Consider the following 144,179-nt stretch of genomic DNA (forward strand, 5'->3'; position numbering starts at 1 on the left):
AAAAAAAAAACGTTTCAGTGTCTCGCTGACTGTTCAGACACAAATATATCTGTTTAAAAGATTCTGGTATAGGCCAGAGGACTAGAACTGTGGTTTTCCTCTTCCATGGTTCAAATTTGGGTGTAATCCACCTTTTTGCCTTTTTTAACTCGCTCTGTACGCCTTGGAGGTCCTGGCCTGCCCTGCCGCTAGCGTGTGATCGGAGCGTGTTTTTAGTGCCGCTGGGGGAATGATAACTAATAAGCGCACTCGCCTGTCAACTGACAATGCTGATGAGCTGACCCTTATCAAAATAAACAAGGGCTGGATTGGGCCAGACTTCTCATCACCACCAAATGACAGCAGAGTAACATAAAGTCAAATCCACTGTGTTATTTCGGGAGGTGTATTCCCATGCACCAATTCACACCCACACATGGGTATATGCTTCCTCATTTTGGCTGTTTTTTGCTCTCCTCCTTATCCTCAGCCTCCACCACCACTATACCACGAGGGTGACCGTGGTCCGTGTTGCCAGCATTGCAAGTTCCTCCGTCCTAATTTTTGGCAGCTTTTGCTTGGAAGGCATAGGCAAAGACTATGGGAGACCCACTCCCCAATAATGGGAATAATGTTTTTAATATGCTGTACTGCATGGCTCTTGTAAGGGGCATTGCAAGTTCCTCCGTCCTAATTTTTGGCAGCTTTTGCTTGGAAGGCATAGGCAAAGACTATGGGAGACCCACTCCCCAATAATAGGAATAATGTTTTTAATATGCTGTACTGCATGGCTCTTGTAAGGGGCATTAAAATTGTCTTGTTAAGCTACTGTGACCTCCACGTCTCTTCCAAAGGTCATTGATTTTGCCTTTTTATTACACTGGGACCTCCACCACTCTTCCAATGGGCATTAATATTGTCTTTTTATTCCACTGTAACCTCCACCACTCTTCCAAGGGGCATTGATATTGTCTTTATATTCCACTGCGACCTCCACCACTCTTCCAAGGGGCATTGATAATGTCTTTTTATTCCACTAGGACCTCCACCACTCTTCCAAGGAGCAATGATTTTGTCTTTTTATTCCACTGGGACCTCCACGTCTCTTCCAAGGGGCATTAAAATCGTCTTGTTAAGCTACTGTGACCTCCACGTCTCTTCCAAGGGGCATTAAAACCGTCTTGTTAAACCACTCTGAACTCCACAGCTCTTCCAAGGGGCATTTTAAAGTTGTTTTTAATTACCTCTAACCTCCACGACTCTTCCAAAGGGCATTGCATTTCCTCCTAATTTTTGGAAAGCCTTCCATTCACTGCTTAGGACAACAGTGTACTGGAGACCCAGTTGCTATAAATGGAAAAAAACGGTTTAGTTAAGGCCCTCTGATCTCCATGTCACTTCCAAGGGGCATTGGAGTGCCTCGAAATTTTTGGTAGGCATTGCACTCACTGTATGCCCTATAACTGATAAGCCGAACCGCTCCTTTTGGTACAGAAACATATCCTACAAGACATGTGTGGTTGACTGGCCTGAAATTGATGTGAATGGTCCCTGTTCCTCCTGCTCTTTCTCCTTTGCCACCACCTCATCCATCATTCATCACCTGAAGCTTTGTTTTAACGGGAGTCATAGAACTGGGATAGTAGCAGGAAAACATCCAGCAATCCACTGGAGGAGGTAGGATATGTGCCAAAACGCTGACCACCTCAGGCCTAGCCCTACTACATACATGCGCTTGCATTCCAAGGAACAGAAAGCTAAGGAGATGGATGGCCTCATGATCATGAATAATTTACTAGCTGTGTAGGAGGCCGACCACTGCTGCTGTCTACCTTCTGAACTTTGTGTTGAAGCCTGATTGACCCAGGACCCGCAATCCTCTATGTCTGGAGGACGTGTTGCATCCCAGTGTCCAATTGTGTCCTGGTTTCCACAATATTAACCCAGTGTGAAGGCGTCAGTGAGATGGACTATCCCTGGCCAAATTCACTTGTCCACTTGTTTGTGGTTAGGCTGTCCTTCCCACTAAATGCACTGGGGAGGGCACAGGTAATGTTTTGGTATGCACGCTTGTGTATAAGGCGCACCAGGACAAATAGGGGTGGCTGGTGACCGTTTATGGACACCCGGCCGCCCCCTGGTGGCTGGGGACCAAGCGTGGACACTCGGCCGATGGGCGGCTGGGGACTGAGTATGGATACCTGGCCGCCGACGCAGCCATGACATGGTGGCCAGATTCAGCCTCCACATGCCTAAAAGGCCCAATTTCAAGTGCAAGCAAGAAAGCAGTATGGTATTGCAGCCTGGGGGTGGGTGGGTAGCAAGCTGCATACTTGCGCTTGCATTGCAAGGAATGGGGGAGGTACAATTGAACACTGCCCTGGGACAAGGACTTGCACGGGGATAGCTGCAAGTCTGCATCTTCTGATGCGGCAAGGATCACTTCTGAGGGGCACACTTTTAGGCAGTGACCTGGGTGTCAGAGATGCTTCCAGGGGTCTTCCCCATGATATTCCCATGTCTTTTCAGCACTGTATGCATGTGTCACACAGCACATGGCCAGATAAGGTTGTAAAATGTTAAAATGACATTTCCCGGTGAATGCATTTGTCACGGTTGAAAGCAATACAAAAGTGCAAAAACGCATAAAAAATGCTACTTGTGAACATAGCCCAAGGAGTGGAGGAGTATTTTTGTTTTTGGTTATTTATTTTACCTCATACACAAGTCTTTACCCTGGAAAGGATGTTCCTTAACATATTTCACAGAAAAACAGTTTCAGTTTGGTTTTTGAACATTTTATTGTGAGCCCGTAAAAGTGGCTTAATACCTCTGACCACGTTGTTAACAGCAGTGACCTGGGGGTCAGAAATGCTTCCTGGGGCGGTCCCCATGCTGTCCCCATGTCATTTGAGCACTGTCATTATCGTTTTGGGCACTTTTTAGGCTTTCTACAGACTGCCGGGGGTGCCGCCGCAAAAATGCTCGGGTCTCCCATAAACTAACATTGGACTCGTTGCTCGGGTCGAGCATCCGAGTATCATGGTGAGCTCGGCCCGAGCTTCGAGCACCCGAGTATTTTAGTGCTCGCTCAACACTATATTCTATATGATTATGGAGGTGTATTATACTACTCTATATGACTTTGGGGGTGCACTATACTAATATACATGACTATGGGGGTGCATTATACTACACTATAAGACTTTGGGGTTGCATTATACTACTCTATATGACTATGGGGGTGCATTATACTACTATATATGACTATGGTGGTTCCTTTATCTGCTATATAAGACTATGGGGGTGCATTATACTTCTGTGTAAGACTGTGTGGGTGCATTGTACTACTATATATGACTATAGGGGTGCATTATACTATTCATTATGACTATGGGGTGCATTATACTACTCTATATGACTATGGGGGTGCATTATACTACTATTTATGACTATGGCAGTGCATTATACTTCTATATTTGACTATGGGAGTTCAGTATAACGCTATGTGTGACCATGGAGGTGCATTATACTACTATGTATGACTATGGGGGTGCATTATACTACTATGTATGACAAGGGATGTGCATTATTCTACTGTATATGACTATGTGGTGCATTACACTACTATGTATGACCATGAGGTACATTATACTGCTATATATGACAATTGGAATGCATTATACTACTATATATGGCTATGATGGTGCATTATACTACTATGCATGACTATGAAGGTGCATTATACTACTCTATGTGACTATGGGAGTAGATTATATTACTATATGTGACTATGGGAGTGCATTATACTTCTATATATGACTATAGTGGTGCATTATACTACTATGTATGACTATGGGGGTGCATTAAACTACTATATATAACTATGGGAGTGCAGTATACTACTATACATGACTATGGAGGTGCATTATACTATTATGTATGACTATGGGTGTGCATTATACTACTATATATGACTATAGTGGTGCATTATACTACTATACAGTGGTGGCCAAAAGTATTGGCACCCCTGCAATTCTGTCAGATAATACTCAGTTTCTTCCTGAAAATGATTGCAATCACAAATTCTTTGGTATTATTATCTTCATTTAATTAGCTTGCAAGGAAAAAACACAAAAGAGAATGAAGTAAAAATCAAATCATTGATCATTTCACACAAAACTCCAAAAATGGGCCAGACAAAAGTATTGGCACCCTCAGCCTAATACTTGGTTGCACAACCTTTAGCCAAAATAACTGCGAAACAACCGCTTCCTGTAACCATCAATGAGTTTCTTACAATGCTCTGCTGGAATTGTAGACCATTCTTTTTGGCAAACTGCTGCAGGTCCCTTATATTTGAAGGGTGCCTTCTCCAAACTGCCATTTTGAAATTTCTCCACAGGTGTTCTATGGGATTCAGGTCTGGACTCATTGCTTGAAGTCTCCAGTGCTTATTCTCAAACCATTTTATAGTGCTTTTGGAAGTGTGTTTTGGGTCATTGTCCTGCTGGAAGACCCATGACCTCTGAGGGAGACCCAGCTTTCTCACACTGGGCCCTACATTATGCTGCAAAATTTGTTGGTAGTCTTCAGACTTCATAATGCCATGCACACGGTCAAGCAGTCCAGTGTCCGAGGCAGCAAAGCAACCCCAAAACATCAGGGAACCTCCGCCATGTTTGACTGTAGGGACCGTGTTCTTTTCTTTGAATGCCTCTTTTTTATTTCTGTACACTCTATGTTGATGCTTTTTGCCAAAAAGCTCTACTTTTGTCTCATCTGACCAGAGAACATTCTTCCAAAATGTTTTAGGATTTCTCAGGTAAATTTTGGCAAACTCCAACCTGGCTTTTTTATGTCTCGGGGTAAGAAGTGGGGTCTTCCTCGGTATCCTACCATACAATCCCTTTTCATTCAGACGCCGACGGATAGTACGGGTTGACACTGTTGTACCCTCGGACTGCAGGGCAGCTTGAACTTGTTCGGATGTTAGTCGAGGTTCTTTATCCACCATCCGCACAATCTTGTGTTGAAATCTCTCGTCAATTTTTCTTTTCCGTCCTCATCTAGGGAGGTTAGCCACAGTGCCATGGGATTTAAACTTCTTGATGACACTGCGCACGGAAGACACAGGAACATTCAGGTCTTTGGAGATGGACTTGTAGCCTTGAGATTGCTCATGCTTCCTCACATTTGGTTTCTCAAGTCCTCAGACAGTTCTTTAGTCTTCTTTCTTTTCTCCATGCTCAATGTGATACACACAAGGACACAGGACAGAAGTTGAGTCAACTTTAATCCATGTTAACTGGCTGCAAGTGTGATTTAGTTATTGCCAACACCTGTTAGGTGCCACAGGTAAGTTACAGGTGCTGTTAATTACACGAATTAGAGAAGCTTCACATGATTTTTCAAACAGTGCCAATACTTTTGTCCACCCCCTTTTTTAGGTTTGGTGTGGAATTGTATCCAATTTGGCTTTAGGACAATTCTTTTTGTGTTTTTTCATTGAAGACAAATTAAATGAAGATAATAATACCAAAGAATTTTTGATTGCAATCATTTTCAGGAAGAAACTGAGTATTATCTGACAGAATTGCAGGGGTGCCAATACTTTTGGCCACCACTGTATATGACTATGGGGTGCATTACACTACTATGTATGACTATGGGATGCATTATACTACTAGTATGACTACTTTATGGATGACTAAAGGGGTGCATTAAACTTTATGGATGACTATGGGGTGCATTATACTTTATGGATAATAATGGGGCGCATTATACTACATGCATGACTATGAGCTGTGCAATATACTTTATGGATGACTATGGGCTACACATTATACTATATGGAGAACTACGGGCTGTGCATTATACTACATCGATGACTATGGTCTGTGCAGTATATTATATGAAGGACTATGGCCTGAGCATTATACTATATGGAGGACTATGGGCTGTGCATTATACTACATGGAGGACTATGGGGAGTACATTATACTTATGCTATGGAGTACCATGACTTAAATGAATGCTGCTGGTGAGTATAATAGTTTACTTTTTTCTATACATTAAAGAACAGCAGATGAATGGGGGACATATACCAAGATGGGGACATATATACCAGGATGGAGGGCGCATATATATAATATATATTTGTTCAGAATGGGAGGGGGGCAGTCCAAATCTTGCACCACGGCCCATCAGACTCTGGTTACGCCACTGGTAATAGTAGTAGTAGTAATAGTTGTTGTAGTAGAAGTAATAGAATTAGTAAAAGTAACAGTAGCAGTACTAGTAATATTAGAAGTAGTAATATCCATAGAAGTAACAGTAGTAGTAGTATTGGCAATAGTAGCAGCAATAGTAGTTAAAGTAGTAGTAGCAGGAGTAGTAGTTATAGTAGTAGTAATAGCAGTAGTTCTGCAGAAGCTGGAGAGCCACAGGATGGGCACCACTGGGGCATAACATGCTGCCCTAAAATAAGACCAATACCTACATGGCATGACTGCACAGAATCCAAAATGCTTTTCTGACAATTTAGTAGATTACAGTGGACTCTGTCTGGTCATTTAAGTATCATCGATGTAGCAATAATGAATTTTCACAAGGTCATTTAGACTGGAGAAAGTGTCTCAATGTAGAGTGTGTTAGCCTAATTTGTACAAGACATGTGTTGTATACATAAAGCTGACAACTTGCAAAGCAGCTTACTACTTGTAAGTAGCACGGCTGTGTGCACCTCCTATGCTTATACCCACTGCTATGGGCTCAGTGTGTTTGCTCTAGGATTGTTTCTTTGCCTTGGGGAGTTTCTCTCTGGTCATTCTACCTCTACATCATCTGAGAAGTTCAGGCAACCTCCTTCTAGCATCTCCAGGCTTCCCCTGATTCTGCATCAGGTCCTGTCTGGAGATAGAGCCGCCCACCAGAGAGCACAGGCTGCACACCCCTCCTAAAGACTCCACAAAAGAAGGAGGGAGCAGGGCAGGAGTCCTTATTCTAAGGTTCATGCTTCCAGTCTTGCTTGCTCCCTATCTTGGATCACTGCTCACTATTTCTAAATGGATGATGCTGTATGATTCTGAAATGAAATTTGGCTTCAGGCTTCCCTCTCCGTGAAGATTTGCCACATATAACTAAAATTTGGAATATTCTGCATCAGGTTCTGGAAGTTGTTCAGCGGATTGGTGCTTTCATTTGTACTTATCATATATGTGTGCTTCTTCCAAGTGGATACAGTGAAAACATTGAACAGATCACAAAGGGTTAAAACACTAAATCACAGGAGGAGACAGAGTACAGTGGTTTAGAAGTTTTCTCCTAACATCCAAGTTACTGATTCTATTATCAGGAGGATGGACTGTGACAGATTTGTGTGACCACACTATTGCCACCAGCCAGGTACGGTTAAACTTATTTTATTATTTTTTTTTTTACTATGTTTATACTCATTTTAGCAATTTTTTAGTTACTTTTATATATAGATTTTTTTATATTTTAGGAATAGCCATTGTGCAGCTTGATGAAGTAACATGTAACATTTTTTTTCCCATACTTAATGTTTTCTATTAACTATAAAGTGCTAGTTTTATAAATATTGTATGACATTTTGATTTTACTATATATTTATTGAGGAAAGCATTATAGAAATAGTTGGTTCTTTTAACTCATCATGATCATTTTTGACAATGTCTTTTATTGATTGTGAATAGTTTATTTAAGTGATTTATTGGTATAGTAGGTGTCGAACAATAGTTAATGATTTTAGTGATTATGAATGGTAGAGATGTGTTGTTGTCTCTGTGCAGTTTTACCTATAATCCATGTGGACATTAACAATTTTGAAACTGCACAAGTTTGTAGTAAAACTTTTCCACACTGCAGCTGTTATGTGTGCCTCCATCCTGAGAAGGCTGTGATCACACCTTTTGGCAGCATTTTCCAAAATAACATTGCTCCTACAATGATTTTGGAAATCCATAGCTAAAAAACTCTACTATGTGTAAGCGCTGACCCAAAACCCAGTTAATCAGTCTTGGTGTAAGTGTGATGCCTGGATGAAAGAGTTTGGCTAAATTCACACAAAATTTGGGGTCAGTATTAAATGTTGAGAAATTTGGGGTCAGTATTAAATGTTGAGAAATTTGGGGTCAGTATTAAATGTTGAGAAATTTGATAAGTGTAGACATCTAATGTGCTCATAGACTATCCTAAGCTCCTGATATGCCTATTGCACGCAGTTGGATGGTATGAGACAATACATAGTATATATTGAGTTAAAGGCATATTGATATACTTTTTAAGGGTGAAAGCAGATGGCAGATGTGATAGGCATACATGCGGGTATGTGTTCAGTGGACCATTTAGAATGGTCCCACCTTAGCTGACCTCAACCGCTGTGTGAACCTAACCTTGGGCACAAAGGCATATTAGGCCTCCTCTTTGCTACACTGGTAGGTGGTTGTCATACAAGCTGAGTCTTCTGAGCAGCCATACATGTAACCAATTTTGATATATACTGCCAAATATAGATGAAAGCCTGGATTCATCATTCTATTTCTCTACTTTTATGGAGTAATTTACTCCTTTTTAGTGGCTTTACTATTTGCTCCTCATTCTCTATGTTTTGCGCCACTTTTTAAGTCTTCTTTTGCTTTTACGCGATAACTTTTCTTATCCAGATGTTATAGATAGATGTGACTTTTACCAAATTTTGCATTTTTTTTTGCCAAATCTCACTCCATTCCACACTCCACGAAAAAAAACATTTTTGGAGGAGTTTTCAATTTTTGTGCATTTTTTCCATTTTTTAAAGCTGCGAAAAAAATATGTATTTTGTTCCTAATTCATGAACTGCATGCACCATTTTGAAGAATTTGGTGCAAAAAAAGCATCAGCGAATACCATAAGACAAAAAAAAAAGAAAGGTGACTTCAATAAATCTTCAATGATGAACCCGGCCCCGTGTCTCTACATGCCCCAACACACCTCCTCTCGAAGACACATTTGGATAAAGAATGGTGCCTAAACTATAAAAATCTGATGCAAGAGTCACTTTACACCAACAATGGATTAGGACGTTTTCTGAAGATAAATCTCTGAATATCGCAGTATTGTTACCTTATTTCTTATAAATGATGAAGACCACAAGTATATAATATAATAGATGAAGCAGGAACCCAGACTTATGAATGGAAACTTCCATAGATTAAAATAAATCTTTCCATTTGGTTTCTTTTTCCTTTGAAAGGTAGCCCCAGTCATAGAGTTCAGGTAAAGGGTTAACAGCGTTCATTAGAGCTCAGTGAAGTAGCAGAGTTTGCTAATGGGAATCATGTGTCAGTAAGGGAGATGGCAGGCAGGGGGCAGGTGTGTCCATAGTCAGCTTACTGACTGCTGCCAGACCTAGGAATAGGACAATAAAATGGGAAAGTAGGAGGAAAAACTTCCTTAGCTGCTTATGTAGCTGGTTAAGTCATCAGCACATCAATGTGTCGCTGTATTTTACTCACTTGGAAGACGTAAGGAAATTCCTGCCAAGTAATTCTGCCTCCTGCTGTATTAAATCAAACGGCTCCTGAATGTGTCAGGACAGGGCTGAAAGATGACAGTACCTAGAGGCAAGGTGACCAGACCTCCCCTTTTAGGGAAGACGCCTGTGAAAGTCATGCTGCACAGCAGCATTTGTTTCTGACACCCTATAGCAAATATCAGAATCATCATAATAAGAGAATATCAGAACTCTTCTTTCCTTATAAAATAAAATGCTTTGTTCAGGGGAAGTTTTTCGAGGACAGTCAGGCCTCACTTCTTCCTTTTGTGGTTCCTATTTTCACTGGATTACCTTGAAAGCTCACTTTATTTACCTGTAACATCACAATGTAACATGGTCATATTTGCAAATGCTTAAACTACTATATTATTATTTAAAAAGATATTAAACTCTGAAAAATAAATAGACCGATCCTCCTCAAAATGACACATGTCGCCTTAAAGGGAATCTGTCAGCAGGTTTTTGCTATGCAATCTGAGGACAGCATGTAGTAGCAGTTGAGAAACAGATTTCAGAGTTGTGTCACTGGCTAAACTGTGTGCTGTTATTTACTTACAATGAAGGTTTTATCACCAGGAGATAATCACTGCTCAGACTAATGCACACGTGAGCACTGGTCCAACCACACCCCCTCTGATAAGCAGCTCACTGTCAATAAACAATGTACACAGAAAGCTGTAGTGTGGGTGGGGTCTGAGCTCTGCTACATGCTACATCTAAAAAATTTCATTGTGTGACAACTGCTGCACCCAGTAAACTAAGTGGTACATTGCTGGAAACAGGGTCACTTCTCCTACATCATGCTGCTCTCAGATGGGGTAGCAAAACCTGGTGACAGATTCCCTTTAAAGTAAAAGCTCACCTTTGATTATTCCATAGGAAGAAGATTATATGGTTTCTCTAAAATAATGCAGGTACATGAGGATATCTATTGTGCATATTTTCCACAGTCACTTTGAGGGTAAGGTATGTGGACATATCCAGAGTTCATCTAGTAATTTACTTGAGGTTTGTGGTCTCCAACCTGTGGCTCTTGACCTGTTTCAGCTCTGGTCTCAATACCACCGTTCCTCTGTATGCCTCCTTGTTTATATGGCATAGTTAGGTATAATGCCCTATAAAGACATATTGACGTTTTTCAGTTGTGAATCAGGTTCTTTTGGGAACTGTATTACCAGAAGCATTGGCAAGGGACACAATGTTAAAGGATGGGATTACTGAAAAGTGAGACTGTGGAAAAAAAGTCCAAAAAGGATAGCACTGAAGTCATCGTGTGAGAAGTGACAATCCTTTATTATTGTTGAGTCATCATGGAGCTCTAGAATATTGCATGACATTATGCATCATAGGCAAAGTAAAGAACACTGAATATAGAAGCACAGGTCACAGACCATAATTAAACCCGCAAAATAGACGGGTCTTACCTATACCAAGTGCTTAATATATGGACCAATAAGGAATGGCAGACCATTCGGTAACACACACGAAAATAAAGAGAACCACCGAATGATAGGTCCAATAAGGCAAAGGGTTATAATAAATAGCCTTTATTAGTGTTTTAGTAAAAAGTGGCACTACATGCAGAAGGAGGGCCGCATTGTAGTATCCAGACACAACGATATATCACATAATAATAGTTACATTTTGTGCTGCACTGTAAAATCCATACAAAATAATAAGGCAACAGGTACATGTACCACGTAGTATTAATGGATATACATATCACATATAGTAAAGATCACCTGAGAGTCCAGAGTACATAGTAGATGGATGGCCAGCTAATATACATAAAGGAAAGGAACCATGTGTACAATGATTATTACCATATCTATGCCAAGCACATCTGGACCGCCGGTGCTACATGTCAAAAGTGACAACACACAATCAATCAGAAGATGAATTGCATACCTGTGTATTAAGCAGCATATGTGAGTGGCACCACGCGGCCAACCCCGATGCGCATTTCGGACACACGTCCTTCGTCAGGGTGTGGAAAAAAAGTAAAAAAAGGATAGCACTGAAGTCATCGTGTGAGAAGTGACAATACTTTATTATTGTTGAGTCATCATGGAGCTCTAGAATATTGCATGACATTATGCATCATAGGCAAAGTACCGGTGTGTTGCACTTCAGGTTGCCTCATTAAGGGAGGACTTCTCTTGGGGCTATCTTATTATGAGCCACAAGAGAGAGCTACTCTGTAAGAGCAATCCCCTGTCAGCAAGACCCAACTCATCCATGCTTTACATGAGCAATCATTCTTTTGAATAACAACCATTTTCATCTAGAGTTCTCCTGTAATGATCTTTTTTAGGAAAATACAGGTGCATCTCACTAAATTAGAATATCATCAAAAAGTTAATTTATTTCATTTCTTCAATACAAAAAGTGAAACTCATATATTATATAGAGTCATTACAGAGTGATCTCTTTCAAATGTTTATTTCTGTTAATGTTGATGATTATGGCTTACAGCCAATGAAAACACAAAAGTCATTCTCAGTAAATTAAAATAATTAACAAAAAACACCTGCAAAGGCTTCCTAAGCATTTAAAAAGGTCCCTTAGTCTGTTTCAGTAGGCTCCACGATCATGGGGAAGACTGCTGACTTGACAGATGTCCACAAGGCAGTCATTGACACACTCCACAAGGTCCCAGAGTCTGGCGGAAGGGTGGAGAGGCACACAATCCAAGCTGCTTGAGGTCTAGTGTGAAGTTTCCACAATCAGTGATGGTTTGGGGAGCCATGTCATCTGCTGGTGTAGGTCCACTGTGTTTTATCAAGACCAAAGTCAGTGCAGCCATCTACCAGGAAATTTTAGAGCACTTCATGCTTCTCTCTGCTGACAAGCTTTGAGGAGATGGACATTTCATTCTCCAGCAGGACTTGGCACCTGTTCACACTGCCAAAAGTACCAATACCTGGTTTACACACAACAGTATCACTGTGCTTGATTGGCAGCAAACTCGCCTGACCTTAACCCCATAGAAAATTTATGGGGTATTGTCAAGAGGAAGATGAGAGACACCACACCCAACAATGCAGATGAGCTGAAGGCTGCTATCAAAGCAACCTGGGCTTCATAACACCTCAGCAGTGCCACAGGCTGATCGCCTCCATGCCACGCCGCATTGATGCAGTAATTGATGCAGAAGGAGCCCCGACCAAGTATTGAGTGCATTTACTGAACATACATTTCAGTAGGCCAACATTTCGGATATTAAAAACATTTTTCAAGCTGTTGTTATAAAGTATTATAATTTACTGAGATAATGACTTTTGTGCTTTCATTGGCTGTAAGCCATAATCATCAACATTAACAGAAATAAACACTTGAAATAGATCACTCTGTTTGTAATGACTCTATGAAATAAATTTACTTTTTGATGATATTCTAATTTAGTGAGATGCACCTGTAATTGTGCATTCATATAATTTAACAGCAATAGTAGATGATTGCCAAATTCTTTCCAAAAAGGGTTTAACGAGACTCCCCTGGTACAACTCAGCCGGATTTGTTGCCCCCAGTAGCAAACTTCATATTTATGCTATTTTCTCTGATACTTGCTAACAACTCTGGCATTTTTTCAATGATCGTATTGGGATATGGTTTGATAGTTGCTAGTAATGCAGCCCATTTACGAAGTGAAGAAATATGGCAAACAGACCAAACACTAAAGCAACATTTATACATTTCCCAATTCATACGCTTGTCTGTAGGGATTCATGCCCCCAGCATGTGAAACATAAGAATTAATTACACATGCTTGAAAAATGTCTTAAATCATTGGATTTTATGCTGAGTTTGGCCCGGCGTGAGCTGTCTGTTACCGACATTGTGTCTTCATAATAATAAAAACTCATTGATTTCATAGAGCAGTGATGCCTGTAATAAGCTCCATCACGGCTGAACCTTCACATGATGGATGAAGAAGACAGCACGGGTGGAGTGCAGACGCATGCAGTATTACATACTGATTAGTCATACCCTGGCCGATGCCAATGTTTTAGGATCTCTTGAAGAGCACATCTTGCAGTAAAAAAATGTACTAATCAGCTCCAGAAGTGTCTCCCATCCAGATCTGACCTGTATTACTTCACAGTCCTACAGATGAATGAATGGAGTACCCAATACATATGACTATGCTAGATGCACATTCTAATGAGAATAAATTAAAAAATCTTGCTGTAAGTTGCATGAAAAAAATAGTTATGTGACATAATAAAATGAAAACTGTAAAAAAATAAAATAACAAATTAGAAAAACAATTTTTTTTATACAGTTTCTATATTTTGATACCACACATTCATCTAGCTAGAGTCCAATGACTCCCAAGGCATATTTTGGACCTGGCCTCCTGTTATACCTAAATATATTATGTAAAAATTATTTCAAGTAATACTGCTTGAGATGAGAAAAGAACTCAAGTGGAATTGATATCTACTTTAATGTTACAAAAATCCACATTCGCCAAAATGATGATTTTTTGTAAATCGTTTCCTCCCGTATTCAGCAAAATGGCGCCACTGGCTGCCATTTTTCTACACAATAAAAAGTCATCAAAATAAAACAATTCTTATACTCCCATCTCTAACCTCTCCGTGTCACCGGTCTGGTCTTGGTCGCATTTCCAGACTGCTGCCACTTGAGCTGAAAGGTGACAGCGTCATGACATCTCATCTCTGATTGTAAATCCCAAAATACAATTTTTGCACGCAAAGTCTTAATCTATGGGGCACATATTTGCTCAAATTTTAAATAATAAAGTATAATGTTCTTGTAATTTACATAATTGTGAAATAAGGCGATTATACATCACACCTCCTAGTTAAATGTCTCATGCCCCTTCATTTTCAGACCTCAGAACACACCTGAATAAATTTAGAACCCAAACCAGATCTGTAAATGTATTCAGAATCCAGAACAACAGACCTTAAAATAAATTCAGACCCCAAGCCAGACCCCAGACTAGAATACAGAGCTCAGACTAGAATTTCTAAACCCAGACTAGAATATAACTAATCATTTACTCCTCAGACCAGACCCCTCCAATCATCATGTGCCCTCCTCTCTTCTGGGTTCATCTACAGCTTTAAATGCCAATGCACTCAATGCCCTAGAGCTGGCATTGTCAGAGCCTTGTGTGTGCTATGTTCAGATGCTAAGGAAGAGCCTGGGATCAGACAGTGTAAGATTAATTGACCGTTGTGTAGTGAATAAAGGTCAAGAATAATGATCTGTTAAGAAAAAAATGGCCCTGTGAAATGGAGCCTTTAACTGAGACCTTTCCATCTGAGTTTGGTCATAGTCCTACCCCTTTGAGCTTGATCCTCACCACAATTGTTCACACATCAACTAGCTATATGTGACCTTATCCTAACAAAAATGTTGGTCTTCTTATCCATAGCAATCAAATACTACGCAGATTCTATTTTTAGGACCGCTGGTAGATTGCCATAAATGACAAGTCCAGTTTTATTCATAATGATCTTTTGACAAGATCCCATCTTGCATTTAGCAAAAATTCAAAGACGTCAAAATTTTGCAATAATTGTTGTAAAAAGCACAATTTGACCATAAGTTTTGAAAAGACCCTTGGGCAGTTTTAATAAATGAGTCATAATAGTATCAGCTTTGTAAAAATTAGAGGGTCTCATATCCGATCCATTCAAATTGCTGATCACATATGTTATAAGTAGATAAATAGGCCCATCTTCCACAGAAGACATCAATAAGAGCCTGATTTTTAAAGTGATGCTGGAACTCAATTATCTCAACTTGGACTAGTAGAGCACTTGGCTATCATTGTTTAGGCTATAACGGTTGGTTTAACCTGTCACTTGCCACACACTATCAGTGTTCAGCAAATGGACTTTAGCTTTCATTTTAGTCCAGCCACCTGTGTTTTTGCAGTTTATAGTATCACAGCTGCACAAATATCTAGTTGAAGAAGTGGATGTTCCTGACAACCGCAACACCTTAGAGGGAGCTACAGCAAATTCAACCTATATTATTTATAGGTTATAGGTTTATATAATTTTTAACATTTTTACATCATGTTTCAAGGGGGTTGTCCCTCTAGAGAAAAAGGATTTAATGTTTTTAGAAAGGTAAAGGTTGAAACTTATTAATGTACTTTAATAAAGAAAGATACCGTGACTTGAAGATATCAGTTCCAGTCTGTGATCTTGGCAGCTTCTTTTCTGGCTTCTCTACTACAATTATTCGGCCAACAGCTATCTAGTTATATGGCCAGCTTTAGATATACATCATTAATCACATGCTGACTTAAGGTGCCTTTACACTAAAAGAACAAGCATTTCTTGGAAAGCTCATTTCACAATTATCTTGCAGCGTAAACCGGCTCACCTAATGAATGAGCAAGGCATGATCGTCAGGTGAGGTGAACTTTTGTGCTGCACCAAAAAACATCTTTCTCGACAGCACATTATTCTGTATAAATAGGACTCATTGCCAAGAACAATGGCAGCCTATGCACACTGAATGATCTATTCTATACAGATTGTTTAGTGCGCATCGGGAGGTCTGCCTGTGTAAACACGTAACTAAACGACCAACGAGTTGCTGTTTATTGGTCGTTCAGCATCACCGATGGTCATTAGGTATAATGGCGCTTTAAGTAAGCTCTATCCTGTGTCAAATCATAAGTGGAATTGCGACTGTCAGCACCTAAGACTAGCACTGGTATCATGAGATTGTTGTATATGTCTTTTTTATAGAAGTATAATCTTTAAAGGGTTATTCCCATCTGCATAAATGGCATGGGCTCACCATATATAGCGGCAAGCCTCGCAGCTGCTATGAGTGCTCCGACCCTTCCACTCCCCCTTCCACTGGGCATTTCAATTTCAACGGCATATGCATCTTCAGCATGCGGATACTGTTAAATGCCATGAAGGAAGAAGGAGCTCTCAGTTTCCTGTGCCACTATTCTGCCTGTGCATTTGAGCCCTAAGTCTCCACACAGAAGTCGCAATGTCGCCACTGCAGCCCGTAGCCTCAGTCCAAACAGTACACAGACTGGAGCAGTATGCTGAGGGACAAGGGCAAGGTTAGTAATATATACATTTTTTATAAAGTCAGGTCATTTCTTGTGGCGGTTACTGTGGGGATATCAATCTGCATGGGAAACTGTAGGTACCACTATATTGTTGAGAGATTATTATACTGTGTGGGGGGCTGTAGGAACATTATACTTTGTGGGACATATGGGACATTATACTGTTTGGGGGTTGTAGGACCATCATACTGTTTGGGAGACGGTAGGACCATTATACTGTTTGTGGCATTGCAGGACCATCATATTGTGGGTAGGGCCCTATGGGTGACAACATTCTGTTTGATGAACTGTGTTCCATCATACTGTTGGGGGGGCTGTGGGACCATAATACTGTGTGGGGGCATCAAACTGTGTGTTGGGCCATTGGGCAATCATATTGTAGGACTATCATACTGTTTTAGGAGCTGTGTGAACCATCATGTTGTGGGGGCCATCATACTGTTTGAATGGCTCTGAGACTATCATACTGTGAGGGAGTCTGTGGGATCATAGGAGCATTATACTATGTGAGGTAAACTGTGGGGGTATAATACTGTGGAGAATGTCCCATAAAGGCTTCATAATGTGTGGGGAGTATGTAATGTAGGTTCATAATACTGTGGGATGGGTCACTGTGAGGGCATCATGCTGTGTGGGGGCATCATGCTGTGTGAGGCCATCATACTAGTGGTTGGTTGTTGGGACATCATATGGTGTGTATGAGGAATACTTTTTACAGAGGAAAATCTAGGTTTTCTGGCACTTGTGGCAGCAATTCAATCTGCACCCCTCCTCCTAAACACTGCTTAATCAGTTTGCATGGTAGTTGTGACCACTCATATGCAATTTGAGCACTTACAGATGTGTGCCGACTAGGTGCTTTTCCTAATTCTCTCAATGTTCAAGGAAATACTAAATCCTCTGCTTCATTGACAGAAGCAGGAAGAGAAGCTAGTCAGCACGTGCATGTAAATATGAAATGATGAAATATACATGTCAAATTTGAAAATTGCATGAGTGCTCATGTGAGGTGCGGTGATGTGATGACTGCTGGAACTGGCAAGTGAAACTGAATCCTGACAGTGATTATAATACATGCTGTTAGGATTGGGCATGATACAATGCTAAATTTTATAATTAAAGGGGTTGTGCAGGTTTGTGTTGAAAGTCACTCTGTGACTGCAGACTTTTGAATTCTCACAGCGCACGCACTGCATGCTGTCAGGATTCTCCTACAAGCTGTCATATGACCACAAGTATGCAATTTGCATACTTCCAGGTGCATTCTAATCAGATGTGCATGGTCTTGCGCAATATGGGTGAATTGAGCAAGGAAGTGCACATATAGTTGGTAAGTAAGCGTATGTATGCAAATAGCATACTTGCAGTTACATGACCTCCCACTCTCACTACTGGCAGTAGAGAATCCTGACAGCATGTAGTTCGAAGAATCAGAAGTCTGCCATCATACTGTTTAAAATTACTGCAGACTTTCATCACAAACCTGGACATAGTAGTGAAGTAGTAAGTGTAGTAACCCATAACTTGGCAGAAGGCACAAAACTTTTTTTTAACATGACCATGTATTCGTAATCTTACAAGTTATAGATTGTTACATGTTTACAGGATCTGAACCAATAACAGCACAGGAATACAGCATCAGAATCACCAACAGTTCAGAAATACATCAATAGAACCCCTGTCAGTACAGAATTAATGCATCACAACCCTCACCAGTTTAAAAATACATCACCATTCGTACATGCATATATCACCAGAACCAACATCAGTAAAGGAATACATCACCAGAACCTCCATCAGTACATAAATATAGCCCCAGAATCACCATCAGTACATGAATATAGCACCAATCTTAGTAGAGCAATCAATTGTAATGTAACTCCAGCCCAAAATACAATTGTATCGCATGAACCTACAATTTCCAGTATGTCCTCAAGAATGGTAAGGAGATGATGAGATTTGTTTTTACCAGCCATCATAATACTCCGGACCATACAGGAATCACAGTATTGATGAAACACGGACAGTATCGCAAATAAACATTTACATCCATGTACCTTATACATGACATCTTCTCTGATTGGAGTCATTCTCTTTCTTTTCTTCTTCATCTTGTCCAGACATTATCATGACTTTTCACATCCACAGCTTGTCTCTGTAGACTTCTATCTCCCCTGGCTTTCTGTAGTTCATACCAACACAGTGCCTTTAAAAATAACTGTTGCTTCCCTGTTGCTGCACAATGTAGCTCCTGGCTAGGTGAAATAATGCACTTTCTGACATCTAGTACTCGAAACACACAGTTAATTAGACCGGCAATGGGTCTTACAAGTGGAGCAGTCAAAAGGAGTGAGGATTGTTTTTCCGTTTAGCATGTCTCAATGTGGTGCCTAATTTTTACACAACTCTGCAGGATAAGCATCTAGTGTGCTGTCATGGCTCAACTCCGGGGCTCGATCCGGTGACCTCTGGCTGTGTGGTTGATTTCGCTCTCTGTTGGAACACAGCCTGTTTTACCCCTATTGAACCCTCATACATTTCTCCCCATACTGTGGCCCCTCACACTTTCCTCCGCCGCTACCTATACTATCTTCTCACACATTCTCCTCTGCTTACCATACTGTCTTCTCACATATTCCTTCCCTGCTCCCCATACTATTTCTTCAAACATTCCCACTCCCGCTCGCTACCCATACTGTCTTCTCACACATTTCCACCTTCTCACACTGTCTCATTATACTCCTCCTTCTCCTATACTGTCCCCTCAAGAAATTTTCCATGACAATAAAATTTAAGTTTCTTCACCTCCATTGGAGCACTTATCATACCAACGTTCACTGTCTATGCTTCACAGGAAAGTAACGTCAAACAAAAGAATACAGCAGCACTCCGCAAGCACCAAGATTCATGCAAACATTGAAAATATGAAGCCTGAACTTCATTACTGCTATACCTAGAAAAATAAAGGTACTTAGCGTATAAAATGGCCAATTCATGTGTGCCCATCAACCATAGTTAGGAGAGCTTTCCTTCATTGGACTCTAAACCTAATATTTATCAAACATGCCTTTTTTCTCTTGATTTTATAATCACTTATGAAGCTGGCCAGGATAACTGATGTACCCTGTTATTTCCTAATCCTGGAAAGCATTAGTGGGAATAACCCTTTAAAGGGGTTTTCCACTTTTATTAAAGTGGACCAGAAATGTTTCCTGTAATGTAAAATAACAAAATCAGTCAAATAGTTCTCACCCTCACTGGTTCCAGCTGCAGCTCCCAGCTGCATATTTTAGTGCTTAATTCCTGGGCATTGTATCCCTCTACTACTAGTGTTGTTCCTTCTATACTACACGGTGTTCATAGAGCAATCCGTCTGAAGAAGGTCTTGTTGATCAAAATGTCAGTTTGTCCTTTTGGATTGCTATTCTAATTAAAATTACATTTTACTCACAACATCAAGAGTGCCGGATTTTTTTCTTATTTGTTTCAGCTGCAACGGTGACATCAAATTGACAGCTCACATCACCACTGTGACCAATCACTGAGCCCAATGGCTCAGCTGATGTAGATAGCACTTTGCTACTGAGCTCATTATTTTGTTGCAGCAGTGATGTGAACTGTCGACGTGATGTCAATACTTCAGACAAAGAACAAAACAATAAGAACCGAGCAGCGGCAGAGAGATGGGAGGGGAAGTACTGTGTGATTTTGTTATTTTACATTACTGGAAGAACTTGGGATCCACTTTTCTAAAAATGGAAAACCCATTTAATGCTCTTGCAACATGGTGCCCTGGCACATTACATGGAAGTGGGGTTCCTGGCTGGATGTGTGGACTTGTGCTATGAGGGCCCTCACAAGGCATTCCCGGTCAAGCTGCATGTTACCAACGTTGCTGGTTTGCTAGGACCAGTTGTTTCACAGTTCAATGAGGGAGAGTACCATTCAAACATTAACTTTTTACTGAACGGGAACTTGATAGGGAATATAGACAAGAGATAGTGGGTACAGAATCTTATGAACATTTCCTTTACAGCTCGAAGGATTTTCTACACAGTTTCCTTCCATCATTTCACTATTGCTCTCTATATTCACCTTTCCTCTGTACTCAGTCTACTTGTCCTCAGTGTCCACTGTTTCTCACTACTTCACCACAACCCAGCTCTAACAGTACAGTCCTGCTTTTAACGAGTTGTTTACTTGTAGCCCAGTTCTGAATCCTGTTTTCCCTTTAGAGTGCCCGTATGGCTGCTAATGCTGACACTCTGGAACTCCCGCCCGGGAACACTTTTCTTGTCTCACATACTCAGTCCTGTTTAGGCCTGTTACCTTCAAGAGTTATAATCTCAGGGCCTTGTGGCTAGACGTCCTCTCCCAGGACACTTCTGCTCCGGATCTTTCTATCCCTTTTATTCGGTATCCTCACACTTAGGGACACGACAGAATGCGGCACTACTCAAATTGGACACTTAGGTCCACTTGTTATGCACTGCAGGCTCTTTCTGACATTCTAATAGAAACTTCCCTGGTAACTCATTCCCTCCCACTCTGGGCTAGTCCCAACAATTAACTTTCACTATCCCTAATGTCAAACTACACACGCGATCAATTTTATTAATACCTTTAATGCACAATACAAATCACATTGCATTGCATAATATTTTATAACAATAAACTTGTTACTTCAGGAGGGAAACACGGGCAACATGTCCATCTCCTGTCATCAGAATCATTTTTTTTGGCAGGAGTAGTAGTGCAAGTCAGAAAGAAAGCATCTTACACAGAGAATAAGCAATTTTTACACCTGTAGTCTTTGAATAGTTTGAGCCACACAGATAACTGCTCTCTCCATAAGCAGGGGAGCTGAAGGTCCCTGTGAATTCTAGTATGTCTGTAGATATTTTTCCCTCTTGCTTATCATACCACTGTAAGAATCATTCATTTACTGTAATTTTCACTAAGAAAATTTGTTCTATAAAGTTTTCTATATACCAGTTGCTTCCCTTCGCAAATCTATTGTCTATAGACACATGTAACTTACTTTGGACAGTGATTGAAAACATTCACATTGTAAATATATCATCTAAATCCAAAAGATTTATAGTCTTGACAGGTGGTTTCCATAGACTTGAGACTCGTACTAATACATACAATATAAGCTTAAAGGGGTTGTCTGATCTATAACGACAAGGCTACAGTCACTCTGTGTGACAGCAGACTTGTGAACCCTCCCAACACACTCACTACTCGTTGTGAGGATTCTCCGGTGTCAGCACCAGGAACGACGGTCACGTGGTAGCAATATTGTGATATGCATACTCCCAGCCAGAATTCGACTAGACTGTTTCCGACGCGCTCATTGCAAGTGTATTTCGCGAGTCCTGAAACAGTCTATTCGAAAAATAGATATTCTGAAACACGTAAGATGTAGTGAAGATTCCACTGTAGGTCATTTAAACACATGGTCTTCCAAAAAAGCATTGAGCCAAGGAAAACGGAGTGCCGACTTTCTTCTGCTGTTATACCTCCTTGCCTGCTCAGGGTGTCACTTTAATCAATTGCCTGCCCTTAACTGAAAGCCTGCCGCCCTGTTATGCATGTATGCATTTTGACAGACAGGAGAGCAGGAGCAGATAGACAAAGACTTGTCCCCACTTCCTGCAATCAGAGTCTCTGCTGTTAAAGACAGATTACACTTCATAACCGTAAGCGTGTCAAGTTAGACAAAAGGGAGACAACAAGTGGTCAGCAGTGATTTTTAAGAAGTAAGACAACATAATCTTTAAATTACAGGGAACCTGTCACAAGAAATAATGCTATTAACCTGCATATATGCGGTTAATCGGCAGGTTAACAGCGTTATTATGTTGCCCGGTGCCTGCAAGCAGCCGAATGCTCGGGGATAAAATTAACTTTATTATTCCTGCCAGCATTTGGTTTCAGTCATGGAGGCGACGCCGGTTCAGTTGCCGCTCTGATTATATAGAGCGGCGTCTGTAACCGCACCCCCGACCATGCCTGATGCTCGCTCAGCATTGGGGCTCAGCTGGCAGTCAGGGCCGGGGGCACGGTTATAGCGGCCACTCTGTATTCTCAGAGTGATGACTAAACCAGCGCCGCCCCTGGTCCTCATTATTGAAACCGAATGCTGGCGGGAAGAATAAAGTTAATTTTCTCCCCGCTGCATTCGGCTATGTGCAGGTGCCGGGCAGCATAATAATGCTATTAACCTGCACATTAACTGCATATCACCAGGTTTTCAGAATTATTTATGGTGACAGGTTCCCTTTAAGTGATTTCCAGATTGCCTACAGTATTATGCTCATTACTTTTAAAATGACATTACAGTATTTTAAAGTACAGTGATTATTTAAGGTTCAGAAAAAAAAGCTGAATGCTAACTAGATAGAGGCACCTACCCCAGGAATAACAAATCTGGGCAAAAAAATTATTTTTATCTTTTCTCCATCTTGTTCCCCCTGGTTGCTATTAGACCATGTACTGCAAAATACATGAGAAGATATTGACAGTTTTGCATGGGGTTGAAAGTAACTACCATACTACATTTGTAAAGCATATGTTTTCCTACCCTTCAAATAATAAATCCAAGCAACTGCAGGTTGATGTACAATATATTTTTTTAAGGCTAAAAGGATCATGACTCCTAGAATAGGGAATTTGATACTGGGGTTTACCATGTTAGACAGCCATCATTTAGCTTAAGTAAGGTATAAAAATCAACATATTTACAGCCGTGGATCATTTACTGGGACACAATCTTATAAGTGTTAGCTCTACATACCACAGTTTAAAGATGGTATTTACAAGCAAATGCTTGAAGCCGGACATCCTCCAAATCATACCATCAGTGATGGGCCACATATGGGCTAGCATCTAGGAAAACTAGAGTTTTTTACTGTTTACTATTCTCCATTTCAGTACATCAGATGTTGTTTATTATGATTAATCTTTGGTTTTAAACCTTGAGATTTCATATTAAGAGTGCAATAGAAGCTACTGAACAGCATGGCTTTTACTAGGGCGTATTTAGGAGCAGTGATATTTTAAGCTGAAGTACACTTTAGTGTCAGCTGGTAGAGCTCAATTTTAAAACAGATAGTGTAGGTGAAAAGGGCTCTGGAAAAGCACTTACTTGACAACTTGGATAAGAAAAGAAATCTTATTTTCACTCATGTGTTTTACTAATTTAATACACTGTGGAAAACTCAAATACCAAAATATTAAAGGTGTTTTCTAAGGAAAAAAAATGGCTAATTGTGTGTGCCATAAATGAAACTGCTAGATCAGGCCTGCATAACACACGGTCCATGGGCCACATGCGGCCCACCAAGGAATTTGTTGCGGCCTACAGCAACTGGGAGACAACGAGGCTCCCTTCTTCCTATATTCAAATATATTCTTGTCTTTCAGACTCAAATACTTTTGAGCTCTTGGGCACTGGTACTGGGGCATAGGAGCGCCCATCAGCCTCTGCCCTGATGTGCAGCATGCTTCTGACCCCAACACACTGCTTTCGTAACCACAGAGGAGCGGAGATATTGGGCATCGGTACGCACTACATATAGGAGCTGAAGATGAAATGTATCATTTTAGATGTGGGGCCCTTTGGAGGGGAGGATTTGGGTTACTTTCCAATGCACATTATAAGGCAATGGGGGACATTATGGGGCACATTTGGGGGGATTGTGTAAATGGGATTGGGTAGCAAGGGGCAATGGGGCGGGGGGAGCTTTATGCAGAGAAGCTGTGTGCAGGAGATATTATGGAAAGGGACAGTTTAGGGAGCTATTTTGGATATTTTAGAGAGGGGCAGTGTGTGTGGGCATTATGGAGAGGGGCAATGTGGGGGGATATTATTGAGAGGGGCAGTGTGAGAGGATATTATGGAGAAGGGCAGTGTGGGGTGAAACTACAGAGAGGGGCAGTGAGGGGGAATATTTTAAGCAGGAAGCTCTGTTAGAGGCAATTTTTTATTCAGTGGTGCATCATGGGAAATATTTTTATTTATGGTGGAGTATAATGATACTTTTATTTTTAAGGGCACTATGTTGGGAAGTGCTGCTGAAGACACAGAAGAGAGCAGTCTGGAGAGATGGGCTGTGGGATTGAAATCTCATCATGGTGTCTATGCTACATCAACAAAAGGGATGAGAACAACTTAAAAACTTAAAAATCCTCAAAGATTTGACATTATGAGAAGGATTTGGTGAGTTTCTACTCCAAAAACTCAGTTTACTTTAGTGTATGTTCACACTGATTTTTTTTTAGCAGAAACTTTCCAAATCCTCCTCAAAACTGGGGTTCTGGTGATGTATTAACGCACTGATGGAGGCTCTGGTGATGTATTCATGTAAATACCTATTTACATTTTTTTGCAGCCCTTGGGATTGGTTTGGTATAGAAATGTGGATCTTGTACCAAAAAATGTTGTGCACCCCTTTCATTGATCCATTGCCACAGCAGTGCTCCCTGATGGCCATGTTTCCCTGTGCTGCTGCAATGTCATGCCCATGTAAAGTACAGACCAAAAGTTTGGACACACCTTCTCATTTAAAGATTTTTCTGTAGTTTCCTAACTATGAAAATTGTACATTCACACTGAAGGCATCAAAACTATGAATTAACACGTGGAATTATATACTTAACAAAAAAGTGTGAAACAACTGAAAATATGTATTATTTTTATGTTCTTCAAAGTAGCCACCTTTTGCTTTGATGACTGCTTTGCACACTCTTGGCATTCTCTTGATGAGTTTCAAGAGGTAGTCACTGGAAATGGTTTTCACTTCACAGGCGCGCCCTGTCAGGTTTAATAAGTGGGATTTCTAGCCTTATAAAAGGGGTTGAGACCATCAGTTGTGTTGTGCAGAAGTCTGGTGGATACACAGCTGATAATCCTACAGAATAGGCTGTTAGAATTTGTATTATGGCAAGAAAAAAGCAGCTAAGTAAAGAAAAACGAGTGGCCGTCATTAATTTAAAAAATGAAGGTCAGTCAGTGCGAAAAATTGGGAAAACTTTGAAAGTGTCCTTAAGTACAGCTGCAAAATCCATCAAGCGCTACAAAGAAACTGGCTCACATGAGGACGGCCCCAGGAAAGGAAGACCAAGAGTCACCTCTGCTTCTGAGGATAAGTTTATCCGAGTCACCAGCTTCAGAAATCGCAGGTTAACAGCAGCTCAGATTAGAAACCAGGTCAATGTCACACAGAGTTCTAGCAGCAGACTCACCTCTTCAGCAACAGTTAAGAAGAGACTTTGTGCAGCAGGCCTTCATGGTAAAATAGCTGCTAGGAAACCACTGCTAAGGACAGGCAACAAGCAGAAGAGACTTGCTTGGGCTAAAGAACACAAGGAATGAACATTAAACCAGTGGAAATCTGTGCTTTGGTCTGATGAGTCCAAATTTGAGATCTTTGGTTCCAACAACAATGTCTTTGTGCAACGCAGAAAAGGTGAACGGATGGACTCTACATGCCTGGTTCCCACTGTGAAGCATGGAGGAGGAGGTGTGATGGTGTGGGGGTGCTTTGCTGATGACACTGTTGGGGATTTATTCAAAATTGAAGGCATACTGAACCAGCATGGCTACCACAGCATCTTGCAGTGGCATGCTATTCCATCCGGTTTGCGTTTAGTTGGACCATCATTTATTTTTCAACAGGACAATGACCCCAAACACACCTCCAGGCCGTGTAAGGGCTATTTTACCAAGAAGGAGAGTGATGGGGTGCTACGCCAGATGACCTGCCCTCCACAGTCACCAGACCTGAACCCAATCGAGATGGTTTGGGGTGAGCTGGACCGCAGAGTGAAGGCAAAAGGGCCAACAAGTGCTACGCATCTCTGGGAACTCCTTCAAGATTGTTGGATGACCATTTCCGGTGACTACCTCTTGAAGCTCATCAAAAGAATGCCAAGAGTGTGCAAAGCAGTCATCAAAGCAAAAGGTGGCTACTTTGAAGAACCTAGAATATAAGACATATTTTCAGTTGTTTCACACTTTTTTGTTAAGTATATAATTCCACATGTGTTAATTCATAGTTTTGATGCCTTCAGTGTGAATGTACAATTTTCATAGTCAGGAAAATACAGAAAAATCTTTAAATGATAACGTGTGTCCAAACTTTTGGTCTGTACTGTACTTAGAATGAATCATGGCACTTCTGACAAGTAGGTGTTAGTCTCATCTAAGATGCAGATTTTTCACATGGACATTTGGTCTGTGTGAAGAAACTGTCATCTGATCAGCCATACTGAATTTCACTGGTCAATGTGCTGTACGATTTCTACTCAGCAGCACTTGTCCGTATAAAACGCTTGTCTAAATGAACGCTTATAAACATGCAGATACTTTAATTTGTCCTACTGTCGATATCTCATATAGGAATGTTAGATGAGGCCCAATGAGGATAGTGACTGAGGTAAGACCCTGTGGGATATGCTGGTGATATATAATAAATATATAGTTACAATAGTGTGTAAATCCAGCTTTGAATGTTTCATGAAGAAGTGGTAACCTTCAAATATTTGTAATTATGTGGCCAGTTTTTTATTAAACGTCATACATGTTTTCAGACGAATACTGGCGTAGGGTGGATTTTGATATGCGCTGGTGATGTGATTGCCCTGAGGAACGAATAAGATGGACTCTGAAATGCATTGACAATAAACCCCATTTTTTCCTGAAATCTTTTGGATTGCATTTAAATTAGCAGCGCATATCAAAATCCACCCTACCCTGGTATCTTTATGACAGTTCTGGCTTAAAACTCTTTGAAAAGTTGCAAAATTTATGTGCAATGCAATGTTGAGCAAACATTTAGCGACATTCAGGGTTTTTACATGAGTTTCAGGCAGCTCCACCAAATGTGTGGAGCTGGAAAGGGCTTGCTTGGAGTGGGGCGTAGCTACATCCACCCATTAAACTACAGTAAAGTATCACTGTTTCTAGCACCAGTAATCTTACTTCACTTCCTAACTGGAAAAACATTTCTGACAAAGCGCATGAAGGCGCACGCCACAGACAAGATGCAGTCACCAAATAATTGAATGTAGACAGTGTATATTATTTATATATGGATTCACCAATCATACACTATTAAAAAACATTTTTAGTGGTATGATAAAACTTATATATAATACATAAATACTCCAAACTGTGGAAAAAACAAAAAGTGATAATAAAACAATATGAGTAGTAAAAGGGAGAGGGGATCACCCTATGTATCCACTGCTCTGGTTCCGTCCTGTCTGCGGAGGTTGGCACCCTCTTGAAACGCAAATGGCACCCCGCTCCTCGTCAACTTGCCCTAGTAGTCCCTATAAGGTCCTAAGCAGATGAAAAAAGAAATGAAGAAACTGCAGCTTGAGAGTCTATGTATGACTGGAGCCGATCAATCTGTAGCACACAACCCTTCATATAAAAAAAAATCAATATGAACTATTTCTTATCCACCAATACACATTAATATACAACCTGAGTTGTTACAGTTAGTTTACCAGAAAATGCAATTCCTGGATGAGCAGAGTAATAATCGGGCAATAATATTATCTCAAATAGTTAGCAGCTAAATAGATGACTAGCCACCATAATATAATATAAAACATAGCTAAAATCCACCTGGATTGATATAGTTATATACAAAGAATGCGTCTAAAGATCTCAAAAAATGCAGTCAATGGCAAACCATGACACATAATATTGTCATCAGTGGTATGCTGTCAATGGGCATACAAGCAAATTTCATAACATGTATAACTGAAGGACAGAAAAGAAAAGTACATAGTATTCATTAACTCGACGCGTTTCTCCTTAAAAATAGGCTCATCTGGAGTACATAAGTGGCACCCCTGAGGGTTCGACCACCACAGGGATGCTGCACTTCTCTAATGGAGTGTAGTGTTCCTCCTCTGAGGTAAGAACAGTGTGATAGTCGTGACCCAACCTTTGCATCCAACACCACATTTCTCCACCAGAGGGGGCTAGTATGCACTAGGTGCCTCTCCCCTGGTTACAGGGAGACTGGGGAACCAAGAGTTAGGGGAACCAGTTAGTGGGTGAGGGTGGAGGACCTACAAGTTAGTTGCACTTTAAATTTCATATTTAATAAAAAGCCATCTTTGGTTTTGGGTCTTTGATCGTTCTCTGACTGACAGTGGTAGTCAAGTCTGGCACTGTGACCTCCCTCCCGGAGCGCAGATCCTGTGTGGGCCTGAATCGTATGGAGACACAGCCCTCGTACCCCGGCCTTGGGACGAGGGGTAGGTTGTAGACAAGGAATGTCTCGACCCGGTCAAGGACCAGGACCAAGAAGGCCCGAAGCTTAAGAGTGTGGCTCCACAGCAAATGGATCCCAGGGAGGATGCAGATGGAGCGGTGTACGCCACCTGTCCTCGCCATGCTGATATATTCAGAGGGAGTCCGGCTGCAAGAGGGGTACCAGCCCCCGACACCCGACCTTGCTACTCCATGCCCTGGTCGGGAAAGCCCGGCAGGCCCTGAGGATCCCACCGGGTATCGTACGGAGCGGAGCTGCCACCCGTGCCCCAGTTCTGAGAGGAGCTCAGAGGGAGACCCGGCCTATTCGCACACACACGGACAGGAAAGGATTCGGTCTGTAGTTCAGGAACACTCTGGTGTAGGGTCCCGACTGAATGCTGGACTTTCTCGGAGGTTGTCGGACCCCCGTCCCTGGTGACCGCAAGACACCGTGGGGAGCAGGGAGTCGCCTTCCTTCTGCCATCTCTAAAGTGAGTAAAGCCTTGGAAGTTCACCCCTATGGCCTCAGGACTGTTTATTCTGCGCTACACCGTACGACGCGGCACCCGTTCTCCTCTACTACTTCCCCCTCCATCCTGTCCCTCTGCCCTGAGGCCCTGTTCCGCCTGTGGGGAGTAGTAATAACTTTGGCCGCCATAACACCATGCCTCAGCGGACTGCAGCGGCGCTGGTGGCCTTCACCAGGTGCCACAGGTGGCGTAGTCGTAAATGAGCCATTCAACCCGGATAAGCCCACACCATCCTTTTTAATGTGACGGCCCTGAGCACGGGTCGGGTCCGGGCCATGGCTGCACCCCAACTCTCCATCACAGGGCCCGACTCCGAGTCCCCCATCTCCCAGAGTAAACTAAAGGGCTTTTTCGAGTAAGAGGCGTCACAACCTGGCGTAGTCGGCAGGATCGCGTGCCCGCAGCGAAGGAAGGAAGTACCCATTGCTACCGGGTACTGTGTGCCTTACACGTTGAACTGTCGTTTTACACTTAAAATGGCGCCCGCCCAAGAAGAACAGGCGCCATAATGCTGTGAAAAGACTGTCTTTGAACCCCTCCCATCGTGGGCTGGGCTCCCGCTTGGCGCCAAAAGTGTGGACTGCCCCTTCCATCAGAGACTGTCCGCGGGGTAATGCCCGTCAAACCGGATGGGCTGAACGAAGGCGGGCCTGTCAGCATTCCGCCCAGGAACCGTCCCGAAAGAGGAGGAAGAAGAAAAGCAACAGAGTGCGGCCATTGCAGTGGGAGTTTGGCATTCGTCAGAGGCGAACATGGACGCTTCTGGAGAGCAAACCAACGCACCTTCTGAACCCGGTTCAGGCCCTTCACCCGGCAGAGAACGAGGCAGCAGTATCCTCACATCGGGAGATTTTGAATTTCTCCGGCAGGAAGCTCCTGGTCTCTTGCGGAGACAGAGAGAGGACCAGGAGGCGGCGACGGCTGCGTGGCGGGAAGAGATGTTGCTACGTATCCGGGCCCGCCCCCAAGGAGTTGAGGTCCCAGGACAAGGAGACGCGGTGACAGAGATCGTGAGCGGCCCAGTGGCGGGTGAGTGTGCTACCCCTGCCCCGGCTGCAGAGCCTACCGTAACGATCCTGGACCTTATGACAGAGTATTTAATACCCCACGCGGCCACCTGGGAGCAGGCTTTGGCTCGGGAGCTGCAAGCGGCAGTTATGAGTGGGGACCTGCGATGCCGCCCTAACCCTGAAACAGAAGTACCTGAAGTTGCGGAGGAATCCACCGGCTCCAACCCGGACTTGTCTGCGCCTGTAGAGGACCTGCAGCAACCTGTGTTGACCCCGCTACCCACACCAGCAGTAACCTGGCCCGAGGCTGAGGAGTGGGCTTGGGACAACCAGGGGGGGGACCTGATGGGCTTCCCCCGGGAGACCCGGGCTGAAGCACGGAGGAGGAGCCAGTGGTGCAGTGACCAGATCTTCCAGCTCGCTCGGGAGCAATGTCGACGGGAGCTCCGCTGTGAACATCTAGAGGTACATGCCAAAGCTGCCAAATCCCGGGCTCATCAGGTAGAGGCCACCGGCCCCAGTCCCCGAGTGGAAGGGCAGGTCATCCGCTTCCACCATGAGGTGGGGTGGAGGTTCATTAGAAGTCCCCAGTACCAGGACGATGTGTTTGTCAGCCGGCGGGACGTCGAGCCGCTTCTGAAGAAGGGACACCCTGGCCGGAACCTCTTCCCAGGCGATACAGTGACCTTTTCTCGCCACCATGGGGTGCGAGGGTGGAACGCCCTGGACATACACAAAGTGTCCAGGAGCGACGCCCCCTCACGCTCAGCCTCAGGGGACCGGTTAGCCTCCGTCGAGAGGAACGAGCCTTTTCCCAGGAGAGAGCCCGAGGTCTAAAGCAGCCCTGGCTGTTGCAGTTTTTTGTTTACAAGTTATGTGTGTTGACATTTCTATTTTTGCTTCATAATCCCGGTTTCTAGAGACTTGTGTCCCTGCGGACTGGCAGCAGACAGACTCTTTCACTTGTAAATAGTTTGCATCTTTTTAGGTGCTCCATATTGGTTTTATACAAAAAACGCTGATATTTCAACCTCAAGACCTTAGAAGGAAAACCTGTCAGGGTGGCTCTCTGGGAGGTCCAACTCGGGATCTTCATGCCCTGCAGCCACCCCAGGGCCCATGTTGAGGGTTTGGGGTAGGTCCCTCGCACTTCTGAACAGACTCTGCGTCTTTGCACCTTAACCTGTCTGTTTGAACAAAATGTCCCTGGAAAAATGCTAGCACTTTTATAATTTTATATTTTTGTACTGTATAACCTGTTATGCAACATTTAAGAAGACGTGCCTCCCATAAAGGGAAGATAGTTCATGTTTATATTAAAAATAAAATTTCCTGGGTGTTACTTCTTTTGCAGACCGCGGACGTGCTGTGTTTTACCAGGGGGGAATGTGGCGCCCCTGAGGGTTCGAACGCCACAGGGATGCTGCACTTCTCTAATGGAGTGTAGTGTTCCTCCTCTGAGGTAAGAACAGTGTGATAGTCGTGACCCAACCTTTGCATCCAACACCACCTTTCTCCACCAGAGGGGGCTAGTATGCACTAGGTGCCTCTCCCCTGGTTACAGGGAGACTGGGGAACCAAGAGTTAGGTGAACCAGTTAGTGGGTGAGGGTGGTGGACCTACAAGTTAGTTACACTTTAAATTTCATATTTAATAAAAAGCCATCTTTGGTTTTGGGTCTTTGATCGTTCTCTGACTGACAGTGGTAGTCAAGTCTGGCACTGTGACCTCCCTCCCGGAGAGCAGATCTTGTGTGGGCCTGAATCGGATGGAGACACAGCCCTCGTACCCCGGCCTTGGGACAAGGGGTAGGTTGTAGACAAGGAATGTCTCGACCCGGTCAAGGACCAGGACCAAGAAGGCCCGGAGCTTAAGAGTGTGGCTCCACAGCAAATGGATCCCAGGGAGGATGCAGACGGAGCGGTGTACGCCACCTGTCCTCGCCATGCTGATATATTCAGAGGGAGTCCGGCTGCAAGAGGGGTACCGGCCCCCGACCCCCGACCTTACTACTCCATGTCCTGGTCGGGAAAGCCCGGCAGGCCCTGAGGATCCCACCGGGTATCGGACGGAGCGGAGCTGCCACCCGTGCCCTAGTTCTGAGAGGAGCTCAGAGGGAGACCCGGCCTATTCGCACACACACGGACTGGAAAGGATTCGGTCTGTAGTTCAGGAACACTCTGGTGTAGGGTCCCGACTGAATGCTGGACTTACTCGGAGGTTGTCGGACCCCCGTCCCTGGTGACCGCAAGACACCGCGGGGAGCAGGGAGTCGCCTTCCTTCTGCCATCTCTAAAGTGAGTAAAGCCTTGGAAGTTCACCACTATGTCCTCCGGACTGTTTATTCCTGTGGGGAGTAGTAATAACTTTGGCCGCCATAACACCATGCCTCAGCGGACTGCAGCGGCGCTGGTGGCCTTCACCAGGTGCCACAGGTGGCGTAGTCGTAAATCAGCCACTCAATCCGGATAAGCCCACACCATCCTTTTTAATGTGACGGCCCTGAGCACGGGTCGGGTCCGGGCCACGGCTGCACCCCAACTCTCCATCACAGGGCCCGACTCCGAGTCCCCCATCTCCCAGTGTAAACTAAAGGGCTTTTTCGAGTAAGAAGCGTCACACATACTGTGTAAGGTAATTTAGAGTAAACTGTATATAGATAATTCTTGGTACTTAGCTCATAGGTATAAATGATGATTTCTTAAGTAAAGTGTCTCGTGCATAGCAGGTATATGATGTCCAGGTAGGTGAAAAGCTGCTCAATAGGAAATCCTCAGATTGTTCCCACCATGCTGCATGCCCCGTAACTGATCAATTTATGCCAATATACTGTGTAGGTAATGCTTATTGGTCGCTACTCAATCTTCACCTGTGTTGTGTGTACATCGGAATTGACCCATACTCTGAATGGATTCCTTTGGAACTCAAGATAGTGTTCAAAATGTAGTGCTCATGGGCAAAATGGCCACTGTATGGAACGTAGGTGCCTCCCAAATATAGTGTGATTGTGCAAAATCACCACGATTCACCTCAGGCACGTGCCCCAGAAGCGAGGCCTGGAAAGTAAATGTGTTTCAGCCTCACGCATGCGTAGATGTGGCAAAGATCCTCCGGACACTCCAAAGGCAGACACGGAGCGCTGGAAAAAATATGCTAGCACATGCGCTGATACAAAGAAGATACTCAATAGTTTATAGTTACCCCTACTGGTATATTTGGAGAACAAGTACAATACATAGCTCGGCTAGTGAGGGAATAATATCAGTAAGAATTACCCTAATTGATGCTGTTCAATTAGGAGTAGTCATGATGAAATAACTATTGCACTAAGGTGAATAAGGTAACATTTATTAAGAGATTGCCTTCCATCTGGGGAAGAGCCAACGAAAACATTACCAAAGTGAGGGATTCTGTATGTCTATTAATAGTATAAATATGTAATGGGAATGTTGATAGCCCATTTGTTATGATTTAATTAAAAACAAATTTGTCCGAAAAGTTATGGGTCTCATCAAAAATCTGGGTCTGTGCCAAAAAAACAGAAGACTACCGGCTATGAGCCGTAAATACTAATGATTGTTGGTTACACAAGGACATCCTTCAAAGCAGAGAACATTTCAACCAAATTCTCTTTTTGTCTAACCAGAATAATCACATGATATGGAGTGACAGGTTGTTACTATAAAAAATAGCCAAATTTCAGCTGGTCGTTCAGGGGTCTAATACTATTGAACCTGTAAATCCATTGGGCTTCCTTTTGCAGGATTCTGTGATCCCAGCCTCCCAACTCCGTGATGGAGTAACCACCTCTATCATGCTAAATTTAAAGCTATTAAGGCTGCCACCTGGTTGTTCCCTCACATGCCTAGATATGGGGATATCGTGTGTATTTACAATGTCCCCAATATGATCCCCCACCCTCCTCCTAAACTCTCGTTTAGTTTTCCCTACATAATCAAACGGGCAGGAACATTTGAAGAGATAAATAACACTTGTCATGCGGCAGTTTGCAAACTGTCTTCATTTATATATTTGATTAGTTGCTTCACTTCTGAAGGTATTGGTCACTTTTATATATTTACAGAATTTGCATCTGCCGAACCTAAAGGTGCCCTTTTCCCTATTACCTAATCATGTTGCTGTTTTCTTAGGTGGGATATACATACTGTGGACCAATTGTTTCCGGATAGGTGATTGATGGAGAGGGGGTAACCAGGTAGTACAAATCCAGTTCAGCCCTTAGGATGGCCCAATGTGTAGCTCCTCTTTTATCTCCCCAGCCCTATCATCAAAAGTGCCTATGATTCTTAAGATGGAGTCAGCCTCTTACTTCTTTTTAGGTCTCAAAAAGTCCGATTTCTCACAGACATAACCATCTTGAATCCCTCATTCAGGGTGCTTGTTGGATATCCCTTTTCTTTGAATCTGTCACAAAAGTCATGTGCCTAGTTAAAAAACTTGGGGAACGAGGAGCAGTTCCTTCTGGCATGAAAATATTGCCCTTTAGGTATCCCCCTTTTAAGGGCTGGAGGGTGATGGCTGTCCCATCGCAATAAATCATTCGTACTGGTGAGTTTGCAAAAAATTTCTGTTGATGCCCTGTCTTGTCCTTTCCTATCTTTAGTCTTTAGATCCAAGAAATTGATCTTGTCCAAGTTGATCTCAAAAGTGAATCACAGACCAATGGTATTGATATTCAGTTCTCTGACAAAGATACTAAATGATTCCTTATTACCGGACCATAAGACCAAAATGTCATCTATGTAGAACCCCCAGAAAAGTATCTGGGGGCACCACCAGGACAGGACTTACTCACCATAAACAATGTTGTCCTCCCACCAGCCAAGGAGCAGATTAGCATAGATGGGAGCACATGGGCTCCCCATTGCTGTGCCCCTGAGCTGGTGGTAGAATCTGCCATCAAAGGTGAAGAAATTATTCCTCAACGTGACATCCAATAGCTCTAGAATAAAGTTGCTATGAGGAGCCATATGTGTCCCCCGAGATCTAAGGAAATACTCTACTGCTTTAAGATCAGCATCATGGGGGATGCTGCTATATAGCGGTTCAATGTATATTGATGTTAGTTGGGTCTCTGGGCCAATAGCAACATCCTCTAGCTGTAGCAAGAGATTGGAAGTGTCCCTTATGTAAGAGGGAAGGGCTTCAATGAAAGGTCTTAGAATTTTATCAGTATAGACACTGGCATTCTGAATTAATCCCAGACAAAACTTGGCATCCTTTTAGAGGGTTCAACACTTTGTGTATTTTTGGAAGCACGTATAAAGTTGCAAAAATGGGGAATTTAGCACACATGAAGTTATATTCATCGGTTGAGATGAGTTTAGACCTTAAAGCTCTAGACAAAATGTCACAAAACTTTTGTTCAAATTCTCTAGAGGGATCCCTCCTCATGACCCTATGAGTCATCTCATCCTGTAAAATATCCAGACCCATGTGTTTATAAACCTCATGGTCCATAACTACCAGATTTCTGCCTTTGCCAGAGGTTTTGAAAATGATCTTTTTATTTTTGGCTAAGTCGTCTAGAGTTTTTCTCTCATCAGAGGATGTTAGATTAGTGACTGCTCTTCCTTAGGCTTATTGCCTTAAATTCATCGGCGACCAACTTAGTGAAAATATCAATATTGGTGGTTTCTGTGCCCGGGGCATCTGTTTAGTCTTAGATCTTAAGCTGATAAATGGACCTTCCCCTAATGGCCTATTTCCTTCCTCCCACAGTAAGTGTCCTTACATCTGGCAAATCCTCCTCAGTAATACCAAGAGATGCACATTCCACTAAATCATGTGTTATAAAACCTTTTTTCCTCCGAAGTTTACGTGAAAATAAATTTAAATCTTGTACCCGTTCAAATTTGTTATATTTATTTGTTAGAACAAAGGATAAACCTCAAGAGAGTTCCCTCTCCTCAACTAGTGAGAGGGGATATGATAAGAGATTGATAATCCTGTTATGGTTATGTTATGTTATGGCTTACCTCTGAGTATTGGTGAGACCTCTCAACCGATCCCTCCAATCGTATGGAATGTTCCTCTTTTCCAAAATAGAGGATGATGAGGACAAAGTGGTAGAGGGCCCCCAGAGTTCCTGCAAAGTGGGGGGATGTAGTGTCTTGATTGCCCTGATAATCTTGACGATCTTGCCTTCCCCATCTTGTTTTGCTGGTCTTTCTACACCTAAAGGTGTTTTTCCCTCTTCTACAATCAACTCTACTATAATCAGAGAATTTTTGATTAAAGTAAGAAATGTCAGTCGTTTCCTCTGTATCTTTCGTCTCTTGTAGAAATGAATAAACCTTTTTATCCTTAAAGTCATTGTAATCTCTCATAAATTGTTTTTGTTTAAAGCTCCTAATTGAGCCCTGTAACTGTTCAATATGGGTTTGAAGGATGGCTTCCCTTCTTGCAAAATCCTTATCTGTTTTGAATTTCAATACTTCTGTGATACTTGATAAATCTTCTGAGGTGGTTTTAAAGGTATTCCCTTCCTCCTCTAGCAGTATATTCATGAGCCTAATAGAGTTATCTGTGGGCTCTTTCTCCTATTTCTTAAGGAGATCCTGAGATCTAATTCTCTTAGCTGGTGTGAGGAATAGTCTAAGGCCCCAAGGGACAATCTGATGTTTTATGCAGTTCCCTAATGATTATATCTCCCATCAGGACCTGACATTATCTTTGCAGTGGTATTCCGTCAGGTCTTGGAAAAGGTTGAGGAAGTTAGGAGTTTTGGTATTTCCCAACAGGACCTGACATTATTTTTGTAGCGGTATTCCGTCAGGTCCTGGAATGGGTTGAGGAAGTTAGGAGTTTTGGCTGTGCCTACTTCTTGCTCTGATTCTGAGAACGCTTTTTGTGCTTCAATCAACCACTTACTGTATCTCTATTTTGTGGTACTGATAGAAATCCTGTCATAGATTAGAAGAATTCACCGAATAATTGAATGTAGACAGTGTATATTATTTAAATATGGATTTACCGATTATATGCTATTAAAAATATATTTAATGGTATGCATTAAAACTTATAATACATAAACACCCCAAACAGTGAAAAAAAAAAGTAATAATAAAACAATATTATTATCAAGTAGTAAAGACGCGCTAAATTCATTAAGTGACGTGCACCTCCTAATGAATTTGCTGTAACTTATTCCTGCACTCCCATTACTAAGACTTGTGTACGCAACGTTAGTCTTAAGCTATTGGGGTCAAAGTGTTTTTGAAGTCTTACTTTGTTTTGTTGAGCACATCGATTTTATAAAAAGTTTACTGATTTTTATAAATCAGTCCTAAATAGTAGGGAAACACATTGCCTCCTTCACAGGTATGCAGTAACTCCACAACAGATGCTGTCATAAGAATGTGCACCAACTGGACTAAACAGTCCTGCTGGAAACAGTAGCTCACTGTTGGCCATCTGGCAGACAGTTTATGGGAAACCAAAACATTCTTTTGTGTTAACTATATGATCCTGGTTGTTACAGAGCTGGAGGTGTCTCTCTGATTGGGTGAAGTCGATGTGGGAAAGGGTATATGAGAATCTTTAAAGCTGGAATATTCATTTGGCAGTGAAGAACCATGAAGAGGTGCAAACCCTAAAACAGCCACAGAGTTCTAACGATATTATGTAACATGATGTCACTATAGACACTTTCATGTGACTGTAGCTGAAGTGCAACCACACGTATTTATTTTTTTTGGAACTCAACCAGTTAACTCCATGTATGTGATATACATCTGGAAAACAGTTAATGCACTTCTAGGAAGATGGGATTTGGAAAATCGAATACGTAAAATATCACTGTTCTAAAACTTGTAATTAATTATATTTATTAAATAAAGTTTTGTCTTTATTTTTTAGTATTTTTAAGGTAATGTTTTCACATGTGAAATACACAAATACACATGTATGCGTATATACACTTTACAGAAAAATATATTATATTCCCTACACACAAATACACATATATATGTATATAAAATGTGCTTATGTATCAGGCAATCAGGCATTCATTTATACATTATTCTAACAACTAGATATTAAATATGTATATTTATGCATAATAAATACACGAGTTTACATAAATTTGCACATACACATTACACATGAATATACACATTAAGCACACATATTTATATTAAACACATATACCTATTATACATGCAACATATATATACAGTACAGACCAAAAGTTTGGACACACCTTCTCATTTAAAGATTTTTCTGTATTTTCTTGACTATGAAAATTGTACATTCACACTGAAGGCATCAAAACTATGAATTAACCCATGTGGAATTATATACTTAATAAAAACCTGTGAAACAACTGAAAATATGTCTTATATTCTAGGTTCTTCAAAGTAGCCACCTTTTGCTTTGATGACTGCTTTGCACACTCTGGGCATTCTCTTGATGAGCTTCAAGAGGTAGTCACCGGAAATGGTTTTCACTTCACAGGTGTACCCTGTCACGTTTAATAAGTGGTATTTCTTGCCTTATAAATGCGGTTGGGACGATCAGTTGTGTTGTGCAGAAGTCTGGTGGATACACAACTGATAGTCCTACTGAATAAACTGTTAGAATTTGTATTATGGAAATAAAAAAGCAGCTAAGTAAAGAAAAACGAGTGGCCATCATTACTTTAAGAAATGAAGGCCAGTCAGTCCAAAAAATTGGGAAAACTTTGAAAGTGTCCCCAAGTGCAGTTGCAAAAACCATCTAGTTCTACAAAGAAACTGGCTTACATGAGGACCGCCCCAGGAAAGGAAGACCAAGAGTCACCTCTGCTTCTGAGGATAAGTTTATCCGAGTCACCAGCCTCAGAAATCGCAGGTTAACAGCAGGTCAGATTAGAGACCAGGTCAATGCCACACAGAGTTCTAGCAGCAGACACATCTCTTCAACAACTGTTAAGAGGAGACTTTGTGCAGCAGGCCTTCATGGTAAAATAGCTGCTAGGAAACCACTGCTAAGGACAGGAACAAGCAGAAGAGACTTGTTTGGGCTAAAGAACACAAGGAATGGACATAGGACCAGTGGAAATCTGTGCTTTGGTCTGATGAGTCCAAATTTGAGATCTTTGGTTCCAACCACTGTGTCTTTGTGCGACTCAGAAAAGGTGAACGGATGGACTCTACATGCCTGGTTCCCACCGTGAAGCATGGAGGAGGAGGTGTGATGGTGTGGGGGTGCTTTGCTGATGACACTGTTGGGGATTTATTCAAAAGTGAAGGCATACAGAACCAGCATAACTACCACAGCATCTTGCAGCGGCATGCTATTCCATCCGGTTTGCGTTTAGTTGGACCATCATTTATTTTTCAACAGGACAATGACCCCAAACACACCTTCAGGCTGTGTAAGGGCTATTTGACCAAGAGGGAGGGTGATGGGGTGCTACGCCAGATGACCTGGCCTCCACAGTCACCAGACCTGAACCCAATCGAGATGGTTTGGGGTGAGCTGGACCGCAGAGAGAAGGCAAAAGGGTCAGCAAGTGCTAAGCATCTCTGGGAACTCCTTCAAGATTTCAATTCATGAAAATATAGAAAAATCTTTAAATGAGAAGTTGTGTCCAAACTTTTGGTCTGTACTGTATATATATGTTGCATGCATAATAGGTATATGTGTTTAATATAAATATGTGTGCTTAATGTGTATATTCATGTGCCATCAGCCAAAAAATAAAAAAGTTATAGTGCTCAGAATAAAGCAATGCAAAAAAAATATTTTTTTCTATAAAATTGTTTTATTGTGTAAAAGCGCCAAAACATAAAAAAAAATACAGTAAGTGTAGTATTGCTGTAAACGTACTGACCCGAAGAATAACGCTGCCTGATCACTTTTACCACACGCAGAACGGCATAAAAAAAAACCTCAAAAAACAATTCCTGAATTGTTGGTTTTTGTTAATTTTACCTCCCAAAAAACAGAATAGAAAGCGATCAAAAAATGTCACGTACCCAAAAATGGTACCAATAAAAATGTCAACTCGTCCCGCAAAAAACACGTCGTCACAAGGTCGAAATATGGAAAAATTATAGTTCTCAAAATATGGCAATGCAAAAACTAGATTTTGCAAAAAAAAGCGTCTGTTAGTGTGTGACAGCTGTCAGTCATAAAAACCCGATATAAATCTGGTATCTCTGTAATCGCACCGACCCGAAGAATAAAGTAATCTCATCACTTATACCGCACGAGGAACGGTGTAAAAAATAAATGAAACCAATTCTTCACCTGCTACTGATTTGTTTATTATGTCTCCCAAAGATCGCAGTAAGGCTCTGCTCACATTTATCCTGCGCTCTGCGCTAAGCGCTTACACCAGAGTTTCCATGTAAATCTCTGAAATACGTGAATCAGACCGAACCCATGACGGAAGATTCCCTGTAATGAAGCAGATATAGGCTACTGTGGATGCCGTCTGGCCTGTGATCCCATGGTGTCATTTGTTTTAGGCGTGCATAAAAGTGCGGTTGGCCACAGTTTTGTGCACTTCTGAAAAAAAGGACACCGCTAAACAGAGGCCAGAGTAACTCTGCTGCCTCATTACAGTGAATGGATCCCGCAGGGGTTTCATCTGAATTACATCACTTGGAAATTTAGATGGAAACCCGGATGTAAGTGCTCAGCCTAGAGCGCCGGATAAATGCTATGTAAAATGTTCCCAATAAAAGCTTCAACTCAGTCCTCAAAAAAAGCTAGTCCCCACTCAGGTCCGTCATCTGTTAAAAATATAAGGGACTTCCAAGTTACTGGTAGCAGAAAGGCTCTGGAAAAGCGAAATGGCCCTTGCCCCCCGAAATAAATTCAGAAAATTTTGTGCTCCCAAATTCAAATACCTATTCTACAATAATTTGTTCTCCAATTGTCAAATAGCACTCCGTCCCCCCCAGATCTCACCGTATGGCTGAGCGGTACGATACAGCCACATATGGGGTATTGCCACTTTTAGAAGAAATTGCGTGACACATTTCGGCACCATTTTTACCCATTGCTCTGTATGAAAATGTAAAATCTGAGGGTAAAACATTTTTTTGTGGTAAAAATATAATTATGCTTTTTTCACTGCCCAATGGTATAAATTTAAAAATTAAAACATACTCACTACTTCCCTAGATGAATTCCTTGAGAGGTGTAGTTTACAAAATGGGGTCACTTGTGGGAGTTTCTGCTGTTTCTGCATGTCAGCGACTCTTCAAATGTGACATGGTGTCTGCAACCTATCCCAGCCAACATAGCGCTCCTTTCTCTTCCGAACCCTGCCGTACACCAAAGCAGTGGTTTTCCCCCACATTTGGGGTATCGGCGTACTCAGGAGAAATTGCACAACAAGTTTCATGGTGCAATTTCTCCTGTTACCCTTATGATAATGCAAAATTAGGGAATGAAAAGCATTTTTTGTGGGAAAAATGTGAAAATTTAATTTTTACGGCTCAATATTATAAACTTCTGTGAAGCAGCTGGGGGTGCAAGGTGCTCACCACACATCTAGATAAGTTCCCTAAGGAGTCAAGTTTCCAAAATGGTGGCACTTGTGGGGGGTTTCCACTGTTTAGGCACATTAGGGGCTCCCCAAATGCGACATGGCGTCTGCTAATTATTCAAACAAATTTTTCATTCAAAAAATCAAATGACGCTCCTTCCCTTTCAAACCCTGCCATGCGCCCAAACAGTGGTTTGCCTCCACATATGGGGTATCGGCGTGTTCAGGAGAAATTGCACAACAAATTTCATGGTGCAATTTATCCTATTACCCTTATGATAATGCAAAATTAAGGGATGAAAAACCTTTTTGTGGGAAAAATGTGAAAATTCTATTTTTACAGCTCAATGTTATAAACTTCTGTGAAGCACCTTGGGGTTCAAGGTGCTCACCACACATCTAGATAAGTTTCCTAAGGGGTCTAATTTCCAAAATGGTGTCACTTGTGGGGGTTTCCACTGTTTAGGCACATCAGTGGCTCCCCAAATGCAACATGGCGTCTGCTAATTATTCAAACAAATTTTACATTCAAAAAGTCAAATGGCGCTCCTTCCCTTTCAAACCCTGCCGTGCGCCCAAACAGTGGTTTGCCTCCACATATGGGGTATCGGCGTGTTCAGGAGAAATTGCACAACAAATTTCATGGTGCAATTTATCCTATTACCCTTATGATAATGCAAAATTAAGGGATGAAAAACCTTTTTGTGGGAAAAATGTGAAAATTCTATTTTTACAGCTCAATGTTATAAACTTCTGTGAAGCACCTTGGGGTTCAAGGTGCTCACCACACATCTAGATAAGTTCCCTAAGGGGTCTAATTTCCAAAATGGTGTCACTTGTGGGGGTTTCCACTGTTTAGGCACATCAGTGGCTCCCCAAATGCATCATGGCGTCTGCTAATTATTCAAACAAATTTTACATTCAAAAAGTCAAATGGCGCTCCTTCCCTTTCAAACCCTGCTATGCGCCCAAACAGTGGTTTGCCTCCACATATGGGGTATCGGCGTGTTCAGGAGAAATTGCACAACAAATTTCATGGTGCAATTTATCCTATTACCCTTATGATAATGCAAAATTAAGGGATGAAAAACCTTTTTGTGGGAAAAATGTGAAAATTCTATTTTTACAGCTCAATGTTATAAACTTCTGTGAAGCACCTTGGGGTTCAAGGTGCTCACCACACATCTAGATAAGTTCCCTAAAGGGTCTAATTTCCAAAATGGTGTCACTTGTGGGGGTTTCCACTGTTTAGGCACATCAGTGGCTCCCCAAATGCAACATGGCGTCTGCTAATTATTCAAACAAATTTTACATTCAAAAAGTCAAATGGCGCTCCTTCCCTTTCAAACCCTGCCGTGCGCCCAAACAGTGGTTTGCCTCCACATATGGGGTATCAGCGTGTTCAGAAGAAATTGCACAAGAAACTTCATGGTGAAATTTATCCTATTACCCTTATGATAATGCAAAATTAAGGGATGAAAACGTTTTTGTTGGAAAAATGTGAACATTTTATTTTTACAGCTCAATATTATAAACTTCTGTGAAGCACCTTGGGGTTCAAGGTGCTCACCACACATCTAGATAAGTTCCCTAAGGGGTCTAGTTTCCAAATTGTTGTCACTTGTGGGGGGTTTCCACTGTTTAGGCACATCAGGAGCTCCCCAAATGCAGCATGGCGTCCGCTAATTATTCAAACAAATTTACATTCAAAAAGTCAAATGGCGCTCCTTCCCTTTCAAACCCTGCCGTGCGCCCAAACAGTGGTTTGCCTCCACATATGGGGTATCGGCGTGTTCAAGAGAAATTGCGCAACAAATTTCATGGTGCAATTTATCCTATTACCCTTATGATAATGCAAAATTAAGGAATGAAAAACGTTTTTGTGGGAAAGATGTGAAAATTTTATTTTTGCAGCTCAATATTATAAACTTCTGTGAAGCACCTTGGGGTTCAAGGTGCTCACCACACATCTAGATAAGTTCCCTAAGGGGTCTAGTTTCCAAAATGGTGTCACTTGTGGGGGGTATCCACTATTTAGGCACACAGGGGCTCTCCAAATGCAACATGGCGTCTGCTAATTATTCAAACAAATTTTACATTCAAAAAGTCAAATGGCGATTCTTCCCTTCCGAACACTGCAGTGCGCCCAAACAGTGGTTTTCCCTCACATATGGCATATCAGCGCGCTCAAGAGAAATTGCACAAAAAATTTTGGGGTCCATTTTTTCCTGTTATCCCTGCGAAAATAAAAAAAATTGGGTCTAAAGTAACATTTTTGTGAAAAAAGTTAAATGTTAATTTTTTTCTTCCACATTCCAAAAATTCCTGTGAAGCACTTGAAGGGTTAATAAAGTTCTTGAATGTGGTTTTGAGCACCTTGAGGGGTGCCGTTATTAGAATGGTGTCACTTTTGGGTATTTTCTGTCATAAAGACCCCTCAAAGTGACTTCAAATATGATGTCGTCCCTAAAAAAAATGTTTTTGTAAATTTTGTTGGAAAAATGAGAAATTGCTGGTCAACTTTTAACCCTTATAGCTCCCTAACAACAAAAAAAATTTGGTTCCAAAATTGTGCTGATGTAAAGTAGACATGTGGGAAATGTTATTTATTAACTATCTTGTGTGACATATCTCTCTGATTTAAGGGCATGAAAATTCAAAGTTTGAAAATTGCAAAATTTTCAAAATTTTCGCCAAATTTCCGATTTTTTCACAAATAAGCGCAAGTGATATCGAATACATTTTACCACTATCATGAAGTACAATATGTCACGAATAAACATTCTCAGAATCAGGGGGATCCGTTGAAGCGTTCCAGAGTAATTACTTCATAAAGTGACAGTGGTCAGAATTGAAAAAATTGGCCCAGTCACGAAGGCAAAAACAGGCTCTGGTGAGAAGTGGTTAAACGACATGTCTTTTCACATAGACATTGTGGAAATCTGTTGACGGTGCTGGAGGAAGACGCAGCCATCCAATGTAGTACTACTTAGTGACCTTTTAGATGAACCCATCAGAGCTGCTGCTTATTAGTGACAGTCCCCACTGCCTTATAGAGGGAGATCCTAAGTAGGAGATCTTCTTTCACCTCTACAATTTTCACATACATTCCCATTTTTATATATAAAATTTATTTTGAACTGTCTCATAGGAATCTAGAACTTGAAGTAGATTTCAAGTTTTATACACAGCAAAACTGATGTAATCTTTTAGGAAAGCTCCTGTAATTTAGAACTAGCCCTTAAATACCAACACTTCATTCTATCAATATTCCTACTCTTCATCACAGTATTGTGTGTTCTGTGGAGGCAGTCTCAGGTGTAAAAATGTATGTGGAGAAATAAACTACAAATTTCAGCTAAATACGCAGTATTATGGTATCATTTGGTAGCAATGTGGACGGTATTATTTTCTCCTTTGTCTGAAGTTAGGGGAATATGACTTGCCTTCTGTTCATGTTGTTATAATGAAATCATTACATGTATAAAAATATATCACTTACATGAGCAGCATAATTGTTAGAGCAACACGTGTTTTACTGCAGATTATGGGGGTGTTAACAGTCGCTGCGGGGTTCCCTATAAAAGCACAAGGCTTCTGGAGGTGTTTTTACTGAAATAACAGAACTCTTCTTGATGATATCTCTGTGGATTTCAGGGTTGTAAACCTTTCAGGATGTATAGTTTGTATATTTTCTTCTATCATCAGGATGTTCTTCCACGCTGGAATAAAATACTAGACCATTCATTCATTTTATGCTGATCAAGCATTTACTTTATATAAAGTAAGAATTCCATTAATCAGGTTTAAAGCTAGAGCAAAGTTGGCTGCTTCTATGAGTTTCTTTGGGACCATCTGACTATCTTATCTCTCAACTCTCTCCCTAACAGATGTGATGTTGGGGAAAATAATAATCAGGAATATTGAATTTCCCTTTTGTTCTCATCTGAGAAAAACTGCCCCAGAGGTTTTTGTCAGTGGTTTCTTTACAAATTGAAAACACATGCAAATATGTGTTTGTGGGGTTCAGGAGTGATAGATGTTTACCTTGCAACTCACTTAAAACTGAATATACACTTTGGATAGCTATTCCTCTCAACTTCTCCATACACATTAAAGCTCAGCTTGGCTGGGAGTGCATGTATTTTTAAAGGGGTTGTCCACTAATAGGACAACCTCTTCTTGATATAAATGTTTGGATCGATTAGAGAGATAACTTATACTCACCTCCCCAGCCGGCACTCGTGGCCCCGAGGCCAGGTGTGGTTGTTATGACACTGTGAGCCCCTTGCCCAGACAGCGCTTGCCACACCTTCGAACGAATTGAACATGAAGAGGAAGCCGGGACTAAGGTTGATCTCTGACTTTCTCTTCATGTTTAATTTGTACATAGGCGGGGACAGTGACACCAGCGGTGATTGGGCACCGGGCTCACGTGTCATAACAACCACACGAGAGCACCGGAACCACGAGTGCTGACATCGCTGGAGTGGCTCAGGCACAGGTGAGTATAGGCTTTTTTATTTTATTGAGGACAAACATTTAGGTCAATAAAGGGTTGTCCTAGTAGTGGAAAACCCCTTTAAGAGAAAGGGTGGAGTAACAAGCTGCCAGACATCTATAGAGATGGCTTAGCTCCCTGGAGAACAAAGGATTAGCCATGTCTGACTGATCATTCTTTCTACAAGCTTATGCCACCAGAGGAGAGTCAGGGGAGAGTCACAAAAGATGGTTAGTCAGCCAGTCCTCCTGAAATTACCAGGATTAGGGTATCTTATACTTCATATAAGACCATGGTCACATTTCGCTGAATATTAGCCAGACCAGTGATCTGACACAAGCAAAACCTCTCTCTGGTGGATCCAAAGTGTCATAGGCCCAGCCATATTAAATAGACCATCTATGTAGTAATTTTTTTACTTTACATAGACATAATGTAATGCTAAATTGCATCTGCACCAGTCAAAACTATCAATTATCTTTACTGATAAAGATCTTTACTGTGTATGACATATCTTACCTCTCCTGAAACAACTAACTCGGTACAGCACCCATCTTTCCATGTGTGTGACATATCTTACCTCTCCTGTGACCACTAGCTCGGTACAGCACCCAACTTTCCATGTGTGTGACATATCTTACATCTCCTGTGACCACTAACTCGGTACAGCACCCAACTTTCCATGTGTGTGACATATCTTACCTCTCCTGTGACCACTTACTCAGTTCAGCACCCAACTTTCCATGTGTGTGACATATCTTACCTCTCCTGTGACCACTAACTCGGTACAGTACCCAAATTTCCATGTGTATGAAATATGTTACCTCTCCTGTGACCACTAACTCGGTACGGCACGGCACCTAACTTTCCATGTGTGTGACATATCTTACCTCTCCTGTGACCACTAACTCGGTACGGCACCCAATTTTCCATGTGTGTGACATATCTTGCCTCCCCTGTGACCACTAACTCGGTATGTTTGTTAGCTGACCACTGCATGACTCCTGTTCAACACTTTTCTTTTCTTTATGACCAGCCTGTTTTACTTTGCCTGTGTTTTATATCCTGCATCTGGCCCAATTTGTACTTATCTAATAAACATTGATCACAGGCTTTTTCTCTCTGCTTAACACCTGATTGCACTAGCTAGCATATACTGTATATTGTGAGTCCTCAGTCTGCTGACGTAGTCTGCCCAGTGTGAATTCAGAAGTGTGATTCATACAAGTGTGGCATATATTGAAGAATTAGCCCTGAATTGAACTTGAAGGAAGCTGGATACTGAGGCAAAGTAAACAATGTTTCTGTTTGTTTTCACTCTCTCCCCTATAATCCTCCACTTTCTACAAACCCCCTAATCCCCACACCTAGTAATGAACTCTTCATCTCTCCCTCCATCTTCCCCATCCATCTCACCTCCTCCTCAGAACTATTTCTCAACATACAGTCCTGTGTCTCCAAACATAGACAACCACCTCATGACGTCTCCTGCTCCCACCTGCTAACACTTTTCCTGCTCTTTCTGACTGTCGGCAATATCTCTCCAAATCCTGGCCCTCCTCAACACATCCCCCCAGTCATTTCCACCTCCTATCCACGATCTGTCACAAACTCTCGCAACCTTTCAAATCTTTTACCCATCTGCCCAGCCCCCGCTTCCCCAGTCCAACTAACAGGAGCTCTATGGAACACTCGCTCCGTCTGCAACAAACTTTCCTACATCCATTATCTCTTCATTACTAGCAAACTTTTCTTCCTCGCCATCACTGAAACCTGGCTCACCCCCCTGACACAGCCTCTCCAGCTTCACTTTCATACGGTGGATTCCATCATTCTAACACACCCCACTCCAATGGCAAGCATGGTGGAGGAGTAGGTTTTCTACTCTCAGATAACTGCTCCTTCACCCATATCCCACTACTTCCCTCCGTTGCTCTGCCCTCTCTTGAGGTGCATTCTGTGCGCATCTATTCCTTCTCCAACCTCTAACTGGTCGTCATTAACCACTCCCCAGGACCAGCCACCACTTTCTTCTACCGCTTCATCAACTGGCTGCTTAATTTCCTTTCTGCTGACATCCCCACTATCATCATGGGTGACTTCAACATCCCCATTGACACGTCCCACTCATCAGTCTCTATTCTTCTATCCCTCACTTCCTCCTTCAGCCTTGCTCAATGGTCTTCTGCCCCCACTCATAAAGATGGCCAAACACTGGAACTCATCTTCACCCATCTCTGTTCCATTTTAGTGGTGAGCAAGCACTAAAATGCTCGGGTACTCGTTGCTCGGGTCAAGCAAATTGGAATACTCGGGTGCTCGATCCGAGCAACGAGCCCAATGTAAGTCTTTGGGAAACTCAAGCATTTTTCCGGCGGCTCCCACTGGCGATCTGCAGAGGGCCTAAAAATTGGCCAAATCGATGGAACAGTGTTCAAATGACATGGGAACAGCATGGGGAAGACCCCTGGAAGGATTTCTGACTCACAAGTCACTACTGTCAACAACGTTGTCAGAGTATTACGCCACTTTTACGGACTCATAATAAAACATATAAAAACAAAAACAAAATTTAGATTTTCCTGGGCAATATGTTAAGGAATATCCTTTCCAGGTTAATGACTTGTATATAAGGCAAAATAAATAACCAAAAACAAAAATACTCCTCCATACCTTGGGCTATGTTCACATGTAGCGTTTTTGATTCGTTTTTGCACTTTTGCATTGCTTTCAACCAAGACAAATGCATTCACTGGGCAATGTAATTTAGATATTTTATAACCTTATCTAGCCATGTGGTGTGTGACACATCATCAGACACATGAATATGACGCACCCCCTGGGCCGTGGGGTACTCGGTGCTGGGCCGGTCGTTGCTAGGGGATATGTCACAGTGGCTGTGACCCGGTCCGTGACCCATGGCGGTCATTCAAAAGGAGATATTTACAGGGGATTTATGTACAAAGTTTGTGACGCCACCTGTGGTATGCAGCTAAAGGGAGCCGCCGTTGCGGAGCAGGTCCTCTGGAGCTGATGTTAGTGCAACACACTGAGACAGTGGGGTGCAGTCTTCCGAGTTTACTCACAGTTGTTAAGTTCCTCAGGTTACAGGGTCCGTCGTGCTGCGTTCACAGGCAGGGGTTCAGCAATTCCTCAGGTAGTTCAAGAGTGCCTGACAGGACCCCTTTCTATGTGCCTTCCTCAGTCGTCTTCCTGCGCTGGCTCTTGCCCTCCTGCCCTGCACCTCGCAACCAGTGTCTCAATCCGGTAGCCTCGGGTCTTTTCGGGTGACCTGCAGTCCCCTGGACCCTCTGTGGCCACCTCCTCAGCGATATATAGTTGCGCATGTGGCCACTGCACCTTGCAAGTACAGCAGCCTCCGGTTCCTAGCTGAGCCTTGTAGTTCTCCAATAGTTTAGGGGCCGGTCTCTTCTGCGGCTCGATCCCTCCACCGCCTGGCAGATTCGGGCGTACGGGTGGCCTCTGGCACTTCCCGTACCCCTGGGATCCCTTCTGTTCCTGGAGCCTTTCTCTTGCTCCCTCTCCTCTCTCAGTCCTGGGCCTCTCACTAGGCCCGCCTCCGGAGCAGAGCTCCTGCAGAGCCTCTGCTCCCCTCACTTTCCTCCTCCAACTGATCACACTCTCTCAAGATGGCTCCCTATTTTATACAGCTTCCTTTCATGTGCTTCCCTAATCTTCTTCCTCCACCCACACCCACTACATGGTTCCCCCTCACTGTTATGATCTGCTACAGGGACTAAGGAAAGACAGGAGAACTGTCCCTACAATAGAACTAAACTAGATCCCTACGATGTAACGGGGAACCTGATCCTGCGATCAGACCCGCTAAAGTCCTCGGCTAGTCTGTACGAAGACCTATAGATGTGAGGGAGGGATCCCTACAAGAACTAGGGACTGGGATAAGTTGGACACCTCCTAGCAGAAATAGTAGCAGTCAAAGACAAACACACAACAAAAAGCATAGAGGTCAGAAGACCTAGCAAAACTAACAGAGAACGGCAACAGAGCACCAAGCTAGCTCAAGAGTAGTAAATACAATGAAGTCCAGCAAGACCAGGAGGGTAGAGCCGGATTAAATAGGCAAAAATGGTCATGTGACCAGCAAACTAAAAAAAACCTAACAGGAGAGTTCTAACAGTACCCCCTCTTCTAAGAGGATCCTCCGGATCCCCTAGGCCCAGGCTTACCAGGAAACCTCCTGTGAAACGCTCTGACAAGTCTGGAAGCAGAAACATCATCCGCCCTCACCCATGAGTTATCTTCAGGTCCGAAACCCTTCCAAGCGACGAGATACTGCAAACTCCCTCTATACCGTCTAGAATTTAGGTTGCGGGAAATTTCATATTCCCCGTCCTCCACCACCGGAGGAACAGTGGCAGAGGCGTCACCATCCGACACATCAGCTTTTTTCAACAGAGAAACATGAAACACCGGGTTAATCTTCCAGGACGTAGGAACCTCCAACCTAACAGCAGATTGGTTAACTATCTGAAGCACCTTAAAGGGCCCTACGAACTTGGGAACCAATTTTTTAGAAGGAATCCTCAATCGCAGATTCTTAGAGGACAACCAAACCATGTCACCAACAGCAAACAAAACCTCTTGCCGTTTCCTATCAAAGTACCTCTTAGATTTTTTGTTAGCCTCCTGAAGATTACCACGCACATCTGTCCAAACTCTCTCCAAATCACCGGAAAAACTCTCCTCCTCAGGCACAGCCGAAAACAATTTGGAGAATGACCCAAAAGACGGATGTCTCCCAGAACAACAAAAAAAAGGCGAACACCCAGCAGAAGAGGATGTATGGTTGTTAAGAGCAAATTCAGCAAGTGGCAGAAACTCAGACCACCCCTCTTGATTGTCTGCCACAAAACAACGCAAGAACTGCTCAACATCCTGGTTCTTCCTTTCTGTCTGGACATTAGACTCAGGATGATATCCAGATGAAAACGACAAATGAACTCCCAACCTGTCACAAAAGGCACGCCAAAAACGAGCCACGAACTGAGGTCCCCTATCAGAAACAATGTCAGTAGGAACACCATGTAGTCTGACAATTTCCTTGACAAAGGCCTTAGCGAGTGTCTTAGCGCAAGGCAGTTTGATGAAGGGAACCAAGTGATACATCTTGCTAAAACGGTCCACGACCACCCAGATGACCGTGAAACCTTCAGAGGGGGGAAGGTCAGTAATAAAGTCCATAGCCAGATGTGTCCGAGGTGCACTAGGAACCTCCAGAGGGCAAAGCAACCCCGCAGCAGGAGCATGCGAAGACTTGGATCTAGCACACACAATACATTGACGCACCCACTTAAAGACTTCCTTCTGCCATCCAGGCCACCAAAAACTGCGACCCACAAGTCTCTTGGTCTCAGAAATTCCTGGATGACCTGCCAACCGAGACTCATGACACTCAACAAACAAATCTCTCCTAAAGGTCCTAGGCACAAACAACCTCCCATGGGGAGTGTTAGATGGGGCATTCTCCTGAGCTTTAAGAATCTCATCCTCCAAAACGGAGTCCAAAGCAGCAATCACAACACCTTCTTGTAAAATGCTCTCCTCTTCCTCCTCAACACCGACAATGGGAGAAAAGCTGCGAGACAAAGCATCCGCTTTAACATTCTTGGTACCCGGGATGTAAGTAACGGAAAAATTAAACCGCGAGAAAAAAAGTGCCCACCTAGCCTGACGGGCATTCAAGCGCTTGGCAGCATCAAGATAGATCAGATTTTTATGATCAGTGAAAACCTGAATGGGAAATTCAGCACCTTCCAAGAGGTGACGCCAGTGTTCAAATGCGAGTTTAATCGCCACCAATATCGTAATTAAGTTCAGTCTCCGAAAATTTTTTGAAAAAAAGGCACAGGGATGTACTCCATCCTTGTTTTCCTGAGACAACACCGCACCGACCCCCACCGAAGAAGCATCAACCTCAACCAAAAACGGCTTAGTCACATCAGGCTGCATAAGGATGGGAGCAGAGGTGAACCTCTCCTTTAGAAACACAAAAGCTTCAATGGCCTCAAAAGTCCACTGAACCGTATTAGCACCTTCCCTGGTGAGATCGGTCAGTGGTTTGACAATAATAGAAAATTTTTTTATGAATTTTCTGTAATAATTGGCGAAACCCTAAAACCTCTGTATCGATTTCAAACCAATAGACCTAGGCCATTCCTGCACAGCTTGAACTTTAACCGGGTCCATCTCAAAACCTTCACTGGAGATAATGTAGCCCAAAAAACTAATTCTCTGTACAGCGAACTCACATTTCTCCAGCTTAGCAAAAAGCGAATTGTCCATTAATAACTGTAATACCTCACGTACGCTCCGCCAATGAGACTCCAGATCAGGCGAATAAATCAGAATGTCATCCAAATACACAACCACATTTTTGCCGATTAACGGTCTAAGGATGTCATTAATAAGATTCTGAAAAAATGCTGGAGCATTGGTAAGACCAAAAGGCATAACCAGATTCTCAAAATGACCCACAGGAGTGTTAAAAGCAGTCTTCCATTCATCACCCTCCTTCATGCGCAACAAATTGTATGCCCCCCGGAGATCAATTTTAGAGAACCACTTGGCCCCCACTAACTGGTTAAATAAATCAGGAATCAATGGCAGTGGGTAAGGATTGCGTACAGTAATTTTATTAATCTCACGAAAGTCCAGACAAGGACGTAAACCGCCATCTTTTTTTTTTACAAAAAAAAAATCCAACAGCCACAGGAGACTGGGAAGGCCTAATGTGACCGGCGGCCAAGCTTGTCTGTATGTATTCCTCCAAAGCCTTTCTCTCAGGAATAGTAAGATTAAATAAACGACTTTTAGGAAGAGTCGTTCCAGGGACAAATTCAATGGACAATCATAGTCTCTATGGGGAGGCAAAATTTGTGACTCCTCCTCAGAAAAAACTCTCCAAAAATCCTGAATAGGTACAGGCAATTCCCCTTTATCCACAGCAGCAATACGTCCGTTACAACACTTGTCATAACACTTAGGGCTCCAGGACTTAATTTCATTGGTAGACCAATCCAGTACAGGATTGTGCAATTTTAACCAGGGTAACCCCAATATTACTGGAGAAGGCAAATTATCCAATACCACCAAATCCAAATTTTCTTGGTGAATACCATTAATAGTGAGGGGAAATTCACAGACCTTATGAGTAACACTCTTCAAGGGAGAGCCATCAACAGAAACCACAGCAATAGGGGATGACAAAGTTTTAGGTTCTAATCTAAGTTTTTCCAAGAATCCCCCATCAATCACATTCAGAGTAGAACCACAATCTACAAATACCCGAAATTCAATTAATTCATCCTGAGCAGCAGTAGTGGCAGATAGGAATACTCCCTTAGAATATAAACAGGCAATACGGGCATAACTGACCATTTTTTTTTTCTTTCTTCATACGAAGCACACAGTTCTTAATAAAATGACCAGAATTTCCGCAATAGAAGCACAAGCCTTCAGAAAGCCTGCGGTATTTTTCCTGAGAGCGGGGTGTCATCGCCCCAATCTCCATCGGCTCTCCATTGTCAGCACAGACCCTCTCAGGACTCGGAGCTGACTTAGCAGAGGATTTGCTCTCATTAACCCTTGCACGCAGTCTCTTGTCCACCCGTATAGCTATTTGCATTGCCTCCTGCAAGTTTCCAGGTGTGGGATAAGCAATCAGTAAATCCTTAACCCTTTCACCTAGCCCTGCAAGAAACAAGCTTTTCAAAGCTGAATCGTTCCACCCCACCTGGGCAGACCACCGACGGAAGTGAGAACAATATTTTTCCACATTACCTGATCCCTGCCTCAAACGTCTCAATTCAGACTCAGCAGATGAGACACGATCAGGATCATCATACAACAAACCCAAAGCAGAAAAAAAACTATCCACTGATCTAAAGCACGGATCACTAGGTTGGAGAGAGAAGGCCCATCCCTGAGGATCTTTGCGCAAAAGTGACATTATGAACCCTATGCGCTGTGATTCATCACCAGAGGATCCGGGTCTCAAATGAAAATACAATAAACAAGCATTTTTAAAAGAAAAAAAATCTTGTTGTTCGCCAAAAAATAGATCAGGCAGACGTACCTTTGGCTCCACAAAATGCGCTCCAGAACAGCTACTCACGTGTTGTTGGAGCTCGGCCACCTCCAGAGAGAGTCCCTGCAAGCGTTGAGCCAAATCTTGAACTGAGACCATGATGGAAAACTGGAGGTCTTTCCTTAGAGAAAATTTTTTTTTTTTCTTTTAGGGCTGGACTTACTGTTATGATCTGCTACAGGGACTAAGGAAAGACAGGAGAACTGTCCCTACAATAGAACTAATCTAGATCCCTACGATGTAACGGGGAACCTGATCCTGCGATCAGACCCGCTAAAGTCCTCGGCTAGTCTGTACGAAGACCTATAGATGTGAGGGAGGGATCCCTACAAGAACTAGGGACTGGGATAAGTTGGACACCTCCTAGCAGAAATAGTAGCAGTCAAAGACAAACACACAACAAAAAGCATAGAGGTTAGAAGACCTAGCAAAACTAACAGAGAATGGCAACAGAACACCAAGCTAGCTCAAGAGTAGTAAATACAATGAAGTCCAGCAAGACCAGGAGGGCGGAGCCGGATTAAATAGGCAAAAATGGTCATGTGACCAGCAAGCTAAAAAAAACCTAACAGGAGAGTTCTAACACTCACTAGGTTCCCCTCCACTCCAGCCAGGGACCAGGGACTATGCTCTCCCGTAGGAGCAATCTCGCCCTGCCATACTGAAGTGGATGTGTTGGATTCTGGTGTTAGGGTCCCGGGCAGCACTCTATCCTTACCTGAGAGTAGGATACCACACCTCTAGGTGAGATGCAGTAGCTCTTTGGCGACTGAACCCGCAGGGGCGCCACACATACAGTGCTGAAAAGACATGGGAACAGCATGGGGAAGACCCCTGGAAGCATCAATGACTCCCAGGTCACTGCCTAAAAGTGTGCCCATCATAAGTGATCCTTGGTGCATGCGAAGATGCCTCCCGCCATGCACCTGTCATTGCAGACTTGCAACAATCACAGTCCACGTCCTTGTCCCAGTGCAGCATTCAGTTGTCCCTACCCCTTTACTTGGAATGCAAGCGCAAGTGTGCAGCCAGCCATACAGGCTGCAATACTATACTGCCAAATTTTTGACAGCTGCTTGCATTTGAAATGTGGTCTTTAGGCTCGTGGAGTGGAGGCGGAAGCTGTCCACAATCTTGTGGCGGCGGCGACCGGGTATCCATACTCGGTCCCCAGCCGCCACTATTTGTCCCAGTGTCGTCTCCAGCTTCCACAAGTACGGGTGCCACAACATTAAACATGCTCTCCCCACTGCACTTACTATGAAGGACTGCCTAACCACAAACACGTGGACAGGTGAATGTGGCCAGGGACGGGAACCTTCCTCCACATTTTTCTTAGCTAGGGCTGCTTCTCGGCAGGGTTGAATGGACCCACCAGAAAACCGGAGACTCCTCCTTTGGGCCCTGGCATCTCCTTCAGGAGAGTTCATAGTGCTGAGGTGAGGCCATGATGATGATAGAGGCCACCATCTGCTTAGTTTTCTGTTACTTGGAATGCAACCGCAAGTATGCAGCCAAAAACCAAACCACCCACCCACAGGCTGCAATACTAATCTGCCAGATTTATGGTCAGCTGCTTGCACTTTAAATGTGGCCTTTTAGGCTCGTGGAGGCAAGAGATTTTCACAGCTGTCATTATTTCTCCCGGTGTTGTCTCCGCCTTCTAGAAGCGTGGTCCCTGAACATTACCACTGGTACTTTTCTGTGGGAACTTGCTTGCCTCCTACCAGCCTGGAATATTTCCAGTAAACTATGGTACAATGCCATGGTATTAGCACTGCCCCCAGTACCAGTAGCGAAGCCATCCCCAATTTCCTTCTCAGGAATTTTATTTGGTAGACGGAATGGCTGCCCAAATACATTAGTTTCTCATAAAGGAGCTGAAGATAGAATGGCAGTAGGTGCAAGTTTCTCCAGCCTGTTAGATATTAGAGGGTGAACGGCAGCACTTTGGCTCAGTGGTTAGCACTGAAGCCTTGCAGCACTGGGATCCTGGGTTCAAATCCCAGCAAGGACAACATTTGCAAGGACTTTGTATGTTCTCCCTGTGTTTGCGTGGGTTTCCACCTCAGGAAAAAAGCAACCATAGAGGGTCCGGGAACCTTCCCACACATTTTTCTTAGCCAGGACTGTTTCTCGGCAGGGTTGGACGGTCCCACCAGAGAATCCTCCAGTGTGCCCTGGCTTCTACATCAGGAGAGTTCATGATAGCACTAACTTTGCAGCTGCTATGGGGCTCTTGAGCGGGGGAGAAAGGTGAGCCCTCATAATCAAATCCTCTGGTGGGCACAATGTTTTTTAATCTGAAACAGCTTCTCAGTAGGAGTTGTATTTCACCACAGCCATATTCTTTAGCTCGGTGAAAGGACTGGCATAGAAGGAAACCGTATCTACTCCGGCTGTCATTCCTGCGTCACCAGGTTCCGCCCATTGTCACACACGACCATGCCTGCCTATATGTTCAGCGGTGAGAACCACAGATCAGGGTGCTGTGTTACAGCTTTCAACAACTCTGCAGCGCTGGGCTGTTTGTCACCTAAGCATTAAGCATGTTATCTTCAGCACAGCTTGTTGTCGCTTGGCCAAAGCAGTGCTGCAGTGCTTTCAGCTTACGTTATTTTTTAAGACAAATGCATTCACCGGGAAATGTCATTTTAACATTTTACAACCTTATCTAGCAATGTGGTGTGTGACACATCATCAGACACATCCTGTTTCATTTATGATGGAGGGACTCTGAAAGTCACAAAGCCTATTTTTATAGGGCCATCACGTGGCCCTAACTATTCTTAAAAGACCAGCCGTTGGCCCTCGCTATTGTTAGAGAGCCATCAGCTGGCTATGCTTTGTTGTTCCTATTATTAACGAGTGTGTCTCATATACTGTTATTGCGTATGCAGTGACTGCTAGGGCTGCCAAAAATTCGGACGCAACCCAATACCCTTTGAAGTGACATAGAGGAAGGTCTCAGAAAAAAACATATGTTCCCATTATAAAGGAGTGGGTCTCCTATAGTGGTAATGCCCATGCTGTGACTGCAAGGGCTACCAAAATTTTGGAAAAACCCCACTATAAATTTAAAGACACAAAGAGCAGGGCCACAGTAACGAGTACGACATTTTCCTATTAGAAAGGAGAGGGTCTGCTGTACAGTTATAGGGTATGCAGTAGAGATGAGCGGTGTTCGACTAGAACTGTTCGCCAATCTCAAATTCGAGCTGTTTTGGGCGGTGTTCGAGTTGTTCGACGAACCCGAACGATTTGCAAAAAATTCGGCTGTTCGAGGTTATGTTCGATAACTGTTCGTGCACCAAAAGCGTGTCCTGCATGTCTGGCGCTATTTAGAGCACCAATCATGCAGGGATTGTCTGCCACTCACTGTAATGCCACAGCCATGGTGGTTGTGGCATTACAGTGATTGCCCAAATCGATGGGAACAGTGCCAACAGTGAAACATGAAAAGCCGGCAATTCAGCAGCGGCATACACCTGTACCCGACAATTTAGAACCGAAAGAATAGAGCTTCACACATAGATTAGATAGATATAAACATGTCAGCCACATATATACGAAGTACAGTGAAAGTGCTGCTTACTGTACGTGTCATTTAGCGTAAAGGATTTATCAAAAAAAATAATAGTGTTTTCATGCACCGTCTCTATAAAAAAGCCGGCCGGCAATTCAGCAGCGGTACCCGACAATTTATAACAGACAGAATAGAGCTTCACACATAGATTAGATAGATAGAAACATGTCAGTCACATATATATGAAGTACAGTGATAGTGTTGGTTACTGTACTTGTCATTTAGTATTAAAATAAAGGATTTATTATTAAAAAAATTGGCGTGGGGTTCCCCTTAATTTTAGGCTCTAGCGGAGGTTAAGCAGACGGCTGGGGCAGATGTTTGAAGCCTGGGAAGGGGGTAATACCCACGGAGCTTCCCAGGCTGCTAATATCAGCCCCCAGCTGAATACATAGCCTTTACTAGCTATTAAAATGGGGGACCCCCCAAAAAAAATGACGTGGGGTCCCCCCTAATTTAATAGCTATCAAAGGCTAGGCAGACAGCTGGGGGCTGATATTAATAGCCCAGGAAGGGAGCCATGAATATTGGCCCCCTCCCAGGCTAGAAACACCAGCCGTCAGCCGCCCCAGAAATGGCGCATTCATAGGATGCGCCAATTCTGGCACTTAGCCTCGCTCTTCCACGCTGCCCTGGTGCGGTGGCAGGGGGTAATAGTGTTGGGGTTGATGTCAGCTTATAATGCCAGCTGACATCAAGCCCAGGTTAGTAATGGAGAGGCGTCTATAAGACACCCCCATTACTAACCCCATAGTCAAAGTTAAAAAAAACACAAACACCCAGAATAAAGTCCTTTAATTGAAATAAAGACACAATCCTTTATTGTTCTAAATTAAACCATACTTACCGTCACGCCCATTCCAGCTGAAGCCAACGATCTCCTGCAATAAAAGAAAAATAATAAAGCAACCTCATCCTTACCTTTCCATGGTTCCCACGACAGCTTCAGCTCTGCTACATCGAGATGACAGGCTGGACCGCAGCAGAACGCTGCCATCCAGCCTCTCATCCCGCAGACACTGAGAAGCGCAGGCTTGCTTGCGCTGCTCAGCGTCTCTCTGTGACGACATCCAGATGAGCCGAGTTCATGTCCAATGAACTCGGCTCACCTCATGCACGTCACTGACAGCGTGGGAAAATTCTCACGCTGAAGCGGTGAGTGCAGGAGAATTCTCCCACGCTGTCAGTGACGTGCATAAGGTGAGCTCATGTCCAATGAACTCAGCTCACCTCCTGCACGTCACTGACAGCGTGGGAGAATTCTCCTGCACTCAGCGCTTCAGCGTGAGAATTCTCCCACGCTGAAGCGCTGAGTGCAGGAGAATTTTCCCATGCTGTCAGTGACGTGCATAAGGTGAGCTCATGTCCAATGAACTCAGCTCACCTCCTGCACGTCACTGACAGCGTGGGAGAATTCTCCTGCACTCAGCGCTTCAGTGTGAGAATTCTCCCACGCTGAAGCGCTGAGTGCAGGAGAATTTTCCCACGCTGTCAGTGACGTGCATGAGGTGAGCCGAGTTCATTGGACATTAACTCGGCTCATCTGGATGCCCTCAAAGAGAGACACTGTGGAGCGCAAGCAAGCCTGCGCTTCTCAGTGTCTGCGGGATGACAGGCTGGATGGCAGCGTTCTGCTGCGGTCCAGCCTGTCATCTCGATGTAGCAGAGCTGAAGCTGTCATGGGAACCATGGAAAGGTAAGGATGATGTTGCTTTATTATTTTTCTTTTATTTCAGGAGATCGTTGGCTTCAGCTGGAATGGGCGTGATGGTAAGTATGGTTTAATTTAGAACAATAAAGAATTGTGTGTTTATTTCAATTAAAGGACTTTTTTCTGGGTGTTGTGTTTTTTTTAAATACTTTACTAGAAATTCATGGTGGTCATGTCTAATATTGGCGTGACCCCATGAATTTCGGGCTTAGGGCCAGCTGATAATGCCAAGCTGGCCCTAACCCCTTTATTACCCAGTGAGCCACCGCATCAGGGCCCTGGATGAGTTGGGTACAGCGCCAGAAGATGGCGCTTCTATGAACGCGCCATTTTCCGGGGTGGCTGCGGACTGCAATTTGCAGCGGGGGTGGCCCAGAAAGCTTGGGCCTCCCTGCGCTGCGGATTCCAGCCCCCAGCTGCCTAGTTGTACCTGGCTGGACACAAAAACAGGGCGAAGCCCCACGTCAATTTTCTTTAAATTATTTCATGAAATAATTAAGAAAAAAAGGGCTTCCCTATATTGTTGTGTCCGGCCAGGTACAAATAGGCAGCTGGTGGTTGGGGGCAGCCCGTTCCTGCCTGCTGTACCTGGCTGGACACAAATATAGTGCGAAGCCCCACGTCAATTTTTTTTAAATTATTTCATGAATTTCCTGAAATAATTTAAAAAAATTGAAGTGGGGCTTCGCACTATATTTGTGTCCAGCCAGGTACAGCAGGCAGGAACGGGCTGCCCCCATCCACCAGCTGCCTATTTGTACCTGGCCGGACACAACAATATAGGGAAGGCCTTTTTTTCTTAATTATTTCATGAATTTCATGAAATAATAAAAAAAAAAGTACGTGGGGCTTCGCCCTATTTTTGTGTCCAGCCAGGTACAACTAGGCAGCTGGGGGCTGGAATCTGCAGCGCAGGGAGGCCCAAGCTTTCTGGGCCCCCCCCCGCTACAAATTGCAGTCCGCAGCCACCCCGGAAAATGGCGCGTTCATAGAAGCGCCATCTTCTGGCGCTGTACCCAACTCATCCAGGGCCCTGGTGCGGTGGCTCACTGGGTAATAAAGGGGTTAGGGCCAGCTTGGTATTATCAGCTGGCCCCAAGCCCAAAATTCATGGGGTCACGCCAGTATTAGACATGACCGCCATGAATTTCTAGTAAAGTATTTAAAAAAAACACAACACCCAGAATAAAGTCCTTTAATTGAAATAAAGACACAATTCTTTATTGTTCTAAATTAAACCATACTTACCATCACACCCATTCCAGCTGAAGCCAACGATCTCCTGCAATAAAAGAAAAATAATAAACCAACCTCATCCTTACCTTTCCATGGTTCCCACGACAGCTTCAGCTCTGCTACATCGAGATGACTGGCTGGACCGCAGCAGAACGCTGCCATCCAGTCTGTCATCCCGCAGACACTGAGAAGCCCAGGCATGCTTGCGCTCCTCACTGTCTCGCTGTGACGGCATCCAGATGAGCCGAGGTCATGTCCAATGAACTCGGCTCACCTCATGCACGTCACTGACAGCGTGGGAAAATTCTCACGCTGAAGTGCTGAGTGCAGGAGAATTCTCCCACGCTGTCATTGATGTGCATGAGGTGAGCTCATGTCCAATGAACTCAGCTCACCTCCTGCACGTCACTGACAGCGTGGGAAAATTCTCCTGCAATCAGCGCTTCAGCGTGAGAATTTTCCCACGCTGTCAGTGACGTGCATGAGGTGAGCCGAGTTCATTGGACATGAACTCGGCTCATCTGGATGTCGTCACAGAGAGACGCTGAGCAGCGCAAGCAAGCCTGCGCTTCTCAGTGTCTGCGGGATGACAGGCTGGATGGCAGCGTTCTGCTGCGGTCCAGCCTGTCATCTCGATGTAGCAGAGCTGAAGCTGTCGTGGGAACCATGGAAAGGTAAGGATGAGGTTGCTTTATTATTTTTCTTTTATTGCAGGAGATAGTTGGCTTCAGCTGGAATGGGCGTGATGGTAAGTATGGTTTAATTTAGAACAATAAAGGATTGTGTCTTTATTTCAATTAAAGGACTTTATTCTGGGTGTTTGTGTTTTTTTTAACTTTGACTATGGGGTTAGTAATGGGGGTGTCTTATAGACGCCTCTCCATTACTAACCTGGGCTTGATGTCAGCTGGCATTATAAGCTGACATCAACCCCAACCCTATTACCCCCTGCCACCGCACCAGGGCAGCGTGGAAGAGCGAGGCTAAGTGCCAGAATTGGCGCATCCTATGAATGCGCCATTTCTGGGGCGGCTGACGGCTGGTGTTTCTAGCCTGGGAGGGGGCCAATATTCATGGCTCCCTTCCTGGGCTATTAATATCAGCCCCCAGCTGTCTGCCTAGCCTTTGCTAGCTATTAAATTAGGGGGGACCCCACGTCATTTTTTTTGGGGGGTCCCCCATTTTAATAGCTAGTAAAGGCTATGTATTCAGCTGGGGGCTGATATTAGTAGCCTGGGAAGCTCCGTGGGTATTACCCCCTTCCCAGGCTTCAAACATCTGCCCCAGCCGTCTGCTTAACCTCCGCTAGAGCCTAAAATTAAGAGGAACCCCACGCCAATTTTTTTAATAATAAATCCTTTATTTTAATACTAAATGACAAGTACAGTAACCAACACTATCACTGTACTTCATATATATGTGACTGACATGTTTCTATCTATCTAATCTATGTGTGATGCTCTATCTTTCTGTTCTAAATTGTCGGGTACCGCTGCTGAATTGCCGGCCGGCTTTTTTAAAGAGACAGTGCATGAAAACACTATTATTTTTTTAAATAAATCCTTTACACTAAATGACAAGTACAGTAAGCAACACTATCACTGTACTTATTATATATGTGACTGACATGTTTCTATCTATCTAATCTATGTGTGAAGCTCTATTCTTTCTGTTCTAAATTGTCGGGTACAGATGCTGAATTGCCGGCCGGCTTTTTTAAAGAGACGGTGCATGAAAACACTAATATTTTTTTTAATAAATCCTTTACACTAAATGACAAGTGCAGTAACCAACACTGTCACTGTGCTTCTTATATGTGTGACTGACATGTTTCTATCTATCTAATCTATGTGTGATGCTCTATTCCTTCTTGTCTAAATTGTCGGGTACCGGTGTATGCCGCTGCTGAATATGCCGGCCGGCTTTTTTAAAGAGAGTGTCTTCTGAGCAGTTTGTCAGCTTTTGGACACCTTTGCAGGTGTTTTCTATGTGTTTCTATGTGTTTTTGTTTGCCTGCCATTGGTTTTAACGGTGTTCGACGGTGTTCTAAGGTGTTCGACGAACAGTTCGACGAACAGTTCCTCGAACATCCCGGTGTTCGACGAACCGAACCTAACCCGAACACTACGGGGGTGGCTCAACACTAGTATGCAGTGAGTCCAACGGCTTACCAAATTTAGGAAAAAACCCACTAAGAATTTAAAGACACATAGAGCAGGGCCACAGTAATGACAAATTCCCATTAGAAAGGAGAGAGTCTGCTATACAGTTATAAAGTATGCAGTGAGTCCAACGGCTGACCAAATTTAGGAAAAACCCCACTAAGAATTTAAAGACACATAGAGCAGGGCCACAGTAATGACAAATTCCCATTAGAAAGGAGAGGGTCTCCCATAGCGTTGGCCTATGCAGTGAATGCAAGGGCTGCCAAAAATTGGGAGGCACTCCAATGCCCCGTGGAAGAGACTTAGAGGGCCTCATAAAAAAATGTTCCCATTAGAAAGGAGCGTGTCTCCTATACTTGTAATGCTTATGCACTAAGTGTATGGGCTAAAAAACTTTTACCCCTGGGGGGTATACATGAACATACTGTATAATTTTTTTTAACGGGCATCATAAACACCCTTTAAAAAAATTACGTGGGTGTTGCATCACGGACCACGGTCACCCTGCTGATATGGTGGTGGAGGATGAGGAGAAGGAGGAGGAAAAGAGCAAATAGCAAAAATCAGGAAGCGTATACCTATGTGTGCGTGTGAAGAGGTGCCCGAAAAAAAACACTAGATTTGAGTCTATGTTACTCTGCTATCATTCAGTGGTGTTGAGAAGTCTGGCCCAATCCAGCCCTTGTTCATTTTTATAAGATTTAGTGAGTCAGTATTTTCAGTTGACAGGCTTATGTGCTTATCAGTTATAATTCCACCAGCGGCACTAAAAACCCGCTCTGATACAATGCTAGTGGCAGGGCAACCTAGGACCTCCAAGGCATAGAGAGCCAGTTCATTCCACGTATCCAGCTTGGATACCCAATAATTATAAGGCACAGAGGAATCACGGAGGACGTTGGTACAGTCGGCAAGGTACTCTCTCAGCATCTTCCCAAACTTTGCACCCCTTGTGAGAGTACCCCGCACCTCAGGGCCTGTGCGATGGGAGGGTCTGAGAAAACTGTCCCAGAACTTTGACAGTTTCGCCTGCCTCTGCTGGATTGCATTTGTGTCTCTCTCGCCTGTACTCCTTGGTTGTCCAACAAATTGTGACCTCTGCCGCCAGCGTTTTCAGATGGGAATTTTTTTAATAGTTCCACAACAAGGGCCTTCTGGTACTGCCCCATTTTTATAGACCTGTCCGCCTAGGGAATAAGAGATATAAAGTTCTCCTTGTAGCGTGGGTCTAGAAGGGTCACCAACCAGTAATGACTGTCACCCAAAATTTTGAGAATGCGAGGGTCATGGGAAAGTCACCTTAACATAAACTCAGCGATGCGTGCCAGACTGCTAACAAGCAAGAGTTCCATGTCCTCACCAAGAGGATGACTGACCATGCTCTCCTCCTCTTCCTCTCTGTCCTCTGGCCATCCACGCTGAACAGACGGTATGACAGTTGTGCAGGTAGTACCATCTATAGCGCATGAAACCAGCTCCTGTTCTTCCTCCTCCTCCTCCTCTTCCTCATTGTCACCCAATCCATGGTGGGATGAGATGAGGCTGGGCTGTGTGTAATCACCCTGTATGTTTCCTTGCTCCATCTTATCGTGCTCCACCTGCAATGCATCCTCTTTGATTGTGAGCAGAGAGCATTTGAGAAGACAGAGAAGCGAGATGGTGATGCTAATTATGGCGTCATCGCCGCGCACCATCTTGGTGGAGTCCTCAAAGTTTTGGAGGATGGAAGATATGTCTGACATTCATGTCCACTCCTGAGGTCTTATGTGTGGAGTGTGAACTGAATACCGACAGCCTTGTTGATGCTGGTTCTCAACAACTGCCCTCTTCTGCTCACAAATCCTTCTCAACATCTGCAGTGTGCAGTTCCAATGCGTGGGGACATCACATACCAGTCTGTGAGCCGGAATCTGCAAACGCTGCTGAAACACGGCAAGCACGGCGGAAGCTGTAGGTGACTTTCTAAAATTGGCACACAGGCGGTGTACTTTAACAAGCAGATCCGGCAACTCCGGGTAGGATTTGAGAAACTGCTGAACCACGAGGTTAAGCACATGGGCCAGGCATGGTTTGTGTGTGAGCTCGCCTTTCCTCAGAGCAGCCACCAGGTTCCGACCATTGTCACACAAGACCATACCTGGCTGTAGGTTCAGCGGTGTGAGCCACAGATCTGCCTGCTCTTTCAGAGCTGTCCAAAACTCTTCATCATTGTGCGGTTTGTCATCTAAGTATATTAGCTTAAGCACAGCCTGTTGCCGCTTGTCCGAGGCAGTGCTGCAGTGCTTTCAGCTTGTGACTGATGTGGTCATTTCGGAGATGGAGGCTGAAGAGTGGTGTTGAGCCACCCCCGCAGTGTTCGGGTTCGGTTCGTCGAACACCGGGATGTTCGCGGAACTGTTCGTCGAACACCTTAGAACACCGTCGAACACCTTTAAGACCAATGGCAGGCAAACAAAAACACATAGAAAAACATAGAAAACACCTTCAAAGGTGTCCAAAAACTGACAAATTGCTCAGAAGACACTCTCTTTAAAAAAGCCAGCCGGCAATTCAACAGCAGCATACACAGTACCCGACAATTTAGAACAGAAAGAATAAAGCACCACACATAGATTACATAGATAGAAACATGTCAGTCACATATATAAGAAGTACAGTGACAGTGTTGCTTACTGTACTTGTCATTTAGTGTTAAAGGATTTATTAAAAAAAAATAATAGTGTTTTCATGCACCGTCTCTTTAAAAAAGCCGTCCGGCAATTCAGCATCGGTACCCGACAATTTATAACAGAAAGAATGGAGCATCACACATAGATTAGATACATAGAAACATGTCAGTCACATATATAAGAAGTACAGTGATAGTGTTGATTACTGTACTTGTCATTTAGTGTTAAAATAAAGGATTTATTAAAAAAAAAATTGGCGTGGGGTTCCCCGTAATTTTAGTCTCTAGCGGAGGTTAAGCAGACGGCTGGGGCAGATGTTTGAAGCCTGGGAAGGGGTTTATACCCACGGAGCTTCCCAAGCTACTAATATCAGCCCCCAGCTGAATACCTAGCCTTTACTAGCTATTAAAATTGGAGACCCCCCAAAAAATGACGTGGGGTCCCCCCCTATTTTAATAGCTAGCAAAGGCTAGGCAGACAGCTGGGGGCTGATATTAATAGCCCAGGAAGGGTGCCATGAATATTGGTCCCCTCCCAGGCTAGAAACACCAGCCGTCAGCCACCCCAGAAATGGCGCATCCATAGGATGCGCCAATTCTGGTACTTAGCCTCGCTCTTCCCACTGCCCTGTAGCGGTGGCAGTGGGGTAATAGGGCTGGGGTTGATGTCAGCTTATAATGATGCCAGCTGACATCAAGCCCAGGTTAGTAATGGAGAGACGTCTATAAGACACCCCCATTACTAACCCCATAGTCAAAGTTAAAAAAAAATACAAACACCCAGAATAAAGTCTTTTAATTGAAATAAACACACAATTCTTTATTGTTCTAAATTAAACCATACTTACCATCACGCCCATTCCAGCTGAAGCCAATGTCTTCTGCAATAAAATTAAAATTATATAGCAACATCATCCTTACCTTTCCATCATTCCCACGACAGCTTCAGCTCTGCTACATTCACATGACAGGCTGGATCGCAGCCGAAAGCTACCATCCAGCTTGCCACGCCGCAGACACTGAGAAGCGCAGGCATGCTTGTGCTCCTCAGTGTCTCGCTGTGACGGCATAAAGATGAGCCGAGGTTATGTCCAATTAACTCAGCTCACCTCATGCACGTCACTGACAGCATGGGAAAATTCTCCTGCGCTTGCAGTCAGCGTGAGAGAATTCTCCTGCTGAAGGGCTGAGCGCAGGAGAATTTTCCCACGCTGTCAGTGACGTGCATGAGGTGAGCTCATGTCCAATGAACTCAGCTCACCATCTGCACATCACAGACAGCGTGGGAGAATTCTCCTGCGCTCAACGCTTGAGCAGGAGAATTCTCCCATGCTGGGATGGTATTGAGATGACAGGCTGGATCACAGCTGAGCGCTGCCATCCAGCTTATCATCCTTCAGAGACACTGCAGAGCTCAAGCATGCCTGCGCTCTGCAATGTCTATGAAGGATGGCATGTTGGATGGCAGCGCTGAGCTGCCATCCAGCCTGTCATCTCAATGCCATCCCAGCGTGGGAGAATTCTCCTTCTGAAGCGCTGAGCGCAGGAGAATTCTCCCACGCTGTCATTGACGTACAGTTGTACAGGCAACTTCCATCGTGTTGGTGTTTTGGGGAACAGTTGCCTGCCTTCTTTCTGCGGCCACCACACTGCTTTTTCCTGCCTGTTGGGATGCTCTGCCTCCCCCCCTGTGTGCTTCTGTCCTTGCTCTGCATGTGCTCCTGCCAGGTTGGGTCAGTTACTATATCATCCACCACCTCGTCTTCCACTTCTGAACTCTGTTCCTCCTCCTGACTTTCTGGCAATTGTGTCTCATCATCATCCACCTCTTGTGACACTTTCCCACCGTCGGCTTCATGTGACCGTGGCTGCTCAAATATTTGGGCATCGCTACATGCGATCTCTTGCCCCGCTTCAAGAGGAGAGGGAGAGAGGCCTGAATCTATAAATGGAAAAGTGAACAGCTCTTCGGAGCTAGGATCAATTGTCTCTGGGCACTCAGCATGGTGGTAGGAAGGAGGTTCAGGGTGAGGAATATGCGATCCAGACTTACGGCTACTGAGACTTGACATGTGGAACACAAGGTGGTGGTGGTGGCTAAGTGACTGGAAGCATGGAAGCATTATCTGCTATCCAACCAATAACCTTTTCTTATTGCTCTGTGTTCAATAGTGGGACAGGAAGGTCGAGCGAGAAGATGTGGGTGTTTGTTGTGACACAATTTTAGCTTGCCCACGGCCTCGGCCTCTGCATGCACCATCATCACCATTACGTCCAGTTCCCCATCCCTTGCTGCGTGCCTTGCCCATTTTAAATGGAGGACAATATCTTCCACGCTTACTACAAATGACTGAATTTGGAGCGAACTTATATGTGATCCGTGTGACGGACAAACCACGGTTTTAAATCCCAGGCCTGTAGGTAACTATTTTGAACAGCAATCTGTTGTCAATTGCTTCACTGACACACTGAAAATTTTTTTAATGGATGCCAGAAATGGCAGTATTTTCTGAAAACGTATATGTGATCCGTGTGACTGAGAAAACATAGTTTTAAATACCTGGCCTGTAGGTAACTATTTTGATTAGCAAACTGGTGTCAATTGCTTCACTGACACACTGAATTTTTTTTTAATGGAGGCCAGAAATGGTAGTATTTTCAGCGCAATTATATGTGGTCCATGTGACAGACAAACCACAGTTTTAAATAGCTGGATTTTTAGCGCTGTAATATGGAAAGGACCTGTCTGTATTCTGCAGTGCCAACAAGCAAATAGCGCAGAAAAACTGTGTTCTCTGGATTGCTTTTTAAGCAAATAATGAGGATTAAGATCCAAAAAAAAATATTCCTGGACCCTGAGACCTCGGCCTATTTCTAGAAATATCTAACAGCAGCAGCAGACAGAACTAGAATGGAGCCTCTTGTGCTATATGCACTGCAGTCTGCTATATACCCTGCCTGCCTATATACACTGCCTGCCTGTTACCTCTGCAGATGAATTAGTCCTCAGAAGGACTGTTTGTTGAGATGGATATGTGTCTCTAATATAGTTTGATACACCTACACTAACTAGAAACAAGCAAATCTCTCCCTAGCTCAGCAGAACCTCTCCCTACACTGTCTAATTCCGGAGTGATTGTGATGAGCATGGCGGCGCCAGGTCTGATATAGATCTGATGACGCTGTGCGGCCAGCCAATCACTGTAATGCCACAACCAACATGGCTATGGTATTACAGCGAGTGGCAGGCAATCCCTGCATGTTCGTTGGCGCTCTAAAGAGCACCAAACATGCATGGAGGAGACCCAAGCTCCAACCGAGCAACCCCGGAAATACTCGGCGAGCGCCGAGCATCTGAAGCAGTGAGATGCTTGGGCGAGCACCGAGCAGTAGCGGACATGCTCGCTCATGACTATTCCCTATATAACTTCTCTAACTCTCCTCTCCCCCTGTCTGACCACAACCTACTTACATTCTCTTCCCTCTACTCTCCAGGTGCACAATCCCCACTCCACAAACTTGCACACCCTTGCAGAAATCTCAAACACCTTGACCTACACTCATTCTCTGAATCCCTTCTCCCTCTTACAGACAAAAGTTTCTTACACGATGCAGATGCTGCTGCTTTATATAGCACCACAAAAGCTGTCGCCCCCCTCACACATACCACAGCTCGCACACTCAACCGGCAACCCTGGCACTCCAACCTGACTAAAGAACTTTGAAGGGCCTCCAGGGTTGCTGAGTGGAGATTAAAAAGGTCCCACTCCAGCGAGCACTTCATCGCATTCAAACAGGCCCTCACTTCTTTAAAATCCACACTTACTGCAGCAAAACAAACCTCTTTCTCATCTCTCATATCCTCTCTGTCTCACAACCATAAACACTTATTCAACACTTTCAATTCTCTCTTACATCCCACAGCTCCTCCTCCCTCTCCTCTCATCTCAGCTGTAGATTTTGCCTCATTCTTCAAGCAGAAGATTGACACTATTAGACAAAGATTTTGCCTAAAGTCCCCACAGCCCTTTCTCATATCTACTCAACCCTCCTCCAAAACCAGCTTCTCCACCATTTCGGACGATCAAGTTTCCTCTTTACTCTCCAAATCACACCTCACCACCTGCGAACTTGACCCAATCCCATTCCACCTCATCCGTAACCTCACCACAGTCTTCATCCCAACCCTAACCCACCTCTTCAACCTGTCAATAACAACCAGTGTCTTGCCCTCATGCCTCTATCACACCCATCCTCAAAAAGCCCTCCCTTGACCCAACCTCTCTGTCTAGCTATCGCCCCATATCACTTCTCTCCATTGCCTCAAAACTACTGGAATAATACGTCCATTCTGAACTTTCCTCCCACCTTTACTCCTGCTCCCTCTTTGACTGCTTGCAATCAGGCTCCTGACCACATCACTCCACTGAAACTGCCCTGACTAAAGTCACCAACGACCTACTAACCCACAAATCTAAACGACACTACTCTGTCCTCCTCCTCCTGGATGTGTCATCTGCCTTTGACACAGTGGACCATTCTCTCTTGCTACAGACTCTCATTTCTCGGCATCACAGACTTGGCCCTCTCTTGGAACTCTTCATACCTAACAGAACGGACATTTAGTGTCTCCCACTCACACACCACCTCCTCATCTCGCCCCTTATCTGTCGGTGTCCCCCAAAGTTCAGTCCTAGTGCCCCTACTCTTCTTCATCTACACCTTCGGCCTGGGACAGCTCATAGTGTCCCATGGCTTTCAATATCCCCTCTATGCTGATGACACAGATCTACCTCTCTGGACCTGATATCACCTCTTTACTATCCAGAATCCCACAATGTCTGTCCGCTATTTCATCCTTCTTCTCTGACAGATTTCTATAACTTAACTTGGATAAAACTGAATTCATCATCTTTCCACTGTCTCACTCAACCTCCCCCATCTGACCTATCCATCATAGTCAATGGCTACTCACTGTCCCCAGTCCCACAAGATTGCTGCCTCGGAGTAACCCTGGACTCTGATCTCTCCTTCAAACCACATATCCAAGCCCTTTACACTTCCTGCTGACTCCAACTCAAAAATATCTCCCAGATCCACACATTTCTCAACCACGAATCTGCAAAAACACTAGTGCATGCCCTCATCATCTCCCGCCTCGACTACTGCAACCTCCTGCTCTATGGCCTCCCTTCCAACAGTTTTGGACCCCTCCAATCTATCCTAAACTCTGCTGCCTGAGTAATCCACCTGTTCCCCCGCTATCCCCCAGCCTCTTCCCTCTGTCAATCTCTTCACTGGCTCCCCATTACCCAGAGACTCCAGTTCAAAACCCTAACCATGGCATACAAAGCCATCCACAACCCGTCTCTTCCATACATCTCCGATCTAGTCTCCCGGAATATACCTGCACGCAACCTCCAATCATCACAAGATCTCCTTCTCTACTCCCCTCTTATCTCCTCTTCCCACAATCCCATACAAGATTTCTCCCCTGCATCCCCCCTACTCTGGAACTCTCTACCCCAACATGTCAGACTCTCACCTACCGTGGAAACCTTCAAAAAAAATCTGAAGACCCACCTCTTCTGACAAGCCTACAACCTGCAGTAACCACCGCTCCACCATACCATTGCACGGCCAGCTCTACCCTCACCTACTGTATCCTCACCCGTCCCTTGTAGATTGTGAGCCCACGTGGGCAGGGTCATCTCTCCTCCTGTACCAGTCGCTGATTTGTATTGTTCAAATGATTGTAATTGTTTGTGCTATGTATACCCCTTTCACATGTAAAGCGCCATAGAATAAATGGCACTATAATAATAAATAATAATGTCTGGAGGCATGTGAATCTGACAAAAAACTGTGTAACAAACAAAATCCCTCTATGAAAAAGACTTGATCAATAGCTTTCTCTATCACTTTTACTCCTAATTATGCCATTACTTTCTTGAGCTACACATTCTATCCACATTTAACCATAATTTACCTGTTTACACGATAGATATGATGTGTATAAATATTAGCTATGAATCCAATGCTTTACTAATTTTCAATTATAACCTGTACAGTAGTCCAGATCAATATTCTCCTGGTTGACCTTGAAAATTTTAAGGCTAAGTTCCCACATTGCGAAAACACAGCAGATTTTCCACTGTCTATGCTCCTGTGAAAATTCCACTACATTTTATGGTGCCAGCAAAGTGCATGAGATTTTAAGAAATGTGTACATGCTGCAAAATATATCTGCAGGACAATGAGGAAACCATGACTAAGACCATATTCTAATGCGAAAATTAACAACTTTATTGAAAAATGAATAAAACATATTAAAGTACAGTGCAGAATCCATACAAGATAAAGAACCAGAAAGAAGATTAGGCTGGGTAGCTGAAGGCCTCAGGAGGGTGGCACAATGCAGATGAGCATACCTAAATATATTGCACATGCAAATTACTTATCCATGATGAAGCAATATGTGTGAAACGTGCGTTGGGCTAGCCAGACACCTGTAATCCCTTCCACCCTGGTTGGTAACTTGCTCGTATGTATTATTTCTGTTCTTTGTTAGTGCGATGTTCTGTTGTGAATAACTACCTGTTACCAGTGTTCATGTTGTATGTAGATCTAAATGTGGGAAACAGAGCGCACAATAGGGTGATACCCTATGGAGGGAGAGTAAGAGAGTGTTGGTTCCACTCACCTGATGGAGTTGTGACAGGCACAACTCCTATGTAGGCATGAAAAAAAAAGCTGCTGCTGCCCCATGGCTGGAAGATGAATCCTCCAGGAGATATTGGATCCAGTTGGATAAACACGTAGCTGGGCTGCGCTGCTGAAGTGAATCAATTCTTCAGAGATGATGATGATGATGAAAAGGCTTTTTATTAACAACGCGTTTCAACGCCGTACTGGCGTCTTTTTCAAGTAAAAAAACCAAATGTGTACAGCATGAGAATGGATGGGTTTTTAAAGGCCCAAAATGGATGCCAGTTACATTGGGAACACCCACAGAAACACTTAAACCAATAGGAAAATTAGGAAGGGGAGGGACGTTCAACTTGCAATTAAAGTTGGAGACAAAAAAAAAGGGACCATCCTTAATAGTGATAAAATGTAAACAGTTAAATGATTACAATGTGGGATAAGAACCCAGAATGGGGCAGTGAATAAAAGCCAATAAAAGCCAAGTTACAGGTGCTGTTAGTTACACAAATTAGAGAAGCATCACATGATTTTTCAAACAGTGCCAATACTTTTGTCCACCCCCTTTTTTAGGTTTGGTGTGGGATTATATCCAATTTGGCTTTAGGACAATTCTTTTTGTGTTTTTCATTGAAGACAAATTAAATGAAGATAATAATACCAAAGAATTTGTGATTGCAATCATTTTCAGGAAGAAACTGAGTATTATCTGACAGAATTGCAGGGGTGCCAATACTTTTGGCCACCACTGTACATATAAATATATTAATATATCGGCAGCACATACTGACAGGAGCTGTGGATTTGAGATCTAAATCATGTCAATTGATGCTGTGTATCTAGGTGTGAGTTTTACCCTTTGCCATTTTTCACAATGATATCTGCAGCAGTATATACCGCTGGGGGCATCAATGAGAGCCTGCTGGAGAGCCACAGCAAATATGTTCTGTAGGAGTGAAGCCTAGCAAGGATGCTTTTATACAGAGTCCTAACAGTCTGAACTGTTATAATGTAATTGAAAAAGTAAAAAAAGTGTCAGTTTACGAAAATTCAAACAACTACAGCTAGTGCTGTACAGATATTTTCTGAGATTACAGCTCTGAAGTCAGCAGAATTAATGAACTAATCAAGAATCTTTATACTATACAATGATGTTGGAAAATGGCTCTTCGCTGAAGCTATTTAACCACTTGTAAGGTTGTAGTAAAATGCATACTTTATGGGGCTTTTAATATTTTGGTTCGAATGAACCTTAGTATATTGTAATTCAAAGCAGGCGTAAGGTGTTACAATTAACTGTATATGATATGCATGGAAATCTGGAAAAATTACAATTTTAATGCTTCCACTTAAAATTTCGGCATTTAAATGTTAGACAAATTGGTACAGACTTTTTGGCTCTGAGCTCAATTCTTTTCTTGGCTTCAATAAGCAGAAAAAGAAAAAATTATCAGATGAAAAATGCTAAAATGGCGATTTTCCAAAATAATTATTGTATTAAGTTATAAAGTATGTCTATGAGCTTCACATTTCTGTTTCCTAAACTCCTTCATCCATAATTTTGTGATTTAAATAAGAATATTAGTGTAAAAGATTAGGAATCAATCGCTGATCATATATTGTAGATTATATGAGCTTTCATGGGAGAGTGAAAGAGTTATGGAAACAATATTCTATATTACAAAATACAGGGATGGACCTACCTCCCGTGCAGCCCGTTCATTGAACGGGGGCCCCGAGGGAGAGGGGGACCCTCCAGCCACCAGCAGGGCCGCCATCAGGGCATGACTGTCCTGACTCCAGTATGGGGCCCGGCCGGTCGAGGCCTCCCTCTTGTGCGTCTCCTCATGGGGCCCCCGCAGGGCCGGCGTCAGCACCCGGGCAAATGCCGGGGCCCTAAGCAGGCGGGGGAGGGGCCCTCACCATCGGGCACCCCACGCGCTATGGGACCCATGAACGGAGGAGAGCGGTGTCAGCGCCACCTCCCCCCCCCTTGCTCAGGGCACCGGCACCGGGCACAATACTTACCCCTCCCGTGCCTCCGCAGCAGCTCCTGCATCCTCCGCGGCTGCTGCACTGTGATGTCTCAGGTCAGAGGGCGCGGTGACGTCTTTACACCACGCTCTATCGTGAGCTGTCACAGCGCAGAGCGGGAAGACGCCGGCGACGCTGGAGTCCGGAGAAGCGGCAGCAGGTGAGACCTGAGGTCAGTATTTGATTTTTTTTTTATTGTATGGAGGCCTGTGGCAGTATAAGGGAGGGGGGTGAGGTGGGGGTGTGTGACATCCTGCATGGGGCATTATAAGGGGAGGTGGGGGGTGACATCCTGCATGGGGAATTATAAGGGAGGGGTGTGTGTGTGTGACATCCTACATGGGGCATTATAAGGGAGGGGGGTGTGTGTGACATCCTGCATGGGGCATTATAAGGGGGGGTGACATCCTGCAAGGGGCATTATAAGGGAGGGGGGTGTGTATGACATCCTGCATGGGGCATTATAAGGGAGGGGGGGTGAGTGACATCCTGCATGGGGCATTATAAGGGAGGGGGGTGTGTATGAAATCCTGCATGGGGCATTATAAGGGAGGGGGGTGACATCCTGCATGGGGCATTATAAGGGAGGGGGGGTGTGACATCCTGCATGTGCCATTATAAGGAAGGGGGGGTGTGTGTCATCCTGCATGGGGCATTATAAGGGGGGTTGACATCCTATATGGGGGGGAACAGCCTGAATGGGGCATTATGTGGGGGGAACAGCCTGCGTGGGGCATTATGTGGGAGGAACAGCCTGTGTGGGGCATTATGTGTGGGGAACAGCCTGCATGGAGCGCTATATGGGGGCCAGTATTCTGTATGGAGTGTTATATGGGGGCCAGTATCCTGTACGGAGCGTTATATGGGGGGCAGTATTCTGTATGGAGCGTTATATGGGGGACAGTATTCTGTATGGAGCATTATATGGGGGCCAGTATCCTGTATGGAGCGTTATATGGGAGCCAGTATTCTGTATGGAGCGTTATATGGGGGCCAGTATCCTGTATGGAGAGTTATATGGGGACCAGTATCCTGTATGGAGCATTTTATGGGGCCGGTGTTCTGTATGGAGCATTTTATGGGGGCCAATCTCCTGTATGGAGCATTTTGGGGGCCAGTATACTGTGTGGAGCGATTCGCTGGTTTCTGAGCTATTGTGGAATTTACAATAGATATCACTCATGTAATATAAGAAGTGAAATCTTTGCATTGTACTATATATATATTTCTCTTCGGTATCTGTTCATCATGAATCGTGGTATGTGTTAAAGGGGCCCACTGAGACTCCTTCGCCCGGGGCCCACAAAAACCTGGAGCCGGCCCTGGGCCCCCGGCCCCATGCTAAGTGCTAAGCGCCGGGACATCTCAGCGCTGCTTTCCTCTGTGTAGCAGGGCAGCGCTGCTGCGGCAGCGCCTTCATGATTCCCCTGACTTCCGGTCATGTGACGGTGCCGTCACATGGCCGGAAGTCAGGAGAACCTGGTGGCAGCGACGTGGACGAGCGCCAGGATTCTGCAGGGATCGCATGGGGGTAAGTATAACAAGCTTTATTTTTTTTAAATACATTAAATAACTAGGAGTGGGGGGAATCAGAGATGCACGGGGGGATGAGAGATGCACGGGGGGGATGAGATGCACATAGGGGGATGAGAGAAACACGGGGGGATGAGATGCACGGTGGGGATGAGATGCACGGGGGGGTGAGATTCACGAGGGGGGTGAGATGCACGGGGGGGATGAGATGCACGGGGGGATGAAAGCTGCACATGGGGGGATGAGAGCTGCACATGAGGGGATGAGAGATGCGCACGGGGGGGATGAGAGATGCACGGGGGGATGAGATGCACATGGGGGAATGAGAGATGCACGGGGGGGATGAGAGCTGCACATGGGGGGGTGAGAGCTGCACATGGGGGGGTGAGAGCTGCACATGGGGGGGTTATGTTTACATAACTTTGTTGCCCTATGAAGGGCGGGGGGGGGGCAAAAATTTCTTGCACAGGAACCCACTACAGTCTGTGTCCGCCCGTGACAAAATACTTTATCAAATTATAACTAACTTCTCCTGTATTATTTTCCTTTTTAGCTTATACATACTGTAAATTAGAAAATGCTGGACAATAGTCATCAATATACAGTATGCTAAACATAATCACTAACACCATCATAATATGTAAATCGACTATATTTCTGGAACATAATTGGACTAATATACTTTATGGTATGAGTTTTTCATGTGCTATAACTAGGGTGCACAGCCTTTTCTGTCTTGCTGGCCACATTGACTTACTGAACCAGTCCAATGGCTGCACAAAAAGTTGAAGGGGCAACTTTCCAAAAGTATATGTCACAAATGTCTGACAGGTGCAGGTTCTATTGTTTTCAAGACTCTTATCTATTGGAAAAATAGGGTTCTTGTATCATTCACTAATAAGCACTCCAGAGAGAAGGTGACAATGCCTGCAAGTGGCTGTCAACATTATAGACAGGCTCGGACTGACCCTCAGGAGAACAGGACAATCCTCCAGTGGGCCCCTGTGCAAGAGTGGGCCACCACCCTATTTTATGAGCAGTACTTGGCACAATATACTTGAATCACTATGTACAGACAAAGGCAGCATCGTATTCATTTAACAGTCTACCCAGGTCATTGCTATATAAATTTGTGATTGAGGATAATGTCACAATTGCACGTAGTTGTAAAGTGGGGCCCTCGGGTTGGTTACTGGTGGGCTTTTGGCACCCCAGTCTGACGATGATTATAGATTATAGATCTCTTGCATTATCCCACACTTAGGTAAATACATAAACTCAACTATTATGTGTTGCATTGATGCCTCAGTTGCTTTAACTGAACCATCATACCTACTTTTCATACTGGTTACAACTTTCTTTCCGAGGTATTGGACTTACTTAGCTGTCCATTAGCCATTATGCTCTTTAATCCATTGTGTGGCTACTAAGCCCTTTTGGTTTTGCATTTTTTGCACTTTTTCGCATTTCTTCGCACTTTTTTGCATTCATATGCATTTTTACGATTACCTTGGACTTTAACACATAATGCAATAATTAGGTGGTCATTAGTATACACTTCTTCTTAGCAAGTTTCCTTTGTTTGCATTTTTTGCATTTGGTAGTTTTTGTACTGTGTGGTGTACACTTTCATGTTGGCTGCTTCGCACATTGTTTTTTAATTTTTCTGGAATTTGTAATAAACATTATTTGGTTCATCATGTATTATTTTTGTTCATTTATGCTCATGATTATAGATTATAGGTGTTGTGGGAACAACCTAGCATATCACAACTGCTAAAACTACAATGGTGAGGCCCACAGGTTACCGAAACCAAAATTATACAGTGTACTATTAGTACTTGCGAATCCCTATCTCCACTTTTCCTTCACGTATCTCCACTTTTTCTTGAAATGGAAACTGCTCACGAGTAGTCACTTACATACAAGCCTTTCTGTATCCAGATAGTTGAAGACTGCACAGAATGATACCATAGGACGCATGTGTCCCCCAAGCTACGGGTTGTGCACCCCAGGCTTATAAGATCTCTGTTCACCATCATTCAGTAGGAACTCTGTTCAACCCAAGAGATAAAGGTCTATAGTAGCCATTAACTATCCACCTCCCATTAGCTATATCAGAGGAACTCTATAAATGATGGTTCCCCGTCTGAATGAACCAACAGACCATCTGTATATACTTGGCTCATTTTGATGGCTAGCATGTAGTGCTTAAGTCCTCCACCCCTCCTGGCAATAATAAATGTTTATAGTGGGTCTCATGTTCCATTACTTCCAGAAGATCATTGGGCCTCTTGACTTAAGAGGTTTTCAAAATTGAAATTGAATTGTTCTGTGGCAGTCAGACAGGTACTGAGGTGTGACAGAATACATTCTCTTGATGAGTAATCCTTTTTTTTAGCACAGAGCAAGTGGTTAACTTAAAGAAGTATACTTCATAAAATGTTTTAATTAGGGAAAGGGAACCCCATGGTCGCAGTGGTCTTTTACAGATCAGTACAATATGGCTCGTAACACTCATGATTGCCTCATTTGCATGACACATCGTTAGCCTTTACTCTAGCGGCGTTCTCTACTCCAATAATATAATTTACAATATATGTCTTATGTCATAAACTGGGATCAAATTATTTTAATCAAATAATTTGCAAACACATTCATACATATTCATTCAATAAAGCCATAAAAAAATACAATTTTGGATATTACCTTAATAGTGAAGCACAATGGGGATTTAGCAAAGTAAAAGTAGAATTTTGGATTAACTTGTAGTACATTAAAGTCTGTGTAATGTGTTCTAGATTATATCATCTTCTGCCAGCGTTCTTCTATTAGGATATAGTGACAAAATATTTTGAAAAATTAACTTTTTATAATTGTTTCCTGGCAACAGTTGTTATGGATAATACCTCTACTTTGAATAAAGAGCACATCTTGATAGGAATCGCATTTCTAAAATACTTACTAGGTAGGAGACAATTGTTTGTAAATGTCACAGTTAATGGCTCCATTTCATCTGTGTAGTTATGTAGAATAAAAGCGTCAGCTGTGATATGACAGCGGGATCCTATTATCCTCATTCAGCATTCCAATCCTATGACATGAATGGATTCACAACTGTCACTTTAAAACAATACAGTACATCACTCGGCTGTCCTGTCGATACTACTGCTATTACTGTTACAGTTATTACACTCATATACCTCTATGGCAGAAGTAAGTCTGTTTGTCTATCAAAATATTTAGTTCTGTGTTCATTATTATGAAGTCCTTTACTGAAAAGAGTCCAACAAAAAAACTTGGGGACATAGATAAATGTCTTGGCCAAGGACCTGACCAGTCAGGTTATTGGACACTGTTACTTCTTATGGTTGGCAAAGGGAGAGTTATATGCCAAGCAATAGGGAAGAGAAGTATGTGCATTAAGAGGAAGAATCTTGTCTCTCTAGTGAAACCTATTGATGTTAGCTACCTTTTTAGTTTAGTCCTTTATCAAGAATTGCTGCATGACTTAGGATCTGAGGAGCATTGATCTGCCTTTACATCTTCCCAAGCAAGCTGGTGTTATTTTAATGAGGAACAATACCTCCTAGACCTCCATCAAATACTGTTCACCAAGCCAACCAATATCCTGGTCTGCACTGATGAGGGGCAAGAACCCCAAAACAACTGTCTGTTGGTATTATTTCCTTTCTGCAAAGAGTCTGATTTGTCTAAATTTCCTCATGTGGCAAGGTCTTTAATGGGTAGGACATTGACTTATAAGTTAGCTACCTTCAATAAGTGGCACTAGAGAGCCAGCTACCACGTTCTGAGTGCAGCTAATTTGTATATGTGAGAGCAGTAAGCAAAATTCTAGAGTTAAGGTATAATTTCAATCTGGAATCCAATTCAGGACTCCTTTCCTCCCATGTGCCATTTTAATACTGTTGTCTTCTATGTGACAGAGTAATTTACATGTACAAGGGCCTAGATGCAACAACTACCACTTCACCCCAAGCTACATCCTTGTTTTAGAAGTTTAGATTTGGGTATATTAAAATATGAGGATGATAAATGAGACAGCATGGTGACTCAGTGGTTAGCACTGTTGCTTAGCAATGTTGGGGTCCTGGTTTCAAATCCTACAAAGGACAACATCTGCAAGGAGTTTGTATGTTCTCCCCGTGTTTGTATGGGTTTCCTCCAACACGTCAAAGACATACTGATAGAGAATTTAGATTGTGAACTCCAATGGTGACAGTGATGATAATGCTATAAAAATGTTGTGGAATTAATTATGCTATAAAAGTAAGTAGCATAATAATAGATATGAGCTAATACTAGAATGGTAGATACTGTATGAGGTAAATAGTGGTTGCAAACATTTTACTACTGCCTTGGATGTCAATATTACTGGAGTTTCGGATTGAAAAACATTTTTGCATCTGAATTTCCAAGCTGCATGGTGGCTCAGTGGTTAGCACTAGAGATGGGTGAATCCAAGCAGAAATGTTTGGCGTTCACACCGGACAGTCACAGAGAGAGAGATTTTCTTTCTTTTCTTATCAGTTCGGGTCTTCGTTATTTTCAATGGGGTTCGGGTTGTGGTGGAAGTTTGGGTACTGTTCTGGTACCTGAACTGAACTTTCACAAAAAATTTGGGTCAGGTACCAGAACCCAAACTTCCACCGGTCCGCCCATCCCTAGTTAGCACTGTTGCTGTGCAGCGCTGGAGTCCTGGGTTCAAATCTCACCAAGGACAACATCTGCAAGGAGTTTATATGTTCTCCTTGGGTTTGTGTGAGTTACCTCTGAGTTCTCCAGTTTCCTCCCACACTCCAAAGACATATTGGTAGGGAATTTAGATTGTGAGCCCCTATGGGGATAGCGATGATAATGTCTGTAAAGTGCTGCGGAATATGATGTAACTATACTGTATAAACAAAAATAATAACCCCTCTCCTTTTTCTTCTCCTCCTATTTTCTGCCCAAAGAGTTGAATTAAGCTCACAAGATTATAATTTTCCAATTATTTGGTTGCCTTAGAGCTGGAACCCTAACTATCTGGCTGTTAGGGAATCTCTTACAGATATCTCTTCATTGCACGAGTAATAAAAGGCAGTCATTTTTTGACCATATGATATTTAATTGCAGCAATGTTAGCTTTGACTCCCAAGTGGTGAGCCACTAACCTAGAATGCCGTCCAGAATGTAATGTCATCTTTCATCTGACGTAATGCCGTCTGCCATCCAGCATGTAATATTACACTTTTTAGAGAGAAAAAATGTATAGCTATGCATGGCCAATCACATATGGCTGTTTCAACCCTTGTCAAACAGCAGATCATTGGGGTTTTATACTGGCTATACACACTAGATGGCTCTCGACCAAACCATGCTTCAGCCGATCATTTGACCAACAGTCATCTCAGCCAACAGTCCCATACACAGGAGTGCTCAAGAGAACAATGCGATCGGCAGTCCAAAATTAGACTTGCGTTATCAACATATCTCCCCACCATCAGTCAGGTGGCACCTCCATGCACATTAGGCCATTGGCTGAAGCCTTCGATATTGACAGGTTCTGCCAACATGAGTCTAACTTGTATGGAGACCTTTATAGGCATTACTTGTGTTGATCAGCTGCTCACCAGATCAGCTTCATTTTGTGTTTTTCCTCTTTAGTCCTCGGGCTTGACAGTAATCTGTTGAATTGTTTTATATTATATATTTATTTATTTTCATCGGTCTAATGCAATAGTGAGGCAACGTCCTTGTGCCATAAACTGACATGCCCGTGGCGACTATCACATGCTCTAGTTACAGTGTCCAGCAAGACAGGATGTGATTGACAGACATTCTGCTATTTATCCACATTTCATTATATTTCTTTCAGTATTTTCATGTCAAGATCTTTTTTTTTCTAGTGTAAATTCATAATTCAATTCTGACAACCTTCTGTCATGATAATAAGACTTAATATCTTAATAAAGGAAGATAAGTTGAATTTGTATACATCCAGAATAATTGCCATGACTCACAAATGGTATTATTCTTTCAGAATTCACATCTTATCATTACTTTATGAGTTTTCGCCTAAGGGCAATGTTGTCCTATCCTTAATACTCCATATTATCATTATATCTATGAGTAGAGATTTTTATATTAGATTGTTGTATTGACATATAGTGTAAAATGGGAGTTTAAACTTGACAAGCTTAATATCAGTCATCGGTATCTAAATGGTAAGGCAGTTGATCAGTTTACAGTTTATTTTACTATTTTGAATAGTTTGCTATATCAGAATACTACGTGCATTGAGATTTTTGAGCACTTCTGCATCTTTTTCCTAGATAATTGTGGGGGTCTCATGATATAGACCTCAGCACTGTATGACGTCAGACATTTTCTAAAAAGAGTTTTAGACATTTCTAAAACTTTAATGTTTTAATGCATTAGAAATTACAGAACTTTCCTTATCAACTAAGAATAGGTTCACATCTGCATTGAGAATTCCATTTTTCTATTCAGTATTAGGAAAAGAAAAACGGAATTCGTGCCAAAGACAGATCTGTCACATGTCAGACTCAGCCAGTGCCCAACAGACCCCAAATGGAGTCTGTTAGGTTACTGTCAGGATTTCTGTTGCCCTTCTACAGTTTGACCACTAGTGACCGCTATTGTTCATTTTAATAATTGTGCTGAAATTTTACTCCTTACCACTGGAGGCTGCTGTTGTGTTCTGCAATTGCCCTTACCAAGATGGCGGATTCTGAATCTATGGAATCCATCTTGTTTCCTGTTTGGGCCTACTTAAAGCCACATGGAAGTCTTACTCATTGCTTCAGTATTGTGTCTAGCTATTAGCCTAGTTTCAGTCTCCAGCTCCTGAACATTCTTACCCAGACTGCTCTAAGTCTTACCCTGACTGTTCTAATTACGGATTGTATCCTACAACTCCTTGCTAACTTCAAGAACTTCTACTACCACTTGCTGTTCCTGCTTGTGCTCCTTCGGCCACTGGTTTCCAGCAGCACTATGCCAGTATTGAAACAGTTACAGTCAAGGTGTCTGCATATTATCAGATGTAATGTTGTTTCTTTCTGGCAAAAATGACTAAATGTGTAATGGCTATTGTAATGAAGGCTTCAATGCAGATGCAAATCTAGCCTAAATCAAATGACCTTGAACAGGTAAGGGGTCTTCTACTAGTTCACCAGCAATAAGGGAAATGATTGGCATTCTTGAACTTAGGTATCAGATAAGGAGCTAAAATTGTAAGACTTTTTATTGTTACCCAAATGAACAGTGCTGGCATATATTTTCTAACTTTTTAATAAACGTACTTTACGACCTACAGAAAATAAATAACCACTTAAATATACTATACTTTCATTTATTAGAACAATAAACATACAAAAAATTACATAAAATATGACATTAAAAAGTGTGGAAAGAATCATAGCGAAGAAAGTTCGGAGAACATATCATATAAATGAGTATTATATACGTAGTCAATGCACTCAGTATTGAGTAAAGTGGTTATGCATTAGACAGTATACTGAAAATGTTTGTGTACATAATGTATCACAGTAAAATAAAGTGTGAAAAGTGGAATGTAGCTATCAGATGCAAACATACCATGTATCAAAAGAGTAGTTGACCTGAGCTGAATGACCCAAAACACCAATGCACGTTTTGCCTGTAGCTTTCTCAAGGAGTACTTTGTGGCTCGCTTCCTGATTGTTTTCATGGTTGCTCTTGTCAATAATAAGTAACTTGAATCATATTTTTCTGCAGATCTCAAATAAGAAAACCTATACATACTTAAAGTTTGGTCAACATAATAACTGCAGTCTTCTTGTGGTTGATGGAGAATGTGCATAGGATATTTAATTCACGTTGGATTTTCCCAGTTTTCCATGTACTAAGCTCAGGGGAGCATTTCATCATTTAAAGTTTGAGAAAAACTGTGCTTAGCATTTTTTACTTTGGGGTGAACTTGATATGTTAGTGTTTTAAAACAGGAAGTAACATATTTTGTTGTTTTGTATCTACAGGAGCAAAAATGAAGACAGTAACCAGAATGTACCATGGGATACATTTATGGTTGTTTCCATTAATTATCATATCGTTGAGGTTTCCACACAATGCCTTTTCCTGTCCTCACCCATGTGCTTGCTATGTCAATTCTGAAGTTCACTGCACTTTCCGATCTCTAGCAACAGTACCAACAAGAATTCCAAAACATGTGGAAAGAATTAATTTAGGGTTTGTATAAACACTTTTTATCGTAGTGTGAGATTTGTAGTTTGCATGTATGAAAATCACCACTTATTTCCCTAGGGTCTGTTTACACTAGATGGGATGCAGGCATTTAGCTTGCTTCTGGATTGCTTAATTATGAGCACTGAATTGTTAAAGGGATTCTGTCACTGAAAAAACACAAATAGCCCCCTATAAAATCATACCCATAGTCAAGTTTTCACTGTCTTTGTGATCCAGAAAAGATCATTAGCTACGCTGCCACTTTTTCTATTGATTGGCTTTACCCATATAGTGACAGCTGCAGGACACCCAATTGCATAAAACTCAATGTATTGCATGGGACTGCAGGTGTAGCTAAATAATTAAAATCAATCAAAAGGTCACAGTATAACCCTCGCCTTATTTTATATGCAAATTAAGGTGCTCAGTGCACATTTGGCATCGCCAAACATTCAGTGCATTTCCCCTCAATTAGCATTCCTTGTTGCATCACTGCAATTTCCCTGCCAATCAAGTGTTGCCTGGACACAAGAATCTGGACTGTTCAAACACAATGTGACTGCAGGAGCAAGCATGCACACACACAGCCCATTGTTCTCTTTGGGGTGACCATTCGCTACACTGATTTGCATGTATGCCAGATGTTTCTGTTCAGAAAACAGCTTCTCTGACCAGGCAAGCACTGTCAATCAATTTACAGCAAGGTGGCAAGGCCTGCTCAGCAATGGCTAGGGTGCAGTGAGCTTTCACCCAAAGATAGGGTGCAGTGAGCTGTCAGCCATGGCTAGGGTGCAGTGAGCTTTCAGCCAAGGATAGAGTTCAGTGAGCTGTCAGCCATGGCTAGGGTGCAGTGAGCTGTCAGCCTAGGATAGGGTGCAGTGAGCTGTCAGCCATGGCTAGGGTGCAGTGAGCTTTCAGTCAAGGATAGGTTGCAGTGAGCTGTCAGCCATGGCTAGGGTGCAGTGAGCTTTCAGCCAAGGATAGGGTGCAGTGAGCTGTCAGCCATGGCTAGGGTGGAGTGAGCTTTCAGCCAAGGATAGGGTGCAGTGAGCTTTCAGCCAAGGATAGGTTGCAGTGAGCTGTCAGCCATGGCTAGGGTGCAATGAGCTTTCTGCCAAGGATAGGGTGCAGTGAGCTGTCAGCCATGGCTAGGGTGGAGTGAGCTTTCAGCCAAGGATAGGGTGCAATGAGCTGTCGGCCGTGGATAGGGTGCAGAGAGCATTCAACCATGTTTAGGGTTCAGTGAGCATTCAACCATGGATAGAGTTCAGTGAGCTCTCGGCCATGGCTAGGGTGCAGTGAGCTGTTGACCAAGGCTAGAGTGCAGTGAGCTGTAGGCCATGGCTACAGGGCAGTGAGTTGTAGGCCATGGCTAAGGTGCAGTGAGGTGTCGGCCATGGCTTTGGGTGCAGTGAGCACCCTAATTTGCATATAGAGTCTAGAACATTTTCTGAACTACAATGGCAGTGAAAACTACATTACAGGAATGATTTTTTTATCAGATTTCTTAGAGACCTCTATTAAAGGAGTTTTCACACGAACACGGTCAGACACATCCAATTTTTAAGATAAACTTTTGTTCGTGGGAAAACCCCTTTAAGTTCTCTATATGACTAAAAAAGATAGCAAATGAGGGTCAAAGCTTCCCAGGTGTAAGCCTAACCTGCAAAGTAGAAACAAAAACAGAAGCAGCACTCCAGAAATAGTGCAAATTATAGGACTTTAATGGCCCATGTGATGATACTATTATTATGTATATATGATAGTAATACAGGGTGGGCCATTTATATGGATGCACCTAAATTAAATGGGAATGGTTGGTGATATTAACTTCCTGTTTGTGGCACATTAGTCTATGGGAGCGCGAAAACTTTTCCAGATGGGTGGTGACCATGGCGGCTATTTTGAATTCGGCCATTTTGGATCCAACTTTATTTTTTTCAATGGGAAGAGGGTCATGTGACACATCAAACTTATTGAGAATTTCATAAGAAAAACTATGGTGTGCTTGGTTTTAACGTAACTTTATTTTTTCATGAGTTTTTTACAAGTTTATGACCACTTATAAAATGTGTTCAAAGGGCTGCCCATTGTGTTGGATTGTCAATGCAACCCTCTTCTCCCACTCTTGACACACTGATAGCAACACCGCAGAAGAAATGCTAGCACAGGCATCCAGTATCCGTTGTTTCAGATGCTGCACATCTCGTATTTTGATGGTATAGTGTGGTATATGGGGTACAAAGATAGTGGGGTCATTCTTCATCAATGGAAACCTCAATGCCACTGGATTTCTGAAATTGCTACATGATGATGTGTTGCCCTCTTTATGCACTGAAGATGGCACGTTCCCTGAGTTTTTCCAACAATATGGTACACCACCACATTATGGTTGTCAGGTCCGAGCATTCCTTCATGAACAGTTTCCTGGAAAGTGGATTGGTCATCGTAGGCAAGTTGAATGGCCACCAAGGTCTCCCGATCCGACCTCCTTAGACTTTTATCTTTGGGCTCATCTGAAGGCAATTGTCTACGCTGTGAATATACGAGATGTGCAGCATCTGAAACAATGGATACTGGAAGCATGTGCTAGCATTTCTTCTGTGGTGTTGCTATCAGTGTGTCAAGAGTGGGAGAAGACGGTTGCATTGACAATCCAACACAATGGGCAGCACTTTGAAAACATTTTATAAGTGGTCATAAACTTGAAAAAAACTCATGAAAGAATAAAGTTACGTTAAAACCAAGAACACCATTGTTTTTCTTATGAAATTCTCAATAAGTTTGATTTGTCACATGACCCTCTTCCCATTGAAAAAAATAAAGTTGGATCCAAAATGGCTGACTTCAAATTGGCCGCCATGGTCACCAGCCATCTGGAAAAGTTTTTCCCACCCCATATACTAATGTGCCACAAACAGGAAGTTGATATCACCAACCATACCCATTTATTTTAGGTGTATCCATATAAATGGCCCACCATGTATATAAATACATATACAGTACAGACCAAAAGTTTGGACACACCTTCTCATTTAAAGATTTTTCAGTATTTTCATGACTTTGAAAATTGTACATTCACAATGAAGGCATCAAAACTATGAATTAACACATGTGGAATTATATACTTAACAAAAAAGTGTGAAACAACTGAAAATATATCTTATATTCTAGGTTCTTCAAAGTAGCCACCTTTTGCTTTGATGACTGCTTTGCACACTCTTGGCATTCTCTTGATGAGCTTCAAGAGGTATTCACTCGAAATGGTCTTCCAACAATCTTGATGGAGTTCCCAGAGATGCTTAGCACTTGTTGGCCCTTTTGCCTTCACTCTGCGGTCCAGCTCACCCCAAACCATCTCGATTGGGTTCAGGTCTGGTGACTGTGGAAGCCAGGTCATCTGGCGTAGCAACCCATAACTCTCCTTCTTGGTCAAATAGCCCTTACACAGCCTGGAGGTGTGTTTGGTGTCATTGTCCTGTTGAAAAATAAATGATGGTCCAACTAAATGCAAACCGGAAGGAATAGCATGCCGCTGCAAGATGCTGTGGTAGCCATGCTGGTTCAGTATGCCTTCAATTTTGAATAAATCCCCAACAGAGTCACCAGCGAAGCACCCCCACACCATCACACCTCCTCCTCCATGCTTCACCGTGGGAACCAGGCATGTAGAGTCCATCCGTTCACCTTTTCTGCGTCGTACAAAGACACGGTGGTTGGAACCAAAGATCTCAAATTTGAACTTTTCAGACCAAAGCACAGATTTCCACTGGTCGAATGTCCATTCCTTGTGTTCGTTAGCCCAAACAAGTCTCTACTGCTTGTTGCCTGTCCTTAGCAGTGGTTTCCTAGCAGCTATTTTACCATGAAAGCCTGCTGCACAAAGTCTCCTCTTAATAGTTGTTGTAGAAATGTGTCTGCTGCTAGAACTCTGTGTGGCATTGACCGGGTCTCTAATCTGAGCTGCTGTTAACCTGCGATTTCTGATGCTGGTGACTCGGATAAACTTATCCTCAGAAGCAAAGGTGACTCTTGATCTTCCTTTCCTGGGGAGGTCCTCATGTGAGCCAGTTTCTTTGTAGCGCTTGATGGTTTTTGCAACTGCACTTGGGGACACTTTCAAAGTTTTCCCAATTTTTCGCACTGACTGACCTTAATTTCTTAAAGTAATGATGGCCACTCGTTTTTCTTTACTTAGCTGCTTTTTTCTTGCCATAATACAAATTTTAACAGTCTATTCAGTAGGACTATCAGCTGTGTATCCACCTGACTTCTGCATAACACAACTGATGGTCCCAACCCCATTTATAAGGCAAGAAATCCCACTTATTAAACCTGACAGGGCACACCTGTGAAGTGAAAACCATTTCCGGTGACTACCTCTTGAAGCTCATCAAGAGAATGCCAAGAGTGTGCAAAGCTGTCATCATAGCAAAAGGTGGCTACTTTGAAGAACCTAGAATATAAGACATATTTTCAGTTGTTTCACACTTTTTTGTTAAGCATATATTTCCACATGTGTTAATTCATAGTTTTGATGCCTTCAGTGTGAATGTACAATTTTCATAGTCATGAAAATACAGAAAAATCTTTAATTGAGAAGATGTGTCCAAACTTTTGGTCTGTACTGTATATACTGTATATATGTATATATACAGTGTCCAGCATAATGAGTACACCCCAACATATTTGACAGAAAACCTTTAGCTTCCTTTCAGAATCATCATTTTGATGGGATACCATACTGCAAAATACTCCAACAAATGTGGGCCATTGATTCCAAACAACATTTGTTATTTTGCACATACAAAAATTAATTTTCCTAAGAGAAATGGCATGCATTGGTGACATCCATGAAGGAAGATTCTCCTAGAGCCCATGCACAGAAAAGTCTGCCTACATTTTGACAGTGGCCAAGATGAAAATAGGACTATATACTCTGGAGTGATGAGATCAAGATAAGTGCTTTCCGAACCAACAGCTGCAGAACTGTATGGCATCGCAAAGGTGAAGAGTGCAAAGAAAATTGCATGGTGCCTTCAGTGAAACATGGTGGCAGTGTCCTCATGTTGGGCTGCATAAGTGCTGCTTGTGTTGGGTGCTACATTTCATTTATGGTATCATCAATTCACAAATGTACTGCTCTATATTGAAAGAAAAGATGCTACCATTACTCCATGTCCTTGATAGACGTGCACTTTTCCAACATGACACTGATCCAAAGCACACATCTAAGGCCACTGTTGCATTTCTGAAGACGAACAGTGTGAAAATGACTCAGTGGCCAAGTGTCTCCTGATCTAAACTCAACTGAACACCGATGGGGAATTGTGAAGCAAGAAGTTGAGCTTCACATCCAGCATCCAGGCTCTAAAAGAGGTCGTTATTGAAGAATGGAAAAAATAGATTTTGCAATATGTCGCCAACTTGCTTATTCCATGCCGTCCTTAAAAATCATGGAAGTATTCAAAAACTAAATGTAGTTGATTTTAATGTGGGGCGTATTCCTTTTTTGATCAACTAATTTGTATAAAACTGAAGATTTTGTAATGAAGGTTATATTATTATCCTTTTTTGTTATGGGTTAATAAATGTTCAATAAAGCCCAGTCTTGTCAAGGGGCTTGTACTCATTTATGCTGAGCAATGTATATATATATGCAAACAGTATATACTTATATATATAGACACATAAACCCTAAATATTCTCATCTGCTGCACATTGCTGTTTGCTTCCAGGTTCAATAGCATCCAGTCCGTCCCTGAACATGCATTCTCTGGATTATCCAAACTGGAGATGCTTCTGATGCATAGCAATGAAATTCAAAATATTCCCAATGGGGCTTTCAAAGACTTAAGTTCTCTACAGGTAATACATGTATTTTCCGTTATTCTTCATACCAATTGTTCAAGGTATTGTAATGTTCAGGATGAATAATGTATCAAAACAGTTTGATCCCATGTTACCACTGTAATAAATGCCCATAATGCTATTACTATGGGTATGGATTGAGTGGGACACTTATTTTGCTTTCTTGATAAAAAATACTTATTTCAAGCAGCATTCATTGATACTGTTCCAAGATTATTATCTGCATGGGTATGATGGCTCATTGGTTAGCCCTGTTCTAAGTTCATATGCATGGCATTTGTATGTTCTTCCCATGTTTGTGTGGGTTTCCTCCATAATTAGGATCTCCTGTCAGTATCGGCGGCCAGCCGCTGTGTGAGCCTGTGTGCAGCGAGCGGCCACTACATACAGGAGGGAGAGATGAAAGCACATATACTGTCATTGCAGGGGCTGAGAGCACTGACACTGACAATGTGTGTGCACTTTCTCATCCCTCTCCTGTCGGCATTGGCCTCTCGCTGGTTTGTTGTCCTGTGTGCATCAAGCGGCCACTGCAGACAGGAAAGGGGCATGAGAATACAACTGCATGCACTGACCTTGTGTATGCTCTCTGCCTCGGCAATGGCAGCAAGTGCAGGGCAGGGGATTTAGATTAGGCAACACTCCAAAGCTTTGAAATTAGCAGAATCTACAGTACAAGCATGATTTTATAGTCCCCATATGAATGTCTGAAAAGTTCAATTTGAGATTTGGGGGTGACAGATTCTCTTTAAGTGTTCACCAATTATTAACCCCTTTATGACCTTGCAATTTTCTGCTTTTACACTCTAATTTTTTTCTTCCCCTTAATCCAAGCGCCATAACTTTTTTATTTCTTTCCTTCCCATAGCCATATGATGGCTTGTTGTTTTGCGGGACAAGTTGTACATTTGATTGATGCCATTCATTTTATCATGTGATGCAATGGAAAGCATGAACAAAAATTCCAAGTGTGTTGAAATTGCAAAAAATGTGTAATTCCACAATTGTTTTTTGCTTTTTTTATTGATCATGGTCACTATGTGGTGAAATTGACCTACCAATATGATTCCCCAGGTCACTACAAGTAAGCAGATACCAAGCAGTTTTTTTTTATTTAAGAGGTAGAAAAAAATTTGGAAATTTGAAAAAAAAAATGTAGCTTATCTTGCCATTTTCCCGAGAACTGTAATGTTTTCATTTTTCGGAATCTGGGGCTGTTTCATGACTTATTTTTTGTGCCCTGAGCAGATGTTTTTATTGATACCATTTTGTTTGAAAATATTTTGCTTTGATCACCTGTTATTGCATTTTATTGCAATGTTATGATGGCCAAAAAACTGTAATTCTGGGGTTCTAATTTTTTTTCTTGTTGCTCTGTTCACCGATCGGATTATTTTATATTTTCACTTTTATGAATGCAGCAATACCAAATAAACTGCTCAAAAAAATAAAGGGAACACTGAAATAACACATCCTAGATCTGAATGAATGAAATATTCTCATTAAATACTTTGTTCTGTACAAAATTGAATGTGCTGACAAAAAAATCACACAAAAATCATCAATGGAAATCAAATTTATTAACCAATGGAGACCTGGATTTGGAGTCACCCCCAAAATTAAAGTGAAAAAGCACACTACAGGCTGATCCAAGTTTGATGTAATGTCCTTAAAACAAGTCAAAATGAGGCTCAGTATCGTGTGCGGCCTCCACGTGCCTGTATGACCTCCCTTCAACACCTGGGCATGCTCCTGATGAGGTTGCGGATGGTCTCCTGTGGGATCTTCTCCCAGACCTGGACTAAATCATCCGCCAACTCCTGGACAGTCTGTGGTGCAACGTGACGTTGGTGGATGGAGCGATACATTATGTCCCAGATGTGCTCAATCAGATTCAGGTCTGGGGAACAGGCTGGCCAGTCCATAGCTTCAATGCCTTCATCTTGCAGGAACTGCTGACACACTCCAGCCACGTGAGGTCTGGTATTGTCCTGCATTAGGAAGAACCCAGGGCCAGCCGCACCAGCATATGCTCTCACAAGGGGTCTGAGGATCTCATCTCGGTACCTAATGGCAGTCAGGCTACCTCTGGCGAGTACATGGAGGGCTGTGCGTCCCTCCAAAGAAATGCCACCCCACACCATTACTGACCTACTGCCAAACCGGTCATGCTGAAGGATATTGCAGGCAGCAGATCGCTCTCCACGGCATCTCCAGACTCTGTCACGTCTGTCACATGTGCTCAGGGTGAACCTGCTTTCATCTGTGAAGAGCACAGGGTGCCAGTGGTGATTTTGCCAATCCTGGTGTTCTGTAGCAAATGCCAAGCGTCCTGCATGGTGATGGGCTGTGAGCACTACCCCCATCTGTGGACGTCGGGCCCTCATACCACCCTCATGGAATCGGTTTCTAACCATTTGTGCAGACACATGCACATTTGTGGCCTGCTGGAGGTCATTTTGCAGGGCTTTGGCAGTGCTCCTCCTGCTCCTTCTTGCACAAAGGCGGAGGTAGCGGTCCTGCTGCTGGGTTGTTGCCCTCCTAAGGCCCCCTACATGTCTCCTGGTGTACTGACCTATCTCCTGGTAGCGCCTCCAGCCTCTGGACACTACACTGACAGACACAGCAAACCTTCTGCCACAGCTCGCATTGATGTGCCATCCTGAGCAACTTCTGTGGGTTGTAGAGTCCGTCTCATGATAGCACGAGTGTGAAAGCACAACCAACATTCAAAAGTGACCAAAACATCAGCCAGAAAGCATTGGTACTGAGAAGTGGTCTTTGGTCCCCACCAGCAAAACCACTCCTTTATTGAGGATGTCTTGATAATTGTCAATAATTTCCATTTATTGTCTATTCCATTTGCACAACAACATGTGAAATTGATTGTCAATCAGTGTTGCTTCCTAAGTGGACAGTTTGATTTCACAGAAGTTTGACATACTTGGAGTTATATTCTGTTAGTTTAAGTGTTCTCTTTATTTTTTTGAGCAGTGTATATGTAATTTTTTAAAACTATTTTATTTTTAATGGGGCAAAAGGGGGGTGCTTTCATTTGTGTTTTTTTTTTATTTTTTCATTTTATTTTTTTTAAAACTTTTTTTTCACTTTTACTATGTTGAATAGTCCTCTTAGGGGAGCGGCGATCATTAGATCACTTGTGCTATACATATGTAGCAGGGCTTCGGCTCTGCTATGTATAGCAGAAATCACAATCTCCTATGAACTCTGGCCACGGGCTAGCGTTCACGTAAGGATCATAATGACAGACATGGGGTCATCAGCAGGCCCCCGACTGTCATGATACACACCGATGGGTGGGATAAATGACGTGTTTCCGGCCACTGCATGTTAAATCCCGCTGTCAATGATTGATAGAGGGATTTAACTGGTTAACAGTTTTGGACAGAGCACCAATCCACCTGCTAAAGGCACCGATCCACCCATGTTAAAGGCACATGATGGCTGATTAAATCATCCATCATGTGTGGGGAAATGTGGGGGCTCAGCTTGTGAGCCCACATTAAAGGCAGGGACATGACCTTTGACGTAAATCTACGTCAAAGATCGTGAAGGGCTGTTATGAATAGAAGAGTGCTGGAAGTTGTCTTGGTCTTATAAAATGAATATTATTATAAGAGCATGACATATACCATTGATTCCACAGAATATTGTCTACTGCAGATTTAAATTCTTTAACCCGTGCTGTGAGAGGGAAAATACATCTTTGCATGGGTGGACATGCTATGTCCTACAGAATGAGAGACATTCTTTGTAGCTCTCTACTCAAATCTGACATGTGTCACTTTATTTGGTAATAACTTTTCCCACTGATACTGAGATTGTTTTTATCTTAGTACATCGTACTTTCGTAGTAAGGGTATGTGCACACGATCCTTTTTGGCAGCGCTTTGAACGCAGCATACTTGTGTTGCATCCAAAGCGCTGCACGCAGGTGAATCCGCATGTATACATTGAACACATGCGGATTCATCACATCCTATACATTGCACTGACTGAATTTCTCTTGCGTCTCCACAAGAGAAATTAACATGCTGCGGTCTGTGAAGACACACCGCATGTCCGTCTCCGTGGGTGTGCCGCTGGAGCATGGAGATGCATAGTGGGTATGGGATTTCTTGAAATCCCATCCACTATGCTCTAACATCTGCATCCAATCCGCATTGTTTACTGACCGTGCTTCACCCTAAGTGTTAGTGGTAAATTTAGTTCAGAAAAGGATTGAATTATGTTAAAAAATATTTTAAAAAATGTGCAAAAAATATAGACAATTACCTGTGCATGTCTATTTTGCACATGTTTTTCTAGTCCAATTTGTCAGCAATACACACCACACGTGTTCTGCGGACCTCTGCCACATTTTGCTTTCTGTACGTGCCCCTACCTTCCTAGCATTTATTCTAATGTCCTCTTTGGCAAGTGTTTAATTAGGGTTTTAAAGATTGAAAAAAAGTTATAGTGTTGTACAAAATATATGGTAATAGAAAACATACCACGGCTAAGAATGTGGGAGCCTCTAGCAGCAGAAATACCACCACCACTCGGAACAGCCGCCGGATAGAAGTACTTACCAAATGCATGAAACAATGGGCCTCCTTTGTATTAGTTGGGCGTAAAGGAAAATATTTCACATCACTTATCTCAGCAGGATAATGTTATCTCTGACACAAGACAATCAGTTTGATTCAATGTTCTGCAAAGACCTGTCTCTCTGATTACAAATGTGTGAAAGGGATAATTTTTGGAACATTTTTTAATTGTGCAAAAACATGAAAAGCTTGAAATAGTATTGTGTTATTAAATGGATTGTTGGTTACTACCAGGTTACCATCCATTTCTATAGTGAGGTCACTTTGGCACTACTAAGGTTGTGTTGAGTTAAAGAGATTGAAAGTGGTTGGATACAATCTCAGGAGACCTAAGAGTGTTACACGTCTTTTCAGAGCAGTTGTAGGCTTTGCAATATTGCAATTTGCCGCAAGTTGATTAGTTGCAAATCACATTTTTTGTTTAAATTCTTCGAAACTGGCAAATGTGAATTTCAAAAGATGCGATCGTCTCTATCTGCAATAATGGTAAAAATTTACATTAAATTAATTGTTTTTTACAGAATTCTTTCTTGTTTTGTTTTCTCTAAAGGTTTTTAAAATGAGCTACAACAAGCTGAAAGTGATTACCAGCCACACATTTCATGGACTTTCTGGTTTAACCAGACTACATGTTGACCATAATAAAGTTGAATTCATACATCCCAATGCGTTCAATGGATTAACAGCCTTAAGACTACTTCATTTAGAAGGGAACTTGCTTCAGCAACTGCATGTCAACACCTTCTGCACTTTTAATTTTTTGAGCTACTTCAGGCAATCTACATTGAAGCATCTTTACTTATCAGATAACATGATCCAGATGCTCCCAGCCGACATGATCCAAACAATGCCATTACTAGAGAACTTATATCTTCATGGCAACCCTTTGGCCTGTGATTGTCAATTAAAATGGTTACTCAAATGGGATGAACAGTCCAATGGTAAGTGTTTTTGTAATAATTGACAACTTTATTCCTACTTTTTTGTTTTGCCATGTGATGATGACGTGGCTGAAGATTTTGGCTGACTGGTAGAGCCATGTCTTGTAGTGTGTGGCGGACTTAAAGTCTACCCCAATTACTGTATATATAAATATGACTGTAATGCATGGGTATGTACAATAATTGTTTTTCTAAATACATTGCATAGAATATTCCTCTTCAAAATAGCAGCATGTTCCAGTAATGGCCCATCCAGTTGGCTGCTCATGGCTGAGCATTAGGGTATACAGTGCTCTGCTCTGTTTCCTAACCTTACAAATCCAATAGAGCGGGCAATACTGTAACATTGCATTACATTTTACAACACTGGATCCCATACTGCATACGGAAGCCTAGGAAAGAGCAGACTGAAGATAGGAGCAACCAGTAGCAAGTGCAGTGGCCAGTGGATGCTGCCACACTCCTACACTTTATTTTTTTATATATTTAATATTCAAGACATAGTATAAGACTTAAAGCTATTTTTCACAAGATTTTACAACAGTATGTGTTATTACGTAGACCTATTAGACCTGATGAGGACGGTGTTCTTACTTTGAAAATCTGTTTTTCTTACTTTGAAAATCTATGTAAGTATGGTTGCATAATCCTTTGGGAAAGTTTCCATGAGCAATATTAAAATGAACACGTTATGAGATCAGCTGCAGCTGGATTCACAAAATGCTCATTGAAATTTGAAGATAATGCAAGAATTCTGACATGGATTTTCAAAGTCAGTACACTAGTCTTATCAGGTCTAGGATATTCATTTGATGATGTATACAGTTTTTAATGTGAAATCTGGTGGCAGATCCACTTTAAACTTTTATTATGAGAAAATAATTAACTGTCAAACAGCACATTACATTTTCTGAAGTTCCAAAAGATGACAGTAAATATATTATTTCTCATGAAGGCAAATCATAAAGTGTTTGATCTGGGTCCGTTAGAAGTTCTTAGTGTTGTAATTGCGTGTTGCTACTAGTAATTTACAACAGGTGTAGGAAGAACCTCACCTACTAATTATGTCTAGACGTGGCCTCAAACAATTCGGCAGCCGCATGCATCAAGTGCTAAATGAGTGCATGAGTTTTCAGGTAAAATTTTTGTTACCATAAAGTCATTTACTGATTCGCCTGCAGCCTGCAATGATTGCTTTCATCACAATAGATCTAATTGTACAATAAATATTGTTTTATGTTTTTAATTGTAACAAATGTTTTATAATAAAAAAAAATGTATTCTTTTTCATATTCTCCTAGGTGTGTTAAAATGCAAGAAAGACAGATCATATGAAAACGGACAACTGTGTGCTATGTGTTCTAGCCCAAGACATCTACAAAACCAAGAAATTCAGAGTATGAAAGATATGTCCTGTACTCGGCCTACTATTTCTTCACCATTAAGGATAAACAGCACTGATGAGAACTCTGAAGATGATGACACCGAATTTCAATTGTTAGAGTCAAATAAAGATTTTGTGGGTCAAATTATTTTAAATATGACCGATGAGCATGGAAACCTAGTTAATTTGGATTGTCAAGTGAAGAAAACTGAAGACTATAGCAAAATTCAATGGAGCCAACTTCATCAAGAAGAAATTGATGTTAATGCAACCTTTACTTTAGATTTCGAATGTCCAATGACTCGGGAAAACTATGAGAAATTATGGAAACTAATAGCCTACTACAGTGAGGTTCCTGTGAAGTTGGAAAGAGAACTCCAGTTTTCAGACAGCTCTAAACTAACATACAGATATAAACAGAATCTGGATCATGATTCGTATTATTACACGGGAGTTCGAGCTGTCATATCAGCTGAACCTGAATGGGTGATGCAAACTGCCATCAAGATTCAGCTGAATAGAAGAAAGAGCACAGCCAAGAAAGTTACCCTGTCTTTCTCCACACAGTTCTCCCAGTCAATTCACACAAAAGAGATTCAATATCCAAAGAATAGCTGGGTCATGATAATTAGGAATGAAAACACCAAAACATCATATAGTGTCATTAAAGGAAGTGTCTGCCAAATGACCTGCCATGTAAAGTCTTCTGAAACACCTACTATAGAATGGAGTTTCCCAGATGGGACAACGTTAAAAGCTCCATATATTGATCGAGATAGCAGGTATTCTATATCACCAAGTGGACAGTTAATGATAAAAAAAGTGGATTTACAAGATTCTGGAGTCTATCATTGTATTGCACACGTAAAGCATGAGGTTGACACCTTGGCTGTAAGAGTAGTGGTGCAGCCTCCATCAAATGAGATATCTGAAAGCAACATTAAAGTGGTCACTAAAAGTGTTGGAGAACCTGTGACTCTACCATGTAATGCAGTGGCAAATCCCAATGCCGAGGTGAATTGGATTTTGCCAAACAATATTATTATTAATTCAGGGACAAATAAAACAGGTGTATATTTATCAATTAATGGATCATTGCTAATTTCAACTGCAAAACTTACCAATAGTGGCCTTTATAGGTGTATAGCTCTAAATCAATATGGAGTAGATTACTACAGTGTGCAGGTAGCAATCATAAGAAAGTTCTCCGAGCAGTTAAATAGAGTAACTATAATAAAGAAACGTCCTGTGGTAAAGGTTTCTTCAAAGCCCACATATGATCTGATAGATGATGATAGGGGATCTGGTGAGAGAGATGTAGAAGAAGAAACAAAGAAATACAATGTTCAAGACAGAATACAATCTGGAAAAGATAAAAGTTCTAGAGTTCAAGGCAAAAATGCCAGAAAAGACAGGAAAAAGATTAATTCATGGAAAAATACAGATACAGATGAAGACAGCAATATAGCAGAAGGCCGACGAAAGTTTGAATCCAGAAGAAGAATAATAGGGGGTAATAAGCAGATTGATCCCAAGAAATGGGCCACTATTTTAGCTAAAGTTAGAGGGAGAAATCTGAAAACTACTGATGTTCCTCTTCTAACCACCCCAAGAACTGTAACTATCCCATCCTACAAACATGAAGACACAACTCCTTTGATATCTGAACCACTGTATACAATTACAGAAGAAGCAAATAACGAAGAGGAAGCGTCAGCAGATGATGATATCTTATATATAACTTCATCTCCAAAAGTGACCAAAACACAATATCAGGACCTAACAACACAGGTAGACAATGATTTGGTAGCATCTAAGGAGGATGTGGATGATTATAGTGACGTTCCATTTGTAGAGGAGATGCAAGAGGAAATAACAACAGAATCTTCTATCATAGTCAATACTTTAAGTGCAAGTCCTATAATATCAACTATTGAAAATCTAAATATAGAAGATTCCATTTATTCTACAGATGAGGAAGATTTTAAAGTTTTCACTGAAGATGATACAGGTATAGAAAGTGCCGATCCAACAAATGGCATTGAAGCTGAGACTTTTCAAACTGATTATATTCCAGAACAACAAGAAAACTTTCTGGTTGAAGACCCTACTTCAATCTCAACTAACATCATTACTACTATGCCTATTACTGAAATTGATGAAACAGAAGATATTACAATGGCTACTACACCAAGCTATGATACCACACAACATAATGCAAATGAAATATTGAATCATAAAATTAATGAAAATGCTGATAATGTTTATTTACAAGTGGACAATGCCATGGCTCCTCCATTTCCATCTGAATCTACTATTCCCCAGTATGATCAGATAGTCTCTAAAGCCCTAGATAGTATTATACCTAAATCAAATGGCATTACTTCTACAACATCACCTCCTCTTGCAATTACTCCTGATTCAGATGTCATGTTATCTGTTCCAATCACATCTGTACCTCTTGAAAAAGTATCTACTACTGAAAGTGCAAATTATCCAGAATCTTCAATAGAAACAAAGCAACATTTATGGATTACAACAAGTCCACACACTTTTGTAACAATCCCAGGAACAACTAGTAGAGCTATGCTGATTACTACACAACAAACAACTACAACAGCCTTTACAACAAATGCCAATATTCAGTATTCTAGGAGAAGAAACAATGGGAGACGAAAGTTCCGACCAAACAGATTCCGACACCGCCAAAACCAAACTCATTCCACAGTGTCTTCTGCACAAAGTTATTTAAATTTGGTAACTACGAAAAAAACAATACCTGAACAGGAAAAGAGCACAAGAGTTTTGTCAAATCAAGATAATATTGTGCATAGGCCTAGGGTAACTACTCACCCAACATATCTTCAGTCAACTCGCGTAATGCTTTCATCATCAGAAAAGGATAAACAGATTGTATCTTTTACTCCCACAGCAAAAGTGTCATATACAACGCAAACACCTGCCACCGTGGTGGAAATTCCACTTGCTCCCCCAGTTATAGCAAAGGAGACTTTGGACTCTGTAGATATAAAAGATACCAAAGAATTATACATATTAAAATCTGTTGATGAATCAGAAAAAGAAAATGACATTCAAACTATTGATATACCACATACAAAGAGCACCACAACAAAATCACCAAGGACGAATTCACATCAATATTGGCAACCTGCAACAGATGAAACTGATATTTCAGAAGATACTGAAATAGAACTTACAGAATCTGTACATTCCTTTATAACAGAATCTCCAGTGCTTCTTACAAAAGAGCCCCCAACATTACCCAATCATCCTGTTAAAACCCACAGTCCCATGAAATATGCAATTATTACCCCAAAAGATACATTTAGGCAGTCAAAAACAGTTCAACCAACTCAAAAAACATCAACTGCTCTTACTAAAGACAAATATTATCAAAGAACGTTCCACAATTATCATTCAAATACAGTGACATTTAGTCAGCCATTTAGGCAGAATGTAACACCCAACCCTGGCAAATATGTGACAGCTCATCCAGTTACAAAAAATGTTATTGTCCCGACTACACATTTCTACGTGACTTCTCCAAACATACAGCATTTACCAATACAGCCTTTAGTTCCTAAGACCAAATATCAAGAAACTATACATCCAATTTCACCAACCAAGGGTACTAAATTATTCCAATCAAGCACTCTTCCTTCAAAGATAAATGAACTAGATTCCTATTCTTCCAACCAGAATAAAGTGTTTGTGCAATCTAAACAGGAACAATTTAAAGACACCTATGGTGTAAAATCGAACAACAGTCTGCCTTATAACCCAAAATATCGTTATCAACCTCGAGTAGTGAACAACTACCACCTTGGAATAGTTCCCCCATACTATAACCCAGCCAGAGGAAATATTAGACCACCTCACATTGGAACCAATGTACCTGTACGCTACTATGTTACAAATCAGCCTATTATAATAACCAATAAACCTGAAATAACAGCTTATACTGCACATACAATGCAAAATGTCCCAGAAAAGAAACAGATCACTCCACATATGTCCACAACTACTCCAGTAACAACCATGACTACAGTTATTCCAATATACAGACCAAGACCAGTGACACCAAATAAATTTAATCAGGGACAGAGAATAACACCCTATTACAGACCATATGGAAATAACTTTATAACGGATAATAAAGGTACCTCAGTACGAATCCCTTTTTATGGAAATCCATATAACATCAACCCAAGAATCCCATATCGTTTTAATAGAACTAGGCTTTTTCAGTTTACTGTTACAGCTAAGCCTATTCCCCCAACTAATTTAGCCCCAGTCAATGCAAATAATAAAATCTGGACGACAGTAACAAGTGCAATAAAAACTACTACTTCCCCTGCTCCACTAGTTACCCGAACTTTTACCACAACCGCATCTACTACAACCCCAGCTTCCTTTGTGCAAAGTCGAACATCTCAGACTAGTTCTACAACCCAGCCATTGTGGCATTACTTTAATGCAAATCAAAGACCTCGTCTTACCTCCAATAAAGTAGAATCAACACAGCAAATCAACAAAGTCCAAGAGAGCAAACCCAATATTGTGACCACTGGATACCAGCTTGTATCTGTTCCATTTGGATTGGATGCTGTTTTTCCATGCAAAACTAATGGAGAACCTAAACCACTCATTACATGGACAAAACTTGCTACAGGTAATACATTCAATGAGTCTTTAAAGAGAAAGTTTCATCAAAAAATGGCATACTATTACATGAGATTTTTATGTGTTATGTATGTTTTAAAGATTTTTGCTATATTTTATATATATGATCCGTATTAAAAAAAAATTACACTGACCACAATGGGCTATTCTAGGCTCACGCTTCCTATTCTTTCAGGAAATGCACATGAACATTAGCAACAGTAGACTTACCCAGACCCTATATTTTGTAGTGAGGCATCTAATGGGCGTATGCTAAGATCATTGTGAAGCGGAAAAGTGACAGGATGAGCAGAGATTTCACCTGCTGAATGGTAGACCCTGTGTATAGAGGTGTTACTTTTCATTGTAACCATGTTTGATGGTAATGAGACTTCTGAAAAGTCTTGTGTACAGAACTGAAAGTATGAGTCTAAAATAGTCCCCGTGGCCAGTGTAAAAAGTGCAAGCATTCTAATTATTCTTCATAAATCGAAAGATAGAAAAAAACATTATCAACATTAACAAAAATGATTTTCACATAAAACATGATTTCAACAGGAGGTCATATTCTGATGAATGATAGATTCCTTTTATACATAAACACAAAAGAGAAAAAAAAAATAATGCATCTTGTATACCTTGTATATCTGTATCGTGAAGACCTTGTATCATTTTTGATCATTCTTATCCAAATTGCTCGAATATTTTTTTAAAATGATAACGATAATTAAATGCTATCCCAAAACAACTCCTTTTATTTATGTCCTAATAGGTGGTGTGGTGTTTTATAAGAACAAGGAACTCCAAGTAGCCGTTTTCAGCTGGAGAGAGTTTTAGATGAACATGCATTAGTGTGTTTTCCTAAACCAGACTGTGCTGGGTTTTCATTGAATATACAGTACAGACCAAAAGTTTGGACACACCTTCTCATTTAAAGATTTTTCTGTATTTTCATGACTATGAAAATTGTGCATTCACACTGAAGGCATCAAAACTATGAATTAACACATGTGGGATTATATACTTAACAAAAAAGTGTGAAACAGCTGAAAATATGTCTTATATTCTAGGTTCTTCAAAGTAGCCACCTTTTGCTTTGATGACTGCTTTGCACACCTTTGGCATTCTCTTGATGAGCTTCAAGAGGTAGTCACCGAAAATGGTTTTCACTTCACAGGTGTGCCCAGTCAGGTTTAATAAGTGTGATTTCTTGCCTTATAAATGGGGTTGGGACCATCAGTTGTGTTGTGCAGAAGTCTGGTGGATACACAGCTGATAGTCATACTGAATATACTGTTAGAATTTGTATTATGGCAAGAAAAAAGCAGCTAAGTAAAGAAAAAGGAGTGGCCATCAGTACTTTAAGAAATGAAGGTCAGTCAGTCTGAAAAATTGGGAAAACTTTGAAAGTGTCCCCAAGTGCAGTTGCAAAAACCATCAAGCTCTACAAAGAAACTGGCTCACATGAGGACCGCCCCAGGAAAGGAAGATCAAGAGTCACCTCTGCTTCTGAGGATATGTTTATCCGAGTCACCAGCATCAGAAATCGCAGGTTAACAGCAGGTCAGATTAGAGACCAGGTCAATGCCACACAGAGTTCTAGCAGCAGACACATCTCTACAACAACTGTTAAGAGGAGACTTTGTGCAGCAGGCCTTCATGGTAAAATTGCTGCTAGAAAACCACAGCTAAGGCAGGCAACAAGCAGAAGAGACTTGTTTGGGCTAAAGAACACAAGGAATGGACATTAGACCAGTGGAAATCTGTGCTTTGGTCTGATGAGTCCAAATTTGAGATCTTTGGTTCCAACCACCGTGTCTTTGTGCAACGCAGAAAAGGTGAACGGATGGACTCTACATGCCTGGTTCCCACCATGAAGCATGGAGGAGGAGGTGTGATGGTGTGGGGGTGCTTTCCTGGTGACACTGTTGGGGATTTATTCAAAATTGATGGCATACTGAACCAGCATGGCTACCACAACATCTTGCAGCGGCATGCTATTCCATCCGATGTGCGTTTAGTTGTACCATCATTTATTTTTCAACAGGACAATGAACCCAAACACACCTCCAGGCTGTGTAAGGGCTATTTGACCAAGAAGGAGAGTGATGGGGTGCTACGCCAGATGACCTGGCCTCCACAGTCACAAGACCTTAACCCAATTGAGATGGTTTGGGGTGAGCTGGACCGCAGAGTGAAGGCAAAAGGGCCAACAAGTGCTAAGCATCTCTGGGAACTCCTTCAAATTGTTGGAAGACCATTTTGAGTGACTACCTCTTGAAGCTCATCAATAGAATGCCAAGAGTGTGCAAAGCAGTCATCAAAACAAAAGGTGGCTACTTTGAAGAACCTAGAATATAAGACATATTTTCAGTTGTTTCACACTTTTTTGTTAAGTATATAATTCCACATGTGTTAATTCATAGTTTTGATGCATTCAGTCTGAATGTACAATTTTCATAGTCATGAAAATACAGAAAAATCTTTAAATGAGAAGGTGTGTCCAAACTTTTGGTCTGTACTGTACATACAAAACAAAATGGAATTGGGGTCTTCACAGCCACAAAGTTTGGGTTCAACGGGCTCCTTTAACAGTTAGAACATGAAGAACTCAGCTCATCAAAAAAAGTAACTGTGACCCAGTAGTCACCCAGAAGCATGATGCAACATTCCAAATCCTAAGGGTTTTTTTCCAACTTTGAGACCTTCAGGGTTTGAAAGGTTGCATTCTGGTGCTGAGCGAATGGAAGTTCACAGTTTGCCTTCTTAAATAAAAAGTCAAGCCAAACCATCCTGTTTGTTGAAGTATTAAGGAAGCAAAAAGAAAATAAGAAAAACGATTGTTTTGAGTCAACTGTAAAGGATAATTAAGTAAAAAAACAGCAATTTTGTGCATCAGTTAAAATATAGAAAATATATCTTTCATCTCAAATATGTCCCAAGAAAAAAAAGTTTTTTCATAGTGTTTGTGTCATATTCTTACTTAATAAATATGAATTATTGTAATAGCCAACACTGTCTCTCCTGAGCCAACCAATGCCTGTGGGAAAAGTTCTTTGAATTATGCTGCAACACTCCTATTTTAGTGAATCTTAAAAAGATGAAAAAAGGTGAAAAAAGATTCAAACAAACAGAGGATTCGATTCATCAAAGTGTTTACTGCAGAATTATGGCATAAAATGCTTAGAAAAGCAAAGTTGAACAAAAAAGTTGAGACTTTTGGCAAAGAGAGCATGGCTGGGGATGAGTTGGGACAGGATAAGGCATGGCAAATTCATCAAAAATGATAGTGTATCTTACACCAAAAATGTTACTCCAGTTTCTGGCGGGTTGCATGGAGTTGAACGCAACTGATAAGATGTGCCAAATTCACTAAGTGGCGTGCACCTCTTAATGAATTCTGCACATATTATTTCTGTACATACTTCTTCATCAGACTATACTTCATTGATCGGCTAGTATAGTTAAAGTACCATTCCAGAGTTTTAAATTTCACCACCAGATATGTATCAGTAGTTTATGCTCCCTGTATGAAATAAAATACTTAACAGTCGCTATCTTCAACTGTCTCTGATCCCTCTCCGCTATTTTGTGAGTGCGGCTCTGGTTAGCCAAAAGTCACTGCTGATGGTTACAATCTCACCTATCATAAGTCTATGAGAGCCTCATTCTGAGCCTCATATGCTTATGTTGAATAGTGACTTCCGGTCCTTCCAGAAAACAGTGGAATAATCTGGCCAGTCACAACTCCGGGTATGTGATGCAGAAGAGGACCAGCGTGGTGCTGGGTACAAAAGAAGGTGGTGACTGGTAAGTATTTTACTACACACAGAGAGCATACTGTGTATAACTGATACTTATCCGATAGTGAAATTAAGAAAAACCCTGGAGTGAAACTTTAAAGAACATTGAAAGAAGCCTAAAATTTCTTCTGTAACTACCATGGCAGAGAAAATGTACTTTTACATTACATCCATTAAAATGATGCGAGTTACAGTTTTATCAGAATTATTAAACAGTATTATTTTTGCTTACAGTATTTTTTTTCTTTTTACTTTTTCAGGTGCAATAATGTCTTCAAAAAATAAGATACAACGGTTTGAAGTGTTAGATAATGGGACTTTGCATATACAGAATCTGCAACTTCAGGACCATGGACAATATATGTGTACTGCACAGAACAAACATGGTACTGATAAGATGACTGTTACTTTGTCGGTTGTGGCTCAGAAACCGAAAATAATACTACCTCGTTTCAAGGATCTTTTGGTATATCTTGGAGATACAATTGCAATGGACTGTAACACTACTGGTATACCGCCTCCACATATTTCTTGGATATTGCCAGATAGAAAAATACTACGTATGGTTTCCATTACAGAATCTCGCGTGATGCTGCTTGCTAATGGAAGTTTATCCATTAAAGATGCGACATTTCCTGACAGAGGGATCTACATGTGTGTTGCTAGCAATGTGGCCGGAGCAGACAGTTTAACTATCAAGCTTCAAGTATCACCCTTGCCTCCCATAATTCAGCAGGAAAAAGTGGAAAATATTTCATTGCCACAGAGCCATAGCATTTATATTCATTGCTCAGCAAAAGGTGCTCCTCCACCCACCATTCGGTGGATGCTTCTAGACGGTACACAGGTCCGTCCTTCTCAGTATGCAAATGGAAACTTATTTGTATTTCCAAATGGAACACTCTATATACGTAACAGCTCACCAAGAGACATCGGGAAATATGAGTGCATAGCAGCAAACATCGTAGGCGCTGCCAGGAGAATAGTGCATCTAGATGTAAGGAAATTTTCATCAAATGCAAAGATTACTGCAAGTTCTCCACAAAAAACAGATGTTTCATATGGAGGGACTCTACGCTTAGACTGTAGTGCAGCTGGTGATCCATGGCCAAGAATAATGTGGAGGCTTCCTTCTAAACGTCTGGTGGACTCATTTTTCAGGTAGGATGTAATCATATATTTTTTTAATAGGGAACGCACAATATTGCAATTTGTAGTGACTCTGGTACAATGGTTATATCAATAAATGTAAATTATATTTTTAAATATAGATCCTCAAACATATCTTCAGAGAAATGTTATCAAGGTCCCTGAAGAAGACCAGCACTTATCGAGACATTTTCAATTTTTTTTTATCCTATGCATATTGTATTATTTGAGAAGACCATTCTTCAGCCTCTAGAAGACCATTTTTGTTTACTGCAGTTTTGTATGGTCATCTAAAAGCTTGGCCACTGAAGAGTTGACTGTTAAAATAATCTTTATCACCTAAACTTAATTGGGCCGATTCCATCCCAAATCACTTCTCACAAACTAATTTATGAAATAAGACATAGAGACACTCTTTTCACTTTAGTAATTTTATTAACAATCTATACACTCAACAATGTAAAAATATATGCTAAAACATTTCATGCAGTTACCCTAGTATTGAATAGATGAAATCAGTCATTGGAACTGCTAAAATCAAAATATGATTCCACTATGCCAATATTTGGGGCAGCATATTGCTTAGATATGCCTAATTTACTTTGGGAGTCCAAAAACTGCAAACCCACTTCGACCACTAATTCTTAAAGCACCACTCCAGCTTTTTTTTTCAGTGCTGGATTGGTGCCTTAAGTGTAAGCCCCCTGCCCCCCTGGTGATATACTCACCTTCCGGTATATTCCCCGGTTTTCAGCACTGCTCTGATCCTGCAGCACCATCTTGTGAGCATAGCTTCTGACAGATGGAAGTCAGAAGCTCTGCTCACAAGCTTTTAATACAAGTCTATGAGAGCGAGAATGAGGCTCTCATAGACTTGTATTGTAAAGTGACCTCTGACACGCGCCAGCACACTGGAGCGTGCTGGTAAGTCACTTTTCACAGGAGAAAGACTGGAGCGGCAGGGAAACCGATGAAGGCAGCAGAAGATGAGTATATAACAGGGGGCAGGGGACTTACATATAAAGCACCACTCCAGCTGTGCAATAAAAGAAAACACTGGAGTGGTGCTTTAAAAGAGCTATAGTGATTCCTTGCTTAGTGACACTACATGATACCTGCTGGGAAGGAACTGCAACAGCTTTGTTACAATTTCCTGAAAAGCAGATGGTTAAGGACAGCGACTCTGCTGTAGAAAAGATGATGTGCCCTTGGATGTGAACTTTTCATTTACCAATGGCATGTAAAAGTTTGGGGAGCCCTGGTCAAAATTACTGTTAATGTGAACAGTTAAGCAAGTTGAAGATGAAATGATCTCTAAAAGGTCTAAAGTTAAATATGATACATTTCTTTTGTATTTTAGGCAAAAAAAAATCTATTGTCATTTTTTACATTTTAAAAATTATACAACGGAAAATGTGCTGATGCAAAACTTTGACCAAGGTTTCAGACCTTAATTAGACTGTAAGGTAATGGCTAGTTCACTATCATCGTTAGGAAAGGCCAGGTGATGCAAATTTCCCAGCTTTCTGAAATCCCAACCTCCACTAGCCTTGTACCTAAAACAGCAGGCATGGGGTCTTCCAAGCTGCTGCCTAGCACTCTAAAAATGAAAATGGTGAAGGCCCATAAAGTAAAAGAATGCTATAAAAAGATAGCGAAGCATTTTCAAGTTGCCCTTTCCTCAGTTCAAAATATCATTAGAAAATGGCAGTTCACAGGAACAGTGAAGGTCAAGATAAGGTCTGGAAGATCAAGCAAAATTTCAGTGAGAGCTGCTCGTAGGATTGCTTGAGAGACAAATCAGAACCCCAGCTTAACTGCAAAAGACCTTCAGAAAGATTTAGTAGACTTTGGAGTTGTGGTACATTGTTCTACTGTTCAGAGACAAGACATCTGCACAAATATGGCCTTCATGGAAGAGTCATCAGAAGAAAACCTCTCCTGCATCGTCACCATAAAATTCAGCATCAGAAATAAGCAAAAGAACATCTAAACAAACCTTATGCATTTTGGAAACAAGTCCTGTGGACTTAAAATATAACTCTTTGGCCACAATGATCAAAGGTATGTGTGAAGAAAAAAGGGCACAATTTCAGGAAGAGAACATCTCACCAACCTTTAAGCATGGGGGTGGATCAATCATGCTTTAGGGTTGTGTTGCAGCCAATAACACAGGGAACATTTCATGGGTAGAGGGAAGAATGGATTCATTGAAATTTCAACAAATTCTGATGCAAACATAACACCACCTGTAAAAAAGCTGAAGTTGAAAATAGGGTGGCTTCTACAAATGAATAATGATCCTAAACATACATCAAAATCCACAATAGACTACCTCAAAAGGTGCAAGTTGAAGGGTTTACAATGGCTCTCACAGTCCCCTGATCTGAACATCATTGAAAATCTGTGGCTAGACCTCAAAATAGGAGTGCATGCAAGATAACCCAGGAGTCTCACAGAACAGGAAGAATTTTTCCAGAAAGAATAGATGAAAATCCCGCAAACCAGAATTGAAAGACTCTTGCCTGGCTACAAAAGCGTTTACAAGCTGTATTACTTGCGAAAGGGGTGCTACAAGGTACTAACCATGCAGGGTGCACCAACTTTTGCATTGGCCCATTTTCACTTTTGTAGTTTTTAAAATGTAAAAGATGAAAGTATATATATTTTTTGCCTAAAATACAAAGGAAATGTGTCATCTCTACCTTAGAGATCATTTAATATTCAACTTGTTTAACTGTTGACAATTACAGTCATTTTGACCAGGGGTGCCCAAACTTTTACATGCCACTGTAAGTATGTGTACTGAGATATATGACATGTTGTATTTAACCAGGTCAGGACCAAACCATTTTCCACCATTCCTGACCAGGCACGTTTTCGGGATTTATTGTACAAGTGCTTTTAATAGCTTTAAGAAATATTTCTCTTTTGGACATTCAGATATAATGTTTGCCTCTTTTTTTTCGTGATACATGGGACTTTGTTTTTATAGCATTTTTATAGTCTTTTTTATTGTTATTGCTTATATTGGGAAGAAATGTAAAGAAGAAAGTAGGAAATGTGAATCTATTTTTAAATTTTTTTTTAATGGACCGCAAAAAAACCCCTATTTGCAATTGTGTTCTTATTTCTGTAGAAATTTCTTTTACACATTGGACATATTTTTTTCAATAAGGGTTGATCTGGAAACGACAATTTTGACTGACAGTACTGAATTTTTAGTTTTGTTTTATTTATTTATTTATGCTTTTTTTTCTATATTTATTTTTTCATTAGTTTCAGAAACTGTGACTCATCCCAACTCGGGGAGGTCTTAAAAGACCTTTGGGAAGCCTTTTAATATATTAATAAATTATTTTTATTGATGATTTCCCCTGTAACTGAAGCTGGTGTATTAGCTTCAGTTACAGAGGAAATTTAGCCTCATAGCTCCATAGCAGAGCTGACTGGGTCTCTTAGAACCCAACAGCTCCTGTTCTCTCCCTGCAAATAAAAATCACATAACTACTGGATCTGGACGATGAAGCACTGTTAGTTCTTCCTAATCTGTACACACAGCATTGTGTATACAAAGATCCAGAATGTAAACAGGATAATAATAGTTTTTTACCTTCTCTCTGGGGAGTATGCCTGTGTCTAACAGCCGGCTCCTCACCCTCATAGCTGCACAATCTTGTGCAAGCTGCTTACACTGCATTGTTATTTTAGAACATAAGCATGCAGAATAATGTGTGGACTGCCCGAATCTTTCTAATCTACGGGCTCGTCACAAGTAGTTTAGTAAGCTGTGGTTTTCTATTTAAAAAAAAACAAAATAGATTGGCATTGTTTATAATTTTTAAAGGGAATACGTTACATGCATTAAACCTCCAAAATCACTATCATGCAGCTATTCCATTTTTTCCTGCATTTCTATAATGCCCCTGATTTCCCAATCAGCCCAAAAATGTGTTAATGTGTTTAAAGTGTTCAGGTGTTCTACACTACTTACACAAGGCTGTACATAAAAGTCATGGGGCCATAGCAAAAGTCCTAATTGAGCACATCTACCCACCCCCCCAAAAAAAATATTCAGGGAGTTGCCAAGGTCACAGTGTATAGGCACTGTGCACAAAAGGGCATACCTCACACATTTTAAAGACAAGGAGAAGGACATGCTTTGCAGCACTTACACAGTAATTTTACCACTATTGAAGTCTTTAATGCTCTCATGACTACTACCACTATAATTCCCCTTTCACGGTCCTCAGAGAGTATGACACCCCCATAAAAACCCCTTTCTCATAGAGTATGATACCACCACAGTGAATTCCCCCACCGCTCCCCACACACACAATATGATCCCGCCACAGTGTCCCCAACTATGTATGATGTTGTCACAGTGCTCCCACAGACAGTATGATATCCCCACATTTCTCCCATACACATTATGAGGCCCCCACAGTGACCTCAGCACATAATATGATGCCCCCCCAGTTCTCACACACACATTATGAGGACCCAGTTATTCTCAACACAATATGATGCACCCACAGCCTCCCACACAATATAATGGCCCCCACACATTTTAATTGCCTCCACAGATACTCTACCTACACAGTATGATAGTCCCTACAGCCCCACATAGTATGATTCCCCCACAGTCTCCACTGCATGGTATCATGTCCGCATAATCCCCACCACACAGTATGATGGCCCCCACAGCCCCACTACAAGCCCATGGCTCCCTTTGTCACCATTGAATTCAACTGTATATGAATCCTAAGCATGCAGAAACTATTGAAATTGTGGCATACGCTATACTTTCCCCTAATGCCTGCCTAGACATGATTGATTTCCTCTACACAATCACCCATTAATATGCATTCTATGGCCTTTTTAGGGATGGCAATTTCAAAACTGTCTATAAGTCTCCAAACTAACATTGATCAACCTTGACTTGGATGATCTAGGTCTTGTTTGTCATCTTTATTGCATACATAGAAAATAAAGGCACCTTTCTCTTCTAGAGTATGTATGTGTGTAGCCTTTTTCTTCTATGTGTAGTTAGAAGATGACAAACAAGAGCTAGATCATCTCGTGTCAAGGTGTAGCATCATCAGTAAAAGTTTTGTTTTTTGACATGGAGCTCACTTCATTTTGTATACTTTGTTGCTAAGTTTACAGTGCTATAAGTGTTCACAATGATTATTGTATAACAGGAAAGGATCAATCTGAGCAGTGGCCGCATCTATGTATGTACTTGAGGATCTGCCTGTATAGTACACATACGCTTCTTTCCCTACATCCACCTTTAAACATTTTTTTATATCAGAAACATTTGGTTTTAGCACATTGATTTTTTTTCATAACATTGCTATTAAAATGGAAGACAATGATTATCTTTTATAAAAGTCACCTCCATCCACCTGAGCAGCCCACTAGCAATAAATTTAATAACAATAATAAAAATCAAACTTGCTTATCCATGTTACTCTGCAGCAGTGTTTGCATGAAAAGCTGATTTGTCTCAGCTTTTGGCTAAGAAAAGATTTGCTATATTAGTTACTTATATTAATAATATATTTTTATTTTGTCTTGAATAGTTTTGACTCAAGAATCAAGACATTTTCGAATGGAACATTAATCATCTATTCAGTCACGGAAAAAGATGCTGGAGACTATTTGTGCATGGCCCGAAACAAGCTAGGAGATGACTATTTGGTGCTCAAAGTGAATGTCATGATGAAAGCTGCTAAAATTCAGCATAAAAATGATGTGGACCACAAAGTTACATATGGTGGAGATCTGAAGGTTGATTGTGTCGCAACTGGTGTTCCTAATCCTGAAATTTCATGGAGTCTACCAGATGGAAGTATGGTCAACAATGCCATGCAATCAGATGACAGTGGAGCACGGTCAAGAAGATATGTTGTTTTTAATAATGGAACCTTGTATTTCAATGAGGTAGGAATGAAAGAGGAAGGTGATTATACGTGCTACGCTGTGAACCAAATCGGACAAGATGAGATGCGAGTAAGTGTCAAAGTAGTGGCAGAAAAAGCAGTTATTAAAAATAAAACTTATTCAGTGATCAATGTGTCCTACGGCGACGTTGTCTCTGTTTCGTGTGAAGTCAAAGGTGAACCTGTTCCCAAAATAACATGGCTGTCACCAGCAAATCGGCCCATACCTGCTTCATCTGAAAAATATCAAATTTTCCAAGATGGGACTCTGCTAATCCAAAAGACTCAACGTTCTGATAGTGGAAACTACACATGCCTGGCACAAAACAAAGGTGGTGAGGATAAAAAAGTGGCTCTTATTCATGTAAATGTTCTTCCTCCAAAGATCAATGGTCATTCCAATGCTATAATGACAATACAAAAATCTGCCATGAAAAATACCCGATTATTGTTAGACTGCAAAGCTGAAGGAATCCCAACACCTCGTGTCATGTGGGCTTTTCCCGAAGGAGTAATTCTTCCTGCTCCTTACTATGGCAACAGAATCACAGTTCATCGCAATGGGACTCTTGAAATTAAAGTTTTGCGGAAAACAGATTCAGTACAGTTAGTATGCATTGGAAGGAATGAAGGTGGGGAAGCAAAGTTAACTGTACAATTGACTGTGACTGAACCAGCAGTGAAACCTCAATTTAACAGTGACAATGAAAATGTTGTTGTGGCTGAGGGCCAATCTGCTAAGCTTAACTGTTCGGCTACAGGTATTCCACAACCAGACTTAATATGGATTCTTCCAAATGGAACACAAATTAGTAGTGGCAATCATCTCCACCGAATTTTCCATGGTCAGGATGGTACTTTACACATTGGTTCTACAGCAGTTCCAGATGGAGGAGTATATCGATGCAGAGCTGTAAATGTCGCTGGATCCACTGATAGAATGGTCACTTTGCAAATCGGTCGTAAACCTCAAATAAGTAACAATTACAATAATCTAGTTAGTATCATCAATGGGGAGACTTTGCAGCTTCACTGTGTCACACAAGGAGAAACAAAGCCTCAGATCTCTTGGACGTTACCTAATGGAATAGTTATCGATGGTCCACAAGTAAAAGGTCGCATTTCTCTGTTACAAAATGGTTCCCTTGTTGTAAGAGACACTACTGTATATGACAGGGGAAGTTATCAATGTAAAGCAAAAACACAATATGGTTCATCCACAATGAACGTTCCAGTGATAGTCATTGCTTATCCTCCCCGTATAACTACTAGCCCTGCACCTGTTATTTATGCTCGACCAGGAAGTTCCGTTCAGTTAAACTGTATGTCAATCGGCATACCAAAAGCTGAAATATCATGGGAGCTTCCGGATAAATCTCACTTGACGGCAGGAGCTCAGTCTCGCTTGTATGGGAACAAATTTCTTCATCCTCAAGGGACATTAGTTATTCAACATTCTTCAAAGAGAGATGCAGGTTATTATAAATGCACGGCTAAAAATATATTAGGCAGTGACACGAAAACAACCTATATACATGTATATTAAGACAAATGAGGTCAACTATCCAGATAAAAGCCCACGACTGCCATGCGAGTGCAAAGTATACTGTATCACTTCATTCTTCAGACATCCTTCGATTATATTATCTAATCAAGTGCTATAACAATATACGTACAAACCAGAAATCACAAGTACTATTAATGAGACCAAAGGCATAGGTGTACAATATATCAGATTTTAAGGCTTTTGAAGATCAATCACGTTATTTACCATTTGTATTTCGGAATGATACAGTATCACATTGACTTGATCTGCACCTTACTACCAAAGAAGTATTAATACCATTCACATCCTCCAGTTATATGTCTTTTACTCTTTGTTTGAAGATGTTTTGTTTTCCTTTACCTCTTAGTGAACCAATACCACTATCTTTAGAGGGAAATTATAGTGAAAATTTCAAGTGGCCTATTCCATCATAAGTTTTCCTTTAGGAACAATTGGCCTTTTCATTAGAGTTTGTCTTTAGCGACTGTTATGTGTGCATCCACATACTGAATAACTAATGTTCTGCCAAGTTGAAAGTCACCCATCTCATCTCCCATATGGGCTTTGAGAAATACGAACTTATGAATATGCAACAGAAAAATATGACCGCGGTTATTGCTTTTTGCATATGTTTTATCTTAGTAATGTAACCATGAGACAAAAATTACTGCAATCCCTGTCTCATTTCTATAAATTATTTGGTCTTTAAAAGACTTTGCTGAAAACTGTGTTTATATTATTATGATTATTGTACTGTACATTTTATAATAAATATTATTTTCCAAATGATTGTTATAGCTGTAACATTTTATTGGGGTCACTTTAGATTGGGACTGTTTTAGTTGGTCACAATATGTGGCTGATGAGTAATTAAAAAGTAACTGTGCTTTCAAGTAACTTTTCAGAATAATGCGTCCTGTGACATTATTTGATTAGCGCTATTTGTAGTTTTCATTCACTATTTAGTACATAGACAAACTGCAGCAACATGGAGGACATTATACAGCAGAGCTGAGGTATCTGGATTTAAGTCCAGCTCTGATGTGAGGAAAAGCACTTGTTAGAGAGCTCTGCATGATATTTTTCTCTCTGTTTCCTTCCGTTCTCCTCACCCTCCTATCTCCCCTATCCATAGAGTAAAAGGGGCTGACACATGACAACTACAATTTGTCTCCTCTGAGCAAGATGAACTTGAGCTGATTTTTCACACTGGATGACAAGTTCAGAAAAGGAAGAAGTGGCTGATAAGTGGGGAAAGAAGATGATTTATTAGTGAAAAAAATCTATATTCAGATCACCTCTCATAATGTGATTAGTCCATAAGGAGTGCAAGGATGTGGAATACTGGTTGGTAAGGGAGGGATGCAGATCAGGAAAAATCGATGTGAAAAATCTAGCACTTAGGTTCTAAAAAAAATTAAACAATAACGTTTATTGAGATATCTAAAAATAAAAATCACACTCATTGAAAATAGGACATCTTGGAGTATAGGACACTGGCCTGTGTGTTTTGATATGATGAATGTGTATGGTTCTTAATCATGACTATTAATTTATGCAAAGTATGTTGAAAGCTCTGTTTTAATTAAATTATTATTATATGGTTTATCCACACCTAACCCATATCTAACCCATGTCAAGCTCATTTGGCATTTTGCATTTTCCACAATCAGAAAAATGCAACTTTTTATTTTTACATTGATTATATAATGATTAGAAATGAGCGGATGAAGCAAAATTCAAATTTGCCCGTTCATATGGATATGGATATTCCTGGGATATTTCATCCGCAGAGAAGTTACAGTATTATTTGAAAATTGAATTTCTCCAGACTCCAGAGCATTTTAAATGCAAGATGCAAACAATAAAAAAAGTTATACTCACTTTACCGCTTACCGCTTCTCTCCTCAAAATCACCTATCTAGTTCCAGTTGCTTCTACTGATAAGCCCCAAAAACGTTAAATCTTCTGGCCTCTTTTTGACGCAAGGTCATTAAGTCATAACGTGAACTGTGACCATGTGTGCACATGCGCAAAACTGTCCTGTGTCTCATCCGAGCCAGAAGTGTTGGCCTAGCATGAAGAGGTCGAGATTCAGAGCTCAGCGCGGCAATCAGAAGGTGCCATGAGGACTGGATGGGTGACAATGAGGAGCTAAGTGGCTGGAGAGGTGAGCAGTAAGGTGAGATTAAGGATTTTTTTTTCCTTTTAACCTTTTGATGGCTGTTTATGGTTCAGCAAAATGGCAGCTAGGACCGCTGTTGTCCTGATTTCACATGGAAGCAAACTGCAAAAAAATCCCCACAATTTGAGAAAATGCAGAATTTTATAAAATTAGAGTAGAATTAAATACCACAGAAATATATTTGCTCATCTTTAATAGCAATTATGTAATCCTTTTGCATACTCTGATTATCAGAGCATTAATTACTCTCAGTAATAAAACTCATAGTAGGTCCACAGCCTAAAAGAAATATAGGCTGGGCAGGTCTGGAGGACATTGTTAGTAAGCCCCCGTATATAGCCTTGTTAGACACCACTGCCAATCCCTTATCACCGCACAATCCTGGTGAATGGCATTTGTGTGACAACCTGCCATGTCTATCATCTAGATGCTGCATTAGGATATTGACTGTGGAATATTTTTGTGGAAAAACTTTGATTTTTTATTTTCACAGCTCAATGTTATCAATTTCTGTGAAGTGCCTGGGGGTTTAAGGTGCTCATCGAACATCTAGATAAATCCCTTGAAGGGTTTAGTTTCCAAAATGTGGTCACTTGTGTGGGGTTTCCACAGGCTTGGGGGATAAAGGTGTTAAGGTGCTCTTACTGCAATATATCACAGAACAATCATTTCAGAGTCATACTGAGTGAAGACCCAGCTACATCAGTTCCCTATATATCACTTGAAGCTTTAGATTAGTATTCACAGACTGAGACTATAAGTTTTATTTTCAATCTGGTATATCAGCACAGAAGTAGTACACCACAATCTCATTAGGTCACAATCTATCCCGATTCTGTGTGCTCTGAGCTCCTATCCCTACACAGTACAGGCATATATGGCATTTCTTGGCCAACCCTTTTTATACTAGCTGTGATAGACTCATTGATTGGCTGGCCTAGAGTATGTGATGTGATTGTTGAAGGGCATTATGGGCAAGCATTTTTTTTGCCCATCATCACAAATTCAATTCACAGAGTTTTGAATTTGCATGAAACCATGATTTTCAAGAAATTCGACTTGAACTCAGTGCTCCGCAGTTCGATCCGCTCATCTATAGTTCCAATGCATTAATGCTAGAGCTTTGGTGTAAATACATTTACATCTAATTACAATGCTTCCTTGCTGGAGGCTTTCTTAAATCTTTAGCTAAGATTCCTGTAAATTGCTATAGGAAATGTAAAACTCTCCAATACCTGATCAAACTGTAAAAAGAAGTGTATGCAAAATAAAATGTTCTTTTTCTCAGGATTACAGTAAATGAACTCCCCTGTAGATCTGCCAGTGTTTGACATACTGTATTTCCATGATGTTTCCATTGTATGGCTCGCTTTAATAAATAGCGTGATTGTGGATTTAGCAGTATGCTGGGAGATAAAATGAAACTCACATATTTTCTTCATTTACGTTACCTTTTTCTTTGAAAACCTCATTTATTGCAACTTATTCTTTGAAAACTTTGATGGATGATCTGTTGCAATAAAGCTCATAATGTTTTATGTATGATTTATCAAAGAGCTTTTCTATACTTTGATTTTTAAAGGAACTCACCAGATACGCTGGCAAATGTAGAGGTGGATTTCATTTTTATATTCACATAAAGCAACCAAAGATCAATTTACAATGAGCGAATAATTCAATTACACACTGAAGCTTTTGAAGATGCATGTGCAGAATACACATATGTTCCGTGTGAACCCAGTCATATATTTGTCAACATTCATAGATCTACATGTATATCTGTAGCAGCTTGCGTGTTCTACATTCATAGATCTACATGTATATCTGTAGCAGCTTGCGTGTTCTACTGCATGTTAAGTTTCACAAGCATGTTGTAGCTTAACTTTTTTTTTACTATTGAACACAATATGGAAAAAGTTGCAACCAGAACATATTTCAACAAGCCTTATGCATACCAAGCGTGAAGTGCACACAATTTGTACGGAAGGTGGGTGTAGCTAGGGATTCAGCACGGGGGGACAAAACACATCTGAGGGGGCACCAAACTTAGGTAACTGTCTGCACCTATGGAGGTGCAACCTAAAGATAATTGGTATTAATGAGCACCTCAGCACCAATCAATGCTATTACTGAATAAAATTCATTACACAATGACCAAGACCAATATTACCACCATACAGCATCCATAAAATGTTAGATGCCAGTTCACCAGACCATATACCAGCTGGTGTTCTTTCCTTCTGGCCCAGGGCGATATGACGTTGTCTTTCAGCCACAACTCATCAGCAGAATTTACAATAAAGATATATTTGACTTCTCACATTTCCAGTCCCCATTTATAAAAAACCTACACAAGCTCCCTATCCTGCTGATACCCCAATGCTGAGCCTGTTGCTGCCATATTTGTCTATATTACTACATCTCTGTGTGGCACTGTAACAGTGCTCTTCTTGGTGCCACACATAGTAATAATGACCACCACTGTGACCCTTATAGTAATATTGTGTATCTAGATTATAAAACTGTCCTCTAAAAAATATTAATGCCCTTATTTCTTAATGTGATCATGGAAGAAAGTGACAATGCCCTGTGTTTGCTCCTTAGACAGTAATAATGCTCTCTGTGTGTTCCTTTTACAGTTATATCTTATGTACCCTTAAAAGGTAGTAATTCACTGAGTGTCCCCTTAACAATTGATAATGCCCAAAGTCCCCCAAAGAGTATGCTCTGTGCCCTAAAAAATAAATAATGGCTTATAAGCTCCACCCTTAAAATAATGCCCCTAGTGCACCACCCAAAGTAATATTGCCCTTAGTACCAAAATGCTGTATAATAATAATACCCCTTGAATTCCCCACATTTATAGAATAACAAAGTCTGTAATAGGGCTTACAATGTCTCTGTTTAAGTCATTCAGATGCAGTCCTAGATTTGTAGTTGCCAGTACCGAAGTAGACCACAAAGACTCAATATAGATTTAGCAAGGGAGAATGGCACATCTACATTGTTTAAAATATCAAATCTTCTTTATTAGAATTTCATTAAAAAGACCAAAGAGATATTCCTCATGAGTAACAGACTAAAGAATGTTACCCATAGTGAATATCTGTAACGTCTTTAATGGAATTCTTATAAAGAAGATTTTATTTTTTAGGCAATGTGGTTGTGCCATTTTCCCCACATTTATTAATAATTCCTCGAGTATCCTCAAAAAATATTGGCCCCAATGGCCCCCAAAAAGCAATAATGCCCTGTAAGTTACCCACATTTATAGTGGGTAATTATTCCCCCTGAGATCACCCCCCAACAAAATATAATGCCCCCTGAAACACTCAACAAAAAGTAATAAAAAGCCAATAAGCTGAGGAGTCTCCATATAAAAATACCCCTGAATTCCTTATATACAGCTCTGGCAAAAATTAAGAGACCACTGCAAAATCTTCAGTTTCTCTGATTTTTCTCTTTGTAGGTATATTTTTGAGTAAAATGTACATTGTTGTTTTAGTCTATAATCTACTGACAACATGTCTCCGAAATTCAAAGCCCAAAATTTTGTATTTATTTGCAGGAAATGATAAAGCGTCAAAATGCTAAAAAAGAAACAGTGATTTCAGACCTCAAATTACTCATGTTTTAACTCAGGAACAGTTCAGAAATCAATATGTGGTAGACTAACCATGATTAATCACAGCTTTCATGCGTCTTGGCATGCTTTCTACCAGTCTTTCCATGCTTTCCAATAGAAAACTGTTCAGTGGTCTCTTAATTTTTTACCAGAGCTTAATATAGTAATAATGGCTCTGGAGTCCACCCACACCTCATATTTCGTACTATTCTCCACTAAGTCCCTCTCTATATAATACTAGATGGTGGCCAGATTCTAACGCATCGGGTATTCTAGAATATGTATGCGTCCGACCGGGCGCGACTAATCAGCGAAACAGTGTTTAAATGGGTTGTGCACTACTTTAAATTAACCCTCCAATGTCTCCCCCCGGGGCCCCTAATGAATTTTGGAGGACCGAGGAGCGAGGCCGCCGGTCGGGGTACTTCTGCTGCGAGCGTGGGAGCGTGTGAGGGTGAGCGTGGGAGAGTGAGAATGTGAGCGTGTGAGGGTGAGCGTGTGAGGGTGAGCGTCTGAGGGTGAGCGTCTGAGGGTGAGCGTCTGAGTGTCAGAGCGTAAGCGTCTGAGCGCGAGCGTCCGAGAGTGAGAGTGAGCATCAGAGCGTGAGCATCTGAGCGTGAGCGTCCGAGCGTGAGCGTCAGAGCGTGAGCGTGAGCATCAGAGCGTGAGCGTCAGAGCGTGAGCGTCCGAGCGTGAGAGTCCGAGCGTGAGCGTCCAAGCGTGAGCGTCCGAGCGTGAGCGTCAGAGCGTGAGCGTCAGAGCGTGAGCGTTCGAGCGTGAGCGTTTGAGCGTGAGCGTCCGAGTGTGAGAGCGTGAGCATCCGAGCGTGAGATCAGAGCGTCAGCGTCAGAGCGTGAGCGTTCGAGCGTGAACGTCTGAGCGTGAGAGTTAGAGCGTGAGCATATGAGCGTGAGCGTCAGAGTGTGAGCGTGTGAGCGTCTGATCGTGAGCTTCTGAGTGTGAGAGCGTGATCGTCTGAGCGTGAGCGTCCGAGTGTGAGAGTGAGCATCAGAGTGTGAGCGTCTGAGCATGAGCGTCCGAGCTTGAGAGCATGAGCGTCTGAGCGTCAGAGCGTGAGCGTGAGCATCAGAGCGTCAGCGTTAGAGCGTGAGCGTCCGAGCGTGAGTGTCAGAGCGTGAGCGTGAGCATCTGAGCATGAGCGTCAGAGCGTGAGCGTCCGAGCATAAGCGTGTGACCGTATGAGCGTGAGCGTCCGAGCGTGAGCGTCAGAGCGTGAGAGTGAGCATCAGAGCGTGAGCGTCAGAGCGTGAGCGTGAGCGTCCGAGCGTGAGTATGAGCGTCAGAGCGTGAGCATCAGAGCGTGAGCGTCCGAGCGTCCAAGCGTAAGCGTCCGAGCGTGAGCATCAGAGCGTGAGCATCTGAGCGTGAGCGTCCGAGCTTGAGCGTGAGCATCTGAGCGTGAGTGTGAGCGTCCGAGCGTGAGCGTCAGAGCGTGAGCGTCAGAGCGTGAACGTCCGAGCGTGAGCGTCCGAGCGTGAACGTCCGAGCGTGAACGTCCGAGCGTGAATGTCCGAGCGTGAGCGTGAGCATCCGAGTGTGAGCGTCAGAGCGTGAGCGTGAGTGTCCGAGCGTGAGCGTCAGAGCATGAGCGTCTGAGCGTCCGAGCATGAGCGTGAGAGCGTGAGCGTCAGAGCGTCCGAGCATGAGCGTCTGAGCGTGAGCGTCCGAGCGTCAGCGTCAGAGCGTGAGCGTCCGAGCGTGAGCGTCCGAGCGTGAGCGTCAGAGCGTGAGCGTCCGAGCGTGAGCGTCCGAGCGTGAGCATCAGAGCGTGAGCGTCAGAGCGTGAGCGTGAGAGTCTGAGCGTGAGCGTCCGAGCGTGAGTGTCAGAGCGTGAGCGTGAGCGTCCGAGCGTGAGCATCAGAGCGTGAGCGTCAGAGCGTGAGCGTGAGAGTCTGAGCGTGAGCGTCCGAGCGTGAGCGTGAGCGTCCGAGCGTAAGCGTGTGACCGTATGAGCGTGAGCGTCAGAGCGTGAGAGTAAGCGTCAGAGCGTGAGCGTCAGAGCGTGAGCGTCCGAGCGTGAGTATGAGCGTCAGAGCGTGAGCATCAGAGCGTGAGCGTCCGAGCGTCCAAGCGCAAGCGTCCGAGCGTGAGCATCAGAGTGTGAGCGTGAGCGTCTGAGCGTGAGCGTCTGAGCGTGTGAGCGTCAGAGCGTGAGCGTCCGAGCATGAGCGTGCGAGCATCTGAGCGTGAGCGTCCGAGCGTGAGCATCTGAGCGTGAGCGTCCGAGTGTGAGCGTCAGAGCGTGAGCGTCAGAGCGTGAACGTCCGAGTGAGCGTGAGCGTCCGAGCGTGAACGTCCGAGCGTGAGCATCCAAGCGTGAATGTCCGAGCGTGAGCGTCCGAGTGTGAGCATCAGAGCGTGAGCGTGAGTGTCCGAGCGTGAGCGTCAGAGCGTGAGCGTCTGAGCGTCCGAGCGTGAGCGTGAGAGCGTGAGCGTCAGAGCGTCCGAGCATGAGCGTCTGAGCGTGAGCGTCCGAGCGTCAGCGTCAGAGCGTGAGCGTCCGAGCGTGAGTGTCAGAGCGTGAGCGTCCGAGCGTGAGCATCAGAGCGTGAGCGTCAGAGCGTGAGCGTGAGAGTCTGAGCGTGAGCGTCCGAGCGTGAGCGTCAGAGCCTGAGCCTCAGAGCGTGAGCGTCCGAGCGTGAGCGTCCGAGCGTGAGAGTCAGAGCGTGAGCGTGAGCATCCGAGCGTGAGCATCAGAGCGTGAGTGTCCGAGCGTGAGAGCGTGAGCGTCCGAGCGTGAGCGTCCGAGCGTGAGAGCGTGAGCGTCCGAGCGTGAGCGTCCGAGCGTGAGCGTCAGAGCGTGAGCCTTCGAGCGTGAGCATCAGAGCGTGAGCGTCCGAGCGTGAGAGCGTGAGCGTGAGTGTCCGAGCGTGAGACTCCCAGCGTGAGCGTCAGGGCGTGAGCATTCGAGCATGATCGTCCGAGCGTGAGCGTTCGAGCGTGATCGTCCGAGCGTGAGCGTTAGAGCGTGAGAGTCTGAACATGAGCATCAGAGCGTGAGCGCGTCTGATCGTGAGCTTCTGAGCGTGAGCGTCCGAGCGTGAGAGCGTGAGCGTCTGAGCGTGAGCATCCGAGCGTGAGCGTGAGCGTCAGAGCGTGAGCGTCAGAGCATGAGTGTGAGCATCAGAGCATGAGCGTCAGAGCGTAAGCGTCCAAGCGTGAGTGTCAGAGCGTGAGCGTGAGCATCTAAGCATGAGCGTCAGAGCGTGAGCGTCCGAGCGTAAGCGTGTGACCGTATGAGCGTGAGCGTCCGAGCGTGAGCGTCAGAGCGTGAGCGTCAGAGCGTGAGTGTGAGCGTCAGAGTGTGAGCATCAGAGCGTGAGCGTCCGAGCGTCCGAGCGTAAGCGTCCGAGCGTGAGCATCAGAGCGTGAGCGTGAGCGTCTGAGAATGAGCGTCTGAGCGTGAGCGTCCGAGCATGAGCGTGTGAGCATCTGAGCGTGAGCGTCCGAGCGTGAGCGTGAGCATCTGAGCGTGAGCGTCCGAGCGTGAGCGTCCGAGCGTGAGCGTCAGAGCGTGAACGTCCGAGCGTGAGTGTCAGAGCGTGAGCGTCCGAGCGTGAGCATCAGAGCGTGAGCGTCAGAGCGTGAGCGTGAGAGTCTGAGCGTGAGCGTCCGAGCGTGAGCGTCAGAGCCTGAGCCTCAGAGCGTGAGCGTCCGAGCGTGAGCGTCCGAGCGTGAGAGTCAGAGAGTGAGCGTGAGCATCCGAGCGTGAGCATCAGAGCGTGAGCGTCCGAGCGTGAGCGTCCGAGCGTGAGCATCAGAGCGTGAGCGTCAGAGCGTGAGCGTGAGAGTCTGAGCGTGAGCGTCCGAGCGTGAGTGTCAGAGCGTGAGCGTCCGAGCGTGAGCGTCCGAGCGTGAGCGTCAGAGCGTGAGCGTCCGAGCGTGAGCGTCCGAGCGTGAGCATCAGAGCGTGAGCGTCAGAGCGTGAGCGTGAGAGTCTGAGCGTGAGCGTCCGAGCGTGAGTGTCAGAGCGTGAGCGTGAGCGTCCGAGCGTGAGCATCAGAGCGTGAGCGTCAGAGCGTGAGCGTGAGAGTCTGAGCGTGAGCGTCCGAGCGTGAGCGTGAGCGTCCGAGCGTAAGCGTGTGACCGTATGAGCGTGAGCGTCAGAGCGTGAGAGTAAGCGTCAGAGCGTGAGCGTCAGAGCGTGAGCGTCCGAGCGTGAGTATGAGCGTCAGAGCGTGAGCATCAGAGCGTGAGCGTCCGAGCGTCCAAGCGCAAGCGTCCGAGCGTGAGCATCAGAGTGTGAGCGTGAGCGTCTGAGCGTGAGCGTCTGAGCGTGTGAGCGTCAGAGCGTGAGCGTCCGAGCATGAGCGTGCGAGCATCTGAGCGTGAGCGTCCGAGCGTGAGCATCTGAGCGTGAGCGTCCGAGTGTGAGCGTCAGAGCGTGAGCGTCAGAGCGTGAACGTCCGAGAGTGAGCGTGAGCGTCCGAGCGTGAACGTCAGAGCGTGAGCATCCGAGCGTGAATGTCCGAGCGTGAGCGTCCGAGTGTGAGCATCAGAGCGTGAGCGTGAGTGTCCGAGCGTGAGCGTCAGAGCGTGAGCGTCTGAGCGTCCGAGCGTGAGCGTGAGAGCGTGAGCGTCAGAGCGTCCGAGCATGAGCGTCTGAGCGTGAGCGTCCGAGCATCAGCGTCAGAGCGTGAGCGTCCGAGCGTGAGTGTCAGAGCGTGAGCGTCCGAGCGTGAGCATCAGAGCGTGAGCGTCAGAGCGTGAGCGTGAGAGTCTGAGCGTGAGCGTCCGAGCGTGAGCGTCAGAGCCTGAGCCTCAGAGCGTGAGCGTCCGAGCGTGAGCGTCCGAGCGTGAGAGTCAGAGCGTGAGCGTGAGCATCCGAGCGTGAGCATCAGAGCGTGAGTGTCCGAGCGTGAGAGCGTGAGCGTCCGAGCGTGAGCGTCCGAGCGTGAGAGCGTGAGCGTCCGAGCGTGAGCGTCAGAGCGTGAGCCTTCGAGCGTGAGCATCAGAGCGTGAGCGTCCGAGCGTGAGAGCGTGAGCGTGAGTGTCCGAGCGTGAGACTCCCAGCGTGAGCGTCAGGGCGTGAGCATTCGAGCATGATCGTCCGAGCGTGAGCGTTCGAGCGTGATCGTCCGAGCGTGAGCGTTAGAGCGTGAGAGTCTGAACATGAGCATCAGAGCGTGAGCGCGTCTGATCGTGAGCTTCTGAGCGTGAGCGTCCGAGCGTGAGAGCGTGAGCGTCTGAGCGTGAGCATCCGAGCGTGAGCGTGAGCGTCAGAGCGTGAGCGTCAGAGCATGAGTGTGAGCATCAGAGCATGAGCGTCAGAGCGTAAGCGTCCAAGCGTGAGTGTCAGAGCGTGAGCGTGAGCATCTAAGCATGAGCGTCAGAGCGTGAGCGTCCGAGCGTAAGCGTGTGACCGTATGAGCGTGAGCGTCCGAGCGTGAGCGTCAGAGCGTGAGCGTCAGAGCGTGAGTGTGAGCGTCAGAGTGTGAGCATCAGAGCGTGAGCGTCCGAGCGTCCGAGCGTAAGCGTCCGAGCGTGAGCATCAGAGCGTGAGCGTGAGCGTCTGAGAATGAGCGTCTGAGCGTGAGCGTCCGAGCATGAGCGTGTGAGCATCTGAGCGTGAGCGTCCGAGCGTGAGCGTGAGCATCTGAGCGTGAGCGTCCGAGCGTGAGCGTCCGAGCGTGAGCGTCAGAGCGTGAACGTCCGAGCGTGAGTGTCAGAGCGTGAGCGTCCGAGCGTGAGCATCAGAGCGTGAGCGTCAGAGCGTGAGCGTGAGAGTCTGAGCGTGAGCGTCCGAGCGTGAGCGTCAGAGCCTGAGCCTCAGAGCGTGAGCGTCCGAGCGTGAGCGTCCGAGCGTGAGAGTCAGAGAGTGAGCGTGAGCATCCGAGCGTGAGCATCAGAGCGTGAGCGTCTGAGCGTGAGAGCGTGAGCGTCCGAGCGTGAGAGCGTGAGCGTCCGAGCGTGAGCGTCCGAGCGTGAGAGCGTGAGCGTCCGAGCGTGAGAGCGTGAGCGTCCGAGCGTGAGCGTCAGAGCGTGAGCCTTCGAGCGTGAGCATCAGAGCGTGAGCGTCCGAGCGTGAGCGTCCGAGCGTGAGAGCGTGAGCGTGAGCGTCCGAGCGTGAGACTCCCAGCGTGAGCGTCAGGGCGTGAGCGTTCGAGCATGATCGTCCGAGCGTGAGAGCGTGAGCGTGAGCGTCCGAGCGTGAGACTCCCAGCGTGAGCGTCAGGGCGTGAGCGTTCGAGCATGATCGTCCGAGCGTGAGCGTTCGAGCGTGATCGTCCGAGCGTGAGCGTTAGAGCGTGAGAGTCTGAACGTGAGCGTCAGAGCGTGAGCGCGTCTGATCGTGAGCTTCTGAGCGTGAGCGTCCGAGCGTGAGAGCGTGAGCGTCTGAGCGTGAGCGTCCGAGCGTGAGCGTGAGCGTCAGAGCGTGAGCGTCAGAGCATGAGTGTGAGCATCAGAGCATGAGCGTCAGAGCGTGTGCGTCCAAGCGTGAGTGTCAGAGCGTGAGCGTGAGCATCTAAGCATGAGCGTCAGAGCGTGAGCGTCCGAGCGTAAGCGTGTGACCGTATGAGCGTGAGCGTCCGAGCGTGAGCGTCAGAGCGTGAGCGTCAGAGCGTGAGCGTCAGAGCGTGCGTGTGAGCGTCAGAGTGTGAGCATCAGAGCGTGAGCGTCCGAGCGTCCGAGCGTAAGCGTCCGAGCGTGAGCATCAGAGCGTGAGCGTGAGCGTCTGAGAATGAGCGTCTGAGCGTGAGTGTCCGAGCATGAGCGTGTGAGCATCTGAGCGTGAGCGTCCGAGCGTGAGCGTGAGCATCTGAGCGTGAGCGTCCGAGCGTGAGCATCCGAGCGTGAGCATCTGAGCGTGAGCGTCCGAGCGTGAGCGTGAGCGTCAGAGCGTGAACGTCCGAGCGTGAGCGTCAGAGCGTGACTGTCAGCGTCCGAGCGCGAGCGTCAGAGCGTGAGTGTGAGCGTCAGAGCGTGAGCGTGAGTGTCCGAGCGTGAGCGTCAGTGCGTGAGCGTCTGAGCGTCCAAGCGTGAGCGTGAGAGCGTGAGCGTCCGAGCGTCAGCGTCAGAGCGTGAGCGTCCGAGTGTGAGCGTCAGAGCGTGAGCGTGAGCGTCTGAGCGTGAGCGTCCGAGCGTGAGTGTCAGAGCGTGAGCGTCTGAGCGTGAGCGTCTGAGCGTGAGCGTCCGAGCGTGAGAGTCAGAGCGTGAGCGTGAGCGTCCGAGCGTGAGCGTCAGAGCGTCCGAGCGTGAGCGTCTGAGCGTGAGCGTCCAAGCGTGAGAGTCAGAGCGTGAGCGTCTGAGCGTGAGCGTGAGCATCAGAGCGTGAGCGTCCGAGCATGAGCGTCCGAGCGTGAGTGTCAGAGAGTGAGCGTGAGCATCCGAGCGTGAGCATCAGAGCGTGAGCGTCTGAGCGTGAGAGCGTGAGCGTCCGAGCGTGAGAGCGTGAGCGTCCGAGCGTGAGCGTCCGAGCGTGAGAGCGTGAGCGTCCGAGCGTGAGAGCGTGAGCGTCCGAGCGTGAGCGTCAGAGCGTGAGCCTTCGAGCGTGAGCATCAGAGCGTGAGCGTCCGAGCGTGAGAGCGTGAGCGTGAGCGTCCGAGCGTGAGACTCCCAGCGTGAGCGTCAGGGCGTGAGCGTTCGAGCATGATCGTCCGAGCGTGAGCGTTCGAGCGTGATCGTCCGAGCGTGAGCGTTAGAGCGTGAGAGTCTGAACGTGAGCGTCAGAGCGTGAGCGCGTCTGATCGTGAGCTTCTGAGCGTGAGCGTCCGAGCGTGAGAGCGTGAGCGTCTGAGCGTGAGCGTCCGAGCGTGAGCGTGAGCGTCAGAGCGTGAGCGTCAGAGCATGAGTGTGAGCATCAGAGCATGAGCGTCAGAGCATGAGCGTCCAAGCGTGAGTGTCAGAGCGTGAGCGTGAGCATCTAAGCATGAGCGTCAGAGCGTGAGCGTCCGAGCGTAAGCGTGTGACCGTATGAGCGTGAGCGTCCGAGCGTGAGCGTCAGAGCGTGCGTGTGAGCGTCAGAGTGTGAGCATCAGAGCGTGAGCGTCCGAGCGTCCGAGCGTAAGCGTCCGAGCGTGAGCATCAGAGCGTGAGCGTGAGCGTCTGAGAATGAGCGTCTGAGCGTGAGCGTTCGAGCATGAGCGTGTGAGCATCTGAGCGTGAGCGTCCGAGCGTGAGCGTGAGCATCTGAGCGTGAGCGTCCGAGCGTGAGCATCCGAGCGTGAGCATCTGAGCGTGAGCGTCCGAGCGTGAGCGTGAGCGTCAGAGCGTGAACGTCCGAGCGTGAGCGTCAGAGCGTGACTGTCAGCGTCCGAGCGCGAGCGTCAGAGCGTGAGTGTGAGCGTCAGAGCGTGAGCGTGAGTGTCCGAGCGTGAGCGTCAGTGCGTGAGCGTCTGAGCGTCCAAGCGTGAGTGTGAGAGCGTGAGCGTCCGAGCGTCAGCGTCAGAGCGTGAGCGTCCGAGTGTGAGCGTCAGAGCGTGAGCGTGAGCGTCTGAGCGTGAGCGTCCGAGCGTGAGTGTCAGAGAGTGAGCGTCTGAGCGTGAGCGTCTGAGCGTGAGCGTCCGAGCGTGAGAGTCAGAGCGTGAGCGTGAGCGTCCGAGCGTGAGCGACAGAGCGTCCGAGCGTGAGCGTCTGAGCTTGAGCGTCCAAGCGTGAGAGTCAGAGCGTGAGCGTCTGAGCGTGAGCGTGATCATCAGAGCGTGAGCGTCCGAGCATGAGCGTCCGAGCGTGAGTGTCAGAGCGTGAGCGTTCGAGCGTGATCGTCCGAGCGTGAGCGTTAGCGTGTGAGCGTCTGAGCGTGAGCGTCAGAGCGTGAGCGCGTCTGATCGTAAGCTTCTGAGCGTGAGCGTCCGAGTGTGAGCGCGAGCGTCAGAGCGTGAGCGTCTAAGCGTGAGCGTCCGAGCGTGAGCGTCCGAGTGTGAGCGCGAGCGCCAGAATGTGAGCGTCTAAGCGTGAGCGTCTCAGCGTGAGAGCGTGAGCGTCCGAGCGTTAGCGTCCGAGCGGGAGCGTCCAAGCGGGAGCGTCAGAGCGTGAGTATGAGCGTCAGAGCATGAGCGTCAGAGCGTGAGCGTCCAAGCGTGAGTGTCAGAGCGTGAGCGTGAGCATCTGAGCATGAGCGTCAGAGCGTGAGCGTCCGAGCGTGAGAGTCCGAGCGTAAGCGTGTGACCGTATGAACGTGAGCATCCGAGCGTGAGCGTCAGAGCGTGAGCGTGAGCATCAGAGTGTGAGCGTCAGAGCATGAGCGTCAGAGCGTGAGCGTCAGAGCGTGAGCGTGAGCATCAGAGCGTGAGCGTCCGAGCGTGAGCATCAGAGCGTGAGCGTCAGAGCATGAGCGTCAGAGCGTGAGTGTGAGCGTCAGAGCGTGAGCATAAGAGCATGAGCGTCCGAGCATCCGAGCGTAAGCATCCGAGCGTGAGCGTCAGAGCGTGAGCGTCTGAGGGTGAGCGTCTGAGCGTGTGAGCGTCAGGGCGTGAGCGTGCGAGCATGAGCGTGTGAGCATCTGACGGTGAGCGTCCGAGCGTGAGCGTGAGCATCTGAGCGTGAGTGTCCGAGCGTGATCGTCAGAGTGTGAGCATCAGAGCGTGAACGTCCGAGCGTGAGCGTGAGCGTCCGAGCGTGAGCGTCAGAGTGTGAGCGTCAGAGCGTGAGCATGACTGTCCGAGCGTGAGCGTCAGAGCATGAGCGTCTGAGCGTCCGAGCGTGAGCGTCAGAGCGTGAGCGTCAGAGTGTCCGAGCATGAGCGTCTGAGCGTGAGCGTCTGAGCGTCCGAGCGTGTGCGTGAGAGCGTGAGCGTCAGAGCGTGAGCGTGTGAGCGTGTGAGCGTGTGAGCGTCTGAGCGTGAGCATCCGAGCGCGAGCGTCTGAGCGTGAGCGTGTGAGCGTCAGAGCGTGAGCGTGTGAGCGTCAGAGCGTGAGCGTCCGAGCATGAGCGTCTGAGTGTGAGCGTGAGAGCGTGAGCGTCAGAGCGTGAACATCCGAGCGTGAGCGTCAGAGCGTGAGCGTCTGAGCGTGAGCGTCAGAGCGTGAGCTTGAGCGTCCGAGCGTGAGCGTCAGAGCGTGAGTGTTAAAGCGTGAGTGTGAGCGTCAGAGCGTGAGCATGACTGTCCGAGCGTGAGCGTCAGAGCATGAGCGTCTGAGCGTCCGAGTGTGAGCGTCAGAGCGTGAGCGTCAGAGTGTCCGAGCATGAGCGTCTGAGCGTGAGCGTCCGAGCGTGAGCGTCAGAGCGTGAGCGTGAGCGTCAGAGAGTCCGAGCGTGAGCGTGAGAGCGTGAGCATCCGAGCGTGAGTGTCTGAGCGTGAGCATCCAAGCGTGAGAGTCAGAGCGTGATGAGCGTGAGCATCAGAGCGTGAGCGTGAGCGTGAGCGTCAGAGAGTCCGAGCGTGAGCGTGAGAGCGTGAGCATCCGAGCGTGAGTGTCTGAGCGTGAGCATCCAAGCGTGAGAGTCAGAGCGTGATGAGCGTGAGCATCAGAGCGTGAGCGTCCGAGCGTGAGATCGTGAGCGTGAGCGTCCGAGCGTGAGCGTCCGAGCGTGAGCGTCAGAGCGTGAGCGTTCGAGCGTGATCGTCCGAGCGTGAGCGTTAGAGCGTGAGCGTCTGAGCGTGAGCGTCAGAGCGTGAGCGCGTCTGATCGTGAGCTTCTGAGCGTGAGCGTCTGAGCGTGAGAGCGTGAGCGTCTGAGCGTGAGCGTCCGAGCGTGAGCGTCCGAGCGTGAGCGTCAGAGTGTGAGCGCCTAAGCGTGAGCGTCCGAGCGTGAGAGCGTGAGCGTCTGAGCGTCAGAGCGTGAGCATGAGCGTCCGAGCATGAGCGTCAGAGCGTGAGCGTGAGCATCAGAGCGTGAGCGTCAGAGCGTGAGTGTGAGCGTCCGAGCGTGAGCGTGTGACCGTATGAGCGTGAGCGTCAGAGCTTGAGCGTCCGAGCGTGAGCGTCAGAGCGTGAGCATGAGCGTCAGAGCGTGAGCGTGAGCGTCTGAGCGTGAGCGTCCGAGCGTGAGCGTCAGAGCGTCCGAGCGTGAGCGTCAAAGCGTCCGAGCGTGAGAGTCAGAGCGTGAGCGTCAGAGTGTGAGCGTCAGCGTCCGAGTGTGAGCGTCAGAGCGTGAGCATCAGAGCGTGAGCATGAGCGTCAGAGTGTGAGCGTGAGCGTGAGCATCCGAGCGTGAGCGTCTGAGCGTGAGCGTCTGAGCGTGAGCATCAGAGCGTGAGTGTCAGAGCGTGAGTGTGAGCGGCAGAGCGTGAACGTGAGTGTCCGAGCGTGAGCGTCAGAGCGTGAGCGTCTGAGCGTCCGAGCGTGTGCGTGAGAGCGTGAGCGTCAAAGCGTGAGCGTGTGAGCGTCTGAGCGTGAGCATCCGCGCGTGAGCATCCGAGCGTGAGCGTCTGAGCGTGAGCGTGTGAGCGTCAGAGCGTGAGCGTGTGAGCGTCAGAGCGTGAGCGTGTGAGCGTGAGCGTCAGAGCGTGAGCGTCCGAGCGTGAGCATCTGAGCGTGAGCGTGAGAGCGTGAGCGTCAGAGCGTGAACATCCGAGCGTGAGCGTCAGAGCATGAGCGTCTGAGCGTGAGCGTCAGAGCGTGAGCGCGTGAGCTTCTGAGGGTGAGCGTCTGAGGGTGTGAAGGTGAGCGTGTGAGGGTGAGCCGCTAACGGACGCAATCTTGTTCTGAAATCCCGCGTCGCTGATTGGCCGCGGCCTGACCAATCAGCGACGTGGGATTTCCTGGACTGACAGACAGACGGGATAAGACAATTATATATATTAGATAATGCCACCTTAATCTCACATATATAGTAATGATAATCCATGAGTCCCCCCAAATATTGTAATATTTTGCCCCAAGCCTCCGTCTATATAGTAATAATGCTCCCTGATTTCCTACACAAAACACAACTTTGCAGCAGGAAATTAAATTAAATAAAAATACAATCACTTAAACCCCATATCCTGTTGAGTCATCATCCTGATGCATGTAAAGTGTGCCATCTGTGCTCGGAAGCTGTTATGGCGGTCGTTCAATCAGTGCCCTACTGACATCCCGGTAACTATGCTGCTGCATCCCTGCATAGTCCAGCATTAGAAAGATATCCTTTGTAATATGTGTAACAGTGCATTTTTTTACTCAATTTTCCATTCAAAAAACATGATAGTTCCATAAAGCATATAGGTATCTTGCATAACTTTATACATCTTGTTTATTTTTGAAACCATATTATGTTTGTGTGCATAACATATTTACAACAGTTTATCTGACTGAACACTGAATGATTTTTTTTTTAAGTAGGGAAACACAAATATTAAATGGGTATTAATTATTACATACATGACATATCCACAAGAAATGGCAATAAATGTCTGAAAGATAGAACTCACACCTGTACCAAGAAAGAAAGTGAAGAATATTGAGCCGCCTCTCCACTCAGTCATGGCCTGGAAGATGCTACCAATGGCCGACTCATTAGTAGGGATAAGGGTTGAGATTAGAGTCTCTGTGATGGAAACACTCCTTTGAGATAATAAATTATGCTTATTCAATCAGTTTTTGATGTGTAGAGCAATACAGAATACAGAGCAAATGTCTACCACATAATAATTATTGTAATCGTTATTATGTGGTAGACATTTGTTCTGTATTCTGTATGACTCTACACAACAAAAATTGATTAAAAAAGTAATAGATTGTTTTCATTCTTTTTTTTACCATCCTTAGGTAAGGGTTCTTTAACATGAGCAGGTAATCATTTAAATGATGAACAATGAGATCGTATCAAAGTGTCTACACAGGACGAGAATTGGGAATGGAACGGTTGCATAATGGATGCTACATCGTAACATCGAACATCGTGCACTAAGTTCACACGGACATATAACCCGTTTAGGACTTGAGATTTCGCTCCTTTTTGTCGGTCAAATTGTTGAATGAGCTAATATTTACAGTACTAAATTTTTGATAATTGAACGAGAATTTTTTCACTCTCCTAAACGATTTCATGCACAATGAATGAGTGCTTTTGGCGCTAAGTCTGTCTGTGGTAGCCATTTTTAGAGCTGCCAAGCAACCACTGACAAAGCCCCATTAAATATATTAAAACATCATTGTGGAGTTATATCAGGGGAGGACACAGACTGCAGAGGGCCCCTGTGCAAGAAATATTTCTGGGCTCCCCTATCTATATAATGCAACGTTATGTAAACATATATTGTTATATTTATTACTAGTTTAGAACACAATTATAAAATGTAAACAATAAATGTAAGCTCGATATTTAAGAACTGAATATGACACAAAGCAGTCATGCCATTGATACGTCGTATTTGGATGTGCTTATCGTGGCCAATCACTTATCAAGTGGTCCAGACTCTCACTACTTTACATATAGGAGGAAATAATACTGTAGTTAGGAGAAATGAATTTTTTTTTTTCAAAACTCTTAAGGGATTATCCGGACCTGTTTCTTTTTTTTATTTTACTATGGGCCTAAGAGCTAACAGGCAGATTGTTTGTAACTTCCTGCCTGTCCTACCCAGTGCTGGCATAGAGGCGTCACAGACGGCTTCGGCTTGTGATTCTGTTGCTTCACATAAACAGAGCATCTTTTTTTTCCGGGCTGCTCTGTTGATGGGACATCACTGCCAACTTCATGATGATTGACAGGGGGTTCTCCCAACAAAAGCCGCTGAATCACTGACAGGAGCCGTCTGTGATCACTGTCTGCCAGCAGAGATCGGCATTACAATGAATATAGTTCTTTAAAGTGTACCAGTCATTTTATTTAGTGCTATAACAATTTTTTTGTTAAATATGCAATAGGCACTGCAAATAGCTTGTGATCGGTGGGCATCTGAGACCTGAAAACTCCACCAATTGCCCAAAACTTCACTCTGAAGTACACTGCTCTTGTAAGCAGCACACGCATAGAGCAGTGCATGGGGTGAATAGTAATCCTATGGCTGTGTGCCAACTATGCATTTTTCAAGCGTCTCTGCCTCGGAATTTCCGCAGCGAAAACGCTTAAAAAACGCTTGGTAATACGTGCCCCATGGTCCCCAATGATAATCCGCATGTGTTGTGCACATGCTGCGGAAATTTCCACTGCGGATTATCATTGCGGAACAATGCACAGCATGTCCATTAATTTTGCGGACACGCAGAGTAATCGCCGCCATTGACTTGCATTGGACCGCGTGACATCTGCATATGCGGATAGCACACGGTTCAATATGCGGATGGTACCCAGGTCTGGAGGAGAGGAGACTCTCCTCCAGACCTTGGTACCATAGTACCTGTAAAAAAAGAATTTAAAATAAAAAATTAAACATTATACTTACCTTCCGATGTCCCCTGGCCTCCTCTGCGATGCATGTGACGCGCCCCCTGGGCCTGTGTTGTGCAGGGAATACCCGGAGCCGGATCGCTGGGGGTTGTAGTCTCCGTGGCGCTGACCCGGTCCGTGCCCAGGGTGGTCAATTCAGTGGCAGTCTTAGTGTAATAACAAGTGTCCGACTACGCCACCCGTGGATTGTGGTCAGTGGGGACCGCCGCTGCGCTGCAGACCGCTGAGGCTGATGCTGTATGCGCAGCCAAGTATGGGATAACTCCCCACGGGAGAAGTATTGCCTCAGGGCAGCTAGTGTGGATGATGAGAGTGATGGTGTGAGCATCCCAGTACTGATGGTGCTGGTGCGACGATGAAACACAGAGACGTGTGGTTGCAGTTTCCAATGCTTTACTCACAGTTCTTTACTGGTCCTAGTCACCTCGGTACCGGCGGTGACTGCCCAAGCCGTGCTGCGTCCACCAGGCAAGGGGCTCGACCAACTCACAGGCAATTCCAGAGCGTGGCACTGGGCTCCCTTCTCTTCCTTTCTCTTGCCGTCCCCACTAGTGACCCACCTTTGTCCAGCTTCCTCGGGCCTTCTCTTGGCGAAACCTATCTCCGGTTTCCCTGACCCTATGTGGTATGCTTTCCTGGTGGATGTAGTGAGGGGTCGCACCAAGTTGTGGTCACAACCTCCGGTCTTTGGCTGAGGAATTTATTGCCTCCATCAATTTGGGTTCCGGTACCCTGTCCTGCCAACCCGTCACCCGCAATCTCCTGGGCCTATGGGGTTCCTTCTTCTCTCGTGTCTCTGGGCCTCTCTTAAAGTTCATTTCCTTCTTTCCTTTCTGTTCCTTTCTGTTTCCGTTCTCTCTGGCTCCGGCCTTCACCCTAGGTCTGCCTCGTGGAGCTGGGCCCAGACTGAGCCACAGCTCCCTGTCAGCCCTCTCTGGCTGAACTCCTTCTCTCACTCCTCTCCTCTGACTGAACTCACTGAACAGAACCCTGTTCTAAGATGGTGCCCACCTTATATACCTCCCTCTATGTGTGAGCCCAGGTGACTAGCAACCAATGGGCTCCTACCTTTGCCCAGAGACCCAACCTTATCTGCTCCTACACCACGGGGTTTTCCTCCCCCTCCCCACTCCAGCCAGGGACAGATGCTGTCGTGCCTGCACTTCTGTCTAGTGGGAGCACCGTTGAGCTGTCCCTCGGAAATGGGGTGTGTGTGGTGCATGCAGCCTACCGAGTCCTGGTCCACAATCCATCCTTACCCGGGAGTGGAATATCACCCCTCTGGTTTGAGGTGCAATACCCCTGTAGCAGCCGAGCCCTCGGGGTGCTACATTCCCCCCTGGTAAACCACAGCACGTCCTGGGGCTGTAAAAGAATAAAAACAATTTAAAACATACAAATTTTTAAAGTGCACTCGCATATAAGACATTAACCATAAACTCATCACTTTATGGGAGGTACTCTTTTCTTTTTAACGTTACTAGTATAATCATTATAAAACATTTTGCTAATGCCACTGGAACTCTTTTTACAAAAACACCATATAAAACTTTGGCATTTCTATTTTAGCAGCACATAGACTTTTCACATTAAGGCATTTTCAAGTAAAACATTTTCAAAACATATTCTTGAGTTCTGGCCGCTGTGCAACTTGCGACCAGGTAAAGGTGCAACAGTCCAGTTAATCTTGAGGTAGACGTTGCAGTTTTTGTATAAAACCAGTAGGGGGTGCTTTAAGAAGCGCAACTATTTACAAGGGATTGGCCGTTCCCAGTCCTCGGCCAGTGGGGATAGGGGAATGGCTGCTCACAGTCCTCAGCCTGGTTAGGGATTAGGGGCACACAGGTAACAGTCCTTTAACAGTTCCACACTAGTTCCAACGGGGACCACACTCCAATCAATAACAGTTCTCATACCCCTGACGGGTAACTATTTACAGTTGTGCAATGTCACCTTTCAGTGGCGATGTCCTCCTTGCGCACCTTCCTCATAATCTTCAGACCCGTCCGGGGCCTCAGGGTAGTCCATGTCAGGGCGGTACCGCAGCTCATCCTCCGTTAGACGGTGGACATGGAGGGCGTACAGTCCCTTTGCGCCCTTGTGCCGGGTGTAGGTGACCACGTCACCGGGGTACAGGTCACGTCCGTGATGTACCTCTGGCAGGTGGCTTTCAACGTCCCTTCTAGTGACGAAGACGTCGGTGTCAGCCTCCGGGTCTCTGATGAAGCCCCAGCCGTGCTCCAGCTGGAACTTTACTACGGTCCCGGTGGCTCGGGGACCGCGGATGGCTTGGGAGTCCTGACGGGCCCTCCTCTTTTGTTCCGCGCTCCGGGCTTGGAGTCGCTCCTCCCTGATGCGCCTCTGCCGTCGCTCTCTTTCAAAGGTGGCTAGCTGCTGACGGCAGCAATCCAGGTGACGAGCTGCGTCCGCCTGTGTTTCTTGGGGGAACTCCATTAGATCTTCGCCGGTGGGGTCCCATTCGCGCTGGACTTCCTGTAGTGCGGGCTGGGCGACTTCCGCGGGCTCCGGAGCCGGTATTAGAGGCTCACGCGGGGGTGGAACTCTCCTTGGGGGGCCGCTGGCCAGCTCAGCCGGCCACACCAGGGGCATTCCATCTGGGCCCGTATGCTGGGTGAAGAGATCCGCGCCCAGGGGTGGTACGGCACGGGACCCCCGTCGGGGAGCAGCGCCCGGGGGCACTTGGCCTTGCGACCAGGCCAGTGGTCGTCTGCTCGACGTGTCCGGGGGTGGCACCGCCAAGGCAGGGGTGAGGCTGCGGTGCCCGGGTGTACTGGGCCTTGCGTCCCGGCCGGTGACGTCTCCTGCTTGACGGTGCCCGCGTTCAGAGGGCACAGCGCAGGGCGGGGCATGTCAGCGACGCCTGCAGCCTGAGGCCTAGCTGGCGGCGGTGGAGGCGTGGTGTCAGGTACGGTCCCTGGGGCTTCGGGTCCCGCAACGGAGGGTGGGGGCAGGCTGGTGATCTCAGGGCGTAGAGTGGTGGCGTCCCCGTTACCTGCCTCGGCCTCCGTTGCCTCCTCCGCGGCGTCGTCCGCAGCCGCCAATCCATCTTCACCGCCCTCAGAAGAAGGCACACTGCTCAGTCCTTGCGGTGTCTCCTGCTAGCCGGTTACATGCTGCCGGGCCAACTCCTCCTTCCACTCAGCAAACACATCCCGCTGCGCTCGGACCATCCTCCTATTTAGGTCCTCCAGCGCAGCTCGCGCGCAGTTTGGGTCTCTGGGCAGCTGTGCCAGCAACTCCGTTAAGCTGCAGGGTGGCTCAGCTTGCAGCAGGCTGCGAGCCAGGGTGCTGGTGGGGTTCGCTGCTGCCTCCATCTCCAGGTGCAGCAGGTCCAGACTGATCCAGGCTGAACCCGGCCCCACAGTTTTCTTTCCTATCCGCCCCCATAGGGGGTGGTCTTGGGGGCATCTGCTGACAATCACCTTTAGGGGCAGCCTCCCCACGTTGATGGACATCTCCACTGCTGCATTCATGGCTGGTGGGGGCGGGCTCCTTCTTTGGTGCCATTCTGGGACCTGGCCCACGATGGGAGGTGGCTTCCTGTTGTCTTTTGGCGCGCACATTATGGCGCTTGTTCTTCTGGGGCGGGCGCCATCTTTAACACAATAAAACAGTCTCTTTTCAGGCGCGCAATACCCGTTTGTGGCGGGTTGGTAAAAATCCTGCCGACTACGCCAAAAGTTGACGCGCCCCCTGGGCCTGTGTTGTGCAGGGAATACCCGGAGCCGGATCGCTGGGGGTTGTAGTCTCAGTGGCGCTGTCCCGGTCCGTGCCCAGGGTGGTCAATTCAGTGGCAGTCTTAGTGTAATAACAAGTGTCAGACTACGCCACCCGTGGATTGCGGTCAGTGGGGACCGCCGCTGCGCTGCAGACCGCTGAGGCTGATGCTGTATGCGCAGCCAAGTATGGGATAACTCCCCACGGGAGAAGTATTGCCTCAGGGCAGCTAGTGTGGATGATGAGAGTGATGGTGTGAGCGTCCCAGTACTGATAGTGCTGGTGCAGCGATGAAACACAGAGACATGTGGTTGCAGTTTCCAATGCTTTACTCACAGTTCTTTACTGGTCCTAGTCATCTCGGTACCGGCGGTGACTGCCCAAGCCGTGCTGCGTCCACCAGGCAAGGGGCTCGACCAACTCCCAGGCAATTCCAGAGCGTGGCACAGGGCTCCCTTCTCTTCCTTTCTCTGGCCGTCCCCACCAGTGACCCACCTTTGTCCAGCTTCCTCGGGCCTTCTCTTGGCGAAACCTATCTCTGGTTTCCCTGACCCTATGTGTTATGCTTTCCTGGTGGATGTAGTGAGGGGTCGCACCAAGTTGTGGTCACAACCTCCGGTCTTTGGCTGAGGAATTTATTGCTGCCACCAATTTGGGTTCCGGTACCCTGTTCAGCCAACCCGTCACCCGCAATCTCCTGGGCCTATGGGGTTCCTTCTTCTCTCGTGTCTCTGGGCCTCTCTTAAAGTTCCTTTTCTTCTTTCCTTTCTGTTCCTTTCTGTTTCTGTTCTCTCTGGCTCCGGCCTTCACCCTAGGCCTGCCTCGTGGAGCTGGGCCCAGACTGAGCCACAGCTCCCTGTCAGCCCTCTCTGGCTGAACTCCTTCTCTCACTCCTCTCCTCTGACTGAACTCACTGAACAGAACCCTGTTCTAAGATGGTGCCCACCTTATATACCTCCCTCTATGTGTGAGCCCAGGTGACTAGCAACCAATGGACTCCTACCTTTGCCCAGAGACCCACCCCTATCTGCTCCTACACCACGGGGTTTTCCTCCCCCTCCCCACTCCAGCAAGGGACAGATGCTGTCGTGCCTGCACTTCTGTCTAGTGGGAGCACCGTTGAGCTGTCCCTCGGAAATCGGGTGTGTGTGATGCATGCAGCCTACCGAGTCCTGGTCCACAATCCATCCTTACCCGGGAGTGGAATATCACCCCTCTGGTTTGAGGTGCAATACCCCTGTAGCAGCCGAGCCCTCTGGGTGCTACACATGCGATGTGTTGGGCGGCTCGCGGTGGTGTGAGGACCTGACATGACGTCATTGAGTCATGTGACAGGTCACGCGACTGCTGACGTCAGCGCAGGACCTTCACACCACCGCGAGACACCGGGGAGACTGAACGGAGTGGAGAAGGAGACCAGGGGCCATCGGAAGGTAAGTATAATTGTTATTTTTTATTTTTTACCATTCTTATTCTTTTTTTTAAACTATTACTTAGTCACACTATATAAATCCATGCTGGTTGCATGGATTTATATAGTGTCACCAAGTTGTCAAGCACTTTTCCAAGTGATGCTAAAATCGCTTGGAAAAGCGCTTGATAACCCGCATGCAGAAATGCATGCAAAAACGCTTGACAAACCCTTCTACCTGGTGGGAAAAACATGTAAAATCCGCATGCGTTTTTCCTGCCAGGGAGAAGCGTAAAAAATATGCAGCATTTCTGCATCGTGGGCACATAGCCTTAGAGTCCACACATTGTGTACATGCTGCTTACAACAGCAGCGCAAATCACATACAAGCGATCACACGACCTCCCACTTGCACTGGGAATCAGGACTGCAATTTATTTTAAGGGTTGCAACAGGCTCATTTGAACAATTGTACTGTACATTGAGTCAGGATGATGCCCATGTTCAACAGACAGCAAACAGACCCCATAATAACCAGTTCTTCATACAGACTTATGGTCTATGTAAGATTGCAGCTTGCCCTTTCCAGGTAAAGACGGTACTAGTGCATGTCACTGGCAGCCGCTGTGCACACAACTTGTGGATATGTGACCATTGCTGCCATGTTCATATATGAATTTTTGATTTCTTTAAAACAATACTGATTCAGAACTTCCCCTGGAGAGGCTGCAAGTCTTACCATCTGTTTTACCATCCTGTCAGTCTGGGCCAAGGTCATCTTCTGCTGATGCTTCCTGCTCCAAACTGTGACTCCAGGGCACAGAGGACACAGGGATAGCATTCCCTGTCAGCCAATCATAGATGTGCTTATAAGTCTGTGATTGGCTGACAGGGAATGAGGCACAAATGTCAGTGTTCAGTGCCTATAACTTTATAATGGTGTATGAAGGGTGCTCTGGAGACCCCTCTTATAGTGATCAGGATATGGTTAATGTCCTGCTTCAGCAATCCCCTCTCCCTCACAGCACCTCCCCCTCTTCTCATATCAACAGATTAGCAGCAGGGCACAGGCAGGTCAGGTGTCAGCAGCAGAGGGGGAATCACAGCTGACTCCCTCCCTCCCTACAGGGTCTGCACATCCATAAGACTGCAGAATTAACCCTTAGCAGGTGAGGACAGAGGCCCCTTTCAGCATTCTCTTGTGTAGTGTGCAGCAGAGCGGGCCCTGCCACTCCTGTTAAGGGTTAATGCTGCTTCCAGCAATGTAATGGATCATGCACCTTCATTACTTTTTCCTGGGCCCCCCACCTGCTCTAGGCCCCTGCGCACCTGCAGCGGCTGCACCAGTGGTATGTCCACCCCTGAGTTATATGCAGACCAGCCTGATGATTTAAATCAATTAAAACACTTCTTCATCAAGCTGTTTAAAAAAAATTCAAAATGCTGTAACATAAACTTAATATGTAAAGGAAACTAAATATACAGTTGTGCTCAAAAGTTTACATACCCCGGCAGAATTTTTCCTTTTTGGGCCTTGTTTCAGAGAATATGAATGATAACAAAAAAATTTTCTTCCACTCATGGTTATTGGTTGGGTGAAGCCATTTATTGTCAAACTACTGTGTTTTTACTTATAAAATCTTAATGACAACCAAAAACATCCAAATGACCCTGATCAAAAGTTCACATATCCCTGTTCTTAATACTGTGTATTGCCCCCTCTAACATCTATAACAGCTAGAAGTCTTTTGTGGTAGGTTTGGATGAAGTTCTTTATTTTCTCAGATGGTAAAGCTGCCCATTCTTCTTGGCAAAAAGCCTCCAGTTCCTGTAAATTCCTGGGCTGTCTAGCATGAACTGCGCGCTTGAGATCTCCAAAGAGTGTCTCAATGATATTGAGGTCAGGAGACTGAGATGGCCACTTCAGACCCTTCACTTTGTTCTGCTGTAGCCAATGACTGGTCGACTTGGCCTTGTGTTTTGGATCGTTGTCATGTTGGAACGTCCAAGTACGTCCCATGCGCAGCTTCCGGGCTGATGAGTGCAAATTTGCCTCCAGTATTTGCTGATAACGTGCTGCATTCATATTTCCTTCAACTTTTACCAAGTTTCCTGTGCCTTTGTAGCTCACACTTCCCCAAATCATCAGAGACCCACCTCCGTGATTTACTGTTGGGATGGTGTTCCTTTCATCATAGGCCTTGTTGACCTCTCTCCAAATGTAACATTTATGGTTGTGGCCAAAAAGTTCAATTTTGGTCTCATCATTCATTACCTTGTTCCAGAAGTTTTGAGGCTTGTCTCTGTGCTGTTTGGCGTATTGTAGGCGAGATACTGTGTGGCATTTGTGCAGTAATGGCTTTCTTCTGGCGACTCGACCATGCAGCCCATTTTTCTTCAAGTGCCTCCTTATCCAGGGTGCATCTTGAAACAGCCACACCGCTAGTTTTCAGAGAGTCCTGAATTTCAGCTGATGTTATTTGTGGGTTTTTCTTTAAATACTGAACAATTATCCTGGCAGTTGTGGCCGAAATTTTTGTTGGTCTACCTGACCGTGGTTTAGTTTTTACAGAGCCCCTGATTTTCCATTTGTTAATCACAGTTTGAATGCTGCAGACTGGCATTATCAATTCCTTGGATATTTTTTTGTATCCCTTTCCTGTGTTATATAGTTCAACTACCTTTTCCCGTAGATCCGTTGACAATTCTTTTGCTTTCCCCATAACGTCAGTGTCTGGATGAAAGATGCAAGAGTCTGTCTGGATCCCAGAAACTCACACAGCTTTTATGCACACAAACTAATTACAAGCAAATAAGTCACAGGTGAGGATGTTAACTTTAGTAGCCATTCAAACCCATTTGTGTCAAATTCTGTGCATGTTATCAGGCCAAAATCACCCAGATATGTGAACTTTTGATCAGGGTCATTTGGATGTTTTTGGTTGTCATTAAGATTTAAAAAGCGAAAATACAGTAGTTTGACAATAAATGGCTTCACCCAACCAATAACCATGAGTGGAGAAAAAGTTTTTTGTTATCATTCATATTCTCTGAAACAAGGCCAAAAAAGGAAAAATTCTTTGAGCACAACTGTAATATGTAACATTAAATAAATTTAATATTGTATAAAGTAAATTTCATAAATTCACAATTATTAACGTTGATCTATGAATGCTTAACTCCACTCTCATCTGTACACTAAGACTTGAAATGAGAATCATAAAATTGAAATGGAATGATCACGACAGTCATCAAATTCTAATTCTGATTTTTTTTTTAAATTATAAACAATGTAATCTATGAAAAGAAAAGCTCTTTGTAAGCCCATGAACCAAAAAGGAAGTATATGGAGTCATTTATTATTTTATTTATTTTGCTCATTATCTATTACCATACATAGAGATTTGTGAAAATCTGCTTTGGTGTGTTCTGTAATTAGCTACGGGAGACGGAAATACAATAATGATTACCATGATAAAAAATGTATCTTCATCAGGCTCCATGCTGATGAAGCAGATTTTCCCATTGTGAATTTTTCTAAATTGTATAACAATATTCATTTTCTGTTCTGGGTTGTAGCATCTTAAACCTGTGGTGTATGTGCTGGGTACTTTATGCATAATTTATATACGGTACACTATCCACTTACTTATATATCAACTGTAAAAGTCTCATACACCAAAAACCGCTCTCCGAAGTGTTATGTTCTGCAGTGCTAAACTTCACACCCAGCAGCTGACTAATCTGTGATGTGTGAGGGTGATGCTAGTGATAGCCTGCCAATGCACTCCAATATGAAACACCTGGGATACCAGGAATCTGAGAAAATCTAGGAAAAACAGATGCTTACATAAATTAATGCATTCCAAATCTCACATCCCTGGACTTTATAAAATATGCTGAGCGATAATTATTCTGCAATTTGTTACGATTTTTGCAGAGGATTAATAGGTTATAAAATGAGTCCACACTTTCTTGTAAATAAACACGACAATGAATTTTCATTTAACAGCATTGTAAAGCACACTTTTTCTTAAAAGGAACATGTCACGTGAAAAAAATCTATTAACCTGCAGATATTGAGTAGTCTGCAAGTTAATAGCTTTCTGAACCTGCCCAGCACCTGCAATTAGAGCCCCGCTGCCGGGAGAAAATTAATTTTATTCCTCCCAGCAGCGTTTGGGTTTCAGTCACGGGGTGGCACCGATGTGCGTTCAGTCAGTGCTTTGTGAATAGAGAGTGGCGGCTGTAACCACACCCCCCTTCACTGACTGACAGCAGCTCAGAATTAGAGTCTGCCATCAGTCAGTGCAGGGAGCATGGTCACAGCCACTGCTCTATGTACACAGAGCGGTGACTGAACCCGCACTGGCGCCACCCCCGTGACTGAAACCCGAATGTTGCCGGGAGCAATAAAGTTCCTTTCCTCCCGGAAATCCTTCCAGGCCTCATCCTCTGATGGAAGTGCCAGCTTAGTGTTAGAGGCTTGGGGATTTCCGCACTTGTGGCAATGAAGAGTCGATGCGACAAGAACCAGATGG

At 44.0% G+C, this 144,179-nt stretch overlaps 1 protein-coding gene across 1 annotated transcript; it reads left to right on the forward strand.

Annotated features, from left to right (window-relative positions):
* The first annotated feature begins 6,944 nt into the window (after nucleotides 1–6,944).
* MXRA5 (matrix remodeling associated 5) lies at nucleotides 6,945–115,133 on the forward strand. Its single transcript, XM_073667347.1, has 7 exons — nucleotides 6,945–7,386; nucleotides 84,261–84,471; nucleotides 90,207–90,336; nucleotides 95,500–95,890; nucleotides 97,192–101,967; nucleotides 106,021–106,921; nucleotides 112,498–115,133. The coding sequence occupies exons 2-7, from the start codon at nucleotides 84,269–84,271 to the stop codon at nucleotides 114,401–114,403; spliced, it is 8,307 nt and encodes a 2,768-aa protein (XP_073523448.1). The 5' UTR covers nucleotides 6,945–7,386; nucleotides 84,261–84,268; the 3' UTR covers nucleotides 114,404–115,133.
* The last annotated feature ends 29,046 nt before the right edge of the window (nucleotides 115,134–144,179 follow it).

The sequence above is a fragment of the Phyllobates terribilis genome, unplaced genomic scaffold (genome assembly GCF_046119375.1).
Source record: "Phyllobates terribilis strain yellow unplaced genomic scaffold, ASM4611937v1 Scaffold_2__4_contigs__length_985480577, whole genome shotgun sequence".
Taxonomy (NCBI): Eukaryota; Metazoa; Chordata; class Amphibia; order Anura; family Dendrobatidae; genus Phyllobates; species Phyllobates terribilis.

Coding starts and splice junctions, on each gene's coding strand:
- MXRA5 (XM_073667347.1), top strand. CDS start 84,269: ATGAAGACAGTAACCAGAATGTACCATGGGATACATTTATGGTTGTTT. Junction 95,891..97,191: donor ATGGGATGAACAGTCCAATG/GTAAGTGTTTTT, acceptor ATATTCTCCTAG/GTGTGTTAAAATGCAAGAAA. Junction 106,922..112,497: donor CTGGTGGACTCATTTTTCAG/GTAGGATGTAAT, acceptor TGTCTTGAATAG/TTTTGACTCAAGAATCAAGA.